This window comes from Zosterops lateralis (assembly GCF_965231275.1).
Source record: "Zosterops lateralis genome assembly, chromosome: 2".
Classification (NCBI taxonomy): domain Eukaryota; kingdom Metazoa; phylum Chordata; class Aves; order Passeriformes; family Zosteropidae; genus Zosterops; species Zosterops lateralis.
In genome coordinates this window covers 73451620-73595798 of record NC_139763.1, presented here as the reverse complement: position 1 = coordinate 73595798, position 144179 = coordinate 73451620, and the positions used below count along the sequence as shown (strand labels likewise).

General features: G+C 38.1%; 4 protein-coding genes across 15 annotated transcripts in view; 2 read left to right on the top strand and 2 right to left on the bottom strand.

Moving 5' to 3' along the window:
- RNF17 (ring finger protein 17) overlaps nt 1-21026 on the top strand; it is a gene marked incomplete at both ends in the record, with an annotated part of 39368 nt that extends 18342 nt beyond the window's left edge. Inside the window, 19 exon segments of the mRNA XM_083854496.1 lie at nt 48-201; nt 902-1017; nt 1957-2077; nt 2818-2935; nt 4514-4735; nt 5639-5789; nt 6838-6956; nt 7547-7637; nt 8467-8589; nt 8875-9166; nt 10350-10513; nt 11307-11426; nt 13820-13900; nt 14546-14680; nt 17032-17136; nt 17669-17819; nt 18704-18839; nt 20392-20581; nt 20928-21026. Of these exon segments, the coding sequence (XP_083710622.1) occupies nt 48-201; nt 902-1017; nt 1957-2077; nt 2818-2935; nt 4514-4735; nt 5639-5789; nt 6838-6956; nt 7547-7637; nt 8467-8589; nt 8875-9166; nt 10350-10513; nt 11307-11426; nt 13820-13900; nt 14546-14680; nt 17032-17136; nt 17669-17819; nt 18704-18839; nt 20392-20581; nt 20928-21026 (2688 nt within the window).
- A 2296-nt stretch (nt 21027-23322) lies between these two features.
- On the bottom strand, nt 23323-38570 carry CPAP (centrosome assembly and centriole elongation protein; the record flags this gene model as incomplete). Of its 3 annotated transcripts, none has more annotated exons than XM_083855581.1 (17): nt 38549-38570; nt 36991-37501; nt 35876-35999; nt 34841-35074; nt 34041-34185; nt 32448-32553; nt 30530-32150; nt 29807-29939; nt 28811-28976; nt 27495-27734; nt 26776-26875; nt 25550-25650; nt 24769-24867; nt 24531-24671; nt 24333-24417; nt 24119-24239; nt 23323-23515 (listed from the first exon to the last, which is right to left on the bottom strand). In XM_083855581.1, exons 2-17 carry the CDS (start codon nt 37366-37368, stop codon nt 23323-23325), a joined length of 3987 nt encoding a protein of 1328 aa, XP_083711707.1. In that variant the 5' UTR covers nt 37369-37501; nt 38549-38570. The 3 variants fall into 3 exon arrangements, with proteins under 3 accessions (XP_083711707.1, XP_083711709.1, XP_083711708.1); XM_083855583.1 differs by having other exon boundaries at nt 25553-25650; XM_083855582.1 differs by having other exon boundaries at nt 25550-25647.
- Nucleotides 38571-58951: 20381 nt separating this feature from the next.
- MPHOSPH8 (M-phase phosphoprotein 8) lies at nt 58952-82319 on the top strand. Its single transcript, XM_083885313.1, has 13 exons — nt 58952-59303; nt 62368-62481; nt 63406-64248; nt 67100-67196; nt 68905-69030; nt 69117-69205; nt 70328-70468; nt 71264-71350; nt 73217-73371; nt 76776-76930; nt 78203-78330; nt 78963-79046; nt 79948-82319. Exons 1-13 carry the CDS (start codon nt 58992-58994, stop codon nt 79993-79995), a joined length of 2379 nt encoding a protein of 792 aa, XP_083741439.1. The 5' UTR covers nt 58952-58991; the 3' UTR covers nt 79996-82319.
- Nucleotides 82320-84999: 2680 nt separating this feature from the next.
- Nucleotides 85000-142608, bottom strand: PSPC1 (paraspeckle component 1). Of its 10 annotated transcripts, XR_014589287.1 has the most exons (10): nt 142152-142608; nt 140160-140461; nt 137509-137604; nt 136300-136496; nt 132142-132226; nt 131140-131248; nt 93939-94056; nt 92324-92555; nt 91567-91820; nt 88548-88651 (listed from the first exon to the last, which is right to left on the bottom strand). XR_014589287.1 is itself a non-coding variant. In XM_083854636.1 (9 exons), the coding sequence occupies exons 1-9, from the start codon at nt 142530-142532 to the stop codon at nt 99921-99923; spliced, it is 1428 nt and encodes a 475-aa protein (XP_083710762.1). In that variant the 5' UTR covers nt 142533-142608; the 3' UTR covers nt 95326-99920. The 10 variants fall into 10 exon arrangements, 4 of the variants coding, with proteins under 4 accessions (XP_083710762.1, XP_083710764.1, XP_083710761.1 ...); XR_014589288.1 differs by lacking the exon at nt 92324-92555; XR_014589290.1 differs by lacking the exon at nt 93939-94056.
- Nucleotides 142609-144179: the final 1571 nt, after the last annotated feature.

The following is a 144179-nucleotide window of genomic DNA, read 5'->3' as shown; positions in this document are numbered from 1 at the left end:
AAAAGAACATCTGCTGTGTATGTGTGGTTTTTTGTTTTTTATTTCAGAGAGAGAATGCGGAATCTTTAGCTCTTCTAGAGAAAATTCAGGAGATATATAAAAAGGAGAACGGCAAAAACATGGAAATTTTCTGCCCAGTTGAAGGCCAAGCCTGCATTGCAAAACAGGAGGATGGGAATTGGTACAGAGCACAGATTATAGGTGGAGTATTGATTCTTTAGCTCTAATGCTAGGTTATGAAATTAGATGAGGTGGTAGGTCAGAGTCACACACTGGGTATGAGCAGTAACACCCAGCCAGTATTTTCACTAGGAATTATGGTGCTACCAGGTAACTTTATAAATACTAATAAGTACTAAGTACTAATTCCTATTCTTTTGTTGTTAATAGACTGGTTTATACAGCTGTTCTTTTTTAAACAGAGGTGCAACGTATTCTGTTTTCTACAGATTATTGACATTCTATTACATAATTATTTAAAGTAGTATTTCTCTTATTATTACAGTTTGAACTGCAGCTTTGGCTATTCCAGCCAACCTGTGAGTGTATCTGGTGTTGATGTATAATTCTCTGTAGTAATTCCAGAGGGAATGGGGGGGTTGTGCATGTGCTGAGTCTGTGTGGGCAGTGTAGCATGTCTGTGCTTACATGTTTACTTGGCGTGTGTTCAGTGTGCCAGTGTCTCACAAAAGGGGCCAAACTGCCAGGGCTGTCATTTCAGGGACCTGAAAGAGCTGGCTCCTAAAGAATATTCATTTTGATAGGGCTATAAAAAATTTAAAAAAAATTATACCAGATGGTCATATGGCACAAATGTGAGGTCTGCTCTGAAATTCTGGTTCTTTAACCTGTATCAGATACTAATTTTTTGTTAAAATAACTTGGCTTGTTTTCCTTGAAGGGCTGCCAAGTTGTCAGGAAGTTCTGGTAAAGTACGTTGACTATGGCAACATTGCTAACTTAACTAACAAAGACATACGCAGAGTGAAACAGGAGTTTCTGAGCTTTCCTGAAAAGGTAAATGCCTGGATTGAACACTCAAAATTAACAGCATCTCAGTGAGTGAGAGGGGAAAGAAAGAGATGTTCATCTTTTGAAATACGTAAAATAAATAAAATGTTAAGGAACTTCCTTTTTGCCCGCCATTATGAAGCGTCTCCATGTTTTGGGTGTATACCGAAAACTCTTAATTTTTTTAGCTCTTTTAGATGTAAATTAAATCTAGTGCTGCTCTGCAGTATACAGACTGCAGAAGAGGTATATATACAATGTGTATATACATACGTACTTAATTCACTTAAATTCATTTCTATAATAAGCCAAATGATTTTTTGCATTCTTTCCCTTTTAAATGATATTTTTGTAATAAGGGTTTTTAAAATATATTTTTGTTTGATTTATAGCATTTAAAATTTGTTGGTTTTCTAACTTGAGGAATGGATGGAGTGTCTCCCTTTTGACAAGGAGCAAAACTTGACTGGGAAAGAAAATGGCAGAGTGTTTCTGCCAAATAAAAAAATGCACATAAATCGAAATAATTTTTTTCTTTGCTATTCATTTGATAATTTTGGTTACCAATTGCAATTACACTGAACTTTGAAATTTTGTCTGTCGAGGGGGTGTTTTTTAACTAATTGAAGGCATCAGTAGGCTTTTTTTATAGAAGTGCAGTAGTCTTTAGAGATCTCTTATGCCTTACCATAAATGGAGGCAGAGATTTAAATGGAGGCAGAGATTTAAACTCTGTATTTCAGCAAGATCATCTCTGAATGTCAAGTTCATGCTCAGCTGTGGAGAAGGAAGGGATCATTTTGAACTAAACCAGATTGTGGCAATGTGGCACCAGAAGCCAAGATTGTGCTGTCTTGTATGAGTGCAAAGCCTGTGATTCAGTTGTAATGAGATGATCTTGATCTGTATGTGATGTTAGTTGCATAATGTTGAGATATTCTTCAGGCAATCAGGTGTAGGCTGGCTTGCATTGAGCCATTCAAAGGGGCAAATGAATGGAACAGAGAAGCCAAAGAAAGATTTGAAGAGATGACTGAAGATAAGCTTATGTTGTGTTCAGTTATTGGTAAGTTATCAGGAGTGTATTAATTTCTGTTTACATATTATTAAGTTGACTCAAATGTAGAAACAATCACTTTGATGTTTACAGTAGTATTTATTTTAAATGGTTGTGTTCATACCTGGTAGAGATAGCTTGGAGTGAGAATATCTAAATTCTGTCCTCTGATTGGAGGAGGGGTAACAGATAAAACTTGCGACAAAAGTTCTGTTCATATCTTGCCTTACAGACCACACCAGTGTTACGTGATATAAGTATTCTGGTTATTCAGATGGGCTTGTTTCCAAAAGTACTAGCTGTCCTTGATGTTTTCTGACTTCAGTGGTAGCTGGGAGTGTGATTGCTGCTGCTCTAAAATATTTCCAAAAAAGAGAAATAATTTCAGATAACACATATATGCGTTAGTAGGATTTTTCTCTATACCCTGTATTGTTTGTATGTAGCTATTTACTTTTCAGCCCTTGTGGAATGATGATTTGGAACCCATTTAATAAATGGAATTATGTGTGACAGTTGGAGTTTTTATACAAAAGCATTTTGTGGATATTGCTGTATTTTAAGTTAATTTTATAGATACATGCAAAGCTTAAGCATCTGCATATTGTTGGTGTTCAGAATCAATTATTTCGTACATCAAATGTAATTTTGGAGATTTGTTTTCTAGTAGTATTTGTCATTCCTCTAAAACCATAGTCTTCATACTGTCATTGATTGGCACTAATTATGTTGATATTATTCATTCACAGAAATTCTAGATAATAATATCTTATCCATTGAACTCTTCAATGCCTCTGCTGATAATGGGAGAAAATTTAGTATTAACTGCCAGCTAGTTGAGGAAGACTTAGCATCCTACATACCTGGGTAAATACACTGTGCATAACTTTTAAAGTGTTTGGAAATGCAGAATTTGTATATTGAAGCTGCTGGTGTTGGTGTGTCATCTCCAGTGGCTGGAATTTGCCACACCTGCAATAAATTAATTCTCAAATCACATTCATCAGCTGGTGTAATTTAGAGTGTAACTGCAGTTTGATAGTTGAATTCTCAAACTAAATCTTGACTAATATATTGAAGTTGTACCTGTGAAAAATTTGGAGATCAGATGTTTACATCATACTTGTAGTGTCCTGAAGTGCCAAATCTTCCCAAAGTGTTTACTGTTAAGGTTTCCATTCCCATGTAGTGGGGGAAAAAAAACTGTGTCTTAAAACTGCAGCGAAGGTGAGTCATCTCTTTGAGAGGTCTGTTACTAGAAAACACTTGAGTAACCAGCTGTGACAGCAACAGAAGAGTTGGGAAGATAGCACAGTTGGGAAGTGTGGTGGGGGAGATGAGGCTGATGAGGATATAACACTGCTGCATTTAATTTGCTGGCTTTTTACCAAGATAATCCATCAGCTATATTCATGCCAATCTGTAGTTACTCTTTCATTAATAATCTTTGAATACGGATGGAAATATATCATTAAATGGGAAGTTTTCATTCCAAAAGGAGATTCCTGAATTTGCTTTTTTCAGGAGGAAGCGTGTAAGTGGATTTTCTCTCTTAGCTCAGAAACATAACTAGATCTTAGTGATACTCTAGTACTGTCACAGTCACAATTTTTAGTAAGATTTTTGTAAGTTATGCAACCTGAACAGCTGAACTATTTTTATTCTGTCACAAAGATGTTTTGTTGTGTCCCATCTGTACTTAGATGCCTGCTTCCAGCCTTCAGTCAAGGGAGTATATTCCTTTAGCATAAGTTGCTGTGTAATATTTGATGCCTTGAATAAGGTGGGTTTTGTGATCTCTTGCTTACTCCCCTTACTTTAGTTGCACTAGGGAGAAAATAAACTTGAGCAAGAAATAAATAAAGACAGAAAACACCAAGTACTGTTGCAGGAAAAACAGACTTGATTTTACTTAGTTATTACTAATTCAGGCATTGGTACACAGAAGACAAACATTTATAGCACTTACCCTCTCCCTTTCCCAGGGTCAAATTTATTCCAAGCACCTCTCTTTCCTCTCCTGCACTTGAGTTACACTCAGTCCATTCAGGGAGGCAGTGAGTAGTGCAGGGAGCCAGGGTCAGGACACAGCAGCTTATCCATGCTGCTCCTTCCTTCTTTTCTTCCTATGCTTTAGAATGGGCCCTCCACAGGCCTTTGTCCCTTATTTTCTGGGATAAAAGGCACGCTCCAGATCTTCTGTTCTTATGATCTTGGTGTTCCCTTTGCTATCTCTTCTGTTCCCTGAATGTGCAAGGATGCTGTCTGAAGGAGAATAAAAATGTTACTACCACTAGTGCTTCAGACGTAGCTCTTATAAATGTTTCTGTCTAAGTTACAACTCTTTCATGTTGAATAATTTCTGTCATTTTGTTATTGAGCCTTTTTCACTTTGTTTAAAATCTATTTAAACTTTCCATTCTAATTATTATATGCTCCTTACAGGTACACTGAAAGAACTGAAGTAAGGCCCAATGAAATATGGGATGATCCTCTAGAAGAAATTTCTAAAACCTCAGAAGCTTTCATTCCTACAGACATGGAACCTGTGGATGAAGGAGATTACAGATCGCTTTGTAACAAGGAGTTACATGGGAGAGTTAGTCATGTTGTGTCTCCTAGTAAAATTTTTGTACAATTGCTGTCATCAGAAAGTATACTGAAAAGGTACTAAAATTCAAAGAACTTCCCTTCAGCTAAGGTGTTCCTATTACAAAGTGGTGAATTATAGTTAGAACAAACTCTGAGAGTTGCATTTGACTGTGTACTTCTTGAAGGCTGCTGACTTACTTGCCTTTGTTGAGAAAAGTATAAGGAGCAGAAGACATGTTGGCACTCTATTGTGGCTTATTAATAGTGCTATTCCAAATTAAGTGTATGATCTCACTCATATTTTTGATCAGTTTTATTGGGGCCTGATGAATGCAACACTGTCCAAAAAAATTAAATCTTCTGCCTTCTCTCCTTTCTGTTCCCTCATTAGAAATCTGGTTAAAAAAACCTGTATCCCAAGTCTTAGAACTTACCATTAGTAGTAGTAGCAGAGGGGTTTTTCCAAGATGTTTCCAGTACCCTGTTAGGAAGTTTGACAATAATTTCTAGATGTAGTATATATCAGCCTGCTTTTGGTAGATATTCAGGTAGTCATGCCTACTCTTTGAAGATAGTTAAGACTGTGTTATAGTTTAGTCCAAGTTGCTTATTTATTTATTTATCTTTTCATCTTCCTGGCTGTAACTACCTAGAGTTCCATTTATGTAGTCATGACATTGAGTAGACTTTCAAGCTGTCAAGAGAAAACCATGTAGTTTTCAAAGAGTGCCATATAGAGCGCTGAGGGTTGCTTCCTTTAATTCCAGTGTCTAAGTTAACATGATAGGTTTACAGGCTTCTAATCAGCATGCATGTGTTTTGTGACTTCATGACAACATATCATGAAGAAAAACTTCAATACTGTACATCTGTTTAAACTGTAAATCTTAATCGTATGCTAATGAAACAATGACTGAATAAACCCTTTATTTACTGCATTAGATTTTATCTCTAGAAAAGAGGTTTTTTGAATGTTAGTTTACAGGAGGAGATGGCTTCCTTCTACAAAGAATCCCAGCCAGAGTCTGTGAAGTGGGAGAGTGAAATGCACTGTGCTGTTTACTTACATGATGTGGGACAATGGCAAAGAGGTCAGATCAGCAGGATTGTCTCTCAAACAACTGCAGAGGTAAAGCTCTTATCGTAACAGGGTTCTTACCTTTATTTCTAAACTTGAAAGGGTTCACTGAATAAAATAAGGTCAAATCTTTGTTTCCTCTGTGTTAATATTTTCTCACAGAGTCTTTTGCTTTTGAGAGTTTAAGTCATGCTGTATGTTGCTGCACATCAGTTGACTGTCTTGTCAAAGCTCAGGTGCCTTTAGCAGGGAATGTGGTAGTTGACAAAAGCTCATGAGATTGACTCTTTATTTACACTGTCATTGGAACACAGCAGAGATTCCCAAGCTATGGTCTAACAATTCCTTTTAGATTCCAGTAGGTGTGTGAAACTGAGGGTCACAGTCATTCAAACTTAATGATCCTTGCTAAAAGATGGAGCCAGTTGAAGCAAGTGCAACACCACAGGAACGCATGTAGTTATGCAGTTGGATGAACCCTAAACTGATGGAGATGCACTGTGCCATGTAGCTGTGATGTTTTCCACAGTAAGCTCACACAGTGCTGCTTGAAACGTGCATTTTGTTTCAAGCCAATTTGAAAATAATGAGCACCAGAAAAAGCATTTTGTGACTAGATACTTGTGTGTCTCCAAAGTAAGAGTGGCTTTTTGATCAAACTGATAATCCAGGACTGGATTGCTATTGGTTTTTTTCCACCATCATCTCGTTGTGCCCAGTGTCTTCTTAATAGGAAGCAGAAATGGGATTTTGTGTACCTCAGGTTGGCATCATCTACTTTCTGCACCTAAGAGCCTTCAAACAGCTATTTAACCCCATCAGAATAAAAAGCAAGGGGTGGAGGAAGGCTATTTCAGTGTTTCTTGGTTTACCAGGAAGTCAGGAAAACACTTAAACAGTCTTTGAGCACATTTGTATGGTTTGCCCCTTTGCTATGCTATGGCAGTTGCTTGAGTTGTGATGAAGTATTTCAGTGCAAAAGGCATTTGTTAAATCCCAGTAATGTTTGAAATTTTTAACCTCTTCAGGGATGCTATTTCTTAAAGGTGACAGTGAAGGAGGGGTTTTTTTTCTGTTCTGTTGTTTTTGCCTGTAACAGGTACTTCTTTATGATTCTGGAGCTGAAAAAACAGTGGAGGTCAGCTATCTAAGAAAACTTGAGGAAAACATGAAGACCATTAAGACATTAGCAATAGAATGTTCACTGACAGAAATAAGGTAGCCTTTCCCTTATACTGTGTGGCAGCATTAGAAACTAATAATGACACACCTTTGTTAGCAGTGATTATCTAAGATTTGGATGTGGTTTGCTTTCTGAATAAAGAAATGAGGTGGTTGATTTAATAAAGGTTTGGAGTTTTTTCTAAGGGTTATACTGTATTATAGTAAAGCAGAAACTCTGCTGTAAAAATAATATTTATAGGTTGATTTACAAAATAATGAACAGATTTCATTGAATATTCTTTTTCCTTGGCTCAGAATTTGAGATGAATTTGATCTTATGAAACTGTACAGAAGGTCTCTTTTCTAGACTGTTGTGACAGATGTCATAACTTCTAGAACTCATGATCCTCCTCATTTTGAAGTTCTAGGCTTATATTTTTTAATTTTTCCAGTTGTAGAAATCCAGAAATTAATAATGATTTCATGTTGCTCTTGACTGTAGTAGAGATTTTTTTTTTTTTCTGTAACACTTTAGGCAATTAAAAAAAAAAGCCAAGTTTTTAGTAAAGGGGAAGAGTTGATGGTTATGCTCAGGAGATGCCAACTTCTTTTGTACCTAGAGATTATCATTTCTTCTGTGTTAGACCCACAGGGGGAAGCACACAGTGGACAGCAACAGTGTGTGAACACTTATCCTATTACCTAACTGGAGCACAAGTGAAAATAGTCATACAGGTTTGTAATCAAAACCGGTGTATTTATAAAATTTCTGTCAGGCCGTCTGCTAATTTGTGATTTTTTTCTGAATATTGTACCTTTCAAAAAGTCATGAATAGCGCTGTTTGCTCTAGGGAAAAAGGTACTTTTTCTTTCTGCTTTACCTTTGTTATTCACTGGAGCATTAGAGCAGTTGGCTACCCAGTGTAGAGAGAACTTCATCTTTGATATATTTGGCTACTGAAGATTAATAGGTGTATCTTTGGGGTCTTCAGATGCTGACAGCCTTTATGGACAGATAAGCAAGCTCAGGTTCTTGATGGCAATGACTTCAGCAGCTACTATATTAGTTTTCAAGCCTCAGAGACTGAAAGCATTAATCCAGTGCTGTATGAATATCATTAGTAATTGTTCTCTTCCGTGGTTTAAAAGAAAAAAAAAAAACAAACCAGGATTATTAGAAGAGTTTGATTTGTTCAGTGTCTGTTGGCAGCTGCCAGTGGTATTTTATAGTGTGTGGGGAAAAAAAGCAGTGATGAGAGAAGTTACTTATGCATGGATTTAAATCTCCTGCTGGAAAACAAGCGTTTGGCACTTGATTCTATTAAAATAGCCAAGGGAAAAAGCAATTTTTTATTCTATAACTCTTTCTTAGTGTCATATGTAGAACAGTTGGTAAAACTGTTGGAACTGTCATATGGATTAAATAAATTTGTCTTCTCATTTGGGCATCAGTTGTTCAAGGGTGTCTGACATTGGTCAATACCAATAAAATTAAAAATATGCCTGTTGTTTAGAGGAAATGCATATTTGTAATTGATTGTTCAGCTCTCCCTTTTTTTTCCAGGAAAATGATACGAGTTGTGCATTGCCTGTGAAAATTCTTTGCAAAGATGAAACAGGAAAAATGACTGATACTTCTGAATACCTTATTAAACAGGGTTTGGCTCTTAGAAACAGAAGGTTTGGATACTTTTATGTTCTCTAAGATCCTGATGTTCATATTTGACCAAACAATTAAGTAAATCAAAAAAGTTGGATTGTGTTCTACAGTTCTAGCAACAGAACTCCCCTCTTCAGTGGACTTACTTGAGTACAATGTTACTTGTTGTTTCCATGGCACTTCAGTTCTGTAAGCTTGTAGATGAGATGCTTTGGCACTTCTGTGTGTTTGGTTTTGTTACTTGTGTTATTTTGTCATTTTGCACAAGTTCTTTGTCAGTTAATATATTGATATTTGATTGAATCTTCTAGATTCAGTGGGGCTTGTTTGGTCTCCAAGGAACATCTTGAAGTACATTTCAAGCAGGAGAGCCCACAGCTGGATGGTTGTAATTCCAAAATTACATGTGGAAGAAACAGGACTGTTCCAGAGGAAAATAGTAGTATTTCAGAGAGTGAACAAAAATCACTCAAAACATCCAAGCTTCATTCAGGAATGGATGAAGTATATAAATCTCCCATTGTTCCTGAAGCAAAAATTTTCCAGGCTATAGTGAGTTGTATTGGAAGTGATGGAACTATTTATATAATACCAAAATCATTTGGTGAGTTTACACAGAAGAAAATACATTTATGAGTCTGAGTTCCCTTGGGTATCAGAATGTGATTAAAACACCTGTACATGTTCACATGTTCACTGTTCTGAAAGATTCTTCCTGGGGAGGTGATGTCCTTTGGTGTGAGGGGCAAAGATTTTCTCTGTCCTCAAATCAACTTTCCTATCCTTCCACCCTCCCAAGAAATCCTAAAACCCAAAGCACTTGGATGGGCAGGTTACTTGCCTTTCTCCTCTAGGCTGTAATGGATGAAGCAGCAAGTGCTTTATTTTGTATTGTTGACTGATAAAGTAAATGTAGTAATTTACTTCAAAGTGATAAAGTTACAGTCTTAAAGATTCTTGGAAGTTAGCTTGGTTCTCAGACACTGCTGGGTTTTTTCCTTCAGTTTAAGCTCAATACACAGTTTCTTCAGACCCTTTATTTGCTTTGTGGTACATTCTATAGCTCACAATGTTTTCTGTTTCTATTGTTTGAAAGAGGTTCCTTTTCTTCTGGCAGATGCAGCGTCCCTCCTCAGTTACATGTTAGGATATTTTGCTTTAGAGAAAGATTTACATATGAGAACATAAATTCTTTTTTTTTTTTCTTCACAATTACATTTAACTACTAGATTATGTAACTATTTTTATTCATAAAACTTTGACATTCAAAGTACAGTAACCCCACTTGCACAAGAGTGTGTATTCCTCCTGCAGTTCATGCTGTAGGCTGTACCCAGGTTCTTCTGGATACCTTTTCTGTGTTGTTTCATGGTGTCCTACCACTGGAACACTGGTCTGGGAGTTGTTGTCTTGTTCATGCTTTGTTTGGCTCTGATATTAGTGCTGCCCTAAGTATCAGTTACAAAATTTATAGACTCTTCTGTAAGTTCTTCTGTGATTAGAATTCAGAATTGCCAATGCCGTCAGAATTGGAAATGCAGTTTACTGTTTAGGTAATAAATCTTCTGCATATACTAGATATTGAACGTACATATTGTATCAGTGATGGAAAATATATTTGGGATCTGCACACGTCTCCATACGTGTCTTCACCTGAATCTGATGGGGTTTAGTGATGGAAAGTAGTATATTATTTTACATTATTAGTAATACATTATTAGTACATTATTTTGCATGAATGTTAGGGATTATTTTTAATTTATTTTTATTTCACCCCCTCTCCCAAGAAACTGCACTAAACAAATTGATGGCTGAAATACAAAATACCTTCAAAGGCCTTGGTCTCCTGATACCCTACTGCTGGAAAAAGGGAGAAGCCTGTGTTGTAAGAGGATCAGATACTGTGTGGTATCGAGCCAAAATTATAGAAGTCAGTGGTAGTATTCTCCAGGTAAGTTTGATTGTATGAAGGCAAGGGGGGAGGGTGTATGTATATCTGCATCTGTGTGTTTAAAAAAGGTATATAATCCAATCCTCTAAAATAACAGATTCCACATTTTTTCTTTTGGGTGACCCGACTGTCCAGATGTTCATTCTGCTTAAAAGTGTTGATTACTGTCCTCATTTTTACATTTATTTTAAAGATCAAATCTGTCTACTTATTTCAGTTGTCACAATTTTTCCTGTAGTTTCCCTAGTAATGATAAATTTTCTTAAATAAAAAGCTGCTCTTGATCTCCTGTAAGTAATCCCTTTTAGGTTTTTTATTTTACTGTTCTTACCATATATAGAATGCTTTTAAAACAATTAGGTTTAGCATCCCACACCTGCCCTATCTCCACCCAAAAAGTATTGGCTGTCTGTTTCAAATTCTTTTTGCTGCACAGGTATAGAGCTTCTTTTCATTAGCAGTTAATCTTATGTAAGCTCTTGAGTCTGCTCATGATTTTTGAATGCAGATTTGCAAAATATATCCTAGTTGACAATTTTTTTTCCTTTCAGTTTTAAACTGATTTAGTTACTTCACAAAAGGTAGGAATTTTTGCAAGAGAATTTTGCAAACTGAATTTCTAGTCTGCCATACCATGTTTTTAATCCTTTCTTGCTTTTCCACTTTGTCACATCACCTACTTACCATCAAACCATTAATTTTTTTCCTCAATAAAAGTAATGCTGTAAATTCCCTTACTAAACTTCATGCAGAAACTAGGAATTATTTCAGGAAAGCTTTGCATTTCCCGTAGGTACAGTACATAGATCGTGGTTACATAGAGAGCATTCCTCAGTGTCACCTGTATCCAACTACATTTTACACTGGCATCCCTCCATTTTGCATCCCATGTCAGCTCTACAAGACGCTGCCGGTGAGTAGTGGCACATCTGTGTGTTAGTAGGTGGTTACTCAAATCAATACTCTGCTCAGTCAGAAAGGATGAGAGTATTTGTTGTGATCTTCTCTTGCCTGCAAGGATTCAGAGAAGAGATGATGAGGTCCTTATCAGGACCCCACAGATCTGCTTTATGAGGGGGCCATGCTAAAGGTAGCTTGCAGTAAAGTTAAACCTTTGTGAGACAGCCCACTGCAGGGCTGGCAGGGGGACACTCTGAAATGATAATTCATTTTGCAACAGCAGCAAAAAAATGTCCTGGGTTCCTTGATGCAGAATGGCCAGACAATCTGAAATTTTCAAGTCCTGCCAAACTGTGTTTCTAACATTCTGAACTTTGCTGTGTAGGACACTATCTGAACTAATACAGATGAATTGTTTTAGGGGTTTTTGTCAGTAAGTAATAGGTGTGTAAATAAAACATCTTCACATACCATCACACCTTGCTTACTCTGAATGGTGCACTTAGCAGAAGTGAGTTACTGAAATTACCAGCTTGCTTTTATTGCTAGAAGCAGTTAAACTGATAGAGTAAGGAAGGCTGCAGCTCCAGCAGGGCTGGTGGGGTAGGGGATTGTCTGCAATGTGTGAGGCAGGGACAGGTGGCAGACTTGCCAACGAAAGGTAGCATGATAGGAAGGGTAGCCCAGGTAGGAAAACTCATGCAGCAGGTGGTGAGAGGCCTGTGTAGCATCAGGGAGGCTGGGGAGGAGTTGGAGAGCTGATGACAAGTGCACTCTGCAGTGGACCCGCAGCCAAACAGCCAGAAACCCTCCCAGCAGCACGGATAGAAGAGAGAAGGGGCAATAATGCATAGGAATGGAACCTTGCAATGGCAAGGACCTGCAAGAAGAAGGGATTTTCCCCAGAGCGTGAGGTGCACTTGCAGCGGGCTGATGAAGACAGAGCTGCCACATCAGCAGAGAAGCCAGGGCTGAGGAGGCCAGACCCTGCTCCCCATGTAACCCCCAGTGCAGCTGACAAGGCAGTGGGGGTAGGAGTGGGTGGATGGTCCCTTCCGAAAGGGTTGGGGAACCCGTGTGCTGACTCCACACTCTCTAGAGAGGAATGGTGCTCCTGCCTATTTGTATCAGGGATATCACTAGTACAGCCCATTCATTGTTAATGCCATGAGTTATCTACTGCTGTTGACACCAGGGATACTCCTCAGACTGTTCCTAGCTGGATCTGCAGGGGTTGCAGATCTCAAGAGTGTTGGTAAGGATCTGTGGAGTGCTGGTAGTTTTTTCATCAGTCCTGTCTCTCAGAGGGAAGGGGTTTGAGAGGTTCTGTCCAGTCTGGCGAGTTAAGAAATCATGACAGGGCTGTTGCCACAGCCTGTGGTTGGGCTGCTTGAATGATGGCACTCCCTTTGAGGAGCCTGGTGTGCTGGGGCCCTGTGGGGCCCATCTCTCAGAAAAGGGGAGGAGGATCTTTGGTCCATAGGCATGCCAAGCCTGGAGAGGGATCTCAGGTCAGCAGGAGAGCACCTGAAGAGCAGCACCTGTGGGAGCAAGTCCAGGGAAGGGCAATGAAGATCAGGGGGCTGAAGCCCCTCTCCTCTGAAGACAGGCTGAGAGAGTTGGGCCTTTTCATCCTGGAGAAGAGAAGGCTCCAGGTAGCCCTTCAGCACCTTCCAGTACATAAAGGGAGTTACAAGAGAGCTGGGGAGGGACTCCTTACAAGGTCATGGAGTGATGATAGGACAAGGGGGAATATCTTCAAACTGACAAGAGGGCAGGTTTGGATTTCACACTACGAAGAAAACCTTTACTACAAGGGTGGCAAGACATGGGAACAGGCTGCCCAGGGATGTTGTTGATGCCCCATCCCTAAAGTGTTCAAGGCCAGGTTGGAGGGGGCTTGGAGCAGCCTGGTCTAGTGGAATGTGCCCCTGCCCCACAGCAGGAGGGTTGAAACTGGATCTTTAAGGTCCTTTCCAACCCAAACCAGTCTATGATTCTATGAAGGACAGGCTTGTAAGCATACAGGTTGGAAAACAAACAGAGCAGAGAATAAAAGGAAATATTTAAGGTATTATGTTTTATCTTAGATTCTGTAATTCTTTGGATTATGCTTCAGATAATTTTGTACTCATACATTATTGTGTACATAGTATTGGTTAGATTGGCAAGCAGCATCTCTCTAAACTGTTTCGGGAATTGGAAAGTGTGGGTTGCATTGTCACATAAATTTTGCTGCACCAAATAGCAGATAGTATTTAAATCATTGTAAATAAATGAAACTAATGATGTGTGTTTTCAAGTCAGATTTTTTTTTTATGGTAGTCATTTCTTCTATCCTAAGAGTAGGAAGAATATTAGTTGTTACCATCTTAATGTGTGAGTTTCTTGCTTTTCCCCAAATAGATTGGAAATTTTTGGCAGCAGGATGCAGTAGACTACCTTCAAGAACTTCTGAAAAATGAAGAGGTTGAAATTCATGTTGAGGTAGCCTAATTTATTCATAGATAAATAGATATGGAATGAAGCAAAACTTTTGTTGTCTTTTAACTGTCATTAAGAATGGTACATGAAGGAGTATAGCAGTAAATGTATTTCTTAGACAAAACAGAAACCACAACTAAACTTAGTTCTCCTGTGACTTTACCTTTATTGTAGTTTTCAGGCCTTAAATATTTGAGTTAGTCCTTTTTTTATATCTTGTTCATATTGAATTGTCGTTCTGATAGCCTACCTATCAGCAGCATAAATTGTTCTAAATTCTATTTTAAGTGATAAAATTCTGACATAAGTATGGATGTGCTTAAATTTATTTACTAAAATTATAGGGAAGCACATCATCTGTATTGTCTGAAAACAAGCCATTTCAGACAATTTAATGGTAAATTGTGAAGGAAAAGGGTTTGAGTGAGCAAACAAGGGATAATATTTCAGTGTTAGAATGAGCAATTGGTGCTGTCACACCAGAAGGAGAGATATTCCCATTTGTGTTATAACTGATGTTAATGGGCATCCTGGTCTTGTATCTTTGAGTGTTACATCAACATGAGAGGTTTGAATTTCTTAATCACTATTTCTAAAACCTCAGTCCCAGTTTTACTGACACAATCCTGTTTTGTTCTGTGTGAATAGGAATTACCAGATAACCCATGGGGCAAGTTGTCCATTAGCCTGTATTTTGGGGGGATGTCACTTTCGTCCTTCATGGCATACCAGAATTACTGTGTAGCTGAAGATGGCCACGACATGCAAAAGCTGGTGAGACTTGTCTGTGTGTGTGTGTCCCTTTTGCTGTTGCTGTTCTAACATTGGAAAGATTTTCTGTTGCTTGTTGTGACCTCGGAGGATTTGTTACGTTTTAAATATTTGTGTGGTTTTGTGCTGTAAGCAGCAGTAGGACTGATACATAGATCTGCAGCAGAGCAAGGGGAGCTACAATGTGCTGATAAAACTTTGTGGAGCAGCAAATTGCCAAGAGTTTGTTCATGGACTCTATAATGAAAAGAGTTTTTTGCACTTCCATTTAAAGTCTGACTAGTTCTTGTGTTCCTCTGAAACACTAGGAATAAAGTAATACTTTTATCACTCGAAGGGATTAGTTATTCATGGAAATATATCCAAGGATAGAGTAAATTAAATCAAGTATTTAATCATAAACCCAGTGATTTATAGGGGAGTTACCTAGGTTCTTTATTCCAAGAGTCAGGACACTTACTTGATGTTCTGTAGGGGGGGATTGAAGTTTCCACCTAACTCCATTGTCTTAACAAAAAAAAAAAAACCCTGTACACAAGTAATTTCTCTGTATTCATTTTAATTTTTTTGTTCCTTGAAATCTGAGGATCGTGTTACTGAAATTTCTAAGACTGTTATTGTATTTTTCTCTTAATTCTGTTTAAGTCTGCCAATATACTTTTCTTTCCAACATACATCTTTGCTTCAGAAGACAATTTTCCAGTACAGAGTCTGCTGCTGTCACTGCTGGTGCAAAGCTTGAGTTGTCTGCATTTAGAAAAATCTCTCAGTGTATATTAGAACTGAGTAACCATGGACAACCTAATTGTAAATCAGTCTCTTGATGCATTTTCATGAAGTCAGCACAACACGCAGCTTTCGGCAATCTAAATGTGGATCTGGAAGTTAGATTTGTACCTTTAACACAAAAATTAAATTAAATTTGGAAAACAAAAATAAAACTGTTTGAGCAGGTTGTGAGCAAGAAGCATTCAGAAAGCCTAAAGTGCTTTCCTCAAGGAGTAATAGCATTAAGCAGATCCATTCCAGGAATAAGTGACTCAGAACAATTTGTAAGAAAACGGGCATCAGAAGTGTTCAGTTGTAGACCAGAAAAGAAGCAAAGCGTCCAGAACTTGAGCTGATCCTCAGGAACAGCAGAAGTGGGAAGCAAGCAGCTCTGAACACATTCAAGTATAATCAGCTCTGGTTTTAGCTGTAGACTCAGCAGCCATGCTCACAAGACAGCTAAAGTGCATTATTTTTATGTCAAGTGTAACCATTATGTATTTTATTCTGTAGTTTTGTAACTTTATTCCACAGCTTCAAATCTGTGATTTGGGGTGAGTTAAGCTGATAAGGACTTTATTCTGTTTGTGAGCCTTGCAACTGCTAACAGTGGCTTATGCAGAGCTCCCTGTACCCATTGCTGCAGTGTGTCACTGCCTTTGAGATGTGCTTGTGTTGAGCTGCAGAGATGAGATTAGGAGCTGGTCTTTGTTACCGTATGACAATCCTAGCTTAGGCATTAGCCTGAAAGATTGCTGGTATGGCAGTAGGATGTTGGAGAATGCATCAGAACCTCCAAGTGTGCTGAGCTTTACAGCAGCAACTCTCATTCCAGGTGTGTTTGTCCAGCTGTAGTCAGGTGGTTCCTGACTCACAGTGCTCCTGATAGTTTTGCAGAAATCTGGCATTCGGTTTGTGTATCTATGACTTAGTTAGACACCCTTTCTTTACTTGTAGTATGTACTTTGAATGGAAAAAATTCTTTTTTCTAAATTAAGTTTGAAGAGCATAATGATTTTTTGTTCTGCATCCTCTGTCAGATCCTGTAGAAGAAGGAAAGGGTCAAAGTGTTTCATTTTCCAGTTATATGTGTTGCTCCTACTTTTCTGTTTTCTCGGGGCATAATGAAAAGTGTTCATCAAGTAAATGTGTAAAAATGTATTTTGGAGAAATTGTACGTTTTGTTATGCATCATGTTTTAAGTACAAGAGATAATAGGAACTCTCTTCATGACCTATGATCTAGCTGAGCTATATGCCATATATCCTTCTAAAAGTATAATTTAATGCACCAGGGTTTAGTTTTTGGTGAACCAAATGCAGTAATGACATGTAGACTGCAAACTAAAATACATGGTTCTAAAAGAAGATACTGGGTAAAAGTATCTTTCTTCTAAACAAAATGACTGGGCAGTGCTATGCTGCTCAGAAAAATCTGTGTCTGTAGGATGCAATGTCGGTTTGTTTCATTAAGGACACACTGCTTATTGTTATTATACACCTTCTTAGGTATGGCTTTGGTTCAAAGGAGTTACCTAAGTTAGTTTCTATTTTGTTATTCAGTATGATGCTCAGCTGAAGTCTGTCTTGGTCTAGGGGGTATTTGAAGGAGACCTTTCACCTTCGTACCTGCTGCATCCACTGCCTGTTCCAGGAGAAATCTTTCCTGTCACAGTTACCCATGTGGTGTCCCCTAAGGAGGTGAGTGTGTATGGTCAGCATCTCACGTGCCACAGTCCCGCAGAGCTGGTGAAAAGGAAATCACAGCTGGCAATCTTAGAGCATTAGAGGCTGCAAAATCCTCCTGAGCTATTGGTGCAGGGGGTTGTGCAGGGCAGCTCTCCAAATAAACTTTTAGCTGAAATAGGTGGGGGCAGTGAAACACTAATCATTCATTTTCTCTAGAAAAATGAATTTAAAGAATGATGCTACTGCAGTCTGGTACTTAGCTTTTTTAATAAGAAAACAGTGGGAAATTCTGTGTAAGCCCACACAACTTCCCGGAGTTCTGCCTACTCTCCCAGGCAAAAGGCTGAGTGTCATGTGCATTGATCAAATAAAAGATTCCTATGTGGACGTTGAAGGATGAAGTAGAGAAGAAATGGGAGCAGGGAGGTGCTGAACCTTTCAAATATGGGATTTGGATTAAAAGTAACCTTTTAATAATGGTTGGAATTCCTAGTTTCTAAATTACCTGCAAAAATAGTAACATCAGAGTCTTTTCTTTAAATAGATTTATATTTGTTTTGATTCTCCTGGGAACCTTACAAAATACTCTGCCACAGAGAGAGCTGCCAGCCATGACTCGGAGAGCCTTAATAAAGCCCTTAAGTGGTGCAATAAAATTGTAAAGACCCTTCCTCATCTAACAAACTTCGAAAAAGGTACATTGTGTGTTTATTTTCCCTGTTGTTTCATGTTCATATTCAGAAATCCTGAGTTTCCTTTTCTGTTTCTATGTATCTTTAAATAAAAGTTTTGGAGAGTAAGGAGTAATATCACACTGTAATTACATGATACACTGTAATATATTTTTACTCTTCTATAAATGGAGGCTTTTGCTCCACTGGAAAACAATGGACAGAACTCAGACTTGTGATGCCTCTTACATGAACTGACTTCAGATCGTATTTGGCAGTAATAAAACTTTTCCCTAAAGGCACCTGTCACTGAACTGTGAAAATTTTATTACATATTCAGAAGACAAGTTACAGAAAATCATGTTATAAAGGTTTAGAAGTTGTATGTGCCCTAAGGAGCACCACTTTACTGTCCACAACTGCTGGGTCTAAGCTAACACAAGTATGGCTGTCTAAAACCTGGTGAAGAAAGCAGTCCTTGCTTGTACTTTATTCTGCCAACTCATAAAACTCTGGGTGAGGTTTTAGGCTTTATCTGCCTCCCGTCTTCCAGACTTATGTCTATTCACTTGGAGATCAGTCTGTTTACTAACTGGATTGTGCAGATGAGTCCAAGTTGGAACATTAAACTGTTTTGGATCACTATCTTTTCACCAAGCAATTTGCTGTTATTTCTCGTTATTGGCATGTGAGGTGGAGAAACTTGACTTAAATTACATAGTGCTGATTGTATTGGAGTTCAGAGGGAATTGGAGGATGCATGGAACAAAATTATAGTACAATTTTGATAAGGAAGAGGGGACTTAATCTTGGTCACAAAGTAAAGTGGATTTTCAAGGTCAGTTTGTACTGCACTGAGTACTCTGGGGTATTGTGTGATGGTTTTGGTTTTTTTCTTTCTTTTACAGAACTGCCTTGCCTTGCAGAGTATCTGGATGGTTTATGGTATAGAGCAAAGCTCCTCTCTATTACACAGCTTGTCCCTGTTCAGATTCTGGTTCAGTTTGTTGACTATGGTACTTACTTAGTTGCACCATCAAGCAGGTAATTAAGTAAGAAAAAATGCACTTAGATCATAAAATATGTACTTCTAAATAAATGTGTGTTACATTTATTATTAATTCTTACATAACTACACATATATATTTCACTATAATTTACTACTGGATTTCAGTTAGAGAGAAAATGGTTTGGCTGGTTAAATATTTTTGTCTGGAAGATGTGGGATTTCTGCACCTGCTTCTCTGTTTCAGGTTGTTTTGAGAAGCCCATTATTATAATATCAGATTTCTCCATTATCTCCAATTACTTAACCTGTGAGTGGGCTCACATTAATCTGCTTCTGCACCTGAGAACCTTACTCAAAATAAGGGCTGAGCCCTCCAGGTGTACAAACGAATCCCAATCCTGTGTGACTGTAGTCTACACAGAAGACAGCTGGGGAATAAACTAAGGGATAAGGGGGTATCTGAGTGGGACACACCCTGCTCTGCTTGTGTGGAAAATGGAAATTGAAATCCCTCTTCTGTGCAATTCTGAGATGCTCTGGACTGGTTCTGTGCTGACACAGATGGCAGCTGAGCGTCTCAAACATCCCAGGCTTTTAGGGTTCCTTAAGCCTATCTGATTTTCTCATATATATACATTTTTATATATGGAGAGTACATAGTACTACAGTGCATATATAGAACCCATATATATAGTACATATATATATATACACACACATATGTACTGCTTAATCAGAATGACTTTCTCTCAAGTTTATTGCGGAATGTACTCTTCCTTGCTGAAGATGATGCAAAAATGGGGATTTGAACGGATTTTGTGCTTTACAGTCTGTTAGGGTCCTGGGAGACAGTGTCTTCTGTTTCAGAGTTGCATTTCCTGCTCTGCTTCCCCATTCCCTTGTTTCTGGGATAGAAAGATCAAGAATGAGATGATAATGTAAACCCCAGGTACCCATTTCCAGTAGTGTGTCTAGAGCACATTAAGGCCTGAAACATTTGGACCACAAAGGTTTGTGGAGCTACATTGTGATGATCCACACTTGGATTCCTGTGCTCTGATCTGTTTGGCTCTTGGGGAGGGGTCTCTGATGCTGGGCTGCTTTTTGATAGTTCCTGTGCTGAGTCCTTCAGAGGGCCTAGCCGTGCCTGAGGAATTGTTGGGTCTGATGTTGGCATGTTTCTGTTGCAATGGAACACGAAAGAAAGATGCTTCACTCTAGTCAGAAGGCAGTAGAAATCAGAAGGCTTTATTTACAATGCATTCAGCCCCTTAGTGTGCATGCTACTGGTCCATAGGACTGACACTTCTCCCATTGGCTAAGTAACAGAAATAGCAAACACGTGGTGTTATGGGAAAGGAATATTGTTTACACAAGGTTGTTTTGGGAAAAACTGTTGAAAAAATTCCCTTGAGAAGAGCTAGATCTTCTCAAGCTCAGAAGATAGCCAGTCCACGTGTTCCCATAGAGCAGGGACTCCAGTCCTGGTTCCCACACCATAAATGTGCTGTGTGAGCCACTGAGCCATCCCCACGTCCCTCCTGGCAGGTGGATTGCTGTGGGCAAACACGTCTCATTTCGATTTCAGATTGCGTCACATACCTTGTCCTCTGCTGAAGTACCCAGTGCAAGCAGTACGAGTTCTGGTGGCTGGATTTAGACCTGCTTCAGATGACAAAAATGTAGAAAGAATTCCTTATTCCCCAGAATGGAGCTTGAAAGCATTGTGGGCCATGCTGGACTATGTTGAAGGAAAGCATCTCTCTGCCTCCATACTTGTAAGAAATGCTTTTTTTTTTTTTTTTTTCCTAGTTCTTGCTGAGCCTAAAATTCTTATCAGCACTCTAATTTCTAAGTCTTTGTTTTACTGTGAACCCTCCTAGTTTAAAATTGAAAACCATTTACCATGAAGGAATGCCAAGAGAAAATGATATGGTGGTCTTAATTCTGGAATCATAAAGTTTCTGAGCATTCCTATTATTTTAAGACCAGTTTTCTTTACTTAAAAACAGAGATATTATTTTTATATTCACAGTTCCATTTAGACAGTGAGTGCAGCCAGTAAAATCTTACAGTATCAGCTTGAGATTTAAATCTGTAACTGTCAACACTGTAAACTTTCAGACTCTTTCACCAGAGGTTACCATTTCTTTGTATGGAGATGACAAAAATCTGATTCATCTGAAGTTGATAGAAATGGGTCTTGCAGAGTTGGATGAGTGACACGTAAGTACAGTGCCCATGAACTACAAATTCATACCATTGGGGAGGGGTGATTTCAGAAGTTTTAAGCCAAGTATAAACTGCCAATAATGTGGACAATTAGGGTTTATTTTTAAAAAAATCCCTTCTGTCCACACATCCATTCTATTAGTAAAGTATTTAACATAAAGCAGAAAGCTGTTAATTTTATCTTCTTCACATACCATTACTGAAACTCACAGTTTTAAGAACTTACAGGTATGGAAACAACCCTAGGGTGGTATAACATAAACAGCTTGTGCTGCCAGTAACTGAAGAAGGCAACTTGTAGATGTGGCAGTGTACTCTGCCCAGACAATCAAAACTAGTCTTCTTTATTTTCTGCTTTTAATCTGTGTCAGGTGCTAGTGGTTCTCGGTGTTGCAGACATCCATGATAACATACTGGCATCCACATGTCTAGACTGTTTTTAATGAAGAGCCATATACTATGTGTTATCCACGGGGAATACCAGAGACTGGGATTTTCAGATTTCTTGGCCAACCCTGTTATGTCATAGTTTTCCTTCCCATTTAATAAGCACTCTTCTAGCAGATGTGAACAGAAGATATTCCTAACACTTTGTAATATTGAAATGGTGAAACTCTGTATCCACATCTTAAGTTTTTCTGGCCTTGGAGCCTTAAGTATTGTTCTGTTGATACACTTCTCGTAGGAGTGATGGAACTAATGCATAGTGGTGAAGAATTAGATCAAAAGCTGATGCTGGGACCCTTGTTCTAGTATCTCATTAGAAGACTTGGAGGGAAGATGATAATTTTATTATCGTGACATAACTCTTGTTTGTGTTTCAGGTTTATTTGGTGACAGACATCTCCACCCAACACCAGACAGGAAGCAAACAGTGGGGGCTGCATTACTGTCTTTGTTCTGAAACATGTTTGCATTGTTGCTGGTTTCTGTTTTCACTTTCAGGTGGTGTTACAACTCTTTCACTTTAGAGTTTGGGAATAAACAGTTGGGTTAGCATGCACCTGAAAGCTTGTTTTCCTTTACTGCTACAGTATGTGAGGTTTTTTGGGGTGTCTCTTTGTTGTACGAAAGACTTTGTGATGTTTGTGTGTGATGAAGACTCCACAACTTCTCCAGGCAGCCAGTTCCTGGGCTCAGTCACCCTCCCAGTAAAGCAGCCTCTTGCTGTTCAGAGGGAACCTGGTGTGCTTCAGTCTGTGCTCATACACACATCTCTTCCTTCAAGCTCCCAGGAAAGCAAGGGTCCAAAGCTGACCTCAGTGCCCAGGCACAATGGGACAAGCAGTAGAAGGATCCTGCCCCACTTCCAATATACATTCTGGTGCTAACCAAACATGTCCTAGGTGCTGTTGCACATGCTCGTTTTCAAAATGTTTTCATTTAAAAGAGACCCATCACCCATCTTGAAAGCAGCTTAGCCCTGAGTTATGTAACAGCTGCTCTTTGAGCAATTTGACCCAAAAGGCCAGGACCTGGTAACTTTCTGGGTCTGAGCACAGTTTTCACTGCCACCTTGGGAGTAATAAGGGGCGTAGACAGAGTAAGGACAGAGCTTGCCTCCTCTGAGGAGAAAAAGGTGACGGGGCAGATGAGACAAGGAGAATAAAGTATCTACCTTGTGAGAGAAGGAAACAAATTTTTCAGCATGCACAAGAATGGAGACTTAGAGCAGCCAGCCCAGCAGCAACCTTTTAGTAGAAGATATTACAGAATTTTGAAAGTCAGCTTAAAAGTACTTGTTAGGTGGGAAAACTGGATGACTTCTGTTAATTTTCTGGTGTTTCTGAGTAGCTTGGAGAATGAACCTGTCCCCCAGTCTCACCTCTGTTAGCCCTGTAAGTACAGAGGAGCAGTTTATAGAACAGACACTGCAGTCTGCTAATGCTGTTGCCTCCTAACTCCAAGATGAATAAAGATGATAAAAGAAGAAGAATACCCCAAGACTGCCATTCCTTTGATCTTTTAAGTTAAACAGTAAGTAAACTGATGTCTAAAATAAGGTGTGGTCTACAGTTCTTGCGAGTGTTCACTGACAGCTGATTGAAAAAACACCCTTTTAACACCACATGGCTGAATACTGAATCAATAAACTGTTTCTTAAACACAGAAATGGGAAAAAAGAATTAGCAAAAGCCTTAATGTAGTAGCACCCACTGAAAAATAAATTTATTTAGAGAAAACTATAAATAATATATACACAACAAGCTTTAAGCATTTTCACTTGTTTACAGAAATGTACATTATTTTTGCTGATGTGCTAACACTTCAGCAGTTTTGCCATGGTCTACAACTTAGTGTCTATGATAATATTACCATCCTTGTCCTTTATTCTGATTCTCCCCGAGACATACTTGGTTTCCTGCTGTCCATTCATGTACACAGTCTTGACAGTCCCATCTGGATACTCCCGTCTCTTAAACTGTGATGTGTGGAGTTCCCGCTGGCCATTATTGAACTCTATAGTTTTGCTTCCATCTCTGCAATAAAGGGGAAAAAAAAGCCCAAGGATAACGCATTGGTGTAAAATTAGTCTCAGAACAAGTATCAGATATGTAAGCCTAAATGAAGGAAGACTTTTAAAAACAGTAGTTGTGGAAAAATCTGTAAAATACCTCAGCTGCTTCATACTTGAACACTTGCTTTTGCAAAATTGATATGATTTCTTTATACTTGAGAGCCTCCACTGCACTTTATCTGCATGAAATCCATCACTGCTAGAGTCCCAGGGAACTTTAAAACTTGGTATTTTGAGCACTATCTGTTATCTGCTGTCAGTCACACCTGCTTCCCACACCAGCCAGGTTCCTAGATATTTTTTCTAGAATTATGTGCAAGTAGAGAAGTCTCTTAGGTTAGGATATGAGACAATACACTGCCTCTATACCTCTTCCATGCTATTAAAAAAAAAAAAATCAACCCCCAATTCAAGCAGTAAATAAGTGTTTGCAGTACAGTCCATTGAGAAATAAAACTTCAGGGGCTGTAGAAACACACCTGTCCCCATCTAGTGCCCCTGTCACTGAGCCCCAGGTGCTCCCATGCCCTGCCCAGGCCAGGGCACCCAAGAAGGAAAAGCTCACCGCTGCACACGAACAATGGTGCCATCAGGAAAGATACTTTCTTCTTGGCCATCTGTAAATAAGTTCTTAATTGTTTGATCAGGGAAGGTTATTTCCTTCTTGCCATCAGGATAATGCTTCTCTGAAATGTATTTTGAGACAATAGGCTTATTACATAAATACATATCTATATATGGGCAATAATTCTGACAGTTGGGTTGGATGATTTCTTTACCTATTTGTCCATTTGAAAACTGCAAGACCTCCAAGCCATCAGAGTACGTAGTGTGAGTAGTCTTAGCATCAGCATAATAGTAAATCTGCAGACAACAGTTGAGATTTAGTGTTTTAGTGTAACTGCTGAGCTTTTAAATGAGTGTACACATGCAGACAAAGAAGTATTTATTGAAAAATGCAGATATAGGATACCTACCACTGTTTGATCAGGCATAATCTGCTTCACATCCCCATTGAAGAAGGTTATAGTTACAGTCTTCCCATCAGAGCCCACTTTTTTCCATGTTCCGTTTGGGAAAAATATAAGGTGACAGCCATTTTTCAAAACCTTCTCAACCTAATGAAAACATGAGCAAGGTCAGTATTGAACCCTCACACTCATCTTTCCCAACAGCTGTCTGCCAGAATTTCCAAGTACCAAGCTCTCATTTTACCTTTCCATCAGGATAAGCAGTTTCTCTCTGTATCTCTTCACTGCTTGTAAATGCAGGAGCAGATGGTGGTGATATGTAAGCTTCATTAGGAGAGGTGTCCTGAGATGACAAGCAAAACCTCAAATCAAGCTTTGTCTTTATGTTCTTTTTTCCTAGGCTGACAGGTATTTCAGGAAACAAGGAGCATCACAGAAAGAAGAGATATAAACACAATCTGGGGTTTAAGCAGCTCCAAGTATAATTCAGTTGGTACAAGAGCTGGAGACTGAGCAATCACTGGTTGTCTGTGGTCAGTTGTAGTCTGGACTAAAGTGGAATTCAGTGACGTGCTGTAACATGGTGCTCAATTTCCTTAAGAAATCCACATCATGGTATGAAACAATCAAGTTCTCTAAAGCCTAAGTAAAACCTACAGCAATTAATGTAAGAATTAATTAAACTATTTAAAAGATCCTTGCACAGTTGCCCCACATGGAGCATATGAACATTCATCTTTCTTTAGCCCTCCCAAAAGGTAAAAAATTTTGCTAAATTCAAGAGAGCAGGAGATTATTAGTTTGTTTTTTTTTTCCTGAGCCAAAGAATAATGCAACTACTAGACAAAGGTAAAACACTCTTCATTGACTGGTACATAGCCATTTTTTGTTATGACAATAAAAGCTGAAGAACATAAAAAGAAGAGTCAACAGCCTCATCAGTCATCCTCCAGATACTCATTAACTTTTCTGTTTTAGGCTTTTTATTCCCTGCTTTGAAAATTAAATCAAGACACAGGACTTACTACCATAAAAGTCTGAGAAGAATCTTCTAGTGCTGTCATTGCCTCAGAGTTGTTTCTGTCATTAGCAGGTCCTGGTGTAGGTGTTCTAGAAAGTCTTCCTACTGAGATACATGTAATAGTTAAATTGGACAGAGAAATTAAAGTGTGGTTTAAGAGGTACAGCTAAGAAATAGGAGGTCAATGTGTACAGGACAGCTACATTTCTTAACTGCAGTAGAAACTGAAAGCAGGGTATTTATTAAAAGAATAGGCACATGCCCAGAAAAGAATCAATCACTGCCATTGCTTTGTGTGTCAGCAAGAAGCAAGAACTGAAGTATGATTACAATGGACATTTAATGCACTTTCTTTCGTATTTCAACTCTGTAGATCTACAAAGGAAGATGAATATGAGCTTTTAACAGGAACTGATCAGCATATTTTTTCCATGTCTCTCCTATCAAATTACCAAAATAAAACTACTTTCAATTCTGGAACATACTCCTCTAACATATAACATGATGGTTGGATAAGCTGTCAGAGTTGTCAAGGAAGTACCCTTCAGTTACTTTCCATATGTGATCATCCCTTCGGAAAGCAGGCAGCCTTTGCTCCTAACTGTGAACAAGGAACACCTGCCACAGCATTGTCTATATGATTATAGAACCTGGTAACAGAAGGTTCTGGAGAGACACAGCAGTTCTGATGCTATCAACACACTCAACTAGACATTAGGAAGAAATTCTTCACTGTCAGGGCAGTGAGGCCCTGGAACAAGTTGCCCAGAGAAGCTGAGGATGCTCCATTCCTGGAATGGTCCAAGGCCAGGTGGGATAGAGCTCTGAGCACCCTGGTCTAGTGGAAGGTGTCCCTGCCCATAGGAGAGGAGTTGAAACTGGATGATCTTTGAGGTCTCTTCCAACCCAAACCATTCTATGACTCTGATTTAACCAACATCTGCAGCTTGGAGAACACCAGTGATGGATGTCATTTTTGATTACAGAAAACAGCTTCTGCAGTGCTCCAGACCATTAAACATGACCAGAAGCATTTTTCTCTACAAAACTGATCTCATCACAGCTTTCTCCAGAATCCTACCCTATGAGGTATTTATCCATATGCTCAAGCCTGTGACAGCTCCCACTCTATTTCCTTTGGAGGTGGTGATGCACTCCACAGAGCAAAACTTTACATTCATTTTATTTTAAAGACTTAACAGAATTCTCTGCATAGACAAATATTTTTACCTTTTGCCTGTGAATAGCTTTTGCCATTTATCTTGCTGCACTTCTGTACTGGAAGAAGTGGAGATGCAGTTCGACTTCTTGGGCCTCTATTTGGTAGACACTAAAAGAAAGGAAGTATTTGAGGTTTATGTGACATTTAATCATAACTGTTCATACAGAGTCAACAAAATTTATAGACCACATGACATGAAATTTACTGGAAGCTTTCTTCACAAACTATACAGTTTTGAGACTTGATCAGCAGAAGGGCTTGTGTGATGTAGCCCAAGTTGCACTTTGGAGCTCTTCCTCCATCAGCTCCCTCACTATCAACAACTCCAGAACGTTAATTGATGCAAGCAATCCAGAATAATAGTTATAGTTTCAAAACTTAATATAACTGCTTTAGACAATCATCAACTGCTTGCTTTGCCTGGTTGATCCTAAAGAGGCAGAGGTTCACAGGTTAGACTCCATCAATTATTATTCTTTCATACTTGCATCATTTTTAATTTCCAAGATGAGTTCCTCAACAAAAGGGATGCTGCACATTGTGAGCATTGACGTTTGCAGAGAATGTGACATTAACAAAATTCTGTGTCTGTCACCACTAGTGTAGTCTCCGCATCAGTAAATTAAAAGTAAACAGCTAAGTTGTAGCTATTAGAGTCCAAGTATATAACAGAAAACTCACCAGTGTTCACACAAACGTATTTAAAGCACCAAGATTAATAACTTACAGATTCTACTCTATTTAGATTCGTCCCAGGATTTTCTATTTTCTTTTTGCTTCCAGCAGCTTCTACTTTCTTCCAGGCTTCTAGACGAAACTTCTCCATAATTTTGATTTCCTCTTTTAGCTCAAAATTCTCATTTACTAAAGCTTCTATTTGATCTTTCAGGCGTCGATGGGTGGTTGACCATTTTGCCTCTTTTCGTTTTAGATCTTCCTGTAACTCTGCAATCTGCTGTTTTAAAGCCTTAGAAAAATGCATGTTTATAAAGAGTTTCCATATAATATATAGGTTTTGATATACTAAAATGTATTTTAGTTTCTAATAGAAATACAAACACAAGCAAAAAAGGCACAAGTAACAAAAAAGTTGAACCAACTTAATACTGCAGGGGTGAAAGGTAAGGAAGTTTTCTTTCCTGAAAGAGTGATTATTTACTTCACACTACCAACTTTATAAGCTCTACTCCAATAATAGGAATTGTTTTCCTTGCTTTCTTGGCATCCTTTATACTTCCTAGATTGGCCAGTACAAATATACTTGAGACAGAAACACAAAATCATTAATGCTACCCTTGGAGGGTCCTTCAAAAATCTTGGCACAGGAAAACAGGGAGGAACACAATCACACAAAACACATGTAAATCTGCCTACTTTAGCAAATGTCAATTCAGTTTTTTGAAGTAAGGGAAATTCGTAGGGAAGGAAGAGGGAACTCCCTGTGTAGTCTTTAATGTGGCTCATTTATACATCTCATATACCATACATCCTGACAATGAAGGAACAAACAGATCCTGTTCCTTACATCCCTGATACCTAAAGACCTGCAAGTGATAATAAAATGTAACTTTGAGAATTGTAGATTACTACTGTAATAGACTGTACAAGAGTTATAGACAGACTAAAACCCTTGTGGAGTTCTAGTTTACACTTTGATCCACTACCACGAATAAAAACTTACAACTTTTTTACCTTTGGTCATTTTGTTTCAAAGTTGAAGATCATTCTATCAGTCACCAGCAGTTTTTAGTATGGAAATGGGAAAAAAAGATTTGCTCATTGCTCAAAAAAATAAAACAGTATTGTGAAGACTGTAGTTCCCTTCCTCAATTAGAATAATTTAGATTGGAAAGAAAGTTTTAAGATCATGGAGTCCCACTGTTAATCCAGCACTGCCAGGGTCACTACTAACCCACGTCTGCCAACAGTTCCCAGCTTGAAATCACTTGTAATCTTTGAATTGAGGTAAAATTTAGTTCTTGACTGCCTTTAAGTGAATTTACATGCTCCGGTGTGGATTATAATAATAATATATTCTTATACCTGAATTTCATCCCGTTCTTTTTTATCTGGAATTGCTCTGGCTTCTGTGGTGTATTTTTCAAAAACTTTTCGCTCCTTTTGCAGTTTTTTAATTTCCTTTTTTTTATATTCTTCTATTTCAGCCAGTTCTTGTGCTTTTTTCTGTTCAAAGTCTGCAATTTCTTTCCTATAATTATGAAACAAAGTTGTTGTTTTAGCCAAATCTCCTTCACATCTGGATTTTAAGAGAGAAAGTGAAGACTCAGTATTTTGTGGTCACAGATTGCAATTCAGCATATATTACCCCCAGGAAGACTTGCATATATACGGTATTACTTATTTAAGGAGTAAGAATTGTCACACAGTGGGTGCTTGAAGTCCAACAATACATATTTTTATATCTGCTAGTCACAAACATTACCCTGAATTTAGAAAAGCTTCGGCTAAAATCTTGCTACATTCTTCAAAACATTAGAACACCATCGCCCAAAAGCATCAGAGAAAAGAATCTGCTAATAGGAGGTCAAAAATTAAACATTAGCCAAAGACACAATGCTGTTCCCAAACAAAATGAAAGTGGCTGTGGTAGGAACAGACATGCCCCATTTATGTCATTGGAGGTAATTCTCTGTTCTATATGCCACTTATAAATGTCCCAGTTCAAATTTAAAAATTCTCACTCTGTACACACAAATATCAAATCCAAAGCAAAAGCATTAAGACCAGTTCTGCATGGCCAATTTAGGATTGTGTTATCCTTTAGAACAAAAATATACATTCTCCAAAATACAGGCTTTAGGGACATCATATTAACTGAGCAAGGGTCCTTAATACTATAAATTGTGTGTAATAATTACAGCTTAACATACACAGAGAGCAACAATTGGTGTCTAGACCTATCTCCACTGTAACTGAAGCACATGAATTGTTTACCTGTGCTGTTGGTAGCTGGACACGAGGAGAGTCTGCAACACCCTATGAAAGTGAATGCACCAAAACATTTCAATTAACAATTACCTGATACTTGCCAGGGCATGCTCTCTTTCTTCACGGAGTTTAGTCAGAGTTGTGTTTTCAGCTCGAAATCTCTCAATTTCATTTTCCAACTCAGCAAGTCTCTCTCTCAGTAGCTGGGAAGGAACAGTGTTTCCTGTCAAAGCACAGCCACATGCATGTTATCTAAATGGCATTCATAAGACTGAAGTAAACAATTATCACACGCCAGCTTAAAAATGATTACCAAAAAAAAGGAAAAACCAAGTAAATACTATTTGAGAGACAGCAGTAATTTTGCAAAGAACTTCTACTATCCAAATAACACAGAAGTTATGCTTTAAAACACTGCACTATTTACTCAAGTACCTCGAATATGGAGTAGATCCGTCACTCTTGTAGTACTTTTAAGTACTGAATCTATCTTTCATCTTGGTAGAACTAAAGCTATATTTGGAAGCTGAAGTCTCCAGAGGAAAGGCAGGGAAAAAAAACCCGACCAATTAAATAAATAGATTTTTTAAAAGAAGCTTTTACCAACCAGAGTCATTCTGCAAGCTGTATAATTGTTATATCTGGCACCAGACATACAACCAGAGATATAGGGGGAGATAAGGGCCATTTCTTGCAGCAGAAGTCTGTGGTTAAAACCTCTGGTGTAATTTCAGTTTGGAGCTTAAGCACTAGTAGGGAAGACTTGTAGGATACACCTTCCTCAGCACTTCCTACCAGTGGCTGTTCTCTCACCTCCCAGCTCCGGTTCCACATTTGCTTTTGTTTCACGCTCTGGATGACAGCCTGCCTTCTGCTTTGGCTTCAGTGAAGGAAACAGTTTCATCATCAGGTTTGATATAGGAGGTCCATTTGTATCACTGTCCACTGCAGACTCTTTGGACATTTCCTCTCCTTTCTTTGAGGCAACTTTTCTCTTTATTGCTTTATCTGGGACAGTCATATCATTCTTAAAGGAAAAGTCCATCTGCAAAGGTGTTTTAGTGTATTTTTCAGGTAAATCAATGCTAACATAATTTTCATCAAGATCACTCCATGTTCTTTCATCATCAAACTCAAACTTATTCCCACTTATACATGACATGCTTCTGTGATCATCTGTATCTTTTCTAATCTTCTGCTTTGACGGTGCAGTGCAATCTTTGTCTGACAAGCCAAGATCAGCATCTCCATTTTTGCTCTCTTTGCTGTCTGTAACAGAACTTCCACAATCAAAAAATTCTGGATCACTTTCTCTATGGTTCACAAGGGCTGTCGTAGCATCTTTGTTATCATGCTTCAATGTGGCCCCAAGTTCACTCTCAGAATCTGTAGTAGTATCACCATTGTCCTCACTCTTATCTTCATTTACAATCCAGTGATTACCTTTTAAAGCAGGAGCTGCTTTCATGGAAGAAGTTGAGAATATTACACCATCTGTTTTACTCAATGGTTCCTTCATTCTAAAATCCATTCCTGAATTTGAGGCTGTATGCATAACTGGGCTATCATTTATATTTTCCTGGGCCATGCAGTCTGCCCTTTCATTTCTCTCATTTGTAAGTTCAATGGCCAGAGCCTTGACTTCCTGCTGCTTTGCCTTGATAGGAGTAGAAGACATCCTACGGCCTTTTAAAGTTTGCTGGTCTCGTTCCAAGATCCTTTGTACAAATGAGGAATTGCTTGAGAATGATATTTCATCTGCAGCTTGTTCTAGAAATAAAAATTCATCCAGTTCTAGGTTCTCCTTTTCTTTTTCTTTTTCCCAGTTCTCCAGTTTATTCTGAAATGAAAGTTCAAAAGAGAGTTCTGAATCTTTCACAGGGTTACCTGTGGGACATTTAGAAATAGAAAAGGCACTGGTCAGTTCTTGAGACAACTGAGACTTTTCTGCACCAGGTAATTTGGTTTTGATTTTGCCAGTGTTAGACTTAGCAAATTCTACTCTGTTCTCTTTATTTTCTATTTTGTTGTAAATTTCTGATGGGTAAGAATCTCTCATCTGTCCATGATGATTTTTTCCTGATTGCATTCTTGTTTCTAATGGCAAGATATTTTCTCCATTGTGATTCCTGAGTACCACTGTCTTCTGAATAGGACAATGTTTTACTTTATTGGGGTGGTTGCATTTTTTACATGGTGCAAAAGGATTTTCAGAAACCAGTTCTTTGCCAGGAAGCACAGTTTTCTTCTGTATTTGTGATCTGTCCACTTTAATGATATTTCTATCCTCCGAAGCCCTTTGTTGAAGTTTTGAGATGTTTTCTCCAACTTTTGTCATTTTAGACTTGGCATTAGTGAATCTTGTTAAACCTTCTCCTCTTTTCAGGAAGGGTCTCTTGATCACTGGTTTTTGGACAGCTGATCCATTCATCTCCTGAAAATGAGTAAAGAAAAGGAAATGATAAATTGTTAAAAAGCTCCTGACTCTGTTTGAAGATTTCTTCAAATAAATCCCACATATGAGTAGAAATTTACATGGTACATTTCTACTGGATTTCTGAAGACTTAAGCAAGTGGAGTATTTGTGGCTTATTACTTTCAAGAATGTGAATGTTGCATTCATTGTTAGCTTTCCCTGCTAGCATCTTCCTCAGGCACTTTTAAGGCACCTACCACATCTTGGCACAATATATAAAGAAGAATGAAGGTTTTAAAAGTAATAATAAATAACCTGTAACTTCTGGTTTTGCTCCAGACGTTGTTCTTCTAGTTGTATCTGTTCTTCCAAGAATTCTTCAAAAGTTTGTTTCTTCTCATGTATTGCAGCCTTAATAGGCCTAGAGTAATTACAAAAACAACTTCTATAATTCTGTATAAAGTAACTGTGTTTAACATCACTGGTATCCAAAGATATAAGGTGTAATTGCATAAAAGATGACAAATTCTGAGGTGCTTTGGCATTAAGGTAATCTGAGAAATGCATTTTAACACTATATGTTTATCCAATCCAATATACTGTATGCAAGTTTTGTTGCTTTTTCTTTCACTACTTTTCTTAATGATCCTTTCTTTCAGACAAATCACCAGACTTCCACTCACAGTTTAGTCACACTGCCAATTCCTACAGTATCACTTTTACATTCAGGAATGCTACTGAGATTACGTTCCTTCTTCTCCCCCTCTGATACTCCTCCTCCTTCCCAGGAGTGCTGGGTCTGGCTGGCAGAGTACGCTCCTTTCATAGCTGTTTTGGCCTTGGGTGACTACAACAGCACTTGTAACATCATAATATTTTAAGTATTACTGAAACCTGCTTGTCCAGCATCAAGGCTTTCTTTGCTTTTTCATGCTGCTGCCCACCCCAGGAAGCAGGCTGGGGGGGGAAGACCTACCCCAGGGGAGACACAGCCACATTTCATAGAATCACATAATCACAGAATGGTTTGGGTTGGAAAAGACTTCAAAGACCATCTTGTTCCAACCTCCCCACCCCCCTGCCGTGGGCAGGGACACCTTCCCCTAGACCAGGTTGCTCAGAGCCCCATCTAACCTGTCCTTGGACATTTCAAACAATCATAACTCCCCATAATAAACTAAAAAGTCGCAGCCTTGCCCTCCTCCCTCACATTACTACTTTCAGCACATAACAGTGGATAGGAGTGTGGGGATACAGCTAGAGAGCTGTGCTGGGAGCACTGCTCAGCTCATGACAGAAATGGACACGTTAGCATTGATAGGCCACAAGTCTTGGCAACCAAAAGCAGAGGTTTGAGAAAGGAATGTGAGAGACAGCGATGTGCTTGGTACGATACGTGCTTAGCACACAGAACTGAGATAAGACAGCACATACCTGTGTTAGTTAGTGCAAAGCATGACTTAAGCAATGTACTTGGCAATATTACTTGTTATATAATGAAAAGGTATATAAACTCAGCTAGGCTTATCAATAAACGGCTTCATGCATGCAACCCATGGAGTCCATGTCTCTCTGTCAATCATCGTCACAGGAGGTTGTAATAAATCAAACCGGGAACAGCAATCATAACTGCTTATATACCCAGCTATACTGAAAGGTGCTTCTGAGCTGCCATTACCCCAGGCTGCACACACACCTCTTCACCCAACACACAACACTTCACCTTTTACAGCACAAGCAATTCCAAGCAAGAACCTCTCTTACCAAAGGTCTCCACATAGAAAAAAAATCAAATCCTTTGTTAAGAAATTGCACAAATTCAGAGTATCAGACTCTTTCAATCAGGACTCAGAATTCAACCAAACATGCGTAATTTGATAAAAACTGCATAATCATAGTCTGAATTACCTTTCCTCTGTATTAGTCAACAACTGTTCACCTCCACTGGAATTTTCAGAGACATCTGCACTTCCCACACCTAAAGGATCCATGTGATTATCTTCACTCTCCATTATTAATTCCATCTTCTTTTCTGGACACCACATGTTTTTTCCTGTGAAAGCAACAGAGTTGTTTTTGTTTTTTTCATCCCAACAACAAACCAGTTTTCAGCACATACTTTAAAGAGCATCCAGGCCAGGTAAAAACCAGAAGGGAGTTGCATGGACATGTGATCTGAATTCTTACATAAAACAGTCCTAAGATTTCCCCAAATTAATTATTATTTGAATTTGCAGTTTCTTTTTAAAGGAACAAGCAGTTATGCATTAGAAAAATTCCACAGACCTTAAATAATCCATTCTGATTGTTCATATGCTTTGCTACTGTTAATGTATGGCTTAAAAACACAACTGAACAAATTTTGATGTCTGCTGTACTGAAGAGCTCTCTTATCAAGCTTCTGTTTCCCATATATATGCATAAATTGAGAAGAATTTTATTTTTGGCTCATGTTGCTTTTAACCAAAATCGAATGGACAACAACAGGAACATTCTGAGATCTGTAAGCTGTCACTAAACAAACCAAAATAACAAGTAAACCAACAAAAATCATAAAACCTTCAAAATAAGTAGCGGAAAATTACTTTCAGCGACAAGGAGAAAAAAGCACCACACGTCAAGTTATCTTTCTATGAATGACTAAGCAGTAATGTATTTGTCTTCCTTGTTTTTCAAACAATTTGGCCTTTTCAGAGGCACACACAGACCTTGCTTTTCACAGGCAGATACTTCTGAAGGATTGCTCTTCAAAGATGAGGTGCACTCTCTGTTGTTCAGCTTTTGTAAAGAATCGTTGCCTTGTGTATGGGAAGAAACAACCAGAGCACGAGCTCTGTCTTCAAAGACGTGCTGATATCCACACGACGGCAATGGAGGTGAAGGGGCTAAGCCTGTGGAATGCCCAGGTCTCAGCTTTTGACTTTCAGCCATTACAGCATAACCTTGAAATGAGAAGGAACAAAATGGCTATGTCATTCTGTCTGTATCATAAAACCACTGCTCCACGGGAGAAAAGAAATGGCACTGAAGGGCAGGATTGATCACCCAGCCTCCACCCTTATGTCACTGACCAAGAATAAGTGATTAGGCAACCTTGATTTTCTTCTCCTAAAATAAGCCCTAATTTAATCTTCTCAGGTAGGCAGAGTGAAAGAAAGACAATCATTTAAGTCAGGTTGGACTGACACTGCCAAGAGCAGAAAATACTCCTCCTCAGCTCTAAATCTTTTCCCAGCCAAGAGCTATCCCCTCTCCTTGCACCCAGCAAACAAGACTGGAAATCTGATACAGGTTTCAAGTCTTTGTTTTTAAATACAGATCAGCTCTCTATTCTAGTTCAGTTCATCACCTGAATGTGATATGTGTGAGCACAGACAAGGAGGGCCTCCTTCATTTGGCTACACTGAAAGCTCAAAGCAATCAAAAGCACAGTGAGAAGCAACTAATCAGAAAGGAAAGTAATTGTTTCACACTTCAATACAAGTGCTTCAAAGCAAGAGCTCCCACCATAGCACTTATTGATCAAGTCACAATTACAACTGGCATTTTATAAAAATAGGACAGGATTCCTTCTTCAGTAGCACTCAACTTTCAGGCACTGAAGCAATGCAGCATTTATCTTTGACTAATCAAGTAATCTTAAAATTAAGAACACAGAAGACACTTTCAGATTGTAAGTGGAAAATGAGACAATTTTTTTCCATTTATACAAAGTACATCATGTGCTTTCTTTCTCAACTTACCAAGAGCTGCTGGCTGGCCAGACACCATGCTAAGTAGCTTCTGTTGCTCTTCCATTAACCTTTGAAGTTGTTCCATCTGTTGTTTCTTTAACTGTTCCTGTTTCTGCTGTTGTAATTCCTTCAGCTTTTCAAACAAATAAATAAATATATTAGAGGATAGGTTTATTCAGAATATACCACAGAATTATTCTGTCAATAACTTTCTAAGGACACTTAATAATTCCTCTTAAGGTAATAAATCAGCTAGTATTTATTTAGTCACTGATTGATACTAATGACAATATTTAAGAAGTGGGTAAGTATTCTCCCGTCATGTAAAATACAGAAGAAAACTTTTATAGTACCTGGTAATTCATGGAATTCTACTCTGGAGACTCTCTCTCTCTCTCTCCACCCCAGTGAACAAACATAGGGATTTATGTAGCTGCTAGCAGAGTGGACAAGGACTTCTTAGTCCTCAACAGCAAGCTCTGCTAAAGTGCTGCTGAAAACTTCCAGCTAACACAGTTTGTATCCAGTAATTGGGAAGAGCTTGGTTGACTGACACACTTGCATTAGGGAAAAAAACAGTAAGTAACAAAACAGCATTATAATTCTACACCTTTTTTTATCCTGATGTCTTGGATACTTTATCACATTCAACACTAACGTATCTCCTCATCTAAACAGAACCAGGTATGTCACACCTACTTTGAGAACTAACAAAAGATGTTGCTATAGATACAAGAACATTCAGCTCCACTGTGTTGTGAATGTCTGTGGTCAAGCACTACCACTGTCATGACCAGCACCCCATTTCCACAGCCTCAAGGGAAGAAACATTGTAAAAATGTGTGCACCTTTCCAGGTAAAATGATTTTGAGAACTATTTCATTTTAAACTGGAACTTGTGCCACCTGGAAACACCAGTAGTTACACTCTCAGTAAATGCACATCATGAGGAGAACACCAACTTTCATGTTGGAGCATAACTGGAACTTATGATTTGCCCTTTAGGCTCTCTGTGGCCTATACATTGCAAGGGGTTTGCTTACTTGCAGAAATGACAAATCACGTGCAGGAACAAAATAAATCTTACCCTAAGTATGTAAAAGAATTCTAGATGTATTTATTACCTGTTCAAGCTTTTGCAAAAGTGGATCAGTGTGACTGGACTTCTTCTGACCATCCACTTCACTATGGACTAAGTCTGGTTTAGAGCTTTCTAGATTTCCAGCTGCTGCTGGAAAAGGTGTTCCAGTGGTACATTGCTGAAGTGCCTGAGAGCTGCCAGATTCTTCACACAGGGAGTCATCACTTACAGAACAGCTGTCTGAAAGATGCAGCACTGCTTCGGGCAAAGCTGTGATGTTTTCAGGTCCAGGGAACAAATTCTCTTTCTTGAAGTTCAAACCAGTAAAACTAGGACCTAACAAGACTCCAGCACGGGAAGTATTGAACATCCAATGTGCACTGAAGTTTTGCTCACCGCTCAGATTTTCAACAGTTGGCATCTTGCAAACTGAATTCCAATTTCTTTGCTGATCAGCATTAACACAATAATATTATGTTCTGTAGGATTAAGACAATATAACTTTCAAAGTTCCAGGTAGCTGGTATGGATGGTTATCTATCGACTTCTAGCGCCTAGAAATTAAGCAGATAAACAAAATCAGAAATCTACAATAACAGTAAAAGAAAAGATACAGTAAAATACAGTAAAAGAAAGTTACTCTCTCATAACCAACCTAGTGTATTTATAAAAATCAGTCATAATCAATAGAAACAATTTAGACAACAAATAACAAACAGATTTTCTGTGCAGAAAATCAACATAATCCAACTCTCAATCGTATTATTGGAGTACAGATAATATAACCTCAAATACCATAAAACTGTACATAATGATTTCTTCAGTAGTACTGAGAGGGATTCAGAATTTTTTTAGAACACTTGCAACAAAATAAATGATTTGATGAACTGAGAGATCTCTGCCACGTGGCCTTCATATTAATGCAAAGTTTCGGGTATGTCCATCTAAATACAAACATTTTATTGCACATATTTCAATGCAACACTTATCATTTTCAGCTCAGGTTCAGGAGTCCTGTTCATCAGGAAATAACTTCTTAAAGCTTCCTCATGCCCAACAGATCGTTCATGTCAGCTCTCACTTTATTTTCCCGCAGCAAAAATACTTATGCTTCCAGCCGGAGTTTGAAACCGTCACCGGGAGAAACATTATAGAAACGTTTCACATAGAAACATTCTGTTTGGACACGCTGAGGGAAGTTTCCTAGCGAGGTGCAGATTCCTGCAGAGGCAGGGTGAAGTCTGGAAGGTTCACGGTCTGTAATGAAATTTACGGCAGCAGCACCAACCGGAACAGCCGGCAGGGATCCGGCTGGTTCGTCCCGGGAAGGGGAGGCGGGACAGAGGGTCCCCACACAGGCGGACAGCGGGGAGGTGAGCCCAGCCCCGCTCCTCTCAGCCGAGCCGAGGCGTCGGGCCCAGCGCCTCCTTCCCTCCCCGACCCCGCCCGCACACAGCACGTCCCGAAGAACCCGCACCATGACAGCTCCGACCCACGGCCCCTCGCACATAGCGAGGCAGCTGCCCCGGCCCCGCTCCTCAGGCCGCCACCACAACCGCACGCAACTCCGACTGCCACAGCCTTCTCCTTCTATTACAAACCTGCCGCCATCGCACAGTCTCCCGGCGCCACAGGCGGGCACCGCCCCGACGCTCCGCATGCTGGGAGCTGTAGTTCGAGCCTCGCAGGGCCACCTCGCAGTTGGCCGGGAAACGTGGCGGACTGGGACTACAGCTCCCAAGAGCCTCTGCGGCGGCAAGGCCGTTGATGGGCATCCACAGCGGCGGCCGTGCCCCTGTTCGTGCCGGGGCTGTCCGGGCGGGAAGCGGCGGCGGGATCCGCTCCTCAGCCGGGGCTGTCCCCCTTCCCGAAGGCGGCCCTCAGCTCGGGGTGGCGCTCGGGTGCTCCTGCTGGTTGGTGGCCCTTTGCGGAGGTCTCTTGCGGTAACACCGCTCTGCTGCTGGGGCGAGGCTGCGAACTTCAGCGTGCTTTAGCCGCGGCTACTCGTAGCCTTTTAAACTTTAAACTGCAGCGCGACCGGAGGAACGCGACGATAAATAGGCAAAAGGCACCCTCAGGCTCTCTGACATTTTGTGCTTTAGGGAAATTAGTGTTCTCGAAACCCCGGAGAGCGACAGAGATCCCGGCGCGGGCCTGTCCCGGTGCTGCCCGCCTGGGCCGCTCCTGCACCGGGCCCTGGGCCCTGTGGGCCAGGACAGCCCTGCCAGTGTGTGAAAAACGAGGTTCACTTTTTGGTAAATTTTAAGAAATATGTTTAATAAAATAATTAAGACAATTAGGAGATAAAAAAGCCAAATACGGCCAGCCGGGTGGCTTGGCATTCAACCAAGTCCACACTTTGCTATTTTAGAGACATTCGTTAAATACCCTTCCTGTTATATCAATATATGAATATTCATAAAAATTCTATAAACTAGTTTCTGTATTTTAGGAACTGTTTTGTATTGGCTTCTCTTTGGGTTCGCCTTTTTAGAGCATGTGTGTTTTGTGGCTGTGTCTTTTTTATCGCTTTTAGTTTGGGCTTTGGTTTATGCTTTTTGTAGGTGGTAGATGCTGATAGTTGGTGTATCAATAGCAGGGTCCTCTTTACATGTTCACTGGATGTTATCCCAACCAAACAGACAGCTCAAGCATACTTACATCAACTACCCCCATTATGCCTAATCTTCTTTTACCAATAGCAGAAATAAACTTATATCCTATATCCTTACTATGTTATTAATCATATAGCACACATCTTGCGAAAAGCCAATTTTATAATACACATTTATAATAAGTGCCTTCTAGCAGTTTCAGTTTTTTGCTGTTTCCTTCTGTAGTCCCACAGGGCTCTTTCTGCTATGCTGCCACTGTTTCTTCTCTCCTTTGGTTTAGCAAGTTACAAATACACTGTCTGCGTGATTGTCCTCAGGCTCAAATCTTCATTAACAGTGATAAGCTAACGTGCTGGAATATAAAAGGATTTGTACTTGTGTCTTTCTAAACCACAGCATCACATTCAGCCCCTTTGGCATCTTTAGTAGGAAAATAGTAGTAAGAGCAGCTGGGAGTTTTTTCCAGTTTACCTGCACACTTATGGTCTTACAGTACTACAGATTATCCATGGTCTATTCTTGGATGATAGAAATTTAATTTTGGCTCCCTCCATGTGCTAACAATATAATCCATTACTGACAGTGGTGTTGAGTTTGTGGTTTGACCATGAAGTACAGGCTTGTGTGCTTGTGTGAAATCCTTTTGAGGCTGTTGGGACCCTAAGGATCTCCACCAAAGCAAAGATGTATGTTTTAAAACAGGGAAAATTGTCATAAAAAGAAATTAAGTTTGTCAAGCAGGACTTTCTCCTCATGAACCCATGCTGGCAGTGACTGATGACTGCATTGGCCCATTTTGTGTGTGTGTGTGTGTGAGCAGAGAGTACTTTTATGCCAAAACCACTTCTAATGCAAAAACAACCAACCAAAAAGAAGACTCACAAAAGGTCTATATTGATCTCATGTGCCCTTTGATCTGTTATCTACCTGACCTAAATGCACCTACCACCATCACAGAGTTGGCAGTTCCATCAGGTGTATGGTGTATACAGGCATGGGTAAAGTTGCATCTCATGGTGTTGATTTCCCAGGTTTTAATAAAAATCCAAATTCAAAGGGATTATGTTGCTCTCTCTCCTTGACTAACAACTTATTTTTTAGCTAGTAATTTGTGTTATTCCACAGTAGCTGGCCATCTGATTTCCTTTTTAATGCGCTGAAGAAACAGTGCATACATTGAAAATCAAATAGGTCAGAGAATAAGAAAATAAACATATTCCTTAAATGTAGTGTAGGTAACATGCTCTCAATCTCAGCCTAAAAATAGCTCAGGGTAATGTGTGTTGTTGGAGTTTTGTTTTGTTTTTTGGTTTTTGTTTTTTAATCTGAAACCTTATCCTAATCATCTCCTCTCAACTTGGCCCTTGATAAATTAATCAAACCATAATCTTATATCACATTATCAAGTGCTGATGTCAGTGCCATTTAAACATTTCCTCATTGTCACCATCTCTTGATTTATTCTCACTCTGCACTAAAGCAGAATCTTCCTGCTAGGTTGATGCAAAGGTTTTATTGACCTTGTAAAAGTTTTGACACAATTCAACAAATAAGTTTAAAGCCAGAAGGACCTATTGGGTAATTAAGTTATTTGGGTTTAGTCTAAAGAAAATATTCTAATAAATGTTTCCCCATTTGCACTTAAATAGGCTAGAAAAATGTGAATTAGGAAATGAACACAGGTACTTCAAACAGCATCTGCTTTCCTGGTTTTTTTTTTTCAGTCTTGAGTGTAGGTGTTGTTTATTTATAGAAGCTTAATCAGAATTTGCAGACTATGTGGAGCTCTCATTAAGACAGAGAAAAGGCATTTTTGTTCCAAATGGCCTCTCCAAGAGAGAGAGAAGTTGGACATCAGATGTTTTTGCAAAGTACAAGAACTGCATTCTTTTCACATTACCTTTGGATGAGCAGTTTCTGATTTCTTCTGCCTCATCCTGCAAGCGCAGGAGGAATTTAGAGGGGCCGAGTATTCTAGAGTGTCAGCTCTGTCCAGTTATCTTACAAATAAAATTACTTGGCCTTAGGTCACTGTGGAAAATTTACATCATCAAGTAGCCTTTTCAGAAATATAAATAGAGTAAAAGTCATTACTACTGACATTGGTACAAACCTTCTGGATGAGATACAGACACGGTGCACTGGGATCCAAACATTCCCTGGTGAAAAAAAATTATGATTTGAATGTTTTGTTTTACAAGTCTGTGTTCTCTTCATACTAGTTACTGTAGCATTAGCAGGGTGTCTGCATTAGTTTGGCTAGGAGCAGTAATGCCCTTTTAACCCAAATCAAGAGCTGCCTAAGGTTGATTAAGTTCTCAGTAGTTTTGAACTGTACCCTCTGAATGCCTTGCAGAGAAAACTAAACTGTGTCCTGTGCTTCAAATAAGCTTAATGGGGGCATTGTTTTTGGCTTTGTTCTGTCTGAACCCACCGAGTCATAAGACCAGCTAGCTTGCTCTTAAGACTTATTTTCCACCAATAGTCTCTGAAACCCTAGAAAGCCCCATGACATGCTGAGGAGCTCATATGCTATATAAAGAGGTCAGTGTTCCGTGCAGTGTGCTCATTTACACAGCGTATCACTCTTTTAAAATCAGCTTTTAAAATAACTTTACACTCAGAAGTGCCCAGGAACACAAATACACATTAATAATACATTTTAATCACTTAAGCCAAATTTTGACAATTTGGCATTTTGCTGTCATAAATTCTACTCCTGCTTAAATGAAACTTTCCCAGTCTCTCAAATCTTGGCATAGTTTGTCACAAGTGACATGCAGCTGGTTTTCATTCAAATTGTTTTACAGATGATTTAGATTGACACTGCTGAGAAGAGCAGCACTCCAACTTCTACCTCTTCCCTGCTTCACTCTCATTTCCACTGCCAGAGGTGATTTCTATCAGAAAACAGATCTAGATGAATACTGTCCTCTTGGGTCTGGGGGTTTTGTTGTACTTGAGGTGTGTATTGTGTTAGTCTGGATCAGTTTTCCAAAGTTCCTTTTAGATGTTGTGCAGTGGGGCTTTTGTTTTGGAGTTTTTAAAATTATTTTCAGATAATTAAAATTCTTTAAAAAGACTCATTTTATAATGGTTCTGTGTGAAAGGAGAACTGAAAGCCTGGTTGTTCCAGTCCAAATTAAGGTAATTCCACATTACTAACAGCACGTATTAGCAGCGAGAGATTAAGAAAAGAGCGTTCACTTAGATCAAGCCATGATTTTACTGAAAATGTAGGTCGCACTAAATTTTCCAGATAATTAAACAAAATGAATAAAACTGATTAAGATATGTTCTGAGTGGGTTTGAATAACATGCTGATAAAATGAGATTTGTTTTGGAATTCCCTGGAATTGCAAGAATATGAGAGACTACTTAAGTGGATAGTGGGAACAGAAGTTTTCTCAGCCAAAAAAATATCTTTTCTCTTTTAACAGGACAGCAATGGCAATCTTTGCAAACTGTGTGTTCTTTATTAAACTGAAATTCTTGCCTATTCAGAAGAGGAGCAAGTTGAAAGCATCCATTAAAAAAAAAAAAAAAAAAAGGCAGAGTAGTTAATTTTGTGCTGAATCACAAAGTAAGTGCCATAGTTATTTCTGAGATTTCAGAAGGAAAATACCAAGTAGTGCAAGTGTTGTAGACTTTTGCCTTCATGTAGAGAAACAAGAACTGTAGAGATTATATCTTGATTCAATATTTAAATTAAAATATTCCATTTACATTTGTAATGCATGTGATGCTGTAGTACTGAAATGTCATATTAAAAAATGAAGAACAATATTCTCTCTCCACAAAAGAACCAGGGAAGGTTTTTACCCCCAGCTAAAATTGCTATGCTGTTGTTCTTCTCTCATTGTTGGAGAGGGGAAACTCTGAATAAAGAAACACATCACTGAATTGGGTTTTAGTTATGTTATTGTTAATGTAAGAATTTGGGGTCTGCAGACTGTTATGTCCATGTACCTGATAATTCTATGAAAGGCCAGGATAGTTTACTAATCGAATCAGTGAACAACATAAGCCTAAATTATGTAAGTCAATTCTTGTTGCTCTGTGAGGCTAAATATGTAAATGCTGTTAGAAGTAATTTTTTCCATGTATGTTGTGTTTCAGATTAAGATTAGTGATTACAATTTTGATATTTCTGTACTTCCACAAATCCGCAGAATCAAAGAATTGTTTAGGTTGGAGGAGACCTTTGAGCTCATCAAGTCCAACCATCCTAACTCTGCCAAGTCTACTGCTAAACCATGTCCCTAAGTGTCATATCTGCACATCTTCTAAATACTTCCAGGGATGGTGACTCAACCACTCCCCATGCAATCTGTTCCAATCCTTGCTTCAGAGACTTTTATCTCAAATTTTGCTGTAGGGTCATGACACTAAAACCATGTTTTACTTCCCTAGGGTAGATGATACTTTTATTTTATAGCAGTTTACACAATTTTCACGATCCCTTTCATGAGATAAATCAGATCATGTAAGAAGATAGTCACAGAAGGCAGTGCATGCAGCAGGTTTCGACCATCCTTCAGTCAGCCATTCTCTTGTAATGGAAAAACAGTTTTAATTATAGTCCCTGTTGCATTATCAGGTGACATGTAATTAATGCAGAGCTACTGTTGAAGGCCTTTGGATATTATAGCTGTTATTAAGAGAACTACCTATCCACCCACCCTTTTGTTAAACCTATGGCTCATTTAATCCCACTTTCCCACATACTTCGATTCTTTTACCTTGCTATCTAAACATTGAAGAGGATAATCTTCATTCCTGTAATTTGAGTTCGTATGACCTAACAAACAACTATGACTTAACAACAAGAAGAATAAAATCACTGTATAAGGCAAGAATTTTGTTCATCTCTGTTATAATTGAAGGCAAAATTATTGGAAAGGCAAAAAAAATTGGAAGAGCTTTGCCAGTAGAATGTTCCCCAATTCTGGAATGGCTTTGCTTAAATCTTATTACAAAACTCACTTCTGATGCTCTTCCTCAATTTCTATATGGCATAAGAGTATTCCTTTCACTTTTGGATGTGGAAATAATACATGTTTGTATGGGTTCAGGTGAGTAAGGAGTACATTAGCAATTAGAGTACATTAGAATATAGTATAAATGTACTAAGAAACCACATGGACTACATTGCATAAATCAGCAAAGATATGAGGAAACACTATTTGTGGTAAATGCTTTTTACAACATGCAATTGTTTGGATATTAAAATTCCTGACATATTTCAGGTAGGTGAAATTTGATAAGTATTTGGTAAATAATGTTTGATCATTGGTAGCTTTTACAAGAACTGAACCACAGAAACAAAAAAGATTCTGAATCTCAATGCATCTGTCTGTAAGAATACAATAAAACAGTTTTCCTAACTCTTTCCACTTATAATTAATTTACAAGAGAAATAGCATTTGTATTGAGTGAAAAAAATCTCAGTAAAATACTTCACACAATAATCAAGAAGTGGGATGTTGTTCAGTTAGATTAACCTTTCATTTTGTCCCAAAGGCATTTGAGAGACAGAGACTAGTATGGATCAATACTGAGCTGCAGTAAGACATTGCTATGCAGCCTCTTATGTCAACATTTTATTAGCTATTGCCTGTGGTTCATGTAAAGTAAAGAGCATTTTGCCTTTTTCCTCTTGCCTTGAGAGGACAAAATAATAGAACATTCATTACTATCATTTCATCTGTAGGTTGCACTTTATAAATAAGACTTCTACTGTGTGTTTTAGGATCATGTGGTGCATTTAAACATTTAGTAAGAATTTTATTATATTTTTTATGTTATTTCATCAATATGTTAAAGCTGGCAATGTGAATCAACATAACGTTGTTCTCTTTCAATCTGATTTGTATTCCATTTTATTTCAGGGAGGTTATTTTACTGTGTCTTAGCTCTGCTTGAAGTACTTTCCAAGTAGCCCAGTATGAGGGCAGAATAATATCCAACTGTTAAATAGTTTTCAGATTCTAGCTGCAATAATTTATTTCATGGATATTGCACTAGCAAGAGTTAAAGTTTTATTTCAGCGTGGAATTAAATGATCCATTTTCAGTATTTGTTTCTTTGTGCTCTTTCTGCAATTTTGCAATAGCAAAAAAACCAGCAGTTTAACAGTCATTTCTTTTACAGGTGAGCAAAGAAGAAAGTATTTTACTCCAAGATAAAAATGGACCTGGATAAGGGAGCTGGTGATGAGGCACTATAAGAGATGCTGATGGAATTCTATGAAGTTAGACATCACCAAACTGAAATAGAGTATATAGTTTCCAGAAAGTTATTAAGAAAATAGGACCTGTGGCAGATAACTTTTTTATATTGCTTGCAAGCCCTGTGCTAGACCAGTTCTGAACATAGTCACTAGGCAAATTGACAGGATACTTTGCATAACTAGCCACAGGCTGTAAGTTTAAAAATAATTAATTTATTGGAATCTTATTATTAGAGTAACACTTATGGGGGAAATTCAGTGCTTTCATCAGAAGGCCAGTTGCTCTCTAAATGGTGACAAGAGCTCCCATGGTAATCATTGTGAGGGCATCTCCAGCTTGTTCAAAGGAGAACCAGGGAACTATTATAGTCATCCATTGACCCTAACAAATACTCCAGCATATATACATAATCAATTTCTCTTGATTAGCCTAAACTATATGCAAAATATATCTGAGCTGTTGTAACTGCCTGCACAGACTGCTCCGTGTACCCTTTCCTGCATATGCCAGAACAGTTTCCAGAGATCATTTTAAATTACCACTCTGTGTATAGTTTGGTCTCCTCCTTCACCTACAGCATAAACTGCTCGGGGGAATTCCTTGGACTGCCTGGATTGTCAGAGCAAGAAGTTAGCCAGCCTATCTAGACAGATAACACCTTCCAGCTGGCCTAAGCACAGCTGGTCTGCCCAGGGCAATCTCCAAGAAACTCGCCCTAAGCACCTGTGTCAGTTTCTTCATTTTTAAGCTGAGTAGGGGTTCAGTCAGTCAGGAGATCAGTTATTGTGCTGCAGGTCAGTCCATTGCCTTGTCTTTGCAGAAACCAGCAGGGAAATGCTCAGCCTGCTGGGGAGGACTGGTGGTGGCTCTGATTGTGCAGTGCTCAAATAGGAAGAGCAGAGCAGGTAGCTGTGACTGCTGGTGATGGTAGCCATGGTTAGTCTGTTCAGCCTCCTCATAGAGGCTCATCTGCAGGTCCACATCAAACCAGGAACTTGAGTCCATGAGGATCTGGGACAGAACCAGGGAGGTGCAAGGCTGCATGCAGACATATTGCCAACATAGTTCAGCTGAGAGACCATAGGTAAGAGCCTACGTTCAAAGGCACATGAGCAAAGGAGAGGCAGGAATTTGCTGTCTTTTCACAGCAATCTTAGGCTCCACAAACGTGCTGACAAGGCTGGCACTGAGCCCAAGCCACCAGGCCCTCTGGAGAGGTGACAGCCAAAACTCTGACAGCCACATCATTCTTGTAAGTATGGAGCAAACACAAATTTCCCTCTTTTAATGCAATTATTATATGAGTCCCATAGATCCTGCCAGAGATACCTCTTTTTGGTTATTTTTGCAAAGGATATCTAGAAGCCTTGCCTTGCTGACAATCAATTAAAAGCATTTCAGTCTGTAATTGGAATGGAACTAGAGCAAGAGAGCAATGACACAGAGTCATTGTCATTTTACATTTACAATGTAATTTACAGTATGCAAGTAAGTTTTTTTTCTGTTTATATATTGACTTGTTCCTTGAGTTTCATAAATGCTTATCAGAACCCTATTTTGAGTACTTGTTTGAAGTTAACATAATAAAAAGTAATTTGTCATTTGTTTGTGGATGTTACCAAATTAGTGGTCACCATGTGGCATCTGTGTAGCATCTGCCTAATAAATTTCCTACAGGCATAATTGCCAACAGCAGTTGCAACTCCTGCCACAGTGTGTTTCAAGAGAAGAAGCAAAGGAAGTACTTCTACATAAATCATCAGATGGTCTTTAAATAATTCAAATGCAAGGTTCTAAACAAAGACCTTGTAAAACTTAAAAAACTATCCTGAACTCATGGTCCCTTAGATAGACAGCCTGCAGCTCAGCAGTGCACAACACAGGTTTCCATTACAGAAATTTAGTGTTAGTTTTGTGTTCTGAACCTCATAAATGAATGTGGGCCATTGATGAAGGATTACTTTCAATCATTCTTCCTATGTGTATCTTTCAAAAGATGGCCTCATGCCTACTTTCAAAAAGTAGCTTTTTAATTTTTTTAAATTTTCATAAACTCTTTATGCAGCCTATGCATACCAAATGCAAATCTTTCGAATCCTGTAAAAACTGGTCTTCAGGACAGATTGGGAAATGCATTCCCTCTGGAAGGTGTCTATATTATGGCAGGGATGATAGGCTTTGTAGCCCAGGTAGAGTATGCTATTTATTGTCCTTTTCCATAACTCAGCCCTGAAAAATAATGTTAAGCTATTTTTTAGTAAAAAATGCTATTTAGTAAAAAAAAAAAAAAAAAAAAAAAAAAAAATTAAAAAAGGGATTGGGGGGGGAAGTTCAGTCTTTAAATGAAGGCAAGTCCTGAAACTGAGTAGAAATAGTTTTTATTCTTAGAAGTATAGTGAAACAAATACCTAAAACTCTTTGGTCAGTGAAAGGTTTGGGTCTATTTTTAAGTTTGGTTTCTGCATATATGTAATCAAGTGACTGTTGTTGAGAAGCTTCCTGCAGTAGCATAAGCATTCTGTCCTCTTTAAAAGACCTCCTTGGCTGAACTGTAAACCATGAGGAATACCTAGGATGATAAAAGGTTTCTGGAAATATATTCGTCTTTTGATTTTGGCTTTGGTTAGACCACCTAAGTTAGCTGTTACAGGTAAAATGTCAATCACTCCAGAAGAAGTTGCTATTCTAACCTGGAAAAAAAAGCTAATAAAAGTTAGCCAAGCAGGCTAACTTAGTTTTTAGTACATATTCCCTAAGAACACATTCTGTCAAGTCACAAGTCTTTTCCAATCCTGCGACATAATTCCACAATCTCCTCTCCTTTCAACTACATCCTGCCCCAAGCAGTCTCAATCATGCTGGAGTTGTGGCTTCACCAGACCTGTCACTTGTGTCTCTGCACAAGAATCTGTATTCACGGGGTTTTCAGTGCCAAAGCAGCCTCACAAAAGCAGATAACAAAGGTTTTTGTGCTATTACATGCATACTGCAGTGGTAATTTCTTTTGTAAGCAATAGCTTGACACCTCCAGCTCTGCCAGTTTAATAAATAACTGTTAGAAGGCCATGTTTTCCTCTTCTTCTGGAGGAGATTTGATTAATGATTTAGAGATTAAAATTCTACAGCTGTATTTCTGGAGATGTCTATTTGTCAAGCACTGATGAATACTATACCTTCATTTCTAAAGTATAAATAGAAGTTCTAATTGTGTCATGCTGATTGACATTTTGTAGTGAAAAGCAGTATTACACTGAAAGTATTGATGTTTTAATCACAATTTAAATATTGTACAAAAAAATACTCATTTCGGTTAGTGATCTTAGCGCCTTACACCAATTAAAACAGTAAATCAGTTGAAGCTAAATATATTTTTACTTTGGATGATAAAGCTGCTATTTGTGGATTTGAAGCTTTTATCGATGGAAAACTCATCACTGGAGAGATAAAATATTTTTGTAGTTTGCCTTTGCTGTAGTTCCTTCAATCTCAAGATCTGAAACCACTTAATTAGCAATGAAGGTGTACAATGCTAATCTTAGTTTCTCTCATGACTTTTGTTGTTGCCACTTAGCAGTATTTCAATGTAGTCGTGTCATTTAAGAGAATATTGGCTAAGTTTTCTGCCTATAGAGATTAAATTACTTATTTTGGAAAAATCTTTCATAGGTTAAAGAAAAGAGTGAATCAAAAGAATAGGTAATATCAAAAAGCTATCAGTCAGGGTGATGGAGTTTAGCAAATGCACCAGTATATTGAATATCGTGGTTTAGTGCCTACCAGAAAATTTACAATTGTCCAGTTACAGACTGCTTGCTGAGTCATATCTTTTTATTAGAACTTATTTAGACCATACATTTGATACCATTCATCATTTTTGCCAGAAATGAAGGAATTATGAGAAGTTTGGCATTTCATATTATTATTATAAATTCATTATCATTTCAGTGCTCCATCAAAAACAAATAGTGGATTCTGTTTTAGCTTTTAGTTTCAGTGCCTCTAAACACTAATTAAATTATTGTTTTGGAAAACATGGGCTTTAATGAGATTATTCAACCTTGTTTCTGGTTTTTGTTTTGAGGTTTTCTTAGGATATTTTCGTAATAAGTGTTGGAAATTAATGTTCTACAGTTGTGATCTAATCACCTATGTCACTGCACCGAGTTTTCAGAATGGCTGTAGGTCTTTTCACGTGCCAGCTTCCATGTCACTATGGCAACAGGACAAAGCACTGAATGAAAACATGCAGGTTTGTTACAACACAGTCTTAAAATAACATCTTATTAAGAAGCAAAAGTCCGACGCCTGAAGGGATGTAGTTACACAAGAGACTTAAATAAGCTTATGATTGTTTTCCTTTTAATTTCTCCTCTTCTGTTAGAGGATAATTGTTTGTAATCATTCTTGTCACAAAGCAACTAAACCATAAATTTAGGTTTACTGTGATTGGTAGAAGGCCTTCTAACTATCTCTGAGGATGTATTTGCTCCTGTAGGACTTGGAGAGTTGACTTCCATTGGCACATGTTCTTTTTGAGTTATCTGCTGTGTCTGTGCTGCGGTTTCTCCTTTGGCCTGCACATATTGACCTCTCTGCAAAATAGGAGGTGATTCTACAACATCATGTGGTATCTGGGGTCTTTTTTGTATCTTGGTTGTATTATTAGAACTATCAAATTGCTTTTTTAATGCTATTGCAGAAGTAGACTAAGAAGCGAGGTCTGCAAATTAAAGCAAAAAAAAAAAAAAAAGAAAAAGACATGCTGTTTTACCAGTGAGGTTTGGAACAGTTAGCCAGGGAAAATTATGAACTTGCCTTCTCTTAAATCCAGTCTGGCTGGCTGTTATAAAGCTTTGCTTTAAAAAATAAATGTAATGTGTTATGGAGGAGATCATGCCAAATTACCTCTTGATCCTTTCTAGCCTTTTAAACTATGAATCATTTTAAGCTATGATGCCTAATGAATCAATGTGGTTATTCTTTGGGTAGCCTAGGAACAAAAATTTGTCTAACAAGCTTGGTATTCCCCACTTTCATCTAAAGAGTTAAAAAGGACAGAAAGCATAGCTCCTTCTCATGGATATGTCATGGCATGGAGATTAAACATCCATTTCCCTGGAGTGCCCTTCATAGTTTTTTACTTTTCTCTTTATTTAGTGGATTTTCCATGGATATGGATATTGAGATACCATCTAATATTAAACACATACATAGTTGTACAGATAAAGGTAAATTAATTTCACTGTAGTCGTGCTTCTGCCTTGACAGTTCTGTATTTAAAATGGAAATTTTATCCTAGAAAGTGCTTGTGTCTCAACTCTTTCACTTTACTGTTCATTCTGCAAGCAGAATGGTTCTCTGTTTTCAGCTGAAAATTTCTGTTGTGCTTGAAGCCTTTCTGGTTTGTCTTCTTATCTAAAAATGCATTGGGGAAAGTGAATGATATTTTAAAGAACAAAAAACGTAAATAGAAACTGTACCTTGTAGACTTTCTATAACCTCTTTGGGAATAGGCACTGAGACTACCAATTAAATCTACTATTGTCATTCTCTGTCCTTACAAAATAATTAATATTCACTATATTGTTAATAAATAAATATTTAAGTTCTTTCTTTCCTCATCTAGAAAGCCAACCGCCAGGCCATAATTAAATTAGTTAATGAGGCTTTGTTCTAAATCTAGATTTCTAGATATCTAGATTTCTCACGTGTACCTACCTCAAAAGTGGGTAGAGAAGCATCCCAACAAAATGAGAGATAATGCATAACTTGTACTGTTCATGATGTAATAATGAATATGCTAAAACATCATAAACAGGAACAGCTTCGTTTTGATGAGTATTTCACACCATGGAAGGGAATGCATTTTGATCTGTTTTCTTAAGCTGAGCATTCTCCAGAAATTTTCTTTTCAGTCACACAGACTCATCTGGAGATTTTTTATCCTTTGCCTCATACAAGTAGAATGTTTCAACACAGTGTCCAATAATTTCTGTTAAATCACATTTTTTTTCCAAACTGTTGTGCTGCTGTTTGTATTTCCTAGAAATGTGATTACAGTGTTTGATACAGATGTTTCATTTGAAGCAGTGCATGTGAACAAACAAGTCACAGCTGAGGCTGGAACTAAGTGGCATCTGTGAGTCATGTAATTGTTGTACAAACTAAATATAAACAAAATATTAAAACATTACATTTTTAGGACTTATAATTTACACTCAAATATTTATAGAATCTGTCAGTATTTTATTCTAAGGCATCTGGCCTTCCTAGATTTTGCATTCTGCTGTAGTTGTTGCTGCTGCAGTGATTTTTCTCAAACATATTTGAATCTTTTTCACTAAAAAGTGAAAAAGACATAGCTGACACTCCTAGCAGTCTGAAGTACCCACAAGCAGAACCCAGGTATGGCTGTGTGACAGAAAAGCTCATTATCACCACAGGAAAATATTAATAAAAGGTTAGGTAGGAAAGATCAATTCAGCCCCTCTTCCTTTCACTCACAGAAACTACTCACCTGAGAAATACACTTAAAACTCAAAGCAGTATCTTAAAATATGTGATTCCACGTTATTATTTTCCCACACATTTTATGAAGTCCCTGGAACTTTCAGTTCTTTTCAGGTCCTTTTGATTTATTTTTTTTTTCTTACATAAGCAAAGGTGAAATGCAAAGTCTTCACATGACTAATCTGTCATTCGAATCTGAAATTGATTAAAATAAGTAAGATGACTGATAATATTTTCTTTCCAACAATGATGTCTTTTCTTATTCTTCCCTTTCATTAGTGTTGCTCAGTTTAAATGTATTAGTTTTGGGATTTCTTTTTGATGACTGCAATAATACAGCAACTCCCTCAAAGAAAGGAGAAAGAAAGTGATTCCTATTCATGCAAACCTTTCTTTCCCTAGTGGAAACACTTTCACTTCTTCAGGCATTTGATTGTTCCATTTTTGAAAACCTTTGTTTTTATAGCATCTCTGTTCTTAGAAAGGACAGTCTGCACTTCTGGTTTACATATTTTTTTAATTCTAGTACTTCTCACAAACTGATGGTGGCAGTGATGACTAAAAGATTATATCTGTGGGGTTTTTAAGATTTAGAGTCATTGCTGTTTGCAGAAGAGTAAATTGGATGTGAATATGAAACCACAAAATCAGTTTTTCAGTTTTTCATGTGATACCTGGGATATAAGTAAAGGACAAGGAATTTTGGCTTTTCAGGCATTAGAATTAAATGACAAGTATATTTGTTGAAACTCCAGAATATGGCTGTATTCTGCTCTTATTCCAAAATAAGAATAATGAAGATGTTTGGGTACACTTGTAATGATATAATATTTGTCCACTGCCCTGATAATTTTGCTTCTCCTCCTGTAAGCTTGCATGCTTCTGTTTAAAGCAGATTTTGAAACAGCATTTGAGGAGCAGCTGTCCAATGAAATTATTATTTTAATATATTACTCAAATTCTATGGCAGGCTCAGCTCTACACCAAGCAGAGCCGATTGCTTTACATGTTTTGGATTTTTTTTTCAGAGAAAGAATGAATATAGTCAGATTCAGCACAGATGAGTTCCTCTATTTCTTTTTTACCCCAGAGCCAGCTGTTACTTTCTTTACATGGCTTAATTTTACTCACATTGTTGCTATCAAACCAGCAAAACACACTGAACCATGACCAGGAATGTGTGGCAGTTTGTAATAGTTCTATTCTGATATTCCAGTCATAAATCTTAAGCTTATGTTTCCATATTGTTGCTCCATGCTTAATATTTTAATGGTCTTAAAATCAGTCTTTACTCACAGATTTCACAGAATTTTCTTCATTTTCAATGACCATCATACATGATTTGACATCATTTCACAGAATCACAGAATCGCAGAATGTGTAGGTTGGAAGAGACCTTCAAGATCAGCGAGTCCAACCCAGCCTTAACACCTCAACTAGGTCATGGTGTCAAGTACCACATCCAGTTTCCTTTTAAACACATCCAGGGATGGTGACTCCACCACCTGCCCAGGCAGACTATTCCAATATTTATTCACTCTTTCTGTGAAAAGCTTCTTCCTAATACCCTAAGCCTAACCCTAACCCCTAACCCTAACCCACCCTAACCCAACCCTAACCCTAAACCCAACCCTAAACCTAACCCTAACCTATTTGAAGTGGTTTACTACAGTATATAAATCACTTTGGTTGTATTCTAAAGAATGCTTTTTGTATTGATTGCTTATCATTGCAAAACTCTTAACATGCCACTTTTTTTTATTTAGGCCAGCTTTTAAATTTTTCTTTAATTTAGTCTATTTGAAGTAAAGATGCCCTAATAACATATGAACATTGTTTCCCCCTAAATATGTCTTTCAGAGTCTCATACTTCGCATTGCTTGCTCAGAGCAGAAATTACTTCCTTCCTTCTGGAAATCTGTAATGTGTAAGTGAAGGCTGTACTTAGACCTGTCCCGGGTTGTAATGTAGGATGTACACAAAGTATTTATTCTATCACCATCTTCATGAACTTTTGAAACCAGGTGGGACAGTGCTCTAGTGTTGGGCTGTCTTCTGCTAATGGCCCATCAACGCCTGGCCCATGACTCACAGGTAACTCCCTCCAGGAGTTATCTCTGTTTAATGGGCCATCAAGGACCCACTTCACACTCATCATCCCATTGTGAGATGCTCTGCCCAGGGGGAGGAGCCAAGCATTCTCACCTGGATATAAGCTGGGATTTGGGACAGCGCAAGGAGCCCTTACCTACTGGATTCCCAGAGGACCAGAGCTACCAGACCTTTCTATGGGATCACTGCTTCAGGAAGAGCACCTCACCTGGACTGCTTCCACCATCCTGCTCAGGTTGTATTCTGACTCTGTCAGTGGTCTGTTGTGTTATTGCATTTATTTTATTTTATTTTTACCTTTTTTCTTATTAAATTATATTTCTGACTTAGAGCCTCTCACTCGTTTTGCTTTCAAACCATGACAAGACCAAAGCGCATTCAGTGAGAAGGAAAAGGCTTTTGCCACCAAAGGATCAGATGTAGACTACTTAGGGCAGGAGGTTTTGGTTAGTGATGTATTTTGTCAGTGCCAGAAGTAGATTAAAACCTAAGCAAACACAAACTGCAAAATTCCGAACAACCCAAGACCAAGTTTAAGTCTGAAACCCAGGAGAATGTTTGACAAACCATTAATATGAATTCTCTGCCTACCAGTGATGGCATGGTGAAACAATTAATTAGGCATCAGGCAAATGCTGGTTTAAAGGCCTTTGCAGAAAGTACCAGTTTTGTTGTCAAGCAATCATTTAAATAGTAATGTTGCTTCCCTTCTCTTCTTCCTTGGTTCCAAATGGAAAAGAAAAGCTACTGCCATTGATTGCTACTGTTCTTGTGATACAGTTCATACAATGGACAAAGGAATTGAAAGGGACAGTTTTCAAAACTATATCATTATGAGATTCAATGGCAGTATTAAAGAATATCAAAACCAATATATAACCAACCTTTTACACACTTGATACTTTGCTGGGCATGTAGGAAAAGGATACACAAACAGTCAGGAGAACCCTGGAAATCTTCTTTCCTCTTTTGAGGAATCATATTACTCATTCTCCATCAGGTGATATTTTATATATGCTGGATCATCATACTATAGAAAATTTTGTCTTTAAAACAATTATCATTAGAAGAAGTTATTTTTTCCTGCTCCTTTGGTGAGCTTACAAGATTTTATTATAATGAAACTTCATTTCTACTCACAGTGGTGTTCACTGGGCTTTGTGTTGGTGAAGAAAGCAATAGAGTTGGTAAGAAGGCAATCTCCATCTATTTCCTATCAAGTTGAACTTGGGAAAGATTTGGATTCTGCTACCAAGAAGATATTTGGTATCAAGTTTATCTAACATGAATTATCTTTTTGCATAAAATATTTAATGACATCATTCTTTAAGATAATAACAGAGTTAGCTTTCCTTGTGGTTTTACATACTATCTTTGAGGACATTTGGTCTTATATTGTTAATAAATAATAACTTCCACAGTCCCATACCTTAAGGTATGGAAACAAAAGGTCTGTTAGTAAGTGTTGTTTTTACATATATGTCATATTTTACCTACCCGTAACTGTTTAAAATACCTTAATATTTAATATTTTTGCTAATTTCTGGTTTGTTGCACGTTGTAAAGTACTTTTATGATATCTTTGGTTTGATTTCTGCTAAAATATCATTGTTCTTAATTAGTTGGTTTTGTAATTCTACAGTGTGCCTCAGAATGCAAACAGCAGAACAGATATTTTTCTACTGCACTGCTTTTCTTACTAATCATAGGTTAATTTGTGAATACATAGGTCAGTTTTGTTAGGAGGAAAGAGTTCTTTCTTTTTTTTCCTGTTGTTACTCTGTATTCTGATTTTATGCTGATGAAAAATAAACTAATTAATTTTATTTTATGAGACCAAACTCTGTACTCTAATAACAGAACCAGACTAACATTTATTTTAATTTAATGTTTTTTTCACTGATGTTTAATGAATACACCACATCTTCTAAATTAAGGAGCTGCACAGAACAACATTTTGGTACTTTGTGATCTGATGAAATGTAGTTGGAGACAGCACAATGGCTTGCACTGAGGGATTGAGTGGGTATGGAACATACTCCAGACTTGTTTGTCTGTCCTTTGAAAATACTCAGAAGCAGGAGATTCAGCAGTACCACAGGTAATGCCTTATATACTGCCCTTGCAAATGAAGAATGCTCCCTGGCAGTTATACAGAACTGAGAGGTTGCTAAGGAAAACTGCAGAACCTTTTTCATAGAGGTTTTCCTAATAATTTAAGCAAACATGCTTAGAATGGAGTAGATACACTTGATCATTTGGAGGACATTGCCAGGAGGGATATCCCAATGTCCTTCTGTTTCTAAGGTGCTCTGAATCCTTGTTCTCAAGATGGAAGAGACTGGCTCATTTTAGTAAAAAATACAAAGGAAATATTTCTGCTACACTATGAGAAGAGCTAGGATATGAGTTTCTTAAGAACTAGAAAGATTCCTTAAGATAGAAATGATAAACTAGCTTCCAAATCTGCTGTTCAGTCTTTGCATGGTCAATTGCTCCATTACTAGAGTTACCTTAGAAAGCAAGTTCTGGCAAAAATAGGAAGATTTTTTTTTTCTTCAGTACATCTGTCATTCTTGCAGCAATACATCCTACATGGATATGTGTGTGTGGAAGATACACATTCATGCTAAAACCCGAGTTTTGGTTCAGTGATGTGTGATCTCTAAGGATCTGTTTCTGAGATCCAATTGTTGCCCGATCCCGAGAGAAAACACAAACCAACAGATTGTCAGTTTATGCAGTGCTTTATTCAGGGCCCTGGGGACCTGAGGACTAGCGTCCCAAGTCAGAGTCCCAAGTTGCTTACAAAGATGCTCATCTTTTATACCTTTGTTACAAGTCTTACTTCATCAGCCTACGTGCAGTTTCCTACATACTTTACTTTAAACATTCACATTCATATTTTAGATAACCTTTCTAACGGTTATAAATTTTGCATGCTTGCTTTAGCTAAAACTAAAGGTTAATTTTCTAAGCTTAACTTCCACCATAGAAAACATCTTATCGATAACAATGTAACCATATTTCACGAGTAATCTGTATATCTGTATGTACTACGTGCTCTACTAAATCCTTTGAACATTGTTATTACCTGCATCAGCAGATTCTCAGGCCTCATTTCTCAGGCTTGGTTCCCATGGGCCTGCACCAGGAACCAACTCCTTAGCCTAACTACTGCTAACGGAGGCTTTATGGCAACACAATATACTAACACTCTGGCTCTAGAAAAAGGCAGTGAAATAAACAAATAGGGCGTGGCTTATTTCCTTTTTCTTACAAGACTTCTTTTTTTCTTCCTCTTACATGTTTCAGAAAAAAAGCTACAGTTGCCAAGTACTTCAGCATGCAAAATACTATGAAATTTAAAGCAGTTATTTTTCTGTAGTAAGAAACCCTATCAATGCCACAGCAGGACCTTGCTCTGAGATGTCCATGTACATCTTTCTTGTGCATTTCCCCAAAACATCATCCAGCTGAGGGCAAAGAATACCTTTGATCCAACAAGTCCAAGTAGAAGATGCTGCATTTGGATTGGGGCAACCCCAATCAGAAATACCGCCTGGGAGAAGAATAAACTGAGAGCAGCCCTGCTGAGAAGGAGTTGGGGGTGCTGGTGGGTGAGAGGCTGGCCATGAGCTGTCAGTGTGCACTCACAGCCCAGAAAGCCAAACGTGTCCTGGGCTGCACCCAAAGCAGTGTGGGCAGCAGGGCCAGGGAGGGGATTCTGCCCCTCTGCTCTGCTCTGCTCAGACCCCACCTGCAGGGCTGCATCCAGCCCTGGGCTCCCAGCACAGGCAGGACAGGGACCTGCTGGAGTGAGTCCAAAGGAGGGACACCAGGATGTTTAGAAGGATGGAGAACCTCTCCTAAGAAGACAGGCTGGGAGAATTGGGATTGTTCAGCCTGGAGAAGGCTCCAGGGAGAGCTTGTAGCACCTTCCAATACCTGGAGGGGGATTACAAAAAAGAGGAAGAGTGATGGGCAGATAGCAATAGGGCAACGGGAGATGCTTTAAGCTTTAAAGAGAGATTTCGATTAGACGTTAGGAAGGAGTTCTAAGGGTGGTGAGGCACTGGCACAGGTTGCCCAGAGAAGCCGTGGATGCCCCATCCCGGGAGGCGTGCGAAGCCAGGCCGGACAGGGCTCTGAGCACCCCGCTCCCGTGGGAGCTGTCCCCATCCGTGGCCGGGGCTGTCCCCATCCATGGCCGGGGCTGTCCCCTCCACGGCCGGGCCTGTCCCCTCCATGGCCGGGGCTGTCCCATCCATGGCCGGGCCTGTCCCATCCATGGCCGGGGCTGTCCCATCCGGGGCTGTCCCATCCATGGCCGGGGCTGTCCCCTCCACGGCCGGGCCTGTCCCCTCCATGGCCGGGGCTGTCCCCTCGATGGCCGGGGCTGTCCCCTCCATGGCCGGGGCTGTCCCCATCCGTGGCCGGGGCTGCCCCAGAACGGCCCCTGAGGCGCCTCCCAAGCCCCGCCCCGCGGTGGCCTCGCGGAGGGCACGCGGCCCCATGCGTGACGCGCTGCGGGCGCGGCCATTGGCTGGGGCGGCCCTTGCCCCGCCCCCCGGATGTGGGCCCCGCGGTGTCACAGCCGCCGTGCGCCCTTGTCGTTTGCAGGCCGGCCCAAGATGGCGGCGGCGGCCGGGAGCCGCGGCGAGGCGGGCGGGCCGGAGGGCGCCGAGGGCGAGAAGGAGACGGCGGCGGCCGCGGCGGCGGAGAACGAGGACGGCGAAAAGGACGGCGGCAAGGCGGGCAAAGCGGCGGGTGTTGCGGTAGCAGCCGGCGGGGAGGCTGGCGGCGGCGAGAGCGAGGCGGACGAGGAGGAGGAGGAGGAGGACGTGTTCGAGGTGGAGAAAATCCTGGACGTGAAGAAGGAGGGGGTGAGTGAGTGCGCGGGTCTCTGACACTGGGGATGTGGGAAGAGTAATTCCGTTACAATTGCCATGTAAAGCACTCTGTGCACAATTGTGCAAGGAGCCTTTTTGCCCCTTGTTCCAGATTCAATCCCCTCAGCCGAGGATAAGTCTTTATTTACTAAGAAGTTGTTTTTTGTCTGCATTGTTAAACTGCTCTTGGCTCGTAAGGCTGAACTGCGGTGCTGTTTTGATGTGAAATCTTTTAGTGCAGAAATGGGCAGAACTGAATATAACTGAGAACTGAGAGGTGTTTTCAAGGTGTGTTGCTGGGGACGGTGTTCACAGACAGAAAATGGGGGAAGGCCGCCTAAAATAAGAGTCTTCTCCTAATTAAAATAACTAGCAGCAGTGATCCTGCTTTGTTTAAACTGAAATACCAGACCTTGATTTGTTTCTTTGAAAGCAGCCTAGACTGGTTGAAGTTCTTGAAAAAATTTCCTAAACCGCAAATAGAAAAAATAATTTATACAGGGGGTTTTTATGATTTTGTGCCTGAAAGATTTTGATTGTAACTAACTTATGTTTTTTATTTTGGGCTTCACTCAGGTACATGATTATAAAATTCTGTCAATTTCGTGTAAACGGTCAGAGTCTTAGGCTGGAGAACCTTCAGATCAGCATTTTCTTCGATATTTGTGATGTTATTAAATTGCACCTTAGCTGAAATATGTTAATGTCTTAAGATAATGTTATACTTTCAGCATAATACAGTATTTATAGCTTTGCCTGTATAAAGTGTTGGTCAACATAAGTCAGGCTTGAAAACAAGAGGATTCCTTTTTTTTTATTATTACTTTTCTCCCTGACCCACCCACCCCCAAGGGATGGAACCTGAAATGTCTAGGTTTAGATGGCCGTGGCTTTTGTACTGCACCTCAGTTATACTTAAACAACAGGCTCTGCTGCAAATTGTGATGTTGCCCAGTGGAAGAGGGAAATTGTAACTCTGCTGTTTAATGGTGTGGTGGTAACCCCTTTCCATACGAGTTTGTTCTAGCTGATCACTAACTCACAGACGCTAGAGCAGTATAAAAATGCTTGGAAGCATTCTATTTTTTCTAAGTGATAAGAGAGGGGGGAAAACCCCCAATATTGAGTGAAATAATGTTGATAGGTAAGTGTAAGACTGTGTCTGTGAAGTGTGAGAATCAGTCTTCTGCCTTCACTGCAGCTGAATTTTGTATCGCTCTCCTAAGCTGCATTTCTCTGTCACTCTGCATGCACGGGATGTAGTCGTTCAACAGCCAAATGGTTTTGCATTTGCATTAGACGTTGTTTTATGCGGCTTTCTCAGTTAATGAAGAAAGGACTTGTAGCTTATTTGGTAGCTGAGTTACAAGGATGTACCTAACTGTGCAGCTAGCAGAAGTCCTGCATCTGAAAGGGAATAACCCTGTGCCACCAGGCAGGGGAGTCAGCTGGCTGGGATGCAGATTTGCAGCAAAGGAGCTCGGAGTCCCCACAGGCAAGTGAGGTGAACATGAATCAGCAGTTCTTGCAGCAAAGAAGGCCAGCAGCATCCAGGAGTGCAGGCAGAAGGTGAAGAGGTGCTTCATTCTCTCTTCTCAGAGTGCTGAGAAGCATCCTGAGCACTGTGTGGAGTCCTGAGCTCCCCAGGACACAAGAGACGAGAGAAGGGGGATGAAAACAGTTAGGAAGCTGAGAGCTGGATTTGCTTTGCCATAAGAAGAGAAGACTCAGGGGAGATCAAAGTAATATTTGTATCTAACAGGAGGATGTTGAGAGGACAGAATCAGATTGTTCTTGGGGGTGCACAGGGAAAGGATGAGACAGACAGTGGACATAAGCTGGAAGACAGGGAAACCTGCACAGATACACTGACTGGGCAGAGTGAGCAGCCTGATGTAGGCAGTCCTGCTTTGAGAGGGCATTTTACTTGTTGGCTCTGGAGATCTCTTGTAACCTAACACACTCTGACTGTAATGAGAAAGTTACTGATTGATTATTTGGTAAGTAACTCCAATAGAAGAAAGAAAGAGGAGAGGGGAATATGATTCTGAAAACTTAATTCCTAAATCAAGAGAGATGGGTTAAGCTAAATTTTAAGAGAAATGTTGAACTAAAGTGTTTGAATATAGGCTATTTATTTATTTAGATGTCTGTGAAGTAAAATCCAGAAGATTGTAAATAGAGATGGTTAATTGGTTGCTGAAGTTTAATGGCATGTATGTACACTTGGTCGATAGTTAATTATGCTCAGGCAAAAATTTATTCATAGATTTTTAACAGTAAGTGCCTAATGGCAATTCTTCTCAAGCTTTCTTTTTCCAGGCTTGGTTAGCACTGTGAGGTCTTTCAGATAATCATCAGTCCATGTTTGAAAGTCAGAGGTACTATTTTGCCTCTCCAAAGGTGCTTTCCTTAGCACATTTGCTAAAAATTTAAATTTTTAATGGTAAAGAATTTTGTAATTTAGTAGAAAAAACTAGATAGAAACTCCAAGGTGCAATTTTATCCCTCAGTGAAGCTCAATACAGTTGAGACAATTGGTCTCAGATTTTTGTATGTAATCTACAAAAATCTTTGTAACTCCACTAAGATGCACACACTCAGATTTTTGTCTAGGTTTAACTTGATCTCATTACTGGTTTTTTTCCCTAATTGTTGGTCTTTCAGTTTCTCGAAAATGGAATTGATTACAAATATAGCATAAAGTATAAATTCCAATGCGAAACGTGGTGAATGGTGTTAATTCATTAGACGTCTTAAGGGTTTATATCAAGCTTAAAATTTTTAAGGAGGAAATACTAAAACTTTAAAAAAAAAGTTTCATAAATGTCAGAAAACCCATTTTGATAAACCGACTGGGAATTTATGATATGTACATTGTAGCTGTGGTTCTGAAAAACTGTTATGTACTGCAAGTATTTTGGATAAAACTATTCCAACTACAGAAATACTGATTTTTATATACATAAAATTGTATATCCACTGACATTGTCAAGAACTGACCAGCTGATGCAATACTGTGCCACATTGGATTAAATGTTGTGGGTTTTTCTTACAGGGTAAAATTCTCTATAAAGTCCGGTGGAAAGGATACACCTCTGATGACGATACCTGGGAACCAGAGGTTCACTTGGAAGACTGCAAAGAAGTGCTTCTCGAATTCAGAAAAAAGGTTGTGGATAATAAGCCTAAACTTGTTAAAAAAGACTTGCAGTATCTTACATTGGAGACATAATCCCTATCTAGACTCTAGTAATGAGAGGAAGGGAGAAGAGAAGGCATTTGAAATGTGTAATTAAGAAGATTTAAGGAATCTCACCTAAAACTGCTTTGTTTCTTGTGAAACTTAGTTCTGTTGCTGTTTTCTGGTAGGGATTTTTTTGTTGATGGGTTTGCTTGTAGACTGAATCCATCTAAACTTCAGTTCTGTTTTTAATGGGATTATATAAGTAATGTATGGTCATTTTAGTTTGTTTTTGACAACATAAATAACCCCCTTTCCCTACCCACATGTATATTGTCTTGTCATTTGTCACTGTCACACTACTCCAATCACTCTCCTGCTTTCTGTAGGAGATCAATGAGTTTTAACATGTAATTGTTAAGTTTGGGAAGAGAGGAATACAGAAAGCTGAGATGCCAGAGGGAAGAATATGGCTTTTTCTTCATTTTAACTGTTCAGTTAGTTTGAATAAGCAGTGTAAGGATCCTTTTTGAAACCTGATACCCTGCTTCTGGGAAACCTGTAGGTAAATCTTATAGAATCAAATCAATTATTTTTGATGTAAAGTAGCTCAGATTTAGTTGTGTGGTGGAATCTGGTTTTTGGATGTATAATTGGTTTACTTGAATTGTTTGTGCACATATTGATTCTCATCCAAGCAGTTAGTAATGTAATTTAGGTAAGTAAGCTGGAATTGTATTATCACATTTTGCAATTTGGCAATGAGGAATGGTCTTCGCAGGGATCAAAATATTAAAGTGCTTAAAAATTTATTTTTCCCAAGCATGACCACTACCATTTTTGTATACTTTGTACCAAAGTGAAAGTTTATTGGGGAAGAAAAATCTTTAATTTTTTTTCTTTACCTTTTAGAAACTGTCTCTAAATGATGATATATTTGAAGCAGAGTCTGACAGTGACTGGCAGAGTGAAACAAAAGATGATGCTTCATCAAAGAAGAAAAAGAAGAAGTCAAAAGAGGGAGAGGATAGAAGTTCAGATGACTCAAAGAAGAAAAAATCTAAGTCTCCAAAAGTCAAGGAAAAACCCAGAACAGAATGTGAAAATCCACCAGATACTTTGGTTTTAGATTCAAAGTCAAAAAAAAGGACTTTAGAAATTGAGGATCCAAAGGACCCAAAGAAACAAAAGAAAGAAGACACTAAAGAAATCAAGAAAAAGAAGGGAGAAGTTAAAGATTTAAAAATAAAATCTAAAGAAGATTCTAAAGAAAATAAAAAATCACAGAAGGGGAAGCATGGAGATGTTCAGTTTGACTCAGAATCAAGCACTGTAGATAATTCAATTTATCAAGGAACTGATAATGAAAATTCAAACATAAATTCTGAAAATAAAGATGAGAAACAAAAGGTAGTAAGTGGAGAAGAGAGATTGGAACAAGAAATTGATGAAAAAGATGCCATTACTGATAAATGTCTTGATGGATCAGCAAGTAATGAAGATGATAGTATTGATACTAGGGCAAAAAGAAAGAAGAAAAAAAATCAAAAAGCAGAAGACTGTAGAGAAGAAGGTGGAAAAGCAGAAATTCAAGACAGTCATTTAGAGAAGAAGAGCATGCACAAAAAGCAAACAGGTCAAGAAAAAGTACCTGGAGAGCTGGAGAAAGTGTCACCTGCTCCTTCACCAGTGCAGAAGAGTTTGAGATTGAGCACTGAGGAAAGGATGTGCAAGCCCACTGATTCCCCTGGGGAGGTAAGCACAGTTAGAGTAGGAGCTGGGGGTAAAATCAGTCATCTTTCAGGTACAGGTACCTCAGACCATGACTGTTCATAATGGCAAAGAGAAAAGTACAAATTGGAAAGGTACTGAGCTGCAGGAACTTAAACACCCACTGTACAATGTATAACAGACTGGGAAATTTCTGGATTCTGAACCCTCTAAAGGGGGGGATGCTTTAGGAGAGGAAAGCATATTTAAATGTGAAAGGATAAATTTCTCCCATTTACTGTATGTTAGAATGACATTTCCTCTTCTTGCAAGGCATGCTGTTGTTTTTACCTATGTTTGCACCCACCTTTAAGAGTGTCCTCATCTGACTTTCTTCTACTTGTGTAGTAAGACAGTACAATATTGAGCAACACTTGCTCTCTCAGACACTGGCCATTAGGGTTTATGTGTGGTGGCACCAACCTGAGAACTGGAATGCTGAAACCACTTCTAAAGCCCGGGTCTCTCAGATAATTGTGTAGCAGGCTTGTCTTGTTAGAATTCCTGGAGTGCTTACAGCAAGTGCTGAGTTTCATGACGTGGTTTCATATTAAATAGAAATAGAAATGCTGTACCTGTTGTAAGAAATGAGCTAAGCAAATACTGGAATATTTATTTTTCCTTATTTAAAACAGCAGTGTTTTAAGAAAAGCAGTATCATAAAGGCAAAAGAAAAAAATATGACAGAAATAAATGTTTTTTGTAATGTTTCCGGGAATATAATTTCTTTCAGCTGCTTCAGCCTGTTCTAATACAGTGTGCAGTTCATAAGGCACTGGCTATTCAGAGCAGCCGTGTTCTGATTTAACAGGACTGCAGCAAAAGCACCTTGATACTTACTGGACTATATCCCACTTCTGAGTCCATAATTCCACGGTGGAAACTTTCTTCTGCAGGCTCAGCAGTGGTCCTCTGCTTGTGATTGTTTTGTGTATGGAGTAGGTCACCTTAAGTAAGTTATTTTGGGGATAAAGAATTACATGGCATAATCTCAGAGTAGAGCTACACAAAAGAGTGTTTTTACACGATCTTAGTGGTGAAAGCTCTGGAAAACAAGGAATTACTCTGAGGGATAGGCCAGTGTCAGAAAGCTGTTTGAATAGTTGAAGCAATATGGTCCTTTTATTACCCAAATATTTTACTTACAGTTCAAGGCTATATATATGTGAGAGAGAGAGACAAGAATAGGGAATATCTTGGGAATTCTGTTCTGTTTATCAGTAATATAAAAATCCTGTCACCTTGATCATGAATAAATGAACAGCAGAGGAAAGTGGGTTTGCTTGTGGCTCCTCAGTCAGCATTCTCAGTGAGTTGTGTCTGCGCTTTTCTTGTGGTCAGGCTCTGAGGTACCAGGAAACTATGGAAGGCATTCTGCTCTTTGCTTCTTTTCAATGTGGAAGGCTCAAGCAGTGTTTTGTGCTACTGGTTAGGTATTCTCTGGAGCAGCTGTGGACTTGTGTGGGTGGGTTTGGTGGAGAGTTCTGCAGGGTCTTTTTTATTCACTGAGTTGTCAGCCCAAGCAGATGATGCCTTTCAAAGAAAGGTACCTGTCTTTCCTTATGTAACTGCTTATAGAACAGCGATCATGTCAATTTGTAACACAGTATCTTCTTTTTGGGGTCAGTTTGTACGCTGAACCATTCCTGCCATTTCTTTTGCCTCCAAAAATAAATGTGTATGCTGTGCATGTGATCAGCATTAGAAACCTGGAATAGAATTCAGGATTACTGATTTTAACAGTCCCACTATAGCTAATACCTGCTAGTCCCTTTAGTGAGTTATGGATTTCCTCTGAAATACGGAGCATCTGGCAGGATTAACAGCTGCCTGTGTTAGCATTAATCACGTCAGTGATCAAAAGCTGAGGTTTGTGGAGGGAGGTGATGAGGAAAGCAATTAAATGCCTCAGCTCTGCTAATACATAATGATACACCAAATTAATCTGGTTTAATTAAGGTTTTTTCTATTTCAGATGGTAGCATATATAAAATTTTTTATGAGGACTTCTTTTTGGGGCAGTTTTTCAGAAAGACAGTGCTACTACCTGTGCCAGGTTAGTGTCAGAGACTGATACAAAGCCATGCCAGGGAGCCTTGTCCAGCCTACTCTGCAGTGAATTTGCTGAGTGGAGAGAGAACATTACTGGAGGAGAAAGGCAAAACTTTGGTAGAGACAGTTGAATTCCATTTTGGCAAATTTGATTATGTATCTATATGTACAATAAGTTTTTTTTGTGATAGTAGATACTGCTAAGCTCAGGCTGCTGCAGGGATATCATGAGTTTGGGTGGGTTTTGCTGAGTGTCTGTTTTTCACAAATAGCTGTTGCCATAGTGTTCTGTTTGTGTAAATTGAAAATCTTGGAACTTTTTGTGTCCAACTGTCAACTTTTCTCAGTTGAGTTCAAGTCAATGCTACCATAATGCTTTGGATGTGGTGCTATAAAATTGTTAAATACCCTGAAATAATTACATACTGTTCAGGTTTACTATTTGGAACAAATGAAGAGTTAGTAATCTTGAATTTCCTTCAAAATGCTGGTTTTGTCATATCTTCAGCTCTTCCATAAAGGAACTTAAATGGCTGGGGTGCAGTAAAAATATGAATTGAAGTTACTGTGTTCAGGAAATAATACCTCTACTGTTAGGGAAGAAGCCTTCACAGACTTAACTCCTGACTCACCTGTTTAATTCTTAGGAATGTCTACAAGACTGTTGCATATGGGTTTCAGTAGTATTAATTGTAAATATACTTTATTGTTGGAGTGGTGAAAGGAGTTTATTTTCTATTTTTTTTTCCTACCACTGAAATTTGATCTTTGTTTTCAATTTTAGGAAAAAGAAGTAAAGAAAACTGAAATTAAAGAAAAAACTCAAAAGAAAGAGCCTGAAAAAGAAGAAAAAACCAGAAAAGAACAGAAGGTCCTAAAAAGTAAGTGCTAACTTTTTGAAACAGAAAAAAGAATGACTCTTCAGGACATTCTCTTCTTATTTCTATAAGGGCAGATATTGTGTAGTTTTGTAACAAACACACTCCCCAGAAATAAGGAATCCTGTTTTTATTTTAGGAAGCAAAAGTCTTCTGTTTAATGGCTTTGCTAATACATGCTTCATGAGAATGTTAATATATGCTTCCTGTATGAAGCACAGAAGTATCTAGAAGTCTCTGACATTTTTGTAGACAAGTCATGATTTTGCCCTTTTTAATTTAACATTGACAACTGTGCTTCTCTGGCATGTAATAGTAATTTTTTTTTCTTTTTTTGAGAAATTCATCCAACTGTTGGCTATTTTCAGAATAGTTTCAGTTCTGGTGATATGATGTGTGTATCTAAATATACCTTTTATATTTAGAAAAACTAGTAGGGGTTCCCATCAGACAAACGTCTTGCCTCCTGCTTTAGCCACAGAGATGAGTTATATTATACAACTCTGGATGATTAGATACACAGCAAAACATGTCTAGGTTCTGTTTCTATTCCTAACAGTGTCATGGATTACTAGTGTTATGCTCTTGATCTCAGGATGACTCTGGATTACTTTTTTCAGAATACATTCCTTCGCTAGATAAACACCTTTTTCTGAAAGTGGCATAGATGCTTACAGTGCTTAAGGAAAGTGGTAAGAAGCAGAATGATGAATGATTTTTCTGTGCAGCATTTGTCCTTTGTCTGATCATCACAGATACTGAACTATAATTTAGAAGCAGTAATTTATGCACAATTCTAAACTGCATTTCTTAAAAGGAAGACGGTACCATGTTGAAAGCAGCCAAAACTCAGACTTGCCAGGGTAGGTGGGCTAGCTCTCCCTGACTTTTGTCTTATGTTAAACTTGCTCCTGTGCTCCAGTACTTACAGAAAGAGAACAGATCTTTTCTAAATTGATGCTGGTCATTTACTTAAATTTTGTTATGTAATAGTCTTTAGTGGCTCAAGTAGTCACTCTTGGTAACTGTCTTAATGTTCTAGGCTTTAAGGTCATCAGAAGTGTATTTGAGTTGTTTAATGTAGCTTCAGAAGAACAAAAGAGTAAATGTTATGAGAATAACTGCAAAAGAGAAGAATCTTTGCTAGAATATAAATTCATAGAAGAATTAAAAGAGCAAGGTGTACAAGGAAAGGAAAAATAAAAGAGCTGAGGCAGACACATGGACTTGCATTGTTGCAGAGGGTGATTGAGAAGTACTGGATGTGTGTCAAATGGAGAACTCTGGTAGCTGAGATTTTTCTTCATTCCTGTTTGCATCTCTGGTGCTCCAGTTCTTGTCTCTGCAGGGGGCTGAAATGAAGTTTTCTTTTGAAACTCACTGATATCTTTTCAGTGTGTTTCCAGTGCTTCTGCTACTAAAGTGATGGAGTGTTCACCTTCCTATAATCACTTCAGCCTTATTTATTACAACAAATTAACAGTTTCTTTCAGCTGAAAGCATTTTATGTAGCCTTTGTAGCCTAATGTGGCCTTTGCTGCTGAGAACCATTTCGTGCTGACTGCCAGAGTTTATTGGAATGAAAAGTAGCAGTAGTTGTTAGTTAAGCTGCTGACCATTGAAGCAAGGGCAAGCATTCCTTAGCTTGAAAATTTACAATTTGTTACTTATTTTACACGTTTTTTCTTCCACAAAATTAAATACATGATAGATGGCAAGCAGCAAGTCTTGAGTTTGGGTATGGACATGCAGTTAGAATGGCTGACACTAGAAGAATTCCAGAGGCATCTTGATGGAGAAGATGAGAATCATGTATCAACAGAACCTATATCAAGTAGTGAGTATTTTTTGGGAAGAAGGGGTATTTCTTAGCTGACATTTCTGAGGGAAATATCCTATAACAGCATTGACTTTATTTTCTAGCCCTCCTGAGAGATGCTGTTAAAAAAGGAGACTACATGACAGTGAAAATGGCACTTTCTTCAAATGAGGAATATAACTTGGATCAAGAGGTAATTTTTGTGCAGTAGAAGTATTGGAAGACAGTAGGAGGGAAGAAGACAAATTTTGATTGGTTTGAAAAGCTTTCCCCTCTTGTGTTGTAGCAGATTTCCATCTCACCTAGGTAAAATAGCACAAGGTATCAAAAAAGAGTACAGACTTGGAAGTTTCAGTATTTGTTATCCATTTCTTCCAAGAAAAAATGAAGTGTGATAGAACTATCCCAGTAGCTTTCCAACCAACTTGCCCAGTGTATTTAACTGACCAAATGTGGAACTTTGCATGCTGTTAGGAATGATAACCATCAGTTCAAGTGGCTAAACTGTGTGAAACATTCTGCATAGAAAACAAAATTCTAAAAAGCCCCAAAAAAAAGTTGTTTGACACACCAGGACTATTTCATAATTAGTTTCCTGCCAGTTTGTCATCAGCTGTGTTCTTACTGGGTTTACTTTCAAGGATCTATTTTTCTGTTGAGTAGTAGTGTAGTTCCATTTTTGAGTTTTAAAATCTCCAATACTGGTATCATCACTGGTGATCTTGTGTAGTTGTATTATGTAACATTTTGAGAACTCCACGTTATGCTGAGACTTCTGAGGTGTAGGGAAGATGCCAAATGAACTACTGAGGCCAGCATGTATTCTGTGAGTTGTAAGGTCTGGTGAAAAATGCAGGAATGAGTGAGAAGACTGGCTGGTCACAAAATGTCCTTGTACTTACACTCTGATGAAATCAAAAAGCAGTGTTGTGGCAGCAGCTGGCTTGAGCCATAGTGGTTTGTCTCCAGGGGTGCTAACTTCTATTTCCAACAGTCTTGCTGCCTTCCTCACCCTCAAATACCTTACAGCCTTTCTTCCTGGTTCATTCTGATTTTCCTGCTTCTTGTTCTGGTCCTCAGAACTGCAAAGGATTTTGCAGCTTGTGGAGCTCAGAGTGTGAGACCTGCAGGCCAGGGAAGTGGGAGGTGATGGTCTGCTGGTATCTGGCAGCCCCCTATGTGTGAATTCTTCTGCCAGGGAGGGAAATCTTTGTGAAACATGTTGATCCACTTGAAAGTTTTGTCTTGCAGCTTAGATTTATCTTGAAGTATTTCTTGTTATTATTTTTCATAATGGCAGTGATTCTTGTTCTAGGACCCAAGTGGAATGACCCTGGTAATGCTTGCTGCTGCTGGAGGACACGACGACCTTCTGCGAGTGCTGATCAGGAAAGGAGCTAAAGTTAATGGTAGACAGAAAAATGGAACAACTGCATTGATACATGCAGCTGAAAAGGTTGGCTTGGTTATTGTTGTACTTGTGGTTCTGGGCTCTTTTACTTACATTTCAATTTCTTACCTTTGGATGATGCCTAAAAAGTAGTTAGCAAGATACAGCAGGGTGACCTTAAATGCATAATTTCAGCAGCTGTGGTTATTGTAGTGTAAATAAGTTTTGATCACAAACCCTGTCCTGAACAGAGAATATCATAGAAGGAACAGTGGAGGCAGAGGGTATCTCTGAATTGTTTGTCTATTATGAGAGCTTAAGTTCTTGTGCTAGAATTGCATGTTACGATGTCTGGCTACACAGGATCCAAACTGGAGTCACTTGGAAAATCTCTGATCAAACAGGATTTCGTATTTTAAAGCAGTTGGGCAGTGGGCACAGTGGCAAGCTCTTCCCACGCTAAGACCAGCTAAAGCAGTAAGTTAGAGCAAGTCAGGGTTTCGTGGGTGCACTCTTCTGTTCAGGTTGGTCCATGTGCTTTCCCAGGTACAGTAGACAGAAAGCCAGAAGGGAGCCTCCTTCCACTTTGGTGGCAGATGCTAATACACTGCTTCCTTGCTGTGATCTTTATTATTGCAAGATGTAGAAAAAAGGTAAGAATTGTAAATAATTTGGGCTATCCACTTGCCTAAGTCTGAACTGGTATTTATTAGCCACGGGAGAGAGCAATGTTAATTGTGCCATGGTTTATGTTTTGAATTCTGTGGATGAATTTTAAGTAAATGTCATTTCCTATTCTGAAACAAAATCAGAATATGTTTTACTTACTTGTGTTGTGATTTGGTTTGTTTTTTTCCCCAGAATTTTCTAACAACAGTAGCTATTCTTCTGGAAGCTGGAGCATATGTGAACATGCAGCAAAGCAGTGGTGAAACCGCCTTAATGAAGGTAAATTCTGTGTTTGTCCTCACATGGTTTAATAGGAATACTTTTGCAAAACCAATAAAATGTAAAAACATATTTGTATTCGTTCAGAAACATGTACAATATTTGAAATAAAAATACTATCTGTGGTTACTCTAAGCAGAGTTCTAATCCATTTCTTTAATGTACTGTAACATCTAAACATGAAACAGAGATGCCTTCAGCATGCAGTGCTAAATGTGGCTCATCATCCTCTTCTGTTGTTTGGCTCAAAGATGTGGTCTTCCAGCTGAGATAATCAGATTTTCAGCAGGCAGAGAAAAATTCCCAAAAGGAAAATCTTTCACTTGGGTGTTGCTGTGATTGACACTTGCTGTTTTATTGCAGGCCAGAAATAAAATACCCGATTTAGTCTAATTCCCAGTGCCTGTTCTACACCATTACTCCCCCAGTCACAAAGGAAATATTTAATTTTGTTGCAGTGGAAAAATTCTAATACTCTTAAAACAGTCTCTGCTTTTAATTTTTTTTTTCTTTATGTGGATGAATTTCACCAAAGTTCCCTTTGGATGAACTCACTGTATTTATGTGTAGGCTGTTTGTGTAGTTTGTTTGTTGAAGAGGTTACAGAAGCTTTCCTGTCCAGACAATGTGGTATTGTTTCTGTTCTGCCCTCTGTGAGGCTTAACAACGGTGGGGATTTTGCATTTTCTCTGAAGACAACAACTCACTTGTGGTTTCCTCAGCCACTTCAGTCCAAAATCTCCTCATAATTTGGCCACTTCCATGAACCTCAGTCTTGACCTTCATTGTTTTTAAAGGTTTTTTTAGTCTTTGATGCACAGTTACACAAACCAATTAGCAGTCTGCGGTGATTTATTCCAGGGGTTTGTTTTGCAATCCAGATACAAAGAATAGGATCTTCATTTCTAGTGACTTCCTGGGACAAGGTTAGCCCTCTTTGGATAAACCTATCAATGTGTTTACCAAGTCACTCTTATTTAACCTTAGGAGTTTGATCATACTTTATTTAGGAGAGAAAAAAGATCTTAGCACTCAATTCCTTTCTGTCAGGTGGTCTGAGTTTTTTGGTTTGTGGAAGGCAGGTGGGTTGTTCTACTTATGGAAGATGATGGAATGAAGGCACAGGTCAAAGTTCAGAGCAGAGATAAATTTCAGAAGTTGTCTTCTGAAAGGTCTTACAAAGATAAAAATATTGTGTCTCTTGTGCCTTTTTTTAATTTATGAGTGAAATGTTTGAAAACAAGTGACCAAGAGCATGTCTTTGCTTTCTTCAAAGTAAAACTTTTTTAGATTTTGCTGTGCTGTTGTTAAGTCTCTAGTTGATGTACCCTGAAATTCTTGCTGTAAGTAACAGTGAGCAGCTTTGAACGTTTACACAGAGGAGAACAGTGGCTGTCTGACACAACTATGTACCACTTTAAACTGAGATGCATAGAAAAACAGGCAGTTGGAAATATTACTTTAATAATTTCTAAATAGTTCTACAAAAACACATTTATTCAGGTAAACAATTGCAATAAAGTTTACGATTACTGGACTCCAGCAGATTGGATGTTTTCACAGAACTTTTGGGGTTTACTTTCTTTTTTTAGGTTTTTTTTTTCTAATTATGTCTGCTTGGTAATCCTGAATGTTGCTGCTTCTGTAGGATTGGATCTGTAGTATTGCCTGGATAAAATATTTATAGGGTGTGTTCCTCAGTTTCAAGTTGTGTTACCATTCACAGAGCAAATAGTTAAATTTCTGAATTGTAACTAATTTTGGATTTTAATTCACTTCTGCAGTTCTGCTTGCTCTCACATTATGTTCTAGTCTAACGGGTTTGTCGTTGTTTTTTGTCCTTCCACCTTCTCCCTTTCCACACAGGCTTGTAAAAGAGGGAATTCTGATATAGTGCAGCTCATGATAGAAAGCGGAGCTGACTGCAACATTTTGTCCAAGCATCAGAACAATGCCATGCATTTTGCTAAACAGTTCAATAATATCCTGGTGTATGAGCAGCTCAGGAGCCGCTTGGAAATGTGAGTAATCTGTACTTGGAAGTTTGTTCTGCTGATGTTTGCAGTGTTAGGCATGTCATAATTCTGGTTTAAGTCAAGGAAAATGTCAGGACAGAAAACAGATCTGATTTGAGCAGAAAGCTAACTAATAAATAGTGTGAAATCAATATTATGCGAGCTAGCAGAATTGGTGTACACTCACTCAAACACTGAGTATAAGCATGGAAAGAGAGAAAAAGTAATTCCTAGAAGTGAAAGATTCCTTTAACTTCAGGTACAGCAATCTTGAAAACTTAGAAGTGTATTAGCACTGGACCATTGAATGTAAGCTATTAGTAGAGCATGCCAAATAAAATACCTTGCTAGAAAGCATAGGAAAAAATCATACAAAAGAACACCAAGCAGAAACACCATGAGAAGCCTATGCAGGCAGCTGTGGTGTTGTTGGACCTTTAAATGTCAGCTACGAGCTGAAAGTGCCAGGGATAAAAGCTTTCATGCCAGTAGATGATGGAAATCATCATCATCATGCAGCAGAATGACTGAAGAATAGTGCAGTGTATTTGACATTTGAAGTGTTGATGTCATATGGTCATGTAAAAATACACTGAGTTAAACTGAGACAAAACATACAGAAAAGGAGAAAACTTCAAATATCCGTTTGGAGGAATACTGTAGTTAATGTATATGGGCAGAAAGCATATAACAGGCAATCTCTAAACTTGGGGAAGACTCGGGGAGAGTCTCAGGGCTTCTGCTGCAGGTGAGATTTTGCCAGGAATGCATAGTTATTGCTGGAAGAGCACAGTCTCAGTCCAAAATTTTTTTTCTTGTTTCATGATTATTTAGTCCTAGTGTTTCATTTGTGTAATCTAAGACAATGTCAAAAAGTTTGTAATCCAAATTTACTCTCTTCCAGTGTATAGAAAGCCCTGGCTGTTTTCTGCCTCATATCTCTTTTGTTTTCCATCAGCTGACTTTTTAAGTCTGTCTTTACAGAAGCTGCCTTGTAATGGTCAATGTGTATCAATCCAAAAACACCGGAAGTAATAGGGTAAAGGGGATGGAGTCACTTTGTTTATAGTGGTTACCAGTGACTGGACAAGAGGCAATGGACACAAACTGGAGCACAGGAGGCTACCTCTGAGCATCAGGAAATACATATTTCCTGTTGAGTGCGATGCAGCACAGGCTGCTCAGAGAGGTTGTCAGGTTCTTGGAAACTTTCCAAAGATACCTGGACATTGTGAGGTTTCTGTCAGCCCACTTGTCAAACCTGTTGAGGTCTCTTGTGGATGCCAGAAATACACCAGAGGCTGTCAGCCGTTCACTCCTCCCAGTTTTGTCTCATCAGCCAACGTGCTGAGGGTTCGCTGCACCACCCTCTGGGTCATTAATGAAGATGTTAAACAGGACCAGACCCAGTACTGATCTCAGGGGTGCACCAGCAGTGACTGATTTCCAGCCAGATTTTCCTACTGATCATCCTACTGATTTTTGTTGAAGTAACATGTTTGGATCCAGTTTCATACCAGGAGGAAAGTATTCCAATGCCAGTGGTTTTAGTGCCCTGGAAAGTTTGTCTGAGATATTGTAGATCACTGTATCCAACTTCTGTCCTGAGCAGATGAACACTATAAGGAATGTTTTTCTCTTGTAGGGTGCTAAAAGGAAAATAAAAGTGCTAAAAGCATAAAAGCTAATAATTATTTTTCAGAAATTCGAAACCTGTTCAAGTGAGCAGGGGCAGCTGAAGTGGGTGAATGGAGTATGCTGATGCTTGTCTAGGGAAGCAAATCATGACTCGTTAAGGTTTTGAAGGCAACAGCAAGCATGCAGATAGATAAGTGATCTAGTATCTGCTGTTCAGTGTAGTGAGACTTTGTCACTCGTTCACTATTTGATGCCTTTCCAGTTTGTTTCCTGTTTGCCATCTGCCACCTTCAGTTTTGGCTAATATAAATAATGACTTTTGGAAGATCCTGACCATGTAATTTTGCCAGTGAAGTGGCAGTTGAAATTAAATATTGATGATTGCAAAGTGATGTCTGGGGATATCATTGTGCTGATGTGAACTATATAGGGAGTAACACAGCTCTTGCTAATTCAGGAAGCCTTTAGACTCACTACCTGAAAATACCAGTTCAGTGGTTTTTGTCAGTCAAAAAAGAGGACAGTTTAGTAGTAGTGAGGCTGAAAATAAAATTATGAAAAGATCAATATGTAAAATCAGGAAACAACAGAAAATAACTGAAAGGTTCTGTCAGGTCATCCTACTTAATGATCTAGTGGTAGGTTTGAAGTGGAGGAATATTTTCACACAGGACAACTGCATCATGGATCTCATTGTTGCAGAATGCTCTGGTCACAAATACATGGGATTTTAGAAGGGATTAAGTAGATTTAAGGAGATGTGATTTGGCTGCAATTTCTAGTTTTGGATGGCTCCTAATCAGATTGCTGGAAAATAGGACAGTGTACTAAAAAAGGATGACCGTTAATTTCTCATATTTAATACAGCTTTGTCAAGCATATGGAAAATAGGCTACATGGACTTTGGGGCTTGCTTAGGCATGGCAGTTCTTGTGGTTTCTTTCCAGTGAAACACTGAAGTTTTAGCTTCTGCAGATGATAGTTTCAGTTAGCAGAATGGGGAAGTGTGCTCTGAATAATAACTGAAAAAGCTACAAAGCTGCCAGAGGCAGGACTTCTGCTGTGCTGAGGCATTTAAACCCCAATTCTGACAAAACAGCTTTCTGAAGAGGATTACTGAGTAATCTGCCTGCAAAAGTGCCAGATACCACTGGGTAATGTGGTCTCTCTCTGAAGGCTGGGCTGCCACTCCCCCTGCCTCCCTAACCCAGCCAAAAAACAACCCCCCACTTTGCCTATTTTAGTGGTAGTATGGCTACTTTTTCACTGTTTTATTCACAGAGTTTAACTAGGAACTAGCCTTTTCCCCTGTAGTATTGCCAGTAAAAGCATACAGGGATGTACTTTTTTTATTTTTACTTGCACACAGATTGATAATTCAGTCAGGCTGGGAAAGTGGGGATGCCTGTTTAGCATTGATGTTTCTGGGATAGCTTTCTGTACATACAGCCTTCAAAATACGTGACTAGTTAAGATTCTTTCTTTTAATCTACTGTACGGCATTTGTATTAACTTTTTTTTTTTTTTTTTGGACCCAGTACTTGAATTTCACAAACAAATTGCTGATAAAATATTTTATTAACAAAGTATTGGGACCTGTGGTTCCTCTGTGCATAAATGCTAGTGAGGAAAGCATTCACTCCTGAAAATCACAAAGCTAAAAAGATGATCTGGAATCCTTTTTTGTGTGTACGTGTCAGGTCTCACCAAGTCCATGTCTGGTAAAATAATTCACTGTGTGTAGCAGAGGCCTCACTTGTTTGGTCTTTCAGGCTCTCTAACGTAGCAGAAGATACCATCAAGGCTTATTTTGAAAAACGCCTTGTTTTGCTGGAGCCTGTGTTCCCACTTGCCTGTCATCGTCTCTGCGAAGGGCCAGACTTCTCTTTGGATTTTAACTATGAACCTCCACAAAATGTGCCAGAAGGTAGGGAGGGGTTTGTTCTTGTAGTGGGGGTTTTGTTTGTTTATAAAAGGTAGAAATATATGTTTAAAGCATGTCTTAAATTGTCTCCTATGCAAATTTTTTTTTGTGCGACTTTGCAGTACATCACATTAAGAATGCTCTGATTATGGAACATAGGGAGCAATTATATATTGATGTATTATGGGTAGGATTTGTGGGCAGAGTTTTTTTTAAGACTTTTTAATTGCTATGTACAGAGTGTCAGCTTTTTTTCTGTTCATGGGTTGTATTAGCTCAGTGACAGGCATTATAGGAAAGGGGTGGTTCACCTTTACCTTAGAATTAATGATTCAGGAAAATCTGGGCTTACTTGATTACTAGAGAAGATCTTGTAGTAGATCCTTTTGTTTCAAGGACAGTAGGTCATGTGCTGAAGGCTTGGAATGTAGTCCCAGCAGTGCCCTGAGACAAATGCAGTCTAGAAATACTAGGAAAAGGAAGCAGCTGCAGTCAACTTTGTTTTGCCCACAAACCCTTTGAAAAAGCTGGGAATCAAATTCCCAACGTATTTGCAAATGTTTCTTTATTCTTCCAGGAATTCAGATAGTATTCTCTGCTGCTTGGCTTAGCTAAGTCATTTTTGATGAATATACCAGGGAAATATCTACTGATACTGATTTTTCTTGAAGTGATAAATCATTGTGACTATTAGAATCCAATTAAACTGAGATTGAAAGTGGGTACGTCTGCTCAGTTTTCTGACTGTTTAGAGTAGTTGGATAAGTCTTCTAGTTCTTGATTATAGATATCCTATCTTACAGAATTAAGAAACTTTATATAAGTTTATGTGTTAAAATGAAGTATTTGTGAGTAGTTCAGGTTGCTGTTTTATTGAATTTCTGTGCGATTCATTGACTGGGGTCAGTTCTCTCTCCTCTTGACTAGACCCAAACTACGCTAAATTCCATAACTCTCTGTGGGTAAACCTGAAACCACAGCAGTGAACTGTGCTGAGGATTGCTGTTTCCATTTTGCATTCCTTTCTAATAGCCACATAAAATTACTTTTGCTGTGAAAAGTCCTAACTTGGTGACCAAGCTAGTTGTTTTCTGGATCCACTGGCTTGGGAAATGTGATTTTTGCACGTTGGTTTGTTTAAATATATATATATACACACCATAGAATGTGTTTTATTTATATGTATTTGTATAATTCTTCAAAGATCCAGTGTACGCAGTTCTAGATAATGGATATCATTTCAAATTCATGTAACTGAATTGCCTTCTCTTTCAGGATTTGGAATTCTTCTCTTTATTTTCCATGCAAATTTCATTGGTAAAGATGTTACTGCTCGGCTCTGTGGACCATGCAGTGTACAAGCTGTGGTTTTAAACGACAAATTCCAGCTCCCTGTATTTTTGGTAAATCTTTTCATATAACTGATTGACTGTAAAACTACTTCATAAAGTCTTTGTAGAGCAGCCTGGGAAATCTCAGTGCTGTAATTTGAATTTACAATATTGTGATAAAGCATACTTTTTATCATGATGAAGTTTTTCTAAAATGAAAATTAATTTTCTTTGGATATGGAGAGAACTATAAAGTTGTTTGTGCTAGATTCCATAAAAATTTATGACTTGTCAGGGACATAGCACTGAACAACCTTATTCTAGGTGGCCCTGATTGAGCAAGGGTTGGATTAGATGCCCTGGAGAAGTCTTCTCCGGCCTCCAGCCTTCTGTGATTCTGGGACTGAGGCTTGTTCTCTAATTGACCAAGCCTCTCACATTTTTGAGCCAAGTAAGTTCTTAAAAACCTACCTCAAAGTTCTAATAATTAATTTCTGGGGTTTCTTTTTTAATCCATTAAATGCATCACTCTGCACAACTTTGAAGTTCTCTTGTTTTCTTGATGATTCATAAAATGAAGGTTCATATACAATGTTCTTTCAAAAAAAAGCATAGTCAAAATGTTGTGTTCTATTAGTCCTCTTACATAGCTCTTTCAGCCATAACCCATCATTAACTTTGTCCATTTTCTTTTTTTCTTGTAGGACAGTCACTTTATTTATTCCTTCAGCCCTACTGCAGGCCTTAATAAGCTTTTCATACGGTTGGCAGAAGCTCCTACTGCCAAGGTACAAAATGTTCTCAAAATTAAATGTGTGTGTTCATTTGTTGTACAGTAACTCTTCCACAATCTGAATGTTTTACGTTCATACAGCTTCTAGCTGCATGTCGCAGATGTAAAACTAAGGGTTTCCTCTGTCTCCATATCCCAGTTTCCATCCAGTTACTGTTACATCCTGTGACATTGCTAGAACTGGGGAACATTGCAAATGTTATAATTAAATGATTTTATGTTGCAGTCAAAATAATTCATACACTAGGATAAGCTAATGCTCCAGCTAAACATCTTCTCTGTCTGTATTGTGAATTTGATGACTGAAGGAGACATGGAGTGGCCACCATATTTTTTTTTTTGGCATACAGATATTTTTGCTTGTGTGTTGGAAATATTTACTGGGGTATGCACTCTGCTTTGAAATAGTCTGTTGCATTTTACAGGTGGTTTGGGAAATATTCCCCACTGCATGTTGCAAGATAAATCCTGTTCTGCTAGCATGTATTTTGTCCTTGAAAGATACACCAGTAATTTTTCCAGATCTTTAGATTTAAAAGTTGCACTGAAGATATATAAAAGAAGTACATTTTATTGTACTGTCTTTTAATTTCTTTTTTAAGTGGAATGTGTATTCAGAGGGAAGTATATGTTTGTCTGGTTTGGATTTGGGGCTGACTTGTTCAAACACCACCTGATGTTGCAATATTCTAATGGAGTCCTCTAACAAGGCATCTATATTTCAGTAGAGCTACTATAAACTGATGTTATTAAGGACTTTGTCATTCCTCTTTTTTCCTTTCTTAATTCAGTAGCAATTGTGTGCCTTTTCTTGTGCCATTCCTGCATTAGGAGTGTTTAACACAGTAACCACCTGTGGCCAGCATTGATATGGAAAACTTTGTTTGCTTTTACAGGTAAAGCTGCTCATAGGAGCTTACAGAGTGAAGTGCAGTGACCTCTGAGCATGAGTGGACTGACACTTTTTTGGATATACTTCCCATTCCTCTCTTCAGAGACTGACCAAGCAGTTTGGAACTTTTTGGCACCGCGCTCTGAAGGCTCAGTTCCCAGCTTAATGCTGCTCATTGCAGTCACAGGAAGTGTGTGTTGGAGAGCAGTTGAAAACGCTGCACTGGTGGGACAGGGTTGTCAGCTTTTTTACTTTGTACAGATGTAGATGTAAGTATTTGTGCCAATACATACAAATTCTGTTTTTCTTCAACTTGTGGAGTCCAGACTGCATATTTCAGCTTTTCCACAATGTGGAATGGTGCATATAAGAACTATTTAAGGTAATTACATGAAATGTCTTTTTTAAAGATCTTCTTCATATTTGTAAACTAAAGTTTTCTACTTACTCTAAGGTTTCTCTGTGAAATGCAGAACTGTCATATTATTGGAATGGGTAGAAATTACACTTTCAAATGACTGCATTAGGTTTAACTTGTAAGTTGCTGAGGGCTGTGTTCTGGTTTAAAACTCCTCCTGTTCCTGTCTCTCAGTGAGACACCAGTTATGCTTAGAGTGGTTCCTTTTGAACAGAATTCAGTCTGCAGGTGTGAGCAGAGACAGGTGAACAGGCTCAGTTCACAGAAGGGTCACAGTCAGGTTCCCAGTTAAATCACTGGTTAAACCTGCTTTGGTATTAGAGAAGCAACTGGTAGTTTTACAGACATCCTAACTTCTTAGGGTCTTAGGTGACATCTGGAATAACAAACACAAGCTGAAAATAGCAAACCAGAAAACTTGTAGCTACCTTCAGTGTCCAGGCAGTGCTTTTTGTAGACAAGAAGCTACACAGAAAATTTCAGATGTCCTCAGCCTGACAGATGACAGAACACGTGTTGTCCGTTACTTCAGAAATTCAGTTCCTCAGTGCAAAAAGCTGCTATCTTTTTATTTTATTATTATTATATTATTTTATTTAAATGATCCATTTTATCAGATGACAGCAGTTTTGTAGTGGTCCTGTGCTGTAAAATATAAATGTAATACTTCTGCATGGAGTATAGAATATTTTTCTTTGTAAATCAACCAACATCTTGAAAGGTAGGAAAAACCAAACCGGATCGTGCCTTTGCTGTTCTAGTTGTCATGTGTAGTTTACATGCCACTATGTGCCTATTTTATTAGCAAAACTATTGTGCATAAATTCTTGATGATTTTGACTGCTCACCATCAAAATGGTGCAGCTGTATGAAGTATCCTTTTAAGAACTGTGATTTTTTTAAAATATAAAGTTTAATAACGAGTTTTTAATTTTTGGTTCTTGAAGCTTAAATCTTTCACATTTAAGAGATGCCAAATGAGTAACAAAGGACACCAATTTTGTGGAATGTCACATTAAGCTATATAAAACTAGAACAGCAGCATGACATACCAATACTCATTTCTGTTTTAATTTAGAACAGTTGCTTATGTTTTTGCACAGTATTGATGAAATCTTAACAAATATGGGTTTTGAAGAGACTTTTGATACCTCCACCTCTCTGAAATATGTTAGATACCTCACTTTGCTAAGTGTGAACTCCTGAGCTGCACGAAAAGCACTGGCTGAGAATCAGGTATGTCACTGCCAGCACTTGGGACTTCGTGTAGCTGAAATTTTGGTCACTGTGCATAACCCTGGATGATGCATAAGGAAAGGGGCCACTGGTGTTTCCTTATGCTGCAGTGCCAGGTTTCATCTCCGTGGCTGCCCCTCGCAGTTAACTCGGGTGCAGGACACATGGCAGCACAGTGTGTTGGGACGAGCTCTGTACGGCACCTGCCAGTGGGGAATGCTGGAGCTGCTCCAGCTGGGGATAAAAGGTGTTTTGAGCAAATGTCCAAATGATAGAGATGCTATTTAGAAACTGTTGTACAGTCTAACCTAAAAATGTCTAGTAATGCCCCAAGAGTTGATAAAGCAACTAGTTGGTCAAAGGCTGTTGATCTGGGGGGTTGTTTTGTTTTTAATCTTAAGGCACTTGGGAGAGAGGGAGGAGTGCTATAGAACATGGGAATGAAATCTGGGTTTCATGATGCTTTTATTAGGGATGGATATTTTGCAGCCGTCTTTCTCTTTTAGTTGGCAATATAAATTCAAAATCCCTACTGAAGATGCATAAGAAGTGTACGAAAAGCTGTTTGAAGCTGGGTTTTGTCCGTTTTTATTGTAATGTTTTCATCCAGTTGCTGAAAAAGGTTTTGGTGAACAAAGGATGAAGAGAAAGTAGCTACAATAAAAAACAATTCTTTAGGCACTGTGGAGAAATACCTGTGAAGTACTTGCTCAATTTCTTCTTGCTGCCACCAGCAAGTGCTGTAGCTGCAGTTCCCATGAACTGCAGTGGTAGCAAATGGTTCTGAAGGCTCAGGGTCCTTACCTTCAGTGTTCCAGCACCAGTACTGCTGTGCCTGGCCTCTTTTGCAGGTGCTGAAGGTCGGTGGGTGAAGCAGCTGACCATGTCACAGGTCTTCTGTGCTTTCTGCACCCATTTGCAAAAACAAGATGGGTTTTGATCAGTCTAAATTTAAGAAAGCTGTTCCAATATGGGGAAGAGACAGCTCAACGTTGCACTGCCATCTTAGCCAGCCAGGACTGGTACCATATGGTACTGGAAAACAGCCAGTGTAATGTCTTTCCTTGGGTTAGTCTGTCCAAGTGGTGGCTGCCCAGGATCATGGGAGCAGTGATGACGCTGCAGGATGCATTCCTGTAGCAGTGTATTTAATTTTGCTGGACTCCATAATGGAGTCTTGTCTTTCAAAAAGGCAAGAGAACTATAAAGGCCATGTGTGTCTAAGCTACTGCAGCATGGGCATGCACTGCAAGCCCATCACTGAATCCTGACACGTCAAAATTCCTGGTTTTCTCTGTCGCCTGTAAACAAGAAAAATATTTTTCACCTTCTGAATGTGTCTTAAAATGTTTAGGGGAGGGGCAAAGACAAATTTGGAAAAAACTACCTGAAAAAGACACCACACACTACAAATTTGAGAAGAACTGAGGCAGCAGGAAAAATTAAGCTCTAAAAGGGTCTCCCAAATCTCAGATACCTCAAGTATAGCAACCAGCAGGAAGGAACCAGGCAGCAGATGGCTCTTTTTGATTTCAACTCACCTGTTTTTCCACAGCAAAGTCTCACCTGTCATGTGTGGTAGCTACAAATGCATCTTTTTCCAAGACTGTCTGTAATACTTCCTGTATGATCTGAAGTGTATGATCTTCCTCTGATCAGTTACTGGTGGCACTGGTGCAGTTACAGTAGAGGGGTCAGACCTTCCCATTGTCTGCCTCCTCTGCTGTTCCTGTTGCTCTTGAGGAAAAGCACAGCTCTGCTGCTGAGACAACCCAAACCACATGTATGGGAACTGAAGACATCTTCACATACCCAGGAAGATGAGGGCCTGCTCCAAAACTGGATTGATTTCAGCTGTGTGAGCATGGGCCACCAGACCCTGAAGGACAGGATTACCCATGTGGTGACATCTCCATCTGTCATCTCAATTCATCTCTTTGAGATGAATTTGGGAAAAAAGTCCTATTAGGTCTGCTACAGCAGCTGCATGTCTTAGATTGAACACAACCCTCCAGTGGGGGAGAGGGGAAGGTGCTGTCCAGGCCCCTCCCACTTGTAAAGGCTGTGCTGACAGTTCTTCTCAAAAGGGCTTTACCAAGTTGGGTGAGACAACCTGTATGGAAGAACTTGCACAGGAGAGTTAAAGGCTTTGGAAGTTCCCTCACCTTTCTAGATCTGTCAGCTCTATTGTGCAAATATCAGAATAATTATTTCTGTGAACAGCAGGGTTAAGATCCCTAAAACCACAAATGAACCTGCAGACCAGGTCCACTGCATCCACCCTTCCTGAATTCAAATGATTACCAGGGAGCCCCCAATGGTTCCACAGTGCAGGGAATCCAGGTAAGTACAGCCACACAGTACTACCTTGCACTGTTTTTATTAATGGTATGGTGACACACTTCCATGCACTGAAACAATGATACAAGACTGCCAAATTAGCACCAGTACCATGAGCCTGGCTCCACCTTCTCTATTCACTTCTCTTACACAGCCAGATTAACAGGATCTCTTAAAACCACCTCAACTTCCTGTTCTTCAGCTAGAAAAAAACCTGCTGCCTGGCCCCATGGCTCCTGTGCTCCAGACTTCCATGGGACTTGTTCCTGCATCTTCTGGTGTTCAAGAGCCCAGAACTGGGCAGTGTTTCAGCTGCAGTCTCAGAAGTGCTGAACAGAGAGGTTGTTCTTCTGGCCCCTGCTCAACCATGATCTAATGGAGCCCAGCATGTGGGTGGACACCTTCATCTTCACTTGTCTCTCAGGGCCCCAGACCAGACCCCTGATCTCTGCAAAGCTGCTTTGCCAGCAGTCTGCCCAGAATCTACAACTGCATCAACTTAGCTCAGTTCCTACTGCCAGACTTAACTGTGTGAGGTTCCTGTCAAGCCTTCAATTCATGTCCACTGCCTTGCTGATTTCAGGAAATAGAAAATAAACATGCTGTTAGTCATTCAATTTGAAACAGTTTTACAATAGCTGTATAAATTTTTTAAAACCCTGGTGATATGTTACAGACCAATGTTCAAATCACATCACATAAAATTAATTTTTCATTCTTCATTCATGGTTTTTCATCTTTTTACTGGGCTACATTAAGACAGCAGGCAGTTGTAGCATAACTTCCTACTCAACAGTACAGACAGCTTACTGCAGCTGTAATCTCCCCTAGGATTAACATTTCCTTCCAGTTCTTTTCAGCTGTTACTGGCTCATACCATTTTTCTCTAGGTAATTAATACTTTTGTGCTGTTCTAAACTTCTGCAGCATAAACACAATCCCCATTACTGCTTTTTCTTTAAGCCCTACCACTTTCCACTATGTTTTTTCATATACTGTAGAACCTGAAAATGTTTTCATACTTTTTTAAAGTCCAACAGCAATCATTTAAACCAAGGAGGAGTCATTTAATACATCATTTATTATTCTTGTAGAATGTACAAACTTTAATCCTTTTACTGATACCCACCCTTAACACTGATGTTTCTGGAAAGAAAATCTGCTTGAAGCGCAGTCTAGATGAAAAGGGCATCAGTACCTCAATTACACATCAAAGTAGGCCACCATCAGCTTTACTCTGAAATGTTGGACTGGCACCACCTTCTGTGCCAGAGGCTGAAGACAGTAACATCACAGAATCACTTGTCTCCTCGTGTAGGAAGAGGTCTTGGAGCTCACAAGCAGATGTATTCACATTCTTCTCATGTCTTTTTCAAGCTGAGGTATTGATGAGGGACAGACACACCACCTCCAGGCTTGGTCCTTTTGTATCATTTCAAACAGCCCTTTTCCCTCAGGTCTCACAGGTCCAGTCTTTCTGCAAGCAGAGAGAAAACAGCTTAACTGAGAATGATCAGTTTGTCCTTGTCCTACCTTCAGCCAGCTGTGACAGAATTAGTTACTATTTTATTAGATAACAGCATTATTTGTGTGCCCAAGAGCACAGAGAAGTAAAAAACAAAACAAAAACCAAAAAACACACACATAAAAAAATAAACCACATTAATACAAGAACAGTACTAACAAACTGAAAACTGAGTACAAAAATGTACCATTACAGGAGCTCTAACAGGCAACAACATGATATTCTCATCTGGATTGTCCTTGTAACTCCAAGGTGCAGAGCAGCATTTTGCTCATCATCACAAGGTAACAGCTCTCTTCAGTTCTGAGGCTGGGCAGCCACCAGCGGCTTTCATTGAAACTTAATGCATTCAATGAGAGGAACATTTCCAAGAAGTAAGTGTGGTTCAGGCTGAGGAGTTACAAGAGACACTTGAGTGCACACTTTGCAAGTGTGCTTTTGTCATCAAAGTAGAGCACTTAAGAAGACTCAAAAGGCAAATAAAAGTGCAACACATCAGCAAATACAGTTGGATAAAGAGCTGAGAAATGCCAGCAATTTTTCAGACAGTCCTCCCCCCTAAGGTTACCTGGAGCTCCCTCTGTTCAGGAAGCCCAGGAGCAAACACCCTGGCACAACACTAAACACCATTTCATAGGTCATTACACTTTGTCAGCCAGGTTCACACTGCAGTCTGAGGTCCATACACAAGTGACAAATGGGGGGAAAGGAAGAAAGGTTTTTATCACTTCATTGAGACAAGGAGTTGTTATTTAGCCCGTAAAAGGAACACTTGTGTCTCCAAGGGACCTTGACCATCCTTTTTTTCCCCTCACAGGAAGGAAACAGTAAGCTGACAGAAAAATTCTGAGATGCCTGGGAAACCTGCCAAACACTGAGGTTCCCAAATGGCTCTCATGCACAGCAGCACTCTCATATGTAGTGACAAGCAAGACTGAATTCCAGTTGCTACATGGTCAAGACAAAATGTCCTCTGGATTAAAAAAAAAGAAAAAAAAATCCCAACTGAATGGAACTCTGAAAAAATTAGGCATTTTCTGTTTTAGTACTACTTTTCTGACAAAGAGCTTTAGCTGCTTGTCTTTTTTAGATTTTTTGAGTAAATGCTTGTAGCTTGCTTATTTCCATAGTCTGGTTTATATTACAGATTATTGTGATGATTTTTATACTGTGATTTTACTACAACTAGAAAATAATGAGACTCCTTAGTAAAGGGCAAAAGCAAAAGCACAAAACAAGGTGTTCAACTTTCCCACCTCCTCAGCGCCCCTCCCAGTACCAATAACATGACAGGGTCCAGGTTAGGGAACACAAACTGGACAAGTCACATGTACTGAGCCTGATGGGATACTCCCATGAATGCTAAAAGATCTGGCTGCTGGTGTTGCAAAGTCACTTTCCACTGCTGACAGAGTGCGGCAAATGGGAGAGGTGTGCAAGGACCAGGAGAAACTGAAAGTCACTTCAAGAAAGGCAGGAAAGAGGACCCAGGGAACTACAGGCCTTGGGAAGGTTATGGACCAACTACTCAAGAAAACCATTTCCAGACCAAGAAGGGCAAGAAGGTAAGTGGCACTAGTCAGCATGGATTTACAAAAAGGTAATTTGCAAATTCTTAAGGATCCCAACTGGAGAGCCTCTGGTGGGTGGCCAGTTCAGTTGACAGGGGAGTGCAGTGGATATTGTCTGTCTTGGCTTAGGAAATCTTTTGACACTGCCATAGTATCTCCAGTTATCATTTTGATCCTGTCACAATACTGACAGACTACTGACAGGCTCAGTCTGTGGACCATGAGGTGGACTAAAAACTGACTGAAGATGGGCCTAGAAGGTTGTCAATGGCATGAAGTCCTCTTGGACATGAGTGAATAGCAAGAGTATCCCTGTACTGAGTCCTTTTCCAGATCTTCATTTCTGCCTTGGTTGATGGGATAACACATCCTCAGCAAGTCTGCAGGTAACACAGCTGAGAGGAGTGGCTGCTAGGCCATAGTGTCATGTCACTATCCAGTGATCCCTCGACAGGCTGGAGAAATGTGCTTACAGGATGTCATGAAATTCCTACAGAAGGAAATCCCAAATCCTGCACCTGGGGAGAAGTAATCCCAGACACCAGGCCAGGCTGGAGGCCAGCTGGCTGGAAAGCCCCTTTGCAGGTAAGGACATGTTGGCCCTGGTGAACACTAAGTCCAAGAACCACTCTGAGCAAAGAGTGCAACTTGGCCATGAAGGCAGATAATGGCATCCTGCTTTACAAAGAAAGTTGGTAGCACATGGAGAGAGATGATCGTCTGGTCTGAACCCCTGCCACAGACAGGGACACCTTTTCCATGTGAATACAAAACAGAAATACTGGTCTGGTCTTTTATATATCCAGTTCTCTTATCTACTGTTAACACAGCTACAGAGACAGCTCTGAGTCCTTTCACTACACCAGAAATACACAGCAGAATTAACACAAGTTTCTCTTGCTTTACCAGTAGAACTTGCACATCTTGGTCAAATCCCACCAGTGTTTAAATTTACTTTTACTGTATAAAAATAACTGGTATTTTGGAATTTTGAAACCACAGAACTATTGAACTTAGCTGCATAGAACTCCCTTTAAAACCTTGCTATCTGTCAGCCCCACTGAGATGCTGCCCACAGTCAGGGCAGATAGCAGTAAACGCCTGTGTGCACGCAAACCAAACTCTACCCCAGGCTTCCCAGAGCACATGGACACCATCTTCCAGACCAGAGCCCTCTGATTAATGCCAACGACTGTTCAGAATCAGTAACTACTGTGTTGGCTGTACAAACAAAGGATTCTGAGTGCAATGTACCAGTAACACCCAGGAGCTCGGACGTGGCATCGTATTAATGTGGCACTATGGGGTTTGGATGGCTGGCCAGAGCTTCAGCTGACTGCTAGAGGCTGTGTACATATGCCTGAAGTCCTTAAAAACATAACACATGGCAGGAATTATGCCAGGACTTACATTATCTGAAATCAAGTATTACTTGAAGTGTAGAAGCACAACTACATCAAATCACAAATCTGAACAAAAAACTGCTGGATAAAGCCATATAACTTAATACATACCTCGTACTAAAACCTGGTTTAGGATTCCCTTTTGTCTGCATAAGATAGCAGAAGGATTCTGCACAAGCCAGTCTTCATCTGCATTTTATGATTTTAATAGTAACCTAAAAAATAAAGAGACAGTAAATAACTGACACTTCAAGCAAAGGGGAAAACACAGTAGGTTCTCTTTTCAAAAACCCATTATATATGGAGGAATAAACCATGCAAAAACTTCCCATTACCAGAAAAAAATCCATTTATTCTCTACCCATTCTTACCACTTAGTTGTTTCTCCACAGATTTAAATTTTTACTACCTCAGCAGTTAAACAACAGATGTTCCAAGAACATTAATAAGTTCCTAGATTTTCATATTTCTGCTTGGAGTAGATTAACTGCAGTTCTGCTCCAAAGAGACCCAAGTCAGTTCTCTTTGGAGGTTTTCTAAAACATATGTACTTCATGTGACAGAAGACATTCTACATGCTGTCTTCTAGGCCTGCCAAGACACGTGGTGAAAGTGGCATTTCATCCTTCTAATATTAGTGCCACTAAAATGATCAGGATCCCTGCACACAACACCGAGTCACCTCTTTCTGCAGCATGTTGTTGTACAGACATTATTAAATAGGGGCAAAGTTATCTATCAAAATAATACAACTAAACTGAGTTAGAGTAAAATGTCCCACTTTATAGTAACATCTCACAACAGAACTGCATACAAGTATCATTAAAATATGGTTTAACACTACAAGCATTAGAAATTGATGCAAAAGTTTAGGACTTCCATAATTCTACAACTTCTGCAATAGATTTGCTTGTATTTGCAGTACATGCAGTTGGAAGAACAGCTAGTCAATATTATTCCTACTACATTTACTAATTTATAATTATTGTAATTCTATTAAAAATGCCTAAATAGAAGTGTTAATAAGGGTATCCATCTTGCACAGTGTGTGTCTTCTCATAGAGGAGACATGCAAAACTATCCAAAGTGCTTAAAATTCAGCAGCTCCATGCCCCAGTCCTTCAGGCTTCAAAACAGCTCTCACCTGTAGACACGTTCCCTCCTCCCAGAACTAAAATCACCTCTTTTCCATAAATGCCTCCAAATTACAGTAAGATGTGACCACTGCAAGGTTTGATAGGCTCAGTGTAATTCCTTACTCAGGCACAGAAACGCATGGCAGAGCCTGAGAGCCCTAATGAAATGTCTACAGAGAAGACTGCCTGAAAAGGTCCTGATTACAACAGCAACAAACAGGTAAAGAACTCACCATACTCTTACGTAAAGACTTGTTAAAACAATTTTCCAACATTCTGAGGTCCTGTTTGATGATCATAAAACTCAGCACACCCTGCAAATTATTTACTACAGAAAGAATTCCTTTGGAAAGCCACAGACAGGTTGCACCTTTCAGGCTAGTTTCACTTTAGGAACAGTCCCAAAAGCAACTCAAGAAGTGACATATGTGTAAATTGCAACACACAACCACAAATATTTACAATAAAGGTAACATTTACCTCATCAGGCACAGCTGAAAACAGGCTGAGACTTGCAGCTCAGAATAAAGACCATTTTAAAGTTGCATGATTTAATGTCTGAGTCCTATTAAATCGATTTTCCTATTTGGTTCCTTTTTATCTCCCCTCCCACCCTACGGTGAAGCTTGCTGTCTATCAGATTTCAAAAGTTTGGTTATCTATTCTATCTATACCAGATATTCCACAAGACAGATACTTTCTTCCTAAAGCACAAATGACAGCACACAGCCCACTAACCCTTTCTAACTAAAGCTATAACTTTTCAACTGTTGATACTACAATCATTTAGCAAGTCAAACACAGTAACAGCTGTAGTGATGAGCACAGGGAGCTGGCTGGAACTGTCATCTGGACAAGTGTTAGCGTCCTGAGACCTCATCTCGACATGATGAAATTAATGTAGCTATTGATAGGTATGTACCTATCTAACAGGAAGGCTAAAATTACAAACTGCACACCTTTCAGTCTGTATTTTAATATGAAAAAAATCAATAATTAATTTCTCCTTTTTTTTCCCCCTTCTCAAGAAAGCTAAAGCATCAAGGCCTAACCCAGTTTCTCCAGTTTCTGTAACTGACAGTGTATATTACTTTCTCTTTCTTAGCCATGCAGGTTTACTGAAGAGAAAGCAGTGAGCCATATTCTTGGCAACCAGTAGTTATTAGTGACAAAGCTGTAGCCAAATAAATATGGTGTATTTTTGATGACAGGCTCTAAAACCACCAGTAAGACTGCTGGGAGTATTAAAATGTGTATGGTTTTTACTAGGAATGTGCCTCTGCACTATTTATTTACAGTTCTCTCTCTTCTAAGATCATTCCAACCTATCTACCCTATATAAACCTATATAAACTCAACTGTTTACAATCATCAGTAATTTCTTTGTTAGAGTGGAATGTATCCAAGCAGTCAGTGATGAAAAAAGTGATTTCTAAGAGTGGACTGGAACACAACAGAAAGTTTTCAAAGTAAGACACTGAATTTTCATTGATATGATAAAGCTCTTCTTTAAATTAAAGTTCAAAGTGGGTATGGTGCCAAGCAAAATGAATCTGAAATAGTCTAAAAGGCTAACAGCATGATAAACATGCCTGGAGAGAAGAGAGGCATCACACCCAACCTAGTGATACTGTGCATATACTGTGTCATTAGGCAGGCAAACTGGAAACCAACTCCTAAGTGTATCCATCTCAAATAAGGCATAGTCAGCATAGCAGGGTATCTCCAGCAGAGAGCTGCTGTGTGGGACAAGCTCCAGGCTGCCAGCACTAATTCAGAGCAGGAACAGCTGTGACACTACAACACTGACGGACATTTCACATTTACCTTGCACAAAGATGCGTGGCAGCTTCACTGACAGAACAGGGTTTATGGTTTGGTTGTGAGGGTTTTGGTTTTCATTTTTTTAATTAATAAGATTATTGGTGGCTACTGTAACAAAGAGCTTCCCCCCTAAGTTTCCCCCTTTATTTTAGGTCTACTGAAGAAATTACCTAGCAACACACAACAGCAGCACAGGTAAATTTTGACTTCCACTGAAGTGACCATATAGCATTTTGCACCAGCAGGCACAGGTATGATTTTGAGAGTAGCAGAACCACTATCCAGCACACAAAAAGAAGAATTCCAATGCCGAGCTGTTCTCAGGAAAACACACAATCCCTTGTGGCCACTTATTTGGGGTTTCCAAAGGGAACCCGAGATGATCCGCAGAGCTGTGTTCATGTTTGCATTTGTTCAGGCTTACCTATCAAAAGGTAACAGATAACAATGTTGACTTCTGACATACTAACAGAAGATACAGTGCTAGACATTCTTAAATGGTCAAGCGATCTTATCCTCCCCATTCTTAAGTTTTAATTTTAGTCTCACCAAATCTGCTCATCTTAATTATGAGTAGTCCCTGCTGAGGACAATAAAACCATCAGAGACTAAATTGTTTACCTGGCATCACTGCATAACTGCCAGAGATTATAGGAGACAAACTGCAACACAATTTTTCCCAATCTTGTGTTTGTCAAATTCTCTTAATAACTGCATATACTTGCAGAGAAGTAGAAGCAAGCAAGCATTTAAGGGAAAAAAATTATTACCAAATTAGGGCTCAAAAGGAGAATTAAGTCCCTAGAAGCAAAAGGGAAAGTACTAATTTAGCTAAGCCAACAAGGCTAAATTCCGTTTCCTTTGCAAGATTATTACAAATATTTTACACCCCATTTCACAACTTACAAGTTAGAAGGTGTAAGGTACCTGAAGTTAGCATGTTACACAGAATGAGGAATGTGAATGCAGTAATATTCCTCTTCTGGGATCAGATTTCAAAAAAGAACAAATGGTGGCAGTTACTAGTAGCCAGGCAATGAACCCATGCCAGTGACAATCTGCGATCAAGGGACATTTGTTTCTTTTTTGCCTGGATTGCAAATCTTCACCATATAGAAATTAGATGATTTCTTCAGTGTTTAGGGAATGATGAGCATGTCTGAAAGTATTTAAACAAAAGACACAGAAGTTTTCATCTGTACAGCTTCAGCAAGGTCTGAATTTAAAGATCCTAAAATTTAATAAAATAAGCACTTTATAAAATTAATAAAAATTGTTCATTTGCAACTCATTACTTTCCTAGATGCAAGACACAATATCATAAAAGTGGGTTATATATATATATATATATATAAACACATTATATTTTTTGCAAAATTTTGTGCACTGTGAGGCAGTAGCCCAAGTCATTAAGATAATCCTGTATGAAACAGAGACTAAAATCTGTATTTTTTAATACAGCCCCCTCCCCAATATGACACTCCCATTTCAAGTTGAGGAACCTGCAGCACCAGAATAGCCGGCTCATCAGTGGTTTTCATAATTACCCATTTTACAAATGTTGTCATTGAAGCAGCAGAAATATCTTTCAATGTTCAGATTTTTACTTTCAATGACTGTGTTCATGATGAGCAACTTGGAAAAATGTCCAAGTAAGGGTGTAATTTTCTCCATTCAGAACTCCTATGACACATTACATGGACCTAAAGTTCTGAGCATTTTGTGATACTTTATAATGAACAGCTAAAAAGTACAAAACTGGTTAATGAACAAGGGAATAACCTTTAACCTTCATCATCTCTTTCACCTAGAAATGATGCACAGAAGTGACTTCACAAAGGACACTTAAGAAACCTGACAGATGAAAAGTATCTGAAAATGCTGCACTTGGCACTGGAAGCTACAGTTAAAATTTCACAATAGTTCTGCCAGGTTCTGGAAACTCTGAGGTCACCTATTACAGAAACAGATCCAGAAAAACAAGACATCATTAAACCAGTGCAGCTAGCACAGAGTTAAGTAGGATCAGTACAGCTCTACTACTTTAACAGATGTCAGGATACCATTGTGCTACACACAATACAAAAAAATTTACTCTGATGCAAGGAGTTAAGAGAACCACAAAGATTTTAGCAATGAATAGCCATACCTCTATTAAGGCTCATTTTTTATTTCAAAATAATTTAAAATTGTTTTAAAGTAGCCAAAATGTGTATATGAAAAGCCTGAGATAGTTTTCTCATATCTTACTTTTAAGACTACAGAAAATCAGCATAAGCTTTGTATTATAAAAAAATTGTTATATTTAGTAGTGATGACCTCACTAGTTTGAGGACATTCTGGATCTTCCAAAACCTATGGGTGATTCTAGTTTCACACAAAACTTCCTATACTGTGCATAAGACAATTTTCTCTATTTTTAAAAAAACAGTATTCCTAAGGAACTGTGAAACTCACTAATACACAGCTTCTGGAGTGTTTGCAATTCTGTTTTACAGAACTTCACACAATGCTCCCCATTCCCTCCTGTAAGGTTCCTTACCTGTCATTTTTGCAGCAGGTGCCAAGTTAGGCCAGTGTCCTAACCTCCTCTTCCAAAATAATGACAGCAGAACTGATTATCTTTGTGGGGCTAAAATCTCTGAAGCTGTAAGACTGTGCTGGGGGAAGGGCAGGGCAAGATGTGGTCACACAGTCTATTAAACAACAACTCATTCACTCAGAGCTTTCAGCTTTGACATGCTTCATTTGAAAATGTAAAATTTAACAACACTACCCCATACATACATCTACATTGAAATGAAACCTAGTAAGGAAGGATTCAAATACCTAAGCAATAATAGGGTTTAACTGTTAATTCATTCATATAAAATTTAATAAATTCAAAGCTTTGCTTAGATGACAGTCATGGATGTGTTAATGTCAGAAGGGATCTCTAGAGGTCGTCTATCTGGTCCCACTCCTCAGCTCAGGCAGGGCCACCTAGAGCCAGTGCCCAGGACCACATCCAGATGGCTTGTGGCATCTCCAAGAATGGAGACTCCACAACCTCTCTGGGCAGCCTGTGCCAGTGCTTGGTCACCCCTCACAATGAAAATGTTTCCTGATGCTCAAAAGTAACCCCGTACTTCTATGTGTACCTGTTGCTTCTGGTCCTGTCAAAATAATTGTGATTCTCTGTGCAATTAAGTAACTTCCTTCCAGTACTAACTCTACTGGGTGACAATTTCCATCTCAGATTACTTTATAACAAATGCAGAATATCAACTTCTGGCTTCCACCATAATAAAACTGTATTTGGTAGAAAACAGAAAATCTTACATTAGATGTGAAATATACAGGAAATGGAATCTGTATTTCAAGACGAAGACAACAAACAGCATTAATAAACTGCAGGGTACCCTGCAAATGTTCTACCCCATGTTGGTATACTGACATAGACTTACCTGTTTTTGAAAAAACCCACAAAGCAATGTTGAATAAAGGAACTATTTCTCTATTTGCTACTCTTGTACTGCCTGGCCTGGGACTCAAACTTGGCTTTTCGTCCTTTCCTTGCACAACTGGACATATTGCTGATGCTGCACTATCAGGACTTATTTCAGCTTTATAGTACCATAGAATGCTGTAAATTCTATGTACAGCATCCCTTATTTTAGTAGAAGTCACTACTACTGGCAAGATAAAGCTATTCTTCCTACCCAAAGTGAAACAGCTTTCTAAGTTAATATCAAACATTTCTTTAAAAGCTTTAAGCTTTGCTGTCATATGGTGAGCAAAGCAAACACCTACCAACATATAGCAAAGAGGACTAAAAAGCACTATATTAGAAATAATTCCAAGTCTGAATAACAGATCAGGCATCTTAGTGAGTTCACCATATACTCCCCTTAAAGACACTCCAGTTGGTTACCATTTTCTTCACTTGAGAGCAAAGTGAAGGCCTCAGTGATGACACTCCTTTGCACAGGACTAGGCCAAGACCACAGTGAGAGAGTGGGGAACTCCCTTTTGATATCTTATATACAAAGGCAGTAATTTGGCATCATATTCAAAACTAAGTATTTTTAATCAAAGAGACTGATGGTTGGTACTGTTTTTCATTGTGGCTCATTCAAGATGCAAGCTCACACTATAATTCTCACGTTAAAAATATTAATTTACAGACAAGCTATCAAAATTATCTTGGGTGCCAAATCTGTAAATATCAACACATTAATGAGAAAATGGTTACACACAGAGACTAAAACATAAAAGCTGTTATTTCAGTTACCTGTTTGTTACTTTTAATGTACACAAGTAAAAAACATCTATTCTAATACACTACAAACATAACTTGCAATGTCTTGAAAAAGAAACTCCACTTAAGCAAGCAGCAGCTTCTCCAATGAAGTCTGCATTTCAAGCTGAAGTTCTGCATCCTGACACATCCATTTCTCTGAACAATTAACAGTACACGTATGTGTTATCAGATTCTTTCACACTGCTTTTTACAGACCTCCTTCAGAGCCGTTTGCTCTCCTATTCTGCTCAATCTTGTTCTGGTCTTCTCATAACTTTACTTACATCTTATTTAACAATTCATCTTGGTCAACTTACTTTCATTTTGGACTCTGCAAAATCCTGCATCTGATCAGCACTTGACTGATGAGTATGCTCTGAAAGGGTATATTTATGCATAAAGTTTGGAGGACTCTAGTTTACATCAAGCTGTGAAAGCTAAAATACATGCAGATGTCCTTACAGTTTAAAGATGAACCTCAGAAAACGAAAACAGAACAAAATTCAAGTATCTTTATTACAAACTTAGGGAATCAGAACCATCCAAGAGATTAATTTTCTGTAACATACCTGGAATTATTAAAGGAATTTGTCTCATCGACAGTACAAATGTAACTAGTTTGTATTTTCTATATCTGCTAAAGTTTCTACTCAAACTTGCTCAGATCAGTACTTCATTGAGAATACAACTTTCATTAATGAAAAGTGATATTTGGAAGTGCACTGTGATGACAGAACAGGTATAAACTAAGACGACTGCAGCTGACAGGAGCAAATGCTGATTTAAGCACCCCATGACGGCACCACTCTCAACCCACAACTGCGGTGGCTGTCACTACCTGAGAGAATTTGCTAAGCAGAAAAGATGGCTATACAATCATCTGTGCAGCCATGAATGAATTTCATCAACTGAGGCACATGAAGCAACTGCTGAAACAACCAAAGGCACTACCATATTCCAAGTCCCAGGAAGGCTGTGACAACCATGCACCTTCACACATACCAATTCAGCAGACAGACTTTTGACTCTTCTGCCATTCAGATATTTATCACTGTGGCAAGATAGCTGTGTTCTTCATAAACTTAAATCCTGATAATCCTATTCTTGGTTTGTCACAACCAAGGCAAAGGTGATATTTTCCTGCCTTAAGAACAGGATCAGCTTTGGGCAGTACTTGTTTCTAAGCAGAAGCTCTCTAAGCTCATGACAGAAATCCTCCACTGGAAGCAATGGTATTTAAGTTATACATATTTGAACTTTAGTCCTTTCCCAGGAAATTTTGTCCTGTATATTTAGCCTTTCCCTGCATGTCATTAATTTCACCTCTGTTCTTTTAAGTAGTCAAAAAGTAAAGATACAACTAAATACAATTAATTCTCCAATAACATTACTCTTCTTATCTTAATAAAACACGGGCTTTCAGAATTACTTTTTCCATTAAAGCATGTATTTTAATTAAATTTTTATACTGAACTAGTTTTGTTTATAGCAGAACTCCAAAACAACATTTAAGAATTTTAGATGGGGTTTGTAAGAGTCATATTTGGGGACTTTAATTCTATGGTAGTTTTCAAATTCTTTAAAGCAAAGTGAAAGATGAGATCAAGCCACATTTATCTGATTTTGCACAATAGTATCTCTCCCATCTGTAAATCCATGAAAAGCACTTATCTACTTTTACTTTTCTGTATTAGTATTTGCACACATCTCTGAATTCAGAAAGGATAACTATCTATGAAGTTCTCATGTACTCTGTCACTTAATTCTTGCATAATTACACAAAGAGAAACTATGAAGTAAAATTAATCCGCAACAATTTTTTTCACCCTTAGAAAGAGACATAAATCCATTTTAAAGGCACGAGAGGTTAACAATAAATACATGATATACACTAACAAAACACATATGAAGAGGTAAGTAACAACTTGACAAATCACAGATAGAACTGGCTTTCACTATGCATCTAACATCTTTCCCTTGCTTTAAACCATTTCCATCAAGTTTAGTGTTAGAACCCCCAAATAAAGTTTCATACAGCTCAAATCTTCCACACCATCAGGAAAACGTAAAGCCTTTTACAACAAAAGAAAACCTAGAGTACAGAAAAGGAAACAAAATCCTGAAAGGAATGGATTAGAATAATCAGAGCAGGCCAGTGACAAGCATCAAATAGGAATGATTTGGCCCAGTCCTACAGTCAGTATGTCACCTCACATGCTCACATCACTTCTGAAGCTTGGCAGAAGCTTGCATAATTTCCAACACAATTGTAGCATAAGGTTATAGAGTTAAGACACCACATCCTCAGTGTCAAACCAGCAAAAGGTTTAGAGATCAAGTAAGACTTCTAGTAAAACAGTTTTCCCACATTCTTTAAAGATACACCATTTTGCTTCCTTCACACTGGACAGTTTTAAATATACAAGACAGTTTAAAAAAAAACAGTAAATTTTTAAGCAGTCATATAAAGAAGATTCTGCAATACCAGTTTTCCCACGGAAGACCTCAAGAAGCAAGCAACATACCATAATCAATCCTTTACCCTCCCCCACATATTCAGATGAACACTTTCAAACCTGTGAGTACTTTTGTGATTACCACTGCAATAAAGCAGCAATGCAAGTGCAGCATCAAGGTTCTGGCCACTGTGTTCTAAAACATGGTTATGGCTCAATATGTATCAGCTTTTATCCACCAAGGCTTAAAGGCACAACAACATATTATCAGTAACTACCAACACTTGAATTACCCAATTTCTGATATTTATACTACATGCCATGATCTCCAGTAAAGTAAATGTGCCTAAACTAACCAATTCTATTTTTACAATGTAGCAATGAACTAATAACTGGACAAAATACGATAAATTACATTTCTTTTTATATCTTTGTAACAAATGGTCTCAATGTAAAGAGTAAAACATGCATGCCCAGGAACATAATGCAACTGAAAACAAGACTGTAACTTCTCCACAAATCTGTGCTTTCTCCATCCCCATCGGACTGGCTAATTCAGTATTTAAAAACTCTGAAACTCAAAGAATTATTTTTTTTTATGTATAATACAACTTGGGGAGTTAAGAGTACTATTCAGAACAAACATCAAGGTATTTGTATTTAATTTACTGTCTTGTAAACATGCTTACGGTTAAAACCAGACAGAAATTAAACATTTTGGTTTTAACCTTGAATAATGATTCTTAAGTGTGCTGTAGGCAGGAAAAAGTCTAGAATAATCATACAGAAAGTACACCAAGTGATTTTATTCTGGAGTCAGCTGTCACTTTAGAAGCAGTAAGAAGCATCCAGGACTTCTGTTTACTTTCCTAATAAACACTTTTTCATGACTTGCTACTTTTTCCCCTATATAAAGTAGAAAAAGTGTATTTTGCTGAGAACATGCAGAGTAAACACAAGACAGAAAACAAGCTTATCAATGAAAAACCCTCCTTAACAATTTACATAATACTGAACAAATGCTCTGGTATCCCCCCATCTACAGACAGTTGCATTCATCAGTGTGAATAATATATGAAACTACACAAGTGTGATGCAACAATGATGCCAAACATGCATTAAGTGGTATTACAAAAACTACACAAAGTATAACATGACAATAATAAACTGACACATATCCCAAAATAATTTTAGAAATACAGCCACCTCTGTTGCCAAGTTGACAATTTTCAGTTTTAAAAGCAATTCAATAGATGACAATTCTTTCATACATTTTCTTTCAAAATTCTGAACACTCAGCTTTTGAATTGCAGTAATTGCACTCTTCACACACTAAGGCAAAAACTTTATTTGTATGATTTGGCACAGCTCTGGTTCTGAAAACGTAGATGTGAAACTGCTACTGGTACAATGCTGGAAGTTCTAGAAACACAACATTCCACACTGAAACAAACCTGAAGATGAACTACTGTTTCATTATTACGGGTGTGTCTTCTGGGAAAAGCCTTTTATTTGAAGTTGATTAAAACTGGAGCTGTGGCTTACCTTTCATATGCTCTCTCCCTTAAAAGCAGAATATAATATATGGAACAACACAATGCTATCATGTCAAAGAATGAAGAATGTTAGCATTTTAAAAAACAGTATTTCCCATCTTTGTAATGGCAGTTTATATCTTTTTCTTCCAGGAAAAAGTACATGTGAATAGTCTTGCTTCTGTTTAAAGCAACTGTGTATATCATCATCTCTCCTGGAGAAATCACGAAGAACACTATTTTCCATTTTTTTACTGGCTTGCATGTAACCTTCTTGGTAACTGCAGAAAGTGAACAGACAGATCAAGCTCATATAAAATTTGGCTCAACATTTTAGTGTACATTTCCTTCTTCATTGCTTGAAATACCCCCCCTCTTGGACCAACTATCACCAAGAATGTAAACCATAACCGTGTTATTCAGACATCTGAAGTCCTCAACACACTTCTTTTGTTCTAGGCTATGTATTTCTTCATAAATCAGTTAATGAGAACATTTATGTCTACATTCTGTGTCTGCAGCACAAATTACCCTATGTATGCACAGGTATGAATCTTGCTCTTCTTTCCTTCCACAGTGAAATGAGCAGAATCAATAATTCTCACTGAGTCTCCTTTACCTGCCTTTCCCTGGGTCTCCTGCTCACTGCCTGGGGACACAGCGGCAGCAGCACCAAGCAGCAAGGAGGGCAAAAGGCTATTCATATCTGCAGCAAGGCATGTACTGGATTGTTTTAAATATGCACACAAATATTTTAAATTTCCATTAGCATACAGACATTTAAAACATTTGTAAGCAGCCTGGAAGATCAATTCAGCTGGCAGTTCAAAGACTGCATTCTACATACTGCAATAGCTGCTTTATGCAGTGTTTTTTCGAGTAATAAAAATATTTAAAACTTAGTAACAATAAATAAATTTAGCAGAATAAATCCTCTCATAACAAATAATGAACAGTAATGGAGCTATTTTTTTCAAAACACTTTAAAATGACCAGAATATCAAGAGCTAACAGATGCAAAAAGAATTACAGTAAACCCTTGTGTTTTTCACATCTTTTTAGATTTATTTTCTCTTCCACATTGCTTAAGTATATGTGGTTATTTAAAGTGGGAAAACACATTTTTTTTGGGGTTGGGTTGTACACTGAGGTATTTAGGGTTTGGGGATTTCTTTGGTAGAGGTGTTTTCTTCTGTTGGGGATTTTTTCTTTCAAGTATTAACTGATAATAGAATTAGTTTCCCTGTCACACAAAAAAAATATTACAGTGAATTAAGGCAAAAATTAATGAAAATGCCTTAATCTCATTCCATCACTACTAACAGACATGTACTATTTCATTTTCCTTTACCATGGTCTTCTATTTGGTGCTTCTCTGTCTATGGTGCACTCAGGTTTAAGACTGGATTCTCACTGGTTTGATGAGAGGCTAACCACCTTAAAATCAGCTGTTACATACTTACATGGTGTGTGTACACTGTATACAGTTGCTGCATTCAGCCACAAAATCAAGTCCTACACAACAACTTCATAAAAGCAAAACATAAGAGATATATCCAACTGCAGTCATCCCACTCTACAACCCAAGAACAGCAAAAAATTTTCAGAACATTAATTCATTTCAGTTTTTCTGCTATGCCTTGGCCATCTGCACAAAACTAAATTTAGTTCAAAAAATCCAAGACATGAATGTAACTGGTATTTCCACCTCTTCTATCAAAAATTAGTTGGTTTGTGGTTTTCATGTGGAACAAGACTTTAAGTTATTTCTGTGAATCTGCTGTACATATAAAATTAAACCACACTTTTCTCACTTTTATTATGTTACTTTATTCCCTCTCTCCCATTTTTGTGTTCAATTTACATACAGGACCCTCCACACTTATTCCTGTTCAAGGATCTACGCAGTTTTTACTTGAAGTCAAGAACAGTATCTTTATTCTCACTGCAATTCTTTCAAGTCAAGCACTTCACATCCCACATACAATCAGCATGTAAATTTAATCAAATTATACAGCTATGCTTTACTCTACAAAAATTGAGATATAAAAGCACACTAGTAAATCAAGGAACAATGGAAGCTCTAGACAAATCATTTACCCAAACAAATGGAAAAACCTTATCCACACGTGTATGTAGCAATAGAGTCCAGTTCCTCTTGAATCTCATACCTCTTATGAGCATTTTATTCTCCACTCAAGCGACCACATACAAATCACTTGAGTTTTTACCCACATTTACAAAGTTGCTTTTTTTTTTCTCTTAATGTGATTTGTGTGTATAATAATCATTACGTTAGAGCAGAGGAGTTTTTTAACAGTTTTTAATAGTGTTAAGTATGTCGTCCTTATCGCTGAATGGTTTTCTGAATAGCTCCTTCAATTAGGAAAAAAGGGCTGCTGTTCCAAACAGAAGAAACTTCTTGCACTGCTTTTAAAAGTCAGGCTGAAGTCATTAATAAGGATGCCTCCAAATTTCAATTATATTAGCTTTCAGAGTATCTCAAGGAAGTTCAAGATGGAAAAGACCTATTAAATCTATCCCACGGAAAATGAACATATTGAGTGTTTGTTTCCATGCATTTGAAAACATTAAAAATACTCTTTTCATGAAAATTTCATGTTTAGTTTAATTATTCTACAAATAACATTTTAGACAATTTTATAACTAGCTTCAGTATCTCATGGATTACTGTGAAAACACACGTAAAGTGCCTACAGCTATAATTTTTAAAATACTTTATGGGAGAACTCCCAAAACTATTAACAAAACATACTAAACTGGTGAGATTGCTAAAACTATTTTACAGTATATGTGTAAAAGTAACGAAAGGTAACATAAAAACATTCCAATGGGAAAAACTATACCTGGCATTAGGTATTATAAATTTTTAAATCAATCCTCTTATTACTAAGAACTTATTACTAAGCTCTTACATTCCAGTAAGTGAATTCTTAAAAAAGCAAATGCTTTCAGGTTACTACAGTTCTACATTTGCCACCAAACTATCACTGAATAGCCAACAATCTAAAGTAGTATTGTCCAACCTCTGCATTTCCCATAGGCCACACTCACTCCCTCCTTACCATTCATGGATCAGGAAAGCTTGGACTGATATTCCCTCATGCTGGGAGCTAACAGCCCAAGGAAAGCATCAAACTCCAAGATGAGCATCTTGGTAACAGCACAGTGCCCATATTAATAATTTGAGGGCTCCTGAGAAGACAATTAAATTGCATTGGAAGTATGTGCTCTCTGAAGTCCCCCACTCTTGGCCACAAGCACAAGCTAACAACAGATGCTGCATGCAGACTCTAAAACTACCCATGGATATGCACTTCAAGCCTTGGGAATGGGATTTAGAAGCCCTTCACATTTGTGGTCCCACATAAACTGACTCTAGTAGCTACCCTGCCTTCCATGCTATTTCAGTAGTTCAATTACACTTTAGTTTGACTTATGAAGGGAAAAACCATGATCCAACTTCTTATAAAAAGAAGATAAATTAGGAAGTATGCAAAAAAATTTCTTTCTGCAACATACTTAAGTAAAAAGAACTTCATGCCACCAGAGAATACCAGTTAATTGCTGAACATCTCACCTCCAAGCATATTTTCTCCCTTCAAAAGGCCTACAGGGTTTTGGTTTTTACTTGAGAATCTGCCTTTAGATTGGTTATTTCAGCATTCTTGAACCAAGTTATCTCAAGGTAGATTGCAAGATTTAACAACATGTAGTTCATAAATATCGCTGTGTTTGTGTTTAGTACCTTTCAAAGAATTTGTAATTACAAATTATTCTGTATCTGAAATTAAAAAATGGAAAAGAGGGAAATTAATTTGGTATAACATTTTAAAATGTGGCAGCATACTTCAGATCAGAACGCTCCTCAAAGAATGCATACAATAAAATCCTACTGGATTATGCTTAAAATTAAATTAATGCAGTACTTAGTTCATACTGTCTGCTAGACATCTAATTTAAATTTCGTTCTCATAGGAATCTCCATCTTAGTATATCTTTATGTACAACTGCATTAAAAAAAACCAGACAATAAATAAAACAACTGCACATCAGGAATTTTCTTTCTAGGTAATACACAATAATTCATGATTTTCTTAGGAAATAAATACACTGCAGTATATTAGGATTGCCATGAAATTTCCCAAGATACCAACATGCTTTATCTAATAAGCACATTGGTCAGAACAGTGTTTGAAGTAAATGGAATAGTAAAGCTTTGTTATCTTTAAGTACCAAACTGTATGTCACAGGAAAATTAGGCAGTTTAGGAATATGAAACTTCAGTAATAATGTAAAAGCTCAGTAAGTACATTACAAAAGTAAGTGCATTGTAGTTGGCAGATCCACATACGTTCCAAGCCTATTTGTTTTAGCATACCATATAGCAGAGAGTCGGGACTTCACTGTGCCTTCCAGTCGAACAGTGCAAATGCACTTAAAAACTTGAGTACACATGTACACAAAAAAAATATAAACTGATCAACCAGATGAGGAACAAGAAGAATCAATCACTTTAGCAGAAGGGCAGAACCTTCATGCAAAAACAATGGTTGGCCAGATCTACACATTCTTAGGAAACAATTTGGGACCATTCCTTTTTTAACAAAATTAGGTGTTTATTGTATAGCTAGGATCAGTTACTACCACATTTGGCAAAATAAGAAGCACTGCCTTTAGAGTTGGGCCAGACAGCCCAAAGAAAACTTTTAAGAGCTGAACTTAGCAGTGTGTCATCAGCTACAAAAGGCAGTCTTCATTAACTCTTTACAATCTCCCCAAAAATACATTTCAGTATTTATTTAGGACTTGGTTCATGGACATTTAAAAATAGATTAAATTATTTTCTGCAGTAAGGACAGCTGACAAATCCACTGCTACCATGCAGCAGAGCAATCCAAGTCAGAGGTTTACAGGAAGGGCAACTGTGGAATGACAATCACTAATGTTAAATAAAATTTATAATAACTTTCAAATACATGGATACCTCCACTTGCTACCAAAAACACAGTGCAACAAATATGCACTTAAAATAGCATGAAGCTGGCATGAAAAGTATGAACTACTTTTGCAGATTCAGTATATTTAATGTTCTTCTGAAACATACTCAGACACTACAATGAGGAGTGTTTACATAGCTAAAGAAATATACAGGAGCTAGCTGAAAAGCCTGAACAATACAGCTTTTTCCTTTGAAGAAAATGCACCAACCTTTTGAATGTAGTTTAATTTGTATTTAAAATGTGCCCTGTACAACTTTACAGTTGAGAACTACCAATTCACACCAACACTTTCTCAATCCCCTAAAAATAAAGTCAAGTACAAGGGCAGAAAATACGAGAAAAAAGTAATCTCATATTTAGACACCTTACTAGATACCAACGTAAACTATTTTTAACTGAATAAAGGACACTAGAGCAGAGAGCTTAAGTAGTTGCCATATGCAAACACTAGTTTATAGCAGTGAAAAACAGTAATTTTCCCAAATCTCAAAGTTTAGGACCAGTGTGTCAAGTAAAAGTATTTGCAGTTTGGTTGAGGTTTATTTTAAGAATGAGTACCATAATATGATACATATACCAGAGAAAGAGTATTTCAGACTCAAAAGTAGCTCAGTATTGTATTACAAAGTGTGGCATGTATCAAGTCCAGCAAAAGATGCCAACACTAAAGACAATCTTAAGGAAAATGCTTAGCAGGTACAGATACCACAAGTGAGGACCCACACGAAGTTACACTAAGGTAGCTCCTGAATTGTATGAAAACAGTATTTTAAGCCATGTAACACTGGCAATTTAAGTAACAGTGTACTTCCAAAATGCCAGCAATCATGTAGTTTTCTTGTTAACCATTTGCTCAAAATTCAATTCACCAACATCACTGCTACATTAACAAGTAGCACACACAAGTAACAAGTAACTCTCTGCTGCTTGTATCCCATGCTGAGCTATGTATATACCACTTGCATGTTATTAGGGCACCAGGTATTCCTCATCAGTTTTTAACCAATTTAGTATCACAATTCATGCAGATAAAATTTAGTAATGTCTACTTCTGAAAATGTGAGTAAACTGAGAAAAAAGAACATTACTATTTTACAACCACTTTGCACAGAAAAGAGAGTAATAGTAACCAACCAATAACCCTACTTATTTGCCATTACAGGAATAGAACCAATAGGTCTTTTCCATCCATCTTCCAAGAATGACAAAGCAGAATCATAATAAGCTTCCTAATAGCTTTACTACTAGTTTTATCTTAAAACTCAATCTGCAAATCTACCCTGAGTTATGCTGTAATGGGCATTTTTCAAGTTCCTTGTAAAACCTTTATGAAGAATTCTACTTTTTTGAAGTATTTCTCCTTTTTTAAAGAATTCTTCTATTACACAAGTAAGTAGAAGAACACTCATGTGCAATCCTTCTAAATGCATATTACTCAACTATAAGCAAACACTTACTTTTGCTGGAAAACATGTATTTGCTTTTTAATTAAACAGTTACTCATTGATAGCAGACGTGGTTTTATTCAAACCAACCACTGGGGAAAATGTATACTTATTAACAATGATGTGCAAACACAGTGGAAAGCTTTCGACCAGCAACCAGCGTGCAGAAATGTTTCCTTCCTTGCAATGAAAGACACTTCAACCATCAGCAGAACACACAGATGTCACAACCAATTTTCTCCTCTAAAAACATGGCTTAGGTAAATTCACCCATCTGTTATGAATAAAGTATACATAGAGATTCCTTTCTGAAGTTGTTTTTTTCCCTCTCCAAGTTAAATTTTCTAATAATTTGTGTAAAAGATAACCTCTGTTGATAACTTCTTACTGTGACTAAGTTTTGCAAGGATGGACTGAGATGCAAGGACACAGTATCTTTGAGAACACTTTGTATAAAACTTTATGCTCTTTGAAAGTCAAAACAAAAGCAGTTGTGTTGTAAGTTTTTCATAGTATGTACTGCACCATGCAGTTTAGCTAAACACTCACTATTAAGAATGGAACGTTCTTGACACATAGTAGAAACTATGTAAAAATGAAAATGATGCCACTTAAAATTAAGCATGAAATTATTCTTACTCAGTATTAGTAATAACATTCCCAAAATCCTTTCCAGTGATTTTTGTTTTATTATAATCAGATAACTGCACGTTTTACAGCATAGTCACACATTGTATTTTGCTAGAGTCACAAACACATTGCCTTACATAATGATCCGCATCATTTCTGCTCTATACTACAAAGCCTATGACTGAATACAAAAAAAGTTTTACAAAAGAAACTGTTTTCAAGACTACAATAACAATAGAACCGTTTCCAGATAACAGCTAAAATTATAAAGGCATATCACTGTATATTTTACTGGAATTTCTAAAACAGTAAGGAATGAGTTAAGATTTAGTATCTGCGACGCTTGTTAGGTCCTTCAAAGTTGCCCCCTGGGTTTCCTCTACCAAAGCCACCAGGTCCACCACTCACGGCACCCACACCACTCATTGGCGGCTGAGGAGTTTCAGAGCCCGTTCTACTAACCAGAGGTGAACCCATCTGGGATGGGCCTCCTTGAGGGAATCTCTCATTATGCTAAGACAAGTCCATTTGGAACATGCCAAATGTGAGTTACAACAAAAACCACAAGTGATGTTGTCATGGAGTTCAGCAGATAGTCCAGCAGAATCAGGATCACACATAGAAGGAAGAAAGGAGCAATTCAATTAGTTATTATGGAAAAAGAGCTGGAAATTAAAGAGTGCTAATGTTATGCTCCAACTTTGTAAAGTAAATTAAAAATTAAAAACAACACTTAAGACCGACTCTGGTGCTGAATGTAACTTCATCCTTACAAGCACATCTGAAGCAATACATATTCTCTATGTAACAGAGGAGACAGCAAACAGTTTCATACCTGAGCCCTACTGCACTTAAAATACCAACTACAAAGCTTCTCCCTTAAATAAATTAGACAGAGACATATTGTCAAACTAGGAGGGGAGGAAATCAGCTTTTGTATTTCTAGACACTGTGTATTTATTCTTTTAATAGCCTTAAGACTACTATACCTATATATCTATGGATATTTCAAGTCCATGCTACCTGGAGTTGGCCTTCTGTACTGCACTTAAGAGATCTTTAGTTAAGGTTTTCAAAATTCTGAACTTCTGTCTGAACAAAACTACATTAGTGACAAAATGCGTAATTTTGGACTGTTCCTAGTTTATAAAAAACTGTATGTAACTAAGGCTCATTCTGAAATATCAGTGTGAGATAAAAATCCAATTAATATTCCATATTTACTTTCCTTAGCTCTATGCTTAGTATTAATAAAAATATATATCCTTACACATTTTTTCTGTTTAATTTCTAAGCAACATCCATCTGAGCACATACAGTTCAGCACCTATGCAATTGTTTAAAAATAGAACCCCACATTGAGAATGTGAATTGAGAATTGAGAAACTCAACATAAATCATTAAAAACAGAGATAAACGGTACAATCAGATGTGGAAATAATTCATCATCCACCAGTTAAGGGCAGTTTTGCTTTCAGAAGAATTTTTTTCTGTACAGAGATCTACATCAACTCCCCAGGTATCCAGAGTTCAATAAAAGACATTTAAGACCAGCACTTCATTTATATGCCTGAATCAGAACAGAATTCTTCTGAAAGCCTAACTCCAGTAGTAGAGCTCAGCAGCTCTGGAGTCTGCTAATTCATATATATATATGTGTGTGTGTGTGTGTGTGTGTGAGAGAGAGAGAGAGTGTACAAATTACTAAAAACCCAGAACTTTATCTATATAGATAAAAGTACATGCAACCCAGATCATGGCTGTATATATGTGCATTGTTTCAAGTGTAACATTGTATACAAGAAAGGTTACTTCAAGAGCTGCATAAAGATCTACTACTGAGCCAAAGCACCTTTAAATCTGTAGCACTGGGTAGTAACTGTTTTGAAATTATCCACATGCAACCCAGCTTGTTAGCAATGGATATGAATAATTTAAAAAAGTAACTTATCACATACTCCTGATCCCTTTTACCATTTGACTTTTGGACAAAAAATCAAGTCCTCTTTCTAATAAGGACCTCTCTTTCCAGCTAACAAGAAAACTGCTATAATTAACTACCTGCATCAGTAAGTGGGGGAAGCTACTTTAAAATGTTACATTCAAAGACAATCCAGGTTTCAAAAGACTGCAGTGAAACAAAAAGGAGATTGCTACAATTTTCCCTTCAAGACAAACATTCAATTAAAAACATTAAATTTGTATTTCTGGTCTAAAAAGCATATTCTTAATTTCCCTCAGTGGAAAATAACGTACAGTGTTTTAGTAGATAGCACTCAAAGAATTTTTAAAGTATCTTTCTAACAACAGCAATAATACAGTAAGGCTATGCCTTTCTACAGGGGCCTGACCCCTGAAGTTTAAAACCTTCAAAGACCAAAATGAAGAAAAAACTAAAATCTAATTTGTCCTTCAGAAGCATGCATAAGAAAATGGCAGAAAAAAGAAATTTTTTTTTAAACATGCATTTTGAAGTGTCAGTATATTTCCTACATTTCCATACCTGGAATGACTTTTTGTAGAAAAACAACCGTTTAAGTTAGATACTGTGATTTATGACTCCACATGCTTTTCCATACACCTGTTTTTCAGTGTCTATACAATCACAGAACAAGGTTCTCAAGGTGACCAGTAACATAGTGGTCTCCAGCAAAAGCCTTTCCAAATCCAGTATTTTATGAATAGCATCCTCCCCACTTTGTGAGAAATTACACAACTGATAAAACAAGCTGTGTCCTACGATATTAAGCAAGATCGTCTCCTTTTTATCTGATAAAGACCAGACCCACAATGTATTTTGTGTAAAATCAAAATCTCATTTTCTTCCATGGAACAAAGGATTTTGGTCTAACTTCATTATACAGATTGCTCAATCATAGACAGATACTGTTGCAAAGGTATATCTAAAAAAACACAACTACAAAATGCTTCTGTGTTGCAATAAAACTGTAACAGAATAACTGTTAATACTATGTATTCCTTAATATCACACCACCCCTAATCCAAATATCTAGTAACTGAACAATACTGAAAAAATATGTAAAAGCCAGATTTCAAATTATATAGTTGTTTCTCTACATAAGACATTACAGCTAGGAAAAGTACTGGCTATGAGAACAAAGCAAGAATGGCTAGCGCTTTAACTGCATCCCAATGGCCTATCTGCTCTTGATTAAAAATCCCAGGCATAAAACGACATTCCCTATTACCCATGGCATTGGACAAAACACTGTTTTTCCTGTATTGATATAACAGTTATCAATAGCTGTTGGCTACTGATTTTCTAAGTGGCATAATTACTGTCAATCTCATGCGTTTAACAGTGTTAGAAAAGAAATACAAAGAACGCTAAAGTTGCTTTAAAAAATTAAATAGTTTACACAAAGACATCTTCACACTTTGCACCTTCCAACATTTAACTGTTCATCAAAAACCCCAACAAGCTAATTCACAGAATTTACTTTCACTAAAGAAAAGAACAGCAAAAGTCTAATTTTATAGATTTTTGTTCCTAATGGAAGTAGGATTTTCAAAGTAATATCAAAAAAATACTTCTTTTTTGGGTTGTAAATTATTTCCATGAAAAGGTTTTATCAATTACTTTTAACAGATCCAAAACACAAAACACATTTTTACTCAGTGTGAAAATACCTTTGGTAAGAAAAATGGGCCATGAGAACATGACAGCTATTCAAAGGAATTAAATTTGTGATACATTACCACTGTTCCATTATCTGGCATCATTGGTGTTCCCATATTTGCAGCTCCTTCTGGTCCCATGGAAGGACCAGGACCCATTGCAGGGCCAGGTAAAGTTCCTCTGTTGTTCATATTCATACCCATCATTGGAGGAGGGCCTTGGTTACCAGCAGGTGCTGGGCTAAACGCATCTATGCAAAACAATCTGTACTTAGAGCTGTCCTATCTTAATTTTACAAGAACAAACAAACAATTTACAATGTTTAAAAAGCCAAATGTACAAGACTTCGAATACTTGAAAAAAAAAATTCTTTGAGACTGTACATTTATCTCAATCATCTGCTTTTAAACAGATTTTAAATAATCTCTATTATTCTGCATTACATAATTTGCCTCACATTTTTTAAAATCCCAACCTTTACAGCTAAATATAGCTGTACAGTTTCTGTGCAGGAACCAAAGCATTCACATTGCATCTACATGGAGTATGCAAACCACAAATTAGCAAAAATCTCAAATGATTTTACAGATATTGGCAGCTACATGGCAACTTGGCTCTTTAGGGATCTTAACAGATGAAATGTACATTTGCAAGAAGTCTTCTCCCAGTAGCACGTTAATTGATTCAGTGTACAGTAGATTACTCTAAGGTCTAAAAGCAATAACAGAGATGGTACTCAACTTCACAATAATTTATTTCTAATATAGAATCAATAAAATCTTGCATTTCGCTGTAATTTCTTATGGTATAAGTACCAGAAAACTAAACAGTTTTGTTAGAACTTGAAATGATGAACAATCTCCTCCAAGTCTGAATCAAAGGAATAGAAGAAAATCTTGAAAACATATTCTGAGGAAATCATCTTGCTGTAATATTACACTAAGCATCACTCTGCCAGTACTCACTAACATACTGAACACATGGGTAAAAATGCCTTCACACAGTTTTCACATGTTGCTGTAAGAAAAAAGTCTGATTATCTACCTCACACCTTACTATTATGAAATATCAGCTTTAAGGCTGGTGGTGATGCATTCCTCCCATTCTCCACAATAATCCACCCTTTTCAGCCTGAAGTATGCATCCAAAATTTGATAATGGAAGAAAGCATACCTTTGGAATTTAGTGTACACTTTAAATATACACTTTCATAATAGAAAGAAATCTGACATGGTGCTAGACTTATTAATAAGCCTGTTGATTCTACTTTTTTTAAAAAAACCCTCTCATTTCTCACCACAACTGCACTTTTTTAGTAATGAATATATCATTCAAAGGAGGTCACTTCTCACAGATACAGTAATGTGACTATCTGCAGTTATGCATAATTTCATCTTTATTACTTGCCTTGAGAACACCATGTCACAGCAGCCAGTGAAACCATGGCATTCAAGACAGTGCTGCTTAAAACTGGAGATCTGGGATTGATCATACGCATTAGGCCAACCACAAACTCCTTAGCAAAAACAATGCATGCTACACACTAGCACATGAGAAGTGATAAACAAGTTTATTACAAGTGACAGAAATCCTGTAATTTTGAAAAGCAGAAGTCTTTGAGCTTAGTAATCAATAACTCCCAGACCTCTCCCTATAACACTACGTCAAAGCAAAGGTACACTCAGGTTGGAGGCTTCTTACCTATCCATATACATGATCAGTTCATGTAGCAGGGAGAAGACTGGGCTACAATTCAAGAAATTTACAGTAGCATATGCTTAAAAATGTTTTTTTACTGTCACCCATTCATTTAGTATAGAAGGAAAAGAAGTCTAAACTGCCAATATCAGGAGAAACCTTTATTCTCAGAGGCTAGAGGCACTCTGCAGGACTATCATGATGGCAGCAGCACTTAGTGCATACAGTAGTGCCATTAAAGAAATGCTAAATTATTTGCTATTGGTTTGTTTAATACCCTAATTAAACTGAGCCAGGTGGCCACCCACAGGTACTGTCACTCATCTGTCAACTGCCACAAGGTTCTCATGCTCCGTATCATATGGACACACCCAGAGTGGCAGACAGCAACTGCTATCAAACCTCAGGAATACTGATCCTGTTTCAGGCAGAGTCAGATGTGAAAAGAGCAAAACAACAGAGTATAACACAAGGAGAGTATGTATTGCTGCATACTTTCAGCCAGAGGCCACTACAATATATTAGCTGTAACTTAGAAGTCCTCCAAAATCGTCCTATCTCCAAAGCAGGCCCTAAGAGCTAACCACTTGATTGTCCTTTCTTTTTGGTGGGACACTAATGTGAGGAGTTAATTTACAGGACCATGTTCAGCAACAGATGGAAAGCAGCCATTAGTGTTCATGCCACAATGCAGACACTAAAAAAAAAGTCCTTTTCTGCAAACTGAAGGGCTGAAAAAGTCCAGTCTAAATGTCTGAAATGTACCAACGAGAAAGTCAATAATCTTCATGAATGCAGAGATGGTTCCTCAAAAAAGCCCCTTTTTGCTATATTTAAGTTTATAATCTACACTTAGCACTACAGCTCCAATTAAATGCTCTGATGAGGTATACATATTCTCTCAGAACTTGTTTGTCACAGAAAGCTGTAAAAATGAGCAGTTCTGCACAAGTAAGCCCAACACTTATCACAGAGGTACTCTGCCTTCTAACAAAAATTATCATGCAGGTATTTCAGTTACTGAAGATATTCCAGCTCCCTCTGTCCCACATTATAAAATTTGCAAATGGCAGAGGTGAAAGTCAGTTAAAAATAAAGTTACAATTCCAACAGAAATATTAAGAAAGGATGCTACTGTCAACAACTGAAGATCCACTATTTAAAGGTCTACTGTAAAGTTTTGGGGTCAATTATTTTGGTTGTACCAATATAGTTAATACAAAAAATCCCCCCAAAAAATTTCTATGAGTGAATAAATGCTACACTTATTTTGTATGGATACTTTAAAATAGCAGTTTAGTGTTACTATAACTTTTTTTTTTAATGATACAATTTATTTCTAAAAGTACTAAGTTTAAAATCAAGATGTAACATAAAACTTAAAAAGCAAGTTCAAAAACACATCACTGTTAAGAACTGCAGTAAATACACATTTTAAACCTGCATGTAAAAACTGTATCTTGTGGATCTGGACAGCTGGCACAGTATTAATATTTACGAAGTGTTCTAATTAAATGAAATTTTCAAGTACGATGCCATCATATGCAAAAGTACAGCTATAAAATAAAAAAAAAAAAAACACCTCAATTTATGCTTCAGTTTAATATTTGTAGATAACTTCACAATGTCTTTCTTCAAAATTATTTGTAAATAATTTTCATCATCCCTGAAAGCACAAGCTTATTTCTATTTTTAAGCTATAAATGTGCCTCAATAAATGCAAGGAAATAATGAATAATGTTTTAAAATCTGAAGCAGATTCATTACTCCGTAAATTCACATTACTCAAAAGGTCAAGTGAAATGTTTCCTAAGTTTTGTATGCACTTTCAATTTTAAAATATATGGGAAAACAGTTTTATTACTTTTCTTTTAATTACCACCTTAATTTATTTTAAATTACCATTAGGAAGCTTCCAATAGATTAACAGTTCACACAGTTTAGTTAGATTTAGTGGTTTTGAAGAAATATTTTAAGTTTCAGTCTTGTTTAAAAGCAGATATTCTGGTTAAGAAAGATTCCAAACCCTTTAAGTCTGCATATATGGAGCAAGCACTAATTATTATACTTTTCTAGATTGTACAGTAGTAGATTTTAGCAGTGACAGTATTTTAGGTTGCAAGAGGTAACTGAGAATATTTGCAAATAAGAGACTTGGAAGAAATTGGTAGAACACCAAGCACATTATTCATTTATCACATCAAGTACATCAAGAAGAACTTGCCAATTTTAACCTCTAAGTCATTTCACTGCATGCAATTAAAGTCACAATTTCTTTGAATAATCCCTCCAAAATAATGCCAAATATTTCTTGAACATAAAATTCCTCTTTTGTATCAGATAACTCTCAGAGCATCACTTTTCACTGATTTTTGTTTCTCTTAACTTGCACATCATTTTTTTGCCATGTAAAGTCAAAACAAGAAAATAAAGATACATTGGCAGTGGGGGGGAAAGCTGCTTGAAAGCAAGATGTATGTTGGGAGGGTTTTATTTCCTAATATTGCTTACTCCTTTTTTACCAGTTGTCACTAATTAATAGTGCTTGAGTAACATGTACAGTCCCAAAGGAAAAAAAAAAATACATTACAGAAGCCTTTTTCCTTCAGATCCCTACCTCCCATGTTTATTGCTCCACGAGGACCCATATCACCCATTCTCATTTCCTGTTCTCTCTGAAAGTAAACATAGTTTTCATGGTCAACCTATCATTCTTAGAACTTAAAACATTCCCATTTACTGCAAGAAAATAAAAATGTTAAAGTTTCAAAAGCTTCCATTGATTAAAAACAGTGCAAGGAATGAAGTTAATTATACTTCTATTTTTTATAATATCAAAGGGATGAATAAGTTCAATATAACAATGCTGTACATTTTTGTATTCTAAAGATTAAATATCCCAAGTTTCATTTATCAGATGCAGCAGCCTAAAGCTCCCAAACAGTTACATGATCAACTGCAAATGAACCCATCTTCACACAGTGTTTTTAATTAATAAATATTTTTCTATTTTACTGGTAAACAAACAGGTCTTATTACAGTACTTGCCTAAAAGCTGTGGTTCAGTAACACTCAATATGATCTCATGACCCAAAAGTACTTGTGTTGATTGAAAACCAAGACCTGATGTATTTGTATTATGGCATATAAATTCAACCTACCAATTCATCATTGTTCAAATACTTTTAACTTAACTTGATGGTGGTATATTTTTTAAGGAATTATACTTTGCTATTGATGTTAGTTCAGATACTGACCATGCTTTTAAAACCAGTATAAAACTGTAGTATCACCAGAAACTGTAACATGCTTTTACACTAAACAGATAAACAGCACGTCAAATTGATCCAGATTCAATTGATGCGCAGTCACCCAACAGCAAAAGATTTCTGACATTACTAAACATGAATCCTACTAAACATGAATCCTTCTATCCTTTAATCAAAGGATAGAAGTGCCCAAAAAATCATCACTCATGGGAAAACAAAATACTCTATCAGAGACAACTCCAAGGGATTTTGGATTACTGTTTACATCAAAAAGATTAAATAGAAACAAATTCACAGTTCAAAACAAAAGCGAATGAAAATTATTTTTAAAATTCTCCTTAATTTTCTACAGGAATATTAACAAGTATTCTGCTCTTGAGTAAACACACATATGCTGAGAATAAGAAAATTCAAAAAAATTTACCTTATTCTGAAAAACCATTCCACTTACGACTTAAGAGCCTAAGTTCAGATCCACTTTGAAAACAAACCCATATTCTAAGCAACTAAATCAGTCTATAAGCAACTTTTACGTGGAAATATTAATAAATCAAAATACATTCATAGTATTTGTACAGGTTCACAAAAGTCTGGTTTGGTCAATCATATTTGGGATGCCAAACATGAGTCTTCTGTCTTCAGCCACTTGAACCAGCAGACTCCACCATGTGGGTAGACAGAACAGAACCAATAGTTTTATAAAAATATCCTACTATAGGGAATGAAATGTATGATAAAGAGCTCTCAGGTCAACAACTTTGTTTGCAGTAACTCATATTAATCTAGAAAAAGTACTTAACATAAGAAGAGAACACGCTGTTTTCAAAAGAATATGGCTTAATGTGGAGTGGAAAAATAAGGTCTGGCAACTAAAAGACACAAGCAAATCCAGCTAAGAAAGGCCATTGATGGAACACTAAGGAGGATCTCTTCTTCTGACCCTAGAACTCACATTAAAAACTGACTAGAGAACATGCAGCTACTCTGAGAGATCTTTCACAGTAACATCAATTGACCTTTTAAGTAAAACCAGCAGCCCCCAAAGGGACCAACCATACCTATAAACTGATGCGATTAGTCACAAATTAGCATACAACCATGTTGTTAGTCTGCTTGTACACCTCAGTCTCGACATCGGGAAGCAGAAGGGGAAGTGGTGTATCATCCCTACTGTCAGTCCCTAGCCCAAAAGGATAGGGGAACACCGTGGTTATCAGTTTACACTAGTCAGATCGTGTGCACACATGCACACCTATGTGCTCATACCGGACACGCCATCAACAGTTGTGAGAAACGTTTTCACTGCAAAACAAAGCACCAGACTTTACAGTAGGTACAAATCTTACTTGATTCATCCCAGGTTCAACTGCAAGTTGGTTGGTATTTGCCTTTTTTAAGGGACAAGTGCCATAAGGCAAGGTTAAGTACAATACTTGCTAGATAGGGATGCTAAGTACAGAGCTGTAAAGCTGCACTAGTTATTAGAACTTAACTTAAGCATATACAAGCTTGACGTACACTTTCTTTAAAAACACACTAAGCCTCCTCCTAGCAATCAACCATTTTTTCCCTGTCTTGAAATGCTACCAGTCTTCAGTTAACTGAAGTACAGCAAAAGACAGGTAGAACCTACTTTTGTTTAGTCTAATTCAACATTTGCAAAAAAGCCCATGAAGTAATTATTTGCCATTTGTTAGCTTTAACTTCCGTGTCGAATTATTACAGTATTAAAAACATTTCATGTATACAATCAAGATCCATAAATGTGCCTTAAGGTTGCTGCTGCCTATTACTTGATCATCATCTCTGTAAGATTTAGATGCTGATGCTGCTTATAATTATTTCAACTGTTGCATGTTTGAAACATATCACGTTCCTTTGATTTTTCAGCACAGGAAAATTCTTCCATACTTGCAACACAGAATTAGCAATTTTACACTTCCTGTCAGATAAAATACTCAATTTCAAAGGTTAACCAGCAGTACATATCAACAATGTCATTAGATGTTTGATGTATTCAAAAATTCTATCTGAAGGAGTCCTGGGTAGTAACAAAAATTTAGCCACACACAAATCAGATCCTAGACAGCTCTTCACTATGTTAGCATTAACATGTTACTACACATAACCAGGACTAGGTCAACTAGTCCGTAAGTTTTGTCCAAAATTTAACAGAAAGGAATACCAACAGGCAGTTCGACACAATAGCTGAACCAGTGCTGGCTGGTAATTCCAGTCCACCTCAGAGGTTCATTTTCAGATACTCAAGCCTTTTGCAGCCTTAACAGTGATACTGTTACCTTCTCAGAGCTTCTTTTCCTCACTACATGACTTCCCATTCTTCTGTTCAGTAGCAGCCTGCTTCAGCCTCTTCCCCAAAGTCACCCATAATTACCCACAACAGGAAGTTAAAACTGAGCAGCAAGAGAACAGGGCTAAACTCTTAAGAGAGAAATATGTGGGATGATTAAGAATCTCTGAAGTCACTCATACCTGGGAAAACAATCTTAACAGGAAGAGAACAAGAAAAATGGATGATATGCTATTACAGGGGAAAAAGAAAGCCATAAGACAAAGAACAGGCAGGAAAGCATAAGTTAAACTTCATGAAGATCAGAAAAAAGCATTATCAAAAAGACAAAATCAGCAAACAAAAAATGACCTATTGTAAAAGCACTGTTTACACAACTCAAACCTTCCCAAATCATTTGTTGCCAGGATTCTTGTAAAATACTTCAGAACTCACTAATGCAGACAACCTTCAGAAAAAGGTCCAATTCATCTGAGTAATCTTTTAGAAAAACTGCTATGATGGCAGCTATAGGATTATACTTACTAATTACTTTAGATAGAAGCATTAAAAATTGTATTTCTCACAATGCCAACTAATTTTAATGTCAAATGTAAAAAGTTGATCTACACCAAAATATTGAATACACTGTTTTCAAAACGTGTATTTTACATTCAATATAGTATGGATTCTCCCCTTTTTACCAAGTAGTCGAAACCAGTTTCCCAAAGTATTTGAGGTGTATCATGTGCTATGTTCTTACACCTCTTATCACCACTGATACAGCAGTCTAAATATACAGATAACTGCCAAGATGACTCTTCTGAGCTTGTTAAATATATTACACTATTTTTATATTTGTTCTACAAAACCATGAAACTAAATGTTTTGAAAAACACCTAAGAATAGGTCACACTGCAAGTAAAAATACAAAGTCATAAACCTGACTTTTTTAACTGACAAACCAGTGCTATTTTTTTTCCTTAAAAATAGGCCTTGCAATTGCAGCAGCCCAGCAAAAATTAATCTTGTCTCCAAGTGATGCAATATTCATGGTAACAAAGCTGTCAAAGTTATGGTATGAACAAAATATGGCACGGAAAATTTTAGAACAGCAAAAAAGCAAGATATCTCAGAAATGTTATGATGACAGACCATACCGCTTTCAATGGTTTGTGGCCATAAGAACATGTGACTATTTACTCACCTTTCACAGTATAGCAACCACTATAATGCTAAGACATGGCATCCAAAAAATGCCTTAGCAAGAAAACCTTTTCCCCATAAACCTGAAAATTAATAGTTCAATCAGTACTTCATATAGGTTGTGTGTGTAGAGCAAAATGTAATTAACAGTGTTGTTGATTATCACTTGTTTTCATTAACATGAAAGCTGAATTTTATTATCTAACAGACTCTGTATTTGTCAAAACAGGTATGACATTTCCATACCTCTTACTAGAATCCGTTACTCCCTTCTGGTGTGGTTTATTTCATTAAGTTCCTTCTAGAAAAGAAAATTATTTCCAAAGACCTCTTAAGGAGGCATAAGGCCCTTAATCCTTACATAAATTTTAACTTACTGAAAGACACCTATATTTTAATGACATAAATCATACAACTTATTAAAGCTGCTAGTTAGCAATCAAAACTAGAATTTGGGGGATACTTTCGATTGTATTATTTGTCTTTTCCTCAAAATAATCCACTATTGCACTCCAATGACAAGTGCACTGGAAGTTAAGTGGCAATAAGAAATTAAAGTAAAAAAAGGCTTCTCTTCCATCCACCACTTCTTGTCACCCTTCTCTCTTCGGTTTGATACTCAATTAAGATCTCTGTGTAAGATGCAAAAGTCACAGAATCCTCACACAGTTCTTATAGAATAACAGTAAGAAATTTTAAATGAAAAATCTTGATCTTTCAGAATCCAACATTTGTATGTGCTCCTGAGCACCAAAGTCTAAATTCAGAGCTGATCCCCACTCTGAGCTGGGCATCATACTACATGATCCCAGAAATGTCTTCCAGCCCAAACTGCTCAAAACTCTATGAACTGAGTGATAGCGCTCACCCAAGAGTCTAGAAAAATATACACTCTCTAACTTCATATAAACCTACACAAATACATTAAACTAGATAACAACTAAAGTAAATGTAGCTATAAAACATAGAGAATGCATATGTCCTGGTTTTAAATAGCAATGTTAATGAAAAGAATTTCCATTACATTTAATAGCTGCCACCAGGACTCAATCTTTGAAAAAACATGCAAAGGCTAGAGGAGATGAAGGCAATTTACTGCTTTCTGACTCGAGTCATGAATAAAGCTGATGGAGGTGACTTGTTAAGTTCAAACACTAAAAAACCCTAAACATTAAAAAAGTATTACATAAGTAAAATCAGGAACACACATTGCATGAAATACAATCATATACAAATATTCCAGTAGATGTTACAAACTGGAAAAACACTCCTAATGGTAGTAAAAACTAGAATTAGAGAAAAACAAATTTATTACTAGTCCAGCATATTTCTTAAGTATTCCCATCATTTCAGTAAGACTGCAAAGTACCAGTTTTATTTGAAGAGGGGAATTTCTTTTAAAACTAACTGCAAAAGTATAGAGATATATTTGTGAAAAATCTCTATGCATTACACCTTTGTTCTCTTGTTTTAGTTCTGAGAACAGAAAGTCTTCTGCTTCTATGGGGTCTCATCTTCCTTCTGCATCAGTTGCTAAGGATAGTCTTCAGCAGGTAAAGCCCACAAAGAAAAAACATCCAATTGAACAAATGTAATTAAAATTACTCAGAAGTATTTACTATTGTAAACTGAAGTTATTCTTTAGAAATAGTTTTTACAGTAACTGTTAAACAGCTGTGAACCTCCCAGAATGTTTTGGTTTTGTCATTCTCTTACAGCTGGATGCAAAACACAATCTGAACTAAAGTTCACTTCCTTCCAATACATCAATCCCCACATGATGTTTAAGTAAGGTCTAAACTGACAGTTTTTGAAAAGAAAGCAGTTTAATTGCATTAATTTAATTTAATTGCATTCTCAATACAAAGACCTTTAGGAGCTACATCACTAACCACCAACATTCAATAATCCTAAAGTTTAAAGAAAATGTTAATCCTAAAGGTTAAAGACAATACGGTTTAATACGTACCAAAGTAACAGGTTTGTTTTACACAAGAACTTGCATCTTCAGAATGCATTACACGTCAAAATTCAGATTACAGTCTGACTGGTTAACAAAACAGAAAACAGTCTAAAAGAAGCCCAGATATACCACGGAATCTATTCCGTTGATTATAGAACTTAGTTCCATATTGCAATTTATATATTTTTTATTATTTTGTCTTGTAGCTACTTGCTCCTTCACTGAATTTTAATATTACATTTAAGCCACTGCATTAGTATAATTACTGAGTTATTCTCCCACCTCTCTCATTTCCATTCATTAAAATACAGTAAAACATTGTATATACAATATCTATAAAACTGAAAAAAAATGTATTTCATTTTCTCATAACCTAAGGTAAAAGTTATTTGTCATCCTAAAAAATAACGTACACAGAAGGGAAAATCAGGCCCTTAAACAAACTGCATACATATACAGTACCTAGGAACAAAATCAAAATATTTTAATTCCATGCCTCTAATCATCATTACATCATCTGTTCAGGTAAAGAAAAATCCTACCATATCCCTTCACTGTATATGAAGCACTCTCTGAGGACGTAACTGCAAATACTTTTTCCAAATGCCTTTGCTGTTAACGATTTGAGAGAAATCAAGTACAGAGGTATTCTGGCAATTTTTCCCCTTGATTTAACAACTAAGACTCACAAGAAAGGTAAAAACCTGCTTCTCAAATATTTTAAGCTAAAATTCAGAAATATTTTTTCATGAAACAAAGGTGCTTAGAGAAGGTAATTACCTTCAATAGATTTGGAAATCCCTTGAAAAATGAGATAACATTTTATCAATTCCCTTTAATAGCAACTTTCTCAATTCTGCCACTTAATCTGGTTCTGCTGGAGTTAGGAGCAACCTTAGACTAATGGAACTAAAATATAAAAAACATTTCTCCCATTTCTGTTACCTTCCTTTTTTCAGTAACAGTAAAAAAATCAAAAATATAAATTAAATACAGATCAATGGCTGAACATAATACAAATGTTTTTTTCAACGCACCCACAAAAGTACTTTCTAGAAGGAACATACAGCATATCACCAAGTTCATAACTGAAACATGTAACACCCATTCACAGTATATTCACATCTTCAGAGGCATATTAGAGAATTTCATGCAGCATCTTAGAATTATTCTGGTTTCATATGGGCTGAAGAAATGTCAGAGGAGTGGCTAAGTATCAAAACAGACAACCTGCCAGGCTGCAAATGATTTACAATGCACTTCACTATTAACCACGGTGGGGGTAACTGGACAGAGTCAAAAAAAGTCTTCCTCAAATGCAAGATTCAAGGATAAGATGTAGTGAAAGTCATCAATGTTTATTTAGAAGAGAAATTAATCAGCCAAGAATACCCTTTATCATGAAATGTTTATATGAAAATCGACTTCTTAATTGAAGTGTCAACTGTAAGACTGCAAAAGCAACTTAAAAGCACCACTAGTTATAGCCACAGTGCACTACATATGACTCTTTGCCAGACTTCTGTAGTAACAATTTTTCCTCACCAAGTAAATATTATATATGCCAAATAAATTACAACATAAAAACCAGTCCAATTGTAGTTGCTATCTCATAATTAATTTAAGTTACCAAGTAAAAATGCAAGTATTTGTCAAAAGGAAGCTGAAAGCCAAAGTCTTTCAATGCTACAAAGAGGTCCTGTAGGAGAGACTTCTAGCACCCATATAGTGTTTTTCATAGATGTTATGGATGTTGCTTAAAACCAGACTAGTTCTATGTTTAAGATTTCTTCAGCTAACTTACGGCCTGTCCACACATACAGCACACTAAAACATAAGAAAATATAAACAGAAAACCATCAGTGAAACTTTATGCTGGAAGCCAAGCTCCACAGTTATTTTACACAACTTGTAGGCCAGTTCCTGTAAAACTGGAGCAACATGAGGCAGACCTGAATGAGGAAGATGCTTGTCACTTGAACAAAGGTCTGACTGATGAAAATAATATATTCTGCCAGGCAATTCTAGTATTTCTATCAAAAGTTTAAGAAACTGGTCATCTGAATAAATCCAAACAGATTGAGAAGCATTGCTTTCTACCTAAATACCCTAAGCCAAGTCCACACACTCTTAAGCTACAGTGTCTGGTTTAATCAAAAATATCCAACAAAAACTATTATTTTATTTAGGTACAATAGACCCAAAGGTCACAATTATGTTAGAGACTCAATGGGGACAATCCAATCAATAGGGACAAACATGAATAGCTGGTTCTGACCTAAACTCAGAAGTTCCCCTATAGTTAAAACAAATGTTTAATAATTCAGAAATGGTGGGGGAAACAAACCAGAAGACTCCATATGTAAATAACTTTTTAAAAGTATTATAAAAACCAGAAGCATTTAGGAAGATAAAGCCTTGAAGAACCTAATTTCATATTGTCTTTTTCTTAGAACAGCCAACTACCAGCTATCCTGTCACATGCAGATAACCCAAACTGCATTTGGGACCTGTAGTAAGAGCTTCAGTCATGGACAGAACAAAACTAATACAAACACTCTTTCATCCTACACAATTATAAGCCTAAACGAATGAGCCATTAGCTACTGTAGGAAATCATAATGGTGACAAATGTTTTAGTAGGACATGTTGTGACAGGACATGGGGTGATAGTCTTAAACTAACAGGGGGTAGACTCAGACTAGGTGAAAGGAAGAAATTTTTTACAATGAAATACTGGAACAAGTTGTCCAGACAGGTGGTGGATGCCCCATCCCTGGAAACATTAAGGATTGGATGGGGCTCTGAGCAACCTAAAGTAGCTTAAGATGCCCCTGCTCATTGCAAGAGGTAATGAACTAGATGGCCTTTAATGGCCCCTTCCAAACCAAACAATGCTATGATATTAAGATTATGTTCAGGCAGAGACATCTTTGAACAGCAGACCTTAGATGTATGTAACTGACTCTTAAGTTTTAGCTTCTACTGAACTCCCCATCTGAACAGTTACAAAACAGCTCTACCAAAACTCATACTCTTACCAAAACCTACTATTTATTAAATAATAAATAAATATTAAATATTTTATTTAATATTAAAATATTTTATTTATTTATTAAAAGTGCTATTTATTTATTTATAATTTATTAAAAGTGATAATTAATTGGAAAGTAATACCCAATCTTTACACAATAAAGTGTACTTGATAGAAGACAGAAGTATCAGATTTAAACTCCATTTTCCTCATGGAAGATTTAACAGCACAAAATAAGGAATACCTCCAGTAAAAAGAAAAAAAATACCTTGGCAAGGAGGCTTGTGAAATATTAACAAGAAAAACTATGAATATTTTAATTTTTTAAAAAAGCCTGGTATCAATTGACAGGCAACAACAGTAAGTTAATTTCTATTTTTTGCTATTTCTATCAGTTTACTGCATTATCACTATTAAAGTTCTCTGCTCTGTGAGAGCTACTGAAGCAAAACGCTGGAGGCCAAGCAGAAGGTCACATAGAGAAAAAAAACCTACTTGCACGGCAGTGGCTTGAGAGAGAGAAACCAGGTGACTAAACAGACTTCAGCTCACACTATGCAACAGACCCATTAACAGGTTTTCTCACATCCTAAAAAACTATTTATACAGAAATCTCAATTATTGCTTTAGTCTTTCTTTAAGCACAGATCTCTCGAGCAAAGAAAAACTTTTCTAAGTAGAGGAACTTATTTTGGTTGCAAGTCTCAGTGCCACCAAGCAAGACCTCAGGATTTAGAGAAGCGGATGATTCCGAAATAGGTACCAAGCAGAAAACTGAAACTGAATATTAGTTTCTTCTTAGTCTGGGTAAATACGTGTACAAACTCCAAGTCAAACTTAACTCCAATAGCTGAGAAAGAAAAAATAAAAATTATTAAGGCAAACATTAATTTTAGCTTCTTCAAATATATATGGTATTTATCAAACACATCAACAATGAATTTTTCTAAGTTATATAGTTGCTAGAGTATTCTTACTTGTGAGAATATGACAAACTGAAGAACTCTATTTGAGTAGCTTAAGCTGAATAACTAGATTTTATTTAAATTTAGATTAAATTCATGTGAGCAGCAACAATTTTCACAAATAGTAAAATACAGAATATAGACTAAATAAATCTGCTCTTCTGCTATTTTTATCTGGAAAATCCACGAAACAGCAAAAGTTAAGTATGCAAATGGAGTATTCTATAAACAAGCACAGATGCATTTGAGATCTTTCTATCAATAATTGAACAAAAATTACATTTGTTACACCTGAGGCCTCATGAAACACAGGGACTGACAAAGACTAATGTCATTTTGCCATTACAGAAGCAGCATCTGAAAAGCGTTACTTTAGTTTCTTGATCATCAGTCTCTCTTAGTCTCACTGAGACAAAGTAAGGTTACAAACAAAACCAAATAATCTAAAGAATATGGACAGAAAATTCTATATCAATTACTGTAGAAAAGAACAAATTTGGGAAAGCTTAAAAGCAGTACTACAGCACCTAAATTCATAGTGGAGACTTATGCACATTTGAGAGCACAATGAAGTATAAAAACTACTTGTGAATAGTCACTTGTTCTATTTGCAAGTTTACATGAAGTACACATTAGTATTTCCCAAAACACTTTGTGGAAACATTAGAAGATAACTGCAACAGAGCAAAAGGTTAAACATATCCTAAATATCACATTATTGCCTAAATACTCAGTTCACACATACAAAAACAGTTATAAATTAAATATAATATTGTAACAATTATTTGCTGTTACTGAAAAATTACTTCAAGCAGCATCCTTGACATACATAAAAACATGACCTAGAAATCAATTATGAACCATCCTAAAATGGTCATGAAATACTTACAACCAAAGATCATATTCCACAAACACTTTCATTTAATGTATATAAGCATAGAATACGTTACAAAAAGATACCTGAAGTTCTGCATTTTCATGCAATGTCTTTTCATACTAAAAGCAGGTATAACAGTTAAATAGTTTTTTCTATCTGATAATGTAATTAAAGGCTGAAAATAATTTATTTAGTTGCTGAAAATAATATAAATTGAGTATTATTAAGGAAGTATTATTCTTGCCCAAAGCAACGAATTTAGCAGCTGAAACACCAAGGAACAGAAGAAATGCATTATTTAAGAATCTGTCTAATGAAGTATATCACTTGTAAAAAAATAAAAATAATTTAGTGCTACTGCCAAAACTAAGACTGCACACAGAAACACAAACTGCCTATTTACAGAATGCTTGTTCAAAGGCCTACCCTATGTTGATTTATGCAAAGGAAGAAACTTGATCACTGATGTAAAACCACTGCCAAGAAAAGCAGTATTCTGTCAGCTTGGTGGTTTTTAGTTCTACATTTAATGATTTGTCTTTTTCCAAGCCAGTTTTACCTTAAAAAGGCTTTATGTGTCACAGATGAACTATGTATGCTGGACTGCAGTAAGGATGCAATTCATCTCACCCCATCATGCTCTACAAAGAGCTTTTATAAAGCAGCAAGAAACTGAGATTTTATTCATACAAACTCACAAAACTTCACCACCATTAGCTTCATTATGGATACAAGGCTGTCAGGATAAAATAGCAAGATTTATTGTTAGAAAACTTAACAAATTTGAAAAGATTCTTAGAAATGTTTCGGTTATTTATTTTTGGGCATCTGCCTTAGTTAATTTAGAGTTAGGTAGGAAACAATTCCCTATTCAAAGCAAATTCCAAGTGCTTACATTACCAGAGCTCTTGAGCACAATCCTATGAGAAGATGTGATCAAAATACAGTTCTATTCACTTAAAAAGGCAAGAAGTGCAAAAATCTAGTCCTCAATTACTGAAGTTTAAGGAAACCTGAGAGTCTTGTTTCAAACATGTCTAATGCTAACTTGCAAGTGAACATAGAAGTGAGGGATAAGACATGCCTCAATAAGGCTCCAAACAGTAAGAAGTGGAAAACCTACATTTATAAACTGCTCCAAAGGACCAAACTCTTAGAACAAAAACTATGTTGTGACAGCATTCCTGAAGCTCTGGAATTCAATGCTGTTTTGCAATGTGCTTTTTTTTTAATCTCTTGCTCTCATCAGTCTTACAGCTTTTGATCCAGGTCCACTACAATCCCTGCTGCTGAAGCATCTCCACTGTTTTAGTGGCTGACACTTCATGCTGATAATTACTCAGCATACTTGAGAGCAGTGCTTCTGCAAGAAAAACTAAAGGAAAGCAAAACAACATCTAGAAAGATTCCTGAAAAGACTACGAGATTAAAAAGAAAAGTATTTAATATATAAAGTCTTACATGAAAAAAACAGCAAGCATTCAGAAATAGAAACTGATGAATTCCCAAGAAACAATCCCTTACGTATTCAAAAAAGGTATTTCCTTGGGGGGAAGTGGGCAAGGACATTCAAAAATCTCAATTTCCTCTTTAAACTCTCAGTAAGAGGAGCTGTAAGTTTTAGGCTGGTACTGCAGCTATTGTTTCGCTAAGTACAATACCCACCTGACACTTTCAGTGTTACCATAGATGTAAATCCATGCACACAAAACTAGGACTACGATTCCTACACACTTTGGTCTCTGTTTCAGACACACAGAAATTATTTTAATACACTAAATCCAAACCCTAAGCTGGTGACACGTACAAAAGCAGGACTTGGAACTGGAATTATTTCATAAAATGGCTCTGACTGAGACTCAACAACGTAAATCCAAGCAAGCCATCCATAACTGGATAATAACCACTGCATATTTGAGTAATTAACGTACTACTGGCACTCAGAGGTATTTTATTTTTAAAAAAATATTTGTGCTGTTCCAAAATAAATCACCATCAGCAAATTCCTCTTTCAGCCAGAAGAATGTATGCAAAATAAAAATTAGCAAAATACTACTTGAAAACTAGTTTCCCAATTAAGCTACAGTGAAATCAGAATGCACATAAATTATTGAGCTATAACAGCACATTTCAAGTAACTGACTTTTAGAAAGGAAAGGAAAAACTGCAATCAATATGAAAGGTTTATTAATAATTTATCTAGTAGAGATCACACAAGTAGATTAATGAATTGTTTAGGCATCATCAGGCTGCCCATTAGATTAACAATCAATGAAATCTAATTTCTAATGTTAATGATCACCAGCCACAAGAATGCTTCAGGAAAAGAAATCCTCTTCCAGAAAATATTTTTGTTGTCTGTAACGATCTGTAAAATCAAGTAACTTCTACCTACACTAAACCCGATTACAAGATGTTTTTCAAAAGTACTTGTATTTTTAAAAAATGCAAGTTTTATGAGTCAGGGAAAAGACACAGATAGAAACCTTCAATGGGAAAGCCTAATACTGCAGCTTTACATGAGAGGGTTCAATTCTGGTTGCCATTGCACTTACCATTTATCTTCCTGTTTTAGACTGACCAGTAAAAAGTGATAGATATAAGTGAAGGAAGGTTACTTTTCAAAGCTTATAAGAAACAAAAACAAAGATTAGAAACAATTATTATCCTACAAAATACATTGTTGGCAGAAGACTTTAATATGTTGCAAGTATAATGCCAGAAGAGTTTATCAATACTTGATATGATAAAGAGCTATCCAACAGTACCAAAAAATGCAATTCTCACCAAGAGTCAACTTTTTCTCCAAAAATAGAGAATAACTTTCTCAATTCATGTACAGTGGTAATCAGAGTAGAAGTAAATGCAAGATGGAATCTGTTCACAGTAAACAAGTATTAGTAAGAACAAATAAAAACAAATGTGTTGTATAAGAAATCCTAAGCTGAAAGCAGATTTCAGCGTCATTTTGCTATCTCCAGAAAAGGTTTACGGTTTTTCTCTGCTGCAAAATGCAAAGGCTTTTTCAACTGCCATTCACACTACATAACTACAGTTATCTAAAAACATTTTATAGAAGTGTCTAAAAAACGATAGGCATGCTTTAGTCACAAGGCTGCCCCGATTAGAAACTGTTGCTAAAGAAACACATCAGTTGCCATTTTGTTTCAAATTTTCCTCTTTTAGTTTAAAGAGCGTTAGAAGTAAAACCTAAGTCAAGACATAATCAGCACACTAAAGACTAGTCTAGAGAATATATTTTTCATGTATTATTGTGTATGCCTCTTCAACTTCATATGATGTTTAAAAAACAACACCTGTATTCTACAGTCCTTTATAAATAAGTTTAAAAGCTTTTGGTAGGGCTGTTACTGCAAAGCTACATCTATGCATCTTTGGAGTGTATAGCTAGGTCCAGATGAACACACAATTTCAGTAATGTCTCAGTGGGAAAGCTACACTCTTCCAAAGCAGTCTTCCGCCTTTTACCTTTCCCCTCCAAAAAATTCGATGTATAAAAGTCATTAAAATTATACAAAGCGATTGAAGTGCTTTCCATTTGAACCACTCTCCATTTCTTATCCTATATTTTTGCCAAGTCCAGCACACCAACTTTACCAGTTTCTATTCATACAGGGTTTGGAATTGAAAAATGTAGATAAGCAACAAGGATGGACAAACTGTGGTAAGCAATTTAAGCACAGAGACTAAATACTATTATCTCAAGATAGATATAAGAATAAAGCAGCAAAGGCTGTGATGGCCAACATTATCTAGTTTTCCCCACTCCAAGCTGCAGATTACAGGCCACAACCTCCTAACAGCAATGGAATCTGAGGGAGCTCCTGCCATCCCAGGGCTGTGGCTCCCAAGTTCTCTGCAGCAAGAAGCACGGGTCTCACAGAGGAGCCAGGAGGAGAATTCTGACAGTAGCTTACGGGGTCAGAAAGTCAGGCAACCCCGAAAGATGCTATATTAAGATATTACAGTGATATGAAATTTTACATTTGGCACTACAGAAGTCATCAGTAAGTACTAATTCTAAATTACATCAGACAACTGTTACATGCTGTTTCCCTACTTATGTTTAATAATATTTGGAACACACTAAAGGATAGTGTGAGTTCTGAACTTTTGGTCCTCATTACCCTGAAGAAAAGATGTGCTGAAAGCAGTTTTCTTTTAGACTGAGAATATATGGACATTAAACTACTGTCTGCTTTTGGATGTGAGTCCCTCAAAAGACAGTGAGCAAAAACAAATTATACGTGTTAGTGAAATCAAAGCAACTATTTTGCTTCCTCCCCATCTTTACTAAAAATACTAAGGGGCAGATGAGGGGAAAAATGTCCTGCTGAGAACAGGAAATCATTTATTTTCTAACATCTCTCAGGATGTCTCAGAACATACATAATAAATTCTTCACAACCCTTCAAAAATTTCATGGTATAGAATATAAAATGTTTTTCTTTCACAGGAAGTAGCTGAGAAACCAGCAGTTAGTTCATTTCTGACTGATGTATGAAGTTGCACCTCTGAAGGAGAGCAAAATCCCCTCCTGCAGACTACAGTTATTCTAATAACGTAAAAGAGCATTGTGTGGATTGTTTATTCATTATTTCCTCACTAGGAATAGCTGTAATAGTAAAAGGTATCCTACTCAAGAGAAACTAAAGCATTTGCACCACAGTTTGCATTCACTGAACTGATCCAGTTGGCAGAAAAAAGTCATACCCTCTGGCCAAAAAAATTTAGAAGCTGACTCCTCTGATAGCACCACTTTGTTAGTCCTGCAAGGATGAGTCTTCAGAGGCAAAGCATACCTAAATTACTAATACAAATAATGTACAAATTATAGCAGAGGAGAAATTTTCCCTCACTTTCATAATCTTTCAGTCTCCTTTAGTAATGATTTGGATGCTCTCCTCATCCAGTTATACACAGGATCAAAAGAGAGACTGATTTTAGGCTCCATATGAAACTAACATTGCCCTTTTTGTTTCTGAAAATGTTCTCAGTAAGTTAAGCATAAGCCAAGATCAGTAATTCAAACAAGCTTAGCAGCATGAACTGGTTTAAAATTTAAACCTTCAGGCAGAGTAGGGCACCTCAGAATGGGTGATTCCTATCACCTCCCACTTAGAAAAAACTATTTTACTGAAACATTTTAATTTGCAAGTGAAAAGAAAATAGTATCTGAACACCTTCACATAACAGAAGTGTTACATCATCAGCTTGTGGGAAAAAATAGCAGTGATGTCATCATACAAACGAGTAACTACACTACTATGTAGAAATTCACTCAGGAGAACAAGGAAATACTGAAGAAAAACAGCCAACAAGAAGATGGCACTTCAATAACTAGTAAAAAATAGAATAATGAAAGCATTCTTTGGCAATTTGAACTTTCACCATAGAACTGTACTTACATTGTCCATGAAATTTGGCTTAAATCCTCCCTCTTGCTGCCGCCGTAATTCCTCCTGCTCCCTCTGGCGCAGCATCTCCTCTTCACGACGTCTGTGCTCTTCTTCATGTCTAGGATATTTTTCAAAATTATGTCAGCTTTGTCTCTTGACCTGTTCAGGCTTGCACTCAGCTCACAGGTAAGATCAAGCATATACACAAAACTGGTCGTTAATTATTTTTTACATAGTGTAAGGCACAAAGCTACTCAACTTGATGGATTTGAGTACTTTTGAAGTTTTGAGTTGTTTTTTTTTTACTGGAATACAAGTAATTTCAATACCAATACATTCTACACCTACTTCTCCAGGTATAGATCAATAAACAGGTTAAAATATTCCAGTTTTTAAGAAGCCACTATAGATTAAAACATCTCAACAGTGCCAAAAGACACATTTTTAATTCTGAGATGTGTTTGTGCTGTTCTTTTTATCTTACTGACTTTTTTGTGATATTTGACACAAAAAGTATAAATCAACATGATGAAATGACATCTATTTTCTTAAACTTCAGAAGAGGCAATTATACGCATGAATCAAATCCTAAAAAAAAAATTTGTTTTCAACATGCTAGAATATCAAGTGAAAATAACTTCCACAATCCCATGTCAGACTATAGGATTGCAATGCAAGATTCTATATGCAGATCACCTGCCCATAAAATTTATAACCATGTTCCTATTACAGGAATGCTTTGGTCACATTAAAATAATTATGAAACAAAAAAATAGGCTAAGACATTTCCACACTATTTAGAAATCTCAGAAATTTACAACAAAACTAGCAGAGATGAAATAAGTGAAAAAAAGTCAAGCAACACTTGAAACCAATCTTTTATATGAGCATTATATTATCAGAAACATCACACATGATGCTTTTGAGAAGCAAGTTTAGCTAACACATCTAAATTCATGCAGGCCCACACTGGCTGCATGCCACACCTCTGCACAGTAGAAGACAAAATACCTCAGTTGGATCTGCTTGCGCTTTTGAAGCTCTTGGTTCCGAAGTTCTTCCAAGCGCCTCAATTCTTCTTGGCGACGCATGAGATCTACCAGGATTAAAAGCGTATTTAAATATTATTTAAATATGAAAGCTGTCAGTCAATAATGTGGCAACATAAAAATTGTTATTACTGTCAAATTACAGTTCTAACATTCAATTTTTTAAACGAAATTTTCAATGTGTTTAACTCATCTCTTTCCATAAGGCTAAGTCTAGAACTTGAAAAAACACTGGATCTATGGCTTACAAATACAGAAAGGTACAAAATGAGCAAAGACCTCAGAAGTGGTTACGGAAACAGAAATTTTAAGTTCTCAAAGAAAAGGAAAAAACCACCTCTCAATCCCTTAAATCACATCCTGGTTTTACACCTAGGACAGGGCATCAATATTCTCACAATGCTGTATACTACTGAAGTCACACAACTAAAACCACGACCATATTTATGGACTTTTGTGCTCTTCACTACCTACTGCAGACCCCTACGTGGCCCACATCAGAAAAAGAAAAATCGTATGAACTTCAGGGGCATGAAGTCTGAACCTCCGTGAAGATCTATCACAGCTCTGCTTACTGCAACTTACAAATGATTGGTCTTTTAACTCCATGAGAAAGGCACAGCCATAGCCTCCTAAGAAGCACTTAAAATGCCCTTAAAAAGCAGGGCACAACTCACCATAATTACTTTTGCTGACCACTCACATTATTGATTTCTGGCTGGAAATTTATGCTTTCTCCAATGAATAATAATTTTACCATTTGCTTAAAAGCAGGTTTTTTATTTTTTAACTACATAGGATATTGGCCACATGGTACTATTCATAGAAACAACAAGTAACATTTTAGCATACCACCCATTACATGCCTTTTATGCTTTAGTTGAACAGTTCTGCACATTTTCTCTATGCATTTCTTCACTATACTAATTAAAATATCTTTTTAGTTGTGCAATTCAGTTTCCTCAAACTTGCATCAGCATAAATTATTACAACTTCATATTTTACTTTAATATCCAAAAATTACAACGGCCAGTACATTCTGCCAAAATATAATGTTTTCTTTTTGAACAAAGACGATTATCAGATATTTACTGTCACAACATCTCTGTTGACACTAGAAGTCCTTTTTCAAGCACATTTTACAGGATTGCTTTTCCATTCTCTTCTGTAAAATCAACACATTTCACACTTAAATAGAACAGGACTACATTGAATATTCACTCAAATCATAAAATCTGAGGACTGCGTCTTTCCAATTATGTTTGCCATAGAAGGTCTGGCCACTGGTATCCTGATCTTTGGGCAGTGTCACAAGCACACTATTTTTGCTTTAAACAATCTTCAGAGTACAAATGTACTTTTCTTTTAAGATGAACCTTTAGCTTGCTTCACGGTATTACTGAGATCAAAAATGAACCCGTTCTGTACAAAACACTGTCCACTGTGGGAAAAGATGTTTCCTTTTCAGTTCTTTGTTCTCTCAAATTTATACAGCATTTCCTATTTCTTGTGCACACAGGCACAGGATTTCCTACTTTCTCTCTACCACTGTCATTTACTGTCCTTTTTCTTAAGGTGTAGCAAGGTAGTAAAGTTTTCTCAGTGTTCTTCTATTTTTTCTCCTAATTTTTCATCACAGCATAGTTTATTGCCTTCCCTGAAATTGTTAGAGTGTTAAAAGTTCAACATAGCAAATCATGATCCAGTACCATTTGAAAACTGCCAAATCTTGGCAGAAAGCCTTACTAGGCCAGGTGAAAACACAGATACAGAGGTTCAAACTCTGCACAAGAGCCATTCATATTAAAAGACCTGCAATGATGGTAATTCGTGACTGACAGGCCCTTTCTCTGAACAGAAAAAATCTGCACTAAAGCAGTCATGGTAGAAAAAAAAAAGAAAACAGAGAGTATTATAATAACAATAGCCTCTGCACTTTCTTGTGCTTATAAAAGGGCAAGGTCTTAATTTTACCTTCAACCTTCTACAGAGCAGAGAGCAGAAGGTGAAGGTGTTCTCTCTCCTCAGTTCTCTCACCTCAGAGAGGTGAGAGGTTTATCAGATAAACTCAGAGGTTTATCCCACAAGCTGGAGTATCAACTCCACAAAGACTTTGAAGCAGTTTTAGCAGCTGATTTTTCATATTCTAAAGATGGAAAATAAATGCCAAGTTTCCATATAATTGATAAAAAATTAGCTCAGTCACGTTTTCCAGTATTTTCATAATCTATTTAACCATGCTATGAGAGACTATTTACAAATGTTTGATGCACACCACCAGTACACAGACCAGAAATACCATGCAATTTACTTACACATGGAAACACGTATTCTGCTTTACAAATTACTTCTGACTCAGTCTGTCAAAATATGACACTTAAAAGTGAAAAATTACACATATCAGAAGAATGAAATCTACCTTCAGAATTAATACCAGAGCACAAAAACCTGAGTACTCAAACCAACATGCTCTAGAGTTCCAGTCCTACTAGCACTCAGGGAGCAGTTTCAACAAAACCTTCAGCTGCTCATCCTTCCTGCTTTCTAACTCCTACACAACTAGAACATGACATTTTGTATTTTATTTCATATTTCATAATTACCACTTCAATACATCTTTAAATTTGACTTTGTGCACCAAGGATACAAAAGTATTAATTCTAGGTTCTAGTGCCTTAGAACTTTCATTGCATCTTTCTACAGAATCCTGTGATGTGATCTCATTAATATAATCAATATTCTTGGCATGGCATGAACTTAGACCCACACTGTTCAGAGCAACAAGAGAAAGCTGATCTTTGAAAATAAATACAAGTGAAAAAAAACCATTTTATTTTCATGCATACTAAAGCTGAAGAACTGAGAATATTAAAACAGAAGGAACACTTACTAATCCCTAGAGCTCTGAATGTTGGCAGGTAACTAACAAGAAACCTAATCATCTTCACAAAATTCTAAGTTATCTGCTACCAAAGAGGTACTCTGCTAACCAAACTGTGAGGGGGAAAAGCCCTCCTCCTCCCTCAAAAAATCCCATATTTTCTCACTGGAATAGTAGCACCACATGCATTCATGTTTTATATGAATTTTAATGGAAGGAATACTTCTCTCTTTTTTCATATAAGACTAGCACTTAACAAATACTCAAAAACCAGAATATCTTTTCCTTCATGTTGTCCTTAAAAGAAATCCTAATATCCAAAAACACACCAAAGGTGCTTTCCCATGTTTTATCATCAAGTGCTTTTCTATCTTAAAGAAGAGGCCACTGTAATCTTGTCTCAGTTTAATACATAATTAAGACATGAATTTAAGACAAAGTAATCTCTAATCTTGCCCTCAAGTACAGGCAACAGGTGAATAAATTCAAAGGCAATTAAAGAGCATGAGTTCTAGAACTGGATTATTAGCACTGTTAAATATTAACAATTAGATAAGCTAACAGTAGATTTATCCAACCTGTATCTTAAGCACTGAACCATCTTTACAACTCTCAGTCACACAAAATTACAATGTGTGTCCAACTGCCAAGGGAGGGCTGTGCTGTGTATTGTCAGCAGCATTCTGGGATCATATTAACATGCACATTCCTCACCTCTAATATACACCTGGGCATACAAGGAAACTTCAAGGTTCAATAGTTTTCTTGGAAAATAAACCAAAAAACAGTTGTCAGTCATTTCAGTGCTGCAGCAACTACCTAGCATTTCAAAACAGTTTTCTGTGTTATTACACTCTGTAAAGGACCTTATGCTTTTTATGCTATTATATGGTTATGTTTTTATGTTATTATCTTCTGCATAAGACCTTATAAAAAAGCATGGTTCCACACTGGGAGTGCACGTGCCTATTCAGGAAAAACAGGCTAAGTAAACTTTTTCCTGAAGTTATATGTAGGAAGTGAAGAAAACAGACTTAAACAATCACCTCTTTATCAGATTCTTAATTAAGTCCTGCAAATCATCAAGGAATATGTGCACAGAGAACTATTCCTTTTTCCCAGTTAAATGCACTTAATTAAATGGTGACCAGCAGAATGTCCACGTATACAGCTCAACATGCTATACAAAAAAAATTATCTGTGATAAAATGAATTTAATACTAGATTATCTGGTTTTACCTTGCCTCATCAGCATTAGCTGATGCTCATGTCTAGCTGCTTCCATTTCTGCCTCGAGTTTCTCTTTGGCTTCTCTAATGTTCCTGTCAACCTGTTCACGCTGCTGCTTTTCCATCTCATCCAGAGCCTTCCACCGTGACGCGTACTCAAACTCAAACGTTCCCGGCTGAGCAAAGCGTGGAGGCTGCTCTCTTTCCCTAATAAAAATTTTGCAGTAAGAATGTACAGAAGGACACATTTAGATCAACAGCTGCGACAGCCACAGAACATATAAACAATCACTTCAAGGGTAGATCTCACTTTTTATTAACCTGTCAGATGACTACATTCTAAACCAGACAAAGCTTCAATCAGACATTACGACAAGTAAAAAGATGATTTTCCAAAAATTGCCTAAATAAAGATTCAATTTATTTAATTTTAAGATAAAAATTTGTATTGACATCAGTAAAAAATACTAAGCTGCAGCACTAGATTAACAGTGTTCAGCCTCCTAAATCAAGCACTCAATTCACTAAACCAGTTATTTAAATAAATATCAATGCTTACTAGACAGTGCAGAATATTAGCCTGAATCTGTAACCATCAAAATGAGCCTGCATTTCCCATTCTAACACTAATATTGTACCTTACAGTGACAAATTTTTAAGAAGTCGTGTTCTACAGTCTACCAAAATAAACATTTTCGATTCAAACAACATGAATGGCAAATTACAATGTTAAAAATTAGTATTCTCAGATGAGGGGACTTCTGTCTCATGACTGAGATTCACTTTCTCATGTCATGTTTAAAGTTTTACCTGAACTGTGGAAGCTGCTAAGATTTACATGCCAGGGAGGCTGCAAACAGTTCAGGGGCTATTCAGAGAACATAAAGACCTGTGGGTATTCAAATTCTCTGCAGATTAGACCACATCCCTAATCCATAAAAGACTATAGTTTGCTGGCAACAAGCTCCCAGTGACTGCAGTGTAGGCCAATCTCTCTACTACAATAAATGCACAGAATGTTAAACCAATGAGCCAAGTCTGAGCTTTGCCATGATTAGGAAATTTGGGAAGGCCCTGTTTCATCCTGACACAAAACAGCACAACATACAAAAGCACTACTTCCTGCTACACAAACTCAAAAGTAAAAATTAGTGTATATTTACAAAGGTAACTAAGTACATAAATCATGTTTTATTAAAAAAGGTTAATCACAACTTACTTGTGGTACTGTTGTGTTTTTTGCATTAGCTTCTCAGGGAGTCCATCCTCATCATCAAATTGCTCCATTGGTTCTACAACAACAGGTCGAGGTGTTCTGGAAAACATTTGCAATTTAATAACTGAATCATTCATGAAGAAGTTACAACTTATTTTAGCATTTTGAAGAAATACTCCAGAAAGCTAACATGTAATTCCTGTGTCGTCTTAAATCGCAGAATTCCAATGAATCCAAATCTTAGGAATTATCTTCATAAAATAATTGTTTCTATGCCCAAATCCAGTTTATTCTGTCTAAAAACCACAATTTGACACGGTTCTGTTTGCTTTTTAAAACATCAAAACCACCTACCAATAATTACAAAGTACTTATGAAGGAACTACCTTTCTGTTTTTATCAATGAGGCACCACAGAGGCCATGACTGTACTGGGAAAGCAAAAAACCCAAAACAGAGCAGCGCAACTTATTCATATTTCTACTGACTTTCGCAACTTAGTTTTGCAAGTTACTCTACAACTGCAAACAGCTTGATAACTTGGTATCAATAGTACAGCGACAATTAAACATTTCTGTATAAGTTAGTTAAAATCCATTATTTGAATAACTATCTGCTCATAAATCAGAATCCTAATTTATCTCTAAAAACACTTCCTTGATATGTAGTAACCAGAGGCAAGCATGAGCCAGTACTGCCGAAGAGAGCAGTGTAAGAACTCTGAATTCTGTAAAAAGCTCTTTGCATCAGTCTTGGGAGCAGAGCTTACAAAACACAGAGCACTAGAGACATGAATTTCAAAACAGCAGCACTCAGTTATTGTGTTCCATGCCTTTATTTCACTTCGCAGATCTCCTACTGTCCATGTCCCTCACTAGGGAAAAAAAACAAAACTAAAACCAACCCAACCCAATGACCTCCCCAGTATATTTTACCCCGGGCATCAAGTTCAGATGAAAAAGAGGAAGTTCAGAATCACAGGGCACAACTCAGCAACTGTTTTTTTCTGATGCCATCTGCATGTCAACTGCTGAAAGTTCTGCTATTTAAATGCAACTGAACTATGGCGCTAACAAGTTGTGATGTAAAACAACAATGTTAAAATGCTAATGGTTTGAATGTCTAGTTTTGATACATTTAAACAGGAGTTGAAAGATGTTCTGATCAGGCAAAGAGTGTTCAATTTAAAAAAGTAACACCTTAAACTCTGAAGCAGAACGTGGAAGTAGACGGCAGCAGATTCACACTAACTGTCTTTGCAACTGTACATTGGGGAACATGTCACCTGAGCAAGAAAACGATCGAGTGCTTTTTATTCACTCAGGCCATGCTTAGATGGTCATTTCAATTCAACTGATCTATCCAGCTGGTAAAACAAGAATACATTCCCCTCATACCCCAGCTTCTTTTCCCTGCCACCTCTCTCATGCCAAGAACAGCATTCGTGTAACACTGAACTACATCACTTCCCTGGTTTGGCTCACCACATTTCCATTCAATTAATAATGCCAAGAAAACCCAGGAAATAAGAACAAATTGCTGGCCCCTCCTGATAACAGTCAAGATGTATTCAGAGTAAATTTACTATGTAACCATCAAATCACTTCAGTAGCACAGGAGATTCGGAGTTCCAGACCCCTTACTCACCTGTCAACTCCTCCTGGCAATATTTTCTCCTGCCTTATTCTCTGCTGGACCTGACACTAGCAAGCACCCTCCTGTGCTTGAAGAGACTGCAAAGGACCCCGACACAAATTAATGCTTTTCTGTTGTTTTTGTAACAAGCACAAGCGGCTTATGGAAGCATCAAGAAATTCTTGAGCACATAAAAGAACAGCACAACCAGGGCAGGAAAGGAACTCCAAGCTCAATTCAATGGCAGCAAGGTTTCATGCTGTGAAACCACACCCTTATTTTCACAATGAGAATCAGAAAAATAAAAAATAATCAGAAATACGTATAATTCCATGCAGTTTTTAAGAAGGCATTTGAAAATGTCACTCATGACTATGTCAAGTACTGCAGTTAACGACTCTCTTTGGCAAGTACAGAAATATGAGATGCAAGAGAAGTGCTGCTATTTGCAAGCTTGCCTGTCCTCGAAATAGATTGTTTCCCAAACATCACTAGTATAAACCTCTTCAGAATCTCAGTCTTCATTTTAAAACAGCCAGAAAATCCTGGCCTTACAAGCCACAGGTAATTTTTGAGATACAAACACTTTCTTTAGTCTACAGAAATATCAGCAATGTCATGCACTGTTTTGTTAAGAAACAAAGGAATATTATTTTGTCACTTTGTAATGGGATCAGGAAGAGTGCAACCGATGAAAATAAAGCCTCGACAGAAAATGCCTTATTAAGTAGAGAAGGAAAAGTAATATTGCATATGAAGTAGAAAAACCCCAACATTTTGCTCTCAGACTCTCATACAGTAACAAGAAATCTTATAAACAGTAAGCAGAAAAAGATGGTTTTCTTTTTAAAAAAATCAAGAGTATTTGTGGTATTAATGCAAAACACTTTAATTTCTAACTCCACGGTTTTCAGAATTTGAAAAGAAAATAAGAACTGAACTAGGGAATATCACGAATGCAATTTTTGCTCACATCAGGAAGCTATAATTATTAATTCAAGCGAAAACCACTGAACTTACGTTGTAAGCAGGAATGCCCCATCACTGCATCTTTCCAGAGCTTTCCGTGCTGGAGGTTTTGCTGCAAACTCTACAAAACCTTTCCCTGTAGCTCTGCCACGATCATCTACGACAACAACCGCCCTTTCCACCGGCCCGAACTGCGAGAACGCCTGTTCCAGCAGCTCATTGGAAACCACGGGCGACAGATTCTTCACAGTTAAGGCAGCTCCGTGGGTGGCAAATCGAATTCGAAGTGGTCGGCTCTTCAAAATAGTACCATCAAGTTCTGCCTTTGCTATTTCTGCCAGGGTCCTCGATTCCTTTATGAAGATATAAAATATTTTATAGCTTTTATTTGCTAAGACAACAAATAACACTTTTCTGTGCCCCCCACCCAAAAAAAAAAAATTTAAAAATAGCAAAGTTGCTTTCCTTCATTTGAGCATATTGGTACCAGGATCATTCGACTTTTTCCCTCCAATCAAAAAAAACCAAAACAACAAGAAAAAAAACCCAACAAACAAATCAAAGTTTCTGTCCTCTGATAGAAAATAAATATGCATTCATTACCTCATAATGGCCTCTGATGGAAAAAAATGCATTCATTATCCCTTATGTTTATTCTCAAAAACAACACAGGTGCATAATTTTTGTTGCACATTAGAGGACTTAACAAATTCTCATTATCATGGTGCTCCTCTGTAAAGGTTTTGAGCAGAGTTAAAAACTTCATGCTTTTCACGTTTACCTGCTGAAATGTTTATATTCTGCGTCCCTAACTCCCTGCAGCAGGAAATGGTTTTCAAACGTTACACCACAGGATCTAAGGTGTTTTGAGTCGGGTTTTTGTCTTGCTTTTAAATAAGTGAACATATCGCACTGGCTCTCAATGGATGGCCAATTCAAATTTCATGAACAAATGAAATTATGAAATTACCACCTTTGCTCATATATTTATTCGTCTCACATTAATGGCCTTCTGCACCCACATCCATGAGACAGTGTAAATCAATAAATATCTTTTTTCTCTCTTCAAAAAACTTCACCAGGTTTGATACCTGCCATCTCGGACATTTAAAGAAATTCTTTATATATTTCTTCACAGTTCAACTGGCTAGGTAAGCGTTTAAATATACATATATTCCCTAAATGCAATGGAAAAGGGAAGCTCACATAAAAACTCTATCTAATCCCTATTACACACAAAAATGAGTAACGAGAGGTAAATATATCTCACTTCCTCCATAAAATTGCTATTTCAGGGCCGGGGAATTCTCAGGGTAAAAGTTGCATGGCAGAATGCCACAAGTATTTTAAGATGACAAAAAAAAAAAAAAAAAAAAAAAAAAAAAAAAAAAAAAAAAAAAAGGAAAATATATAGGAAAATATGGAAAAATCATAACTAGATACCTAAAGCACTCTAAGGCTATTCCCAGAATGATACAAATCAGTGCATTTCAAACAGAGCAATCGTGAAAACTAATCTCGCACTAAATTACCATTTAAATACAGTATCATAAACTTTTCGGATGATTCCTTTTTTCCCCACGCTTAACTCGAGCACGCTTAATCAAATATTGCATTATCGCTAAAAATCCAGCCTTATCTGGGCGCAAGTAATTCAAACAACCCGCGGTCCACGACCTTTTCAATTCCGCGATTTTATGTTCTGCGTTCACGGTGTGCGAGCAGCTGTATTTCGAAACAATCCTGTCCATTCTTTAAAATTAACCCTTTTAAATGCCATGGGGTGAGGCCAGGGGCTGGGAGGACTCCACTGGATGCGGGGTCTGGCTTGGACCAGACACAGAGGCCAACAGGGATGGGGGAAGAAGGAAAGAAGGGGGCGGGGGGACCAAGGCTGGCAGCGAGGAGGAAGAGAATGGGAGGCAGATGGTGCCTTTTCCTACACCACCGAAAAGGAGAAAAGGGGGCGTGGGGCGAGGGACCGAAGCCTGTCGCTTTCGGACACAGCCCCAGGGTGACCCAGGGGCCCGCCCGGCTCCTCACCAGACGGATGAAGCCGAAGCCACGGTCCCGATTGATGAAAACCTCGCTGGGCTCCCCGTAGCGCTCGAAAAGGCGCTTGAAATCCTCCTCGGTGATATCAGTAGGCAGATTCCCCACGAACAGCCGGCAACGCTGCGTGTAGCTCTTCTCGCCAGGCTTGAGAAAGCTCTTGATATCGATAGTGAACCCGACCTCCTGCTCCTCGTCTCTGCCGCCTTCTTTGCCGGGCGCCAGAGCCATGGCCGCCGCCGCCTCGCTCTCCGCTTCTAGGCCGCGCAGTCCTTTCAGGTTGCCGCCGCCGCCACCCCCCACCATTCCCAGCGGCGCCGCCGGGGAGCTGTTTTCGATCCGCACTTGCTTCAAGTTCCTATTCGCGGCCATATCCGCTCCTTCCTCGCGGGTTCTCCCTCGGGGGACGCGGAGCGCTGCTCGCCGGCCGCCGCCTCCGACCCTCCACCGGTTCAAAATGGCGCCGCCGCCAACCCCGACGAGCTGTGCCGGCCCCGCGGGAAGCCCCGCCCCGGCCCCGGCCCCGCTCCCCCTAGCCCCTCTCCCCCTCAGCCCGGCCCCGCTCCCCCTAGCCCCGCTCCCCCTCAGCCCGGCCCCGCTCCCCTCAGCCCCGGCCCCAGCCCCGCTCCCCCTCAGCCCGGCCCCGCTCCCCCTAGCCCCGCTCCCCCTCAGCCCCGCTCCCCTCAGCCCCGGCCCCAGCCCCGCTCCCCCTCAGCCCGGCCCCGCTCCCCCTAGCCCCGCTCCCCCTCAGCCCCGCTCCCCTCAGCCCCGGCCCCAGCCCCGCTCCCCCTCAGCCCGGCCCCGCTCCCCTCAGCTCCGGCCCCGCTCCCCCTGCGCCCCGCCCCGGCCCCGGCCCCGCTCCCCTCAGCCCCGGCGCACGGCGATGGGCCCCGGGCCCGCCGAGAGTGGTCTTGCCCTCCCTGGGGACAGACGCGCGGCCGCGGCTGCGCTGCCCTTTTGTGTCAGGGCAGAGGTGTCCTCAGCCCGTCCGCAGGCACAGGGACCCCTCCCTGGGGTCTCTCCCGAGGGAAGGGCAGCCGGGTGGGATGCCCTGGTCGCTGCGGGAGAGGGAGGCAGGCGTGACACAAGAGGCGGCGTGGACAGCTGAGGGAGTCACAAAACCACAGCATCAATCAGTTCGGAAAACATCTCTTGAGCTCATCGAGTCCAACCTGTGGCTGAGCACCGCCATGTCAGCCAGAGCACGGCACTGAGTGCCACGTCCCGTTCCACTACCACGCTGGACAGCTCATTCCAATGTCTAGTTATCCTTTCTGTGAAGAGTTTTTTTCCTGATGTCCAACCGAAACCTGCCCTGATGCAGCTCGAGGCTGTGTCCTCTTGTCCTATCCCCTGTTTCCTGGCAGAAGAGGCTGACCCCCGCCTGGCTACACCCTCCTTTCAGGCAGTTTTCCCCGAGTGTCTTTTTCTCCAGGCCAAACACCCCCAGCTCCCTCAGCTGCTCCTCACAGCACTTGTGCTCCAGACCCTTCCCCAGCTCCGCTGCCCTTCTCTGGACACGCTCCAGCCCCTCAATGTCTTTCCTGCAGGGAGGGGCCCAGAACTGAGCACAGGATTTGAGGTGTGGCCTCAGCAGTGCCCAGGACAGGGGGACGGTCACTGCCCTGGTCCTGCTGGCCACACCATGGCTGATCCAGGCCGGGATGGACTGTCCGGGCACTGCAGGGCAGCACGGGAGGACCTGCAGACAGACAAGGCACAAAAAAGGATTCACTGAGGCAGATGTGGGAGACAAATCTGGGTGAGGAGAGGCCTTGTTACGCTGCATCCAAGACAACTTCTCACAGACCAACAGCTTTCATTATAAAGAGGGCAACTTTCTTCTGAGAGGTGCGAAGTCAAATATTTCCTTCCTCCAGCATGTCTTTTTGTAGCAAAGACTATGGATCTCCCTTATCTCCAACACCAGATTATGGTTTGCTCTCCTGCCAGATTCGCAGCCGCTTGGTTTGCTTTGTGTGCTTCAACCAATAGTACAACTAGTGCGTCATTTCTCAG

Bases quoted from the DNA above. Each gene is read 5' to 3' on its own strand.
- PSPC1 (XM_083854635.1), bottom strand. From the start codon at position 142,532: ATGGCCGCGAATAGGAACTTGAAGCAAGTGCGGATCGAAAACAGCTCC. The intron at 132,227-136,299 runs GTAAAACCAGAT...TAATCCTGGTAG, and splicing joins GCTAATGCTGATGAGGCAAG to ATCTCATGCGTCGCCAAGAA. The intron at 131,249-132,141 runs GTATTTTGTCTT...AAAATATCCTAG, and splicing joins CGCAAGCAGATCCAACTGAG to ACATGAAGAAGAGCACAGAC.
- MPHOSPH8 (XM_083885313.1), top strand. From the start codon at position 58,992: ATGTGGGCCCCGCGGTGTCACAGCCGCCGTGCGCCCTTGTCGTTTGCA. The intron at 69,031-69,116 runs GTGAGTATTTTT...TTTATTTTCTAG, and splicing joins AACAGAACCTATATCAAGTA to CCCTCCTGAGAGATGCTGTT. The intron at 78,331-78,962 runs GTAAATCTTTTC...TTTTTCTTGTAG, and splicing joins TCCAGCTCCCTGTATTTTTG to GACAGTCACTTTATTTATTC.